Raw genomic sequence first — 144,179 nt, 5'->3', positions numbered from 1 at the left:
GTTTCCTGCCTAGGCAGGGGGTTGGACTAGAAGACCTCCAACGTCCCTTCCAACTCTACTATTGTATTGTATTGTATTGTATTAAACACATAATCTGTTCCTCAGATTAACCTGTTTGTTACTATAATCACCCAATGTGCTTAATACAAGGTTAACTACTGTTTACTTAATTAACCTGATTTTCTGATTTCACCCACCAAACTAAACAAGTGTTTCTCAGCCTTGGCATGTTAAGATGGGCGGACTTCAACTCCCAGAATTCCTCAGCTGGCATGAAATCAAACATGCAGCGTCAAAATTTCAGCAGGGGGGTTGTATATGGGGAAGCCCAAACTACGTGTAAAGATACATCCTGTCATATTAAAAGGTCATTTATAATAAACAAAAATATAAACCTGATGAAATTATGTTTCCGGCGGGGAGGATTAAAAACTGGAGATATGGGTTAAGAAATAGGAGCGGTTTGGCTCAAATCCCTAGCAGCTAATATCTGTACCCTGGAGAAAGGAAGTGGAACAGTTTCCTCTTTTAAAGAAACATGCAGACAAAAAAAAAATGGTGATTTCCTGTCTTTCCACAATGTTACATTGAACAAAAGACTCAGTTTCAGATTTGGTAACTGATTCCTAATCTGGGTTTTTTAGTGTTTTAGAGATTGGTATGAGTGAAATAAGATTATGGGATGCCTCTCAACTCTATTTCTTACTGTCATTCGTGCAAGAGAAATTGTGTCACATTTACATAATATTTGGATTTAAGAAAAGACTGCCTACGTGTCTCTGAACTGTGGTTAAACCCTGAGAAACTTGAATGCAAGTTGGTTCTCGTAATGGAGTGTAAAGTCTGCTCAGACACTGGTTGGAGGAGAATTTCCCCATAATGTTTCCTAAACTTATGTCCTCCACCTGCGGTCAGCTATACCCCCAATGATCGTAGCCAGCAGGAGTACTGTATGAGGAAAGACGGTTAGAACTTAGTGACCAGTATACTCACATGCACAGCTTTGTAAACTGGATAAGTAATTGTTTGTGTTTCACGCTGGCAGTTGTTTATGCTGCACTGGTTCATCCCCTAATGGAAACAATGAAATCAGAATCACCAGGGAAAGCACGATCATGTCTCAAATCCCAAAGGTGCTTTTCCTTCTGCAAAGGATCAAGAAATTCAGCTACACGGTGCACAGAACTGCCTGCATCAATTGCAACTGAGCAATCCATTTTTCCCCTTAATCCTGGAAGGCGTGATTCCAGAATTACTGCTATGTAAAACTGCATATGAGTTCCATATCTCTTTCCAATTATTATGGAATAGTCCATATTCCTTACAACAAGGGTTCGCACCAACCTCTCAGGTGCCATGCCCTCTTCATAGTGGTAGGGGAACAAAAACACCACGACCCCAACTGCTTCCTGATTCAGGTGACCTGGAGGGCACAGAGACATCCCCCCCCCCCAAAGTGGCCTCAAACAGCTCTCAGAGAGTGCTAATGACCAGATGACATGCAATCCTTCCATCCATCCCCACCACTATCCTATCAGAACCTATCCTTCTATCTCCCAGAACTGATGAAGCTTCTTGGATAAGAAGCGAAATGTTTTCTTCCTCTTCTTCTTCTTCTTCTTCCTCAAGGAAAATACAGTCCAGGTGCCTTTAGAAGAAAAAATAACCTGGGTGACTGAGAATCTCCACAGGCAGCAGGACCCCAAGTTCTAATTTGGAAATGCATTATCTCATTTGAAGATTCTTAGGGATGGGGTGGGGAGGGGATTTGCAAAAATGGAGCAGCTGCAGCTTTCCACGCCCACATTCACGCCACTTCCAATTGCTCTGGTTGGAAGGTCCTAAGAGGGAACGCCACAACTGGCTTGGGGATCCTGTCCAGGTTGCCAGAACGACCCTTGAGTTGGGATGCATCTAAACTACAGCCTGGAGGCAAACAGCTGTTTGCTGCTATACTACAAAAGCCCAGAAGGGATTAAGAAGGTGCCAGGGATGAATGGATGTTGGTAGCCCAGCTTGGTGACTGGTGGAAGCAGCTTTCTAGATGAAGAAAAGGCAACCTCCCTGCAACCCCCTCCCACTTCCTTCTCTAGACCCACAATTATGTTTTGGGGGAAAAAAGACTCACCTTTTATAGTTTCCTTCTACAAAGCCATCTGATCACGACAGAATCCGCCCCCTCCCCAATAAAAACACCATTCCCACGACCTCCTGTCCCAGAGGGGCTTTCTTTCTGCCCTCTCTCAACAACCCCCAACTCACTAACTTTTGCCCTTAAATCTTTTCGCCACACCTGCCAACTGCCCAGGCTCTCTTCCTCCCCGTGCACGCATCCGCAGACACGTGTCAACAGGTTCCCACGTTCCCAGCCCCCGTGGCTCTTCCCACGGTTCTCCCCAGAGCCCCCTGCTGCCCTCGTCACGCACCCACGGAGGTGTCATTCCTGAACAGCTGGACCGAACCTGGGTTTTAAGTCCGCCGTTTTTTCCTCCAATCTGGGTTCTGTGGCTAACATTCCCTCCCCCGCTCGTAACGCCCACAGGGGCAAAAAGCGCAGGCGCGCCGCGCTTGGTATGCTGGGAAGCGTAGTCCGAGCTTCGTTCGGGACTGGGAGGCTCGCTCCGCGCTCTGCCTTGGCTCTGCTTGGTGGTCAAGGGACCACGCGGAAAGGAAAGATGAAATAACGCAAGGGGCTGTGGCGTGGGGAGCATGCGAGAGGTTTAAGCGGGTTTGCATCGAAGTGATTCCCATTCCCTGAGTCCAAACCTCGTCTTTTAATGAGCCGCAGGAGAGTTTTAGTTTCGGGGCTAAAGCTGCATTGCGCTGAAAAGAGAATCTCTAATGCAGGGGTCTCCAACCTTGGCAACTTGAAGCCTGGAGGACTTCAACTCCCAGAATTCCCTGGGGTGGGGAATTCTGGGAGTTGAAGTCCTCCAGGCTTCAAGTTGCCAAGGTTGGAGACCCCTGCTCTAATGTCTATGGCGATTTTTCAGCCATCCAAGTCAAGTTTGTCCCAGAAGTGCTTTCATCCAAGAAGCTTCTTCAATTGAACAGGGAAGAAGGGAAGGAAGGAAGGAATGAACTAACTAACTAACTAACTTTGGGAATCGCTGATGGTTTTGATCCTTTGGATCCGTCCGCAGCCAGATATCTATCCAATTCATTTGGAAGATTTTTGCTCAGGAGATCTTCCACCAGGAAACAGCGGAGGATTCTGTTTTGCTTCATTCTGATGTTTCTCTGATTAGATCTCGCCCTGCTAAGTTTTATGCTACACCTGAGTCCAATCCATCAACGTTTGCCAGAAACAAGGCAAGGCTTGATTTTAAATCCATATTGGGGAGGGGGGACTCAGAGAGTGAGGGCAACCTGCTTAGAACTGGGCTGCTAAGGGACATGTGGGGTGTTTTGTACCAGTGAGGAGCATAATGAAATGCCTACAATTTGGCTTGCAGATTGAATTTTGCAGAGGCACCTCTGCTGACAGTCCAGTGACTGAGATCAAGTATCCTGCAAGGCCAAATCACAGCTGGACTTTTGATTAAAAGGAGAGCGCACTGATGCTGTTACCTAGTTGGATAATTAAACGTCTGCAAGAAAACCAACTTCAGAGAGCACCAAGGACCCCTCAAGAGAAGAGAGAAAGATCACTGTATTTATTTTAAATACAGCCTTTAAAACAATGGCTTAAAACTTATTTTTTTGATATTTGTTTCATTAACTGCAGTGGACTTTCCAAAGTGAAACACCGGTTTCAATATATTACAGTATTACTAAATAAGCTATACACACATAAAAACTGCTTTGTGACGTATTTCATATATGAACTGTATGCCTGAGAAAGACCAATGTTTGTAATGGTATCTGTCTAATCAAGCAGGATATGGATTTTCATTCACGGCGCCACACCCCGAATGCTGAATCATGAGAGGTCAGAAGGGCGCATATAAACCTATATCTGTGCACACATGCAATCTTTTAAACAGTCCACCATCAGGAGATTCCGCAGTATGGCTTGCCCCAAAAGGAACAGAGCTGTGATCATTGTCAATCATGAGTTCTTTCAAGCCAAAGGAGGACTTAGTTCAAGAATGGGGGCCAGAAGGGAAGCAGACAAGCTTTTCAAAACACTTTCCAAGTGCAATTATGACGTGAAATTGTTTCTGAATGTGACAGCCGAAGAAATAGTAGACGTGTATGAGAAAGGTATGTTTGGGTTAAAGGGAACCAAGATGCTCAAAAAGGTACACCTGAAAGTCTTCCATGGACGTGTTGCAAAGCCTGGGGGAGCCTCCCAAATTTTGTTCTACTGTTCATCGGAAAGGTCTGAGCTTCAGGGAAGAGAAGGATGGGGGAGGACTTAGACTAAATGGACAGCGGGATTATATAGTTAGGTTGTACATAATTCGGCTGATTATGATAAGATATAAAAATATATGATTTTTGGTCATCTTTCCTGGGTCTTTGCTGATGAATGATGATTGAGGGGCAAGTTTATAGAAAATGGGCTGAGGTACGGAAGGAAGTGAGGTATGGTTGTATTTTAAGAGACAGTGATAAGTTGCTAATGGTGAATGTCATTCGGGATGAAGGGGAAAGTTTCTTTTTCTTTGAGGAGTGATATTTCCCCCCACTTTTTCATATGTACCGGTATGTACTGTATGTATCTATGTATACAATGGTTTTTTGTATTACCTTTATCTGTTTAAATATCTATGGGGATTCTCAGTCATCCGGGTCATGGTTGTCCCAAAGGTGCTTTTTCAAGAGGCAATCGGATTTTTTGTGTGTGTGTTTTTCCTTGAAGACGTTTTGCTTCTCACCCAAGAACTTTCGGTCAGAACTGAAGAAATTTCTTGGATGAGAAGTGAAACATCTTCAAGGAAAAACTAAGAAAGTCCAGTTGCCTCTTGAAAAAGCACTTTTGGGACTTGATCTGTTCAATATAATCCTTGACAACATTATAAGAAAAAAAAAGAAAGAAATGTCTGATGTGCAGGGGGGGCATTCAGAAAGTTGGAGGATTGGGTTGTATAGTTTTGCCCACTCTCTGGATTGCTTTGATCCACTTTATAGGTGCCCCCTGACTCTAGAGAGCGAGCCTGAGACCTGGTTGGGCATCTAGAAGCTGTAACATTTAGCCAAACGTGAAGAGAGTATTCTTATCAGTGAGACATAGTTAGGAGAGAGACATGGAAGATATCCATTGTTGCTGAGCAGCCATTAGGTTAGGGATACCAGATAGCTGCAATTTCACTACAGATCCCTGAAGGTCCCTTTCCATCACTAAAATAGGAGATGACTTGATGCAGAGCATGGAATAATAGGGTTGGAAGAGGCCTTGGAGAGCTGAATGCAACAAAATTTCATTTTAATGTATGCTGATTAGTATACATTTAAAGTGACAATAAAGTCCTATTCTATTCTATATTTTACATTCTATGTTTTCTATTCCATTCCATGCTCTGTTTTCTATTATTTTCTCTCTCTTCTCCTCTCCTCTCCCCTTCTCATTTACAGTGTTCCATAGTCACTTGACCCATTTTACAACGGTTTGCACTTCTGGCAAAACCACGCCCCTTCCTCCCATCCAGTGAATTATTGGTTTGTTTTCTGATCATGGCTTTTGCTTAACATCCAAAACTTCAAAAAATATCATAAAGTCAGGTTGGTCACGGAGACAGCCATTTTGCAGCCATGTTGACAGACGATCATAATGAGCAAACTTCATTATGGTCCTATGTCGAGGACTGCCTGTGTCGTTTGATTTACAGGTAGTCCTCAACTTGCAACAATTCGTTCAGTGACCATTCGAAGTGGCAGCGGCACTCAAAATTGTGACTTATGATCATTGTTTCACACTTATGACCTTCGTAGTTTCTCCATGGTAACATGTTTTACATTTGGATGAATGACAACTGACTCATATTTATGACGGTTGCAGTATCCCAGGATCACATGATCCCCTTTTGCGACCTTCTGACAAGCGAAGTCAATGGGGAAGCCAGATTCACTCAACAACCGTGTTAGTAATTTAACAACTGCAGTGATCCACTTAACAAGAGAAGTCGTTAAAGTAGGTCATAACTCACTTAAATTTTTCACTTAGCAACATACATTTTGGGCTCAATTGTGATCATTAAGATGAGGACTCCATGTATTCCCAATTACAAGCCTTCCCTCTTCCAGTTTTACCCCATAATAGTCAGGTGTCATAGGTTGGGCTGAAAATGATTGACTTCAAATCCCCCAGGGAATTTCTATGGCTGAGACTAAACCTGACCCCCTCCAACCTTGGCAACTTAGCAAAGCTGGCTGGGGAATTCTGGGAATCTGCCCCATTTAAAGTTACCAAGGTTCGAGGCAAGCTCTGCTACCCTTTCCTTAAATTGTGTCTTTGCAGAAAGCCAGGCAGAACATGGGAAATGTTTTGTGAGCATCCTCTCAAGCCACGGAGAAGAAGGCAGCATAATGGATTGCCAAGGACAAGCATTAAAGCTAACTCGCATTTATAAGATCTTCTCTCCTGAAAGGTGTCCTCATTTGGCAGAAACGCCTAAACTCTTCTTCATACAGGTAGGAACTGTGGGGTTCTGGGTCCAAACAGAAACAGTGAAGAATGAGAAAATTCAATCATTCTTTTTTTTTATCCTGTAGGACAGAGGTCTCCAATCCTGACAAAACACAGCCTTGCAATGATTTCAAGACCACTATGAAATCTTAGAACGTAGTCTTCCTTTACACATCTTTCTTGATTACATGTATTTGAGATTAATAGGGAAATAACCTCAATGAGATTAATAGATATTGGGAAACTTTGACTTCGTGACTCTAGGCTGTGGTTTTCAGACTCCAAAGGTAGACTTTCAAAGTTATGAAACCAAAAGCTGGCAACTGTCTCTACATGCAAATGAGTTCTGAGTTTGCGAACAGGGTTTGCCCTCCGCAATATGTACAGTAGCAGTAGAAACCCCCTTGAAAAAACAAATGACTCATTCTGGAAATAATGTTTTTGATGCCACATCTAGCATACTTGCATGACTGATGTCAAAAGATAAAGCAAAGGTATTTCTAATTCTCCATTCGCAGCAACACAAAAACTAATGTCTACCTTCGCTTTAATGTATTTCCTGGATACCTTTATAGCAGGCGTAAAGTTCAGACTTCGATTCAGTTATACTGTTTATTTTTTTCCAAGGGCAAATACGAGTTGTGGGAATCTATGCAAGAGAAGAAAGGGTGAAATCCATTTTTGTTGCCTGGGCAAGCCCCTAATGCCCCAATCCTCCAGTTAATGCTTTTTCATTCATTCATTTATTTTTTAAAAAAGTATGCAAGTTTAATGCAAACGGTTAACCTCGTTCCTTCAGTTTAGCCTATTCAGATGAAAATGGCAAAGGGGTCACCTCTCACTCCTGGTCTAGATAGAATAAGTCACAAGAAAATTTGAAGTGACTCTCCAGGGTGTGGATCCAGCACAAAGGCTATTTAGCAGCTGTTGCCTTCCACGTGTCTTTTCAGGCATGTCGCGGAAACAGATTTGATGATGGCATCTACTTAGAAACAGATAGCAGTGCACCAGAGGAAGACTATTTCTCACATTACCTGTCTGTTCCCGAAAATACCGCTGTCATGTTTTCTTGCAGCCCAGGTATGTCAATCTAACCACCTAAACCTAGGTCAGGTTTGCAGCAAAGCTAATCAGATACCTCAAAGTAAATGCACAGGACTGGGTAGAATTACCCATTTGGGAGCTTGAAAAATAAACAAATAAAAAACAACAACCAGCCAGAGAACAGCTGATTTGTGAGTCTTAGTAAGGGCACTTGGCCAAGAGAAACATAATTACAGATGGATGCTAGTCCATTACAACCTATAATCTAATGTAACCATGGGGTCTTATCACTCAATGCTACAATCAGCAAAGGGCAGGAATCGGCAAAAATGCATGCAATAGCTTGAACAGATACTTATGAAGAGGTGAACAGTAAAAATCTGGAATTTCAGAAGCAACCAGTTCCTTTCCAGATTTTTCCCATCGTTCCCTGTGTAGGGCTGATCTTGTTGTCACGATTAAAGGACGAAGGGCGAATCAATTAGGATGATAGGCTAAGAACAACTCAATTGTTCTTTGCAGAGAAGAGTTGTATCTTTGGAAGCTGCCAATCTCTTCTTTGATTTTTCAGGCTTCTGGACAATCGTTGCAATCCTTCCATTGCAAATAGAACACTTACGATTTAGAGCCGTTTTATGATTTCACCCAGCCACTGTTAAAGGGATGCAAAGCTTGTCCATGCCTTTATTACTTTGGCTTAATGACGACTGGATGGCTCTTTCAGTCATGAGCAAAACGTACAGGATATAAATGCAACAGGCCTCTAATTCTGGCCACAGAGAAAGACCCTATTTGCACGGCAATTAGTTCCCCATGTAATGTGCGTTTTATCATTTCCTGGCTCTTGAGATATGGCACAGACTGGCAAGAGATGTGTGTCCAGATTTTACTAGACTTCTTTAACATGTTTGCTTACTGTAAAAAAGTCCTGTTGGACTTTTGACATCTCCTTATCTTTCTTTCTCTTTCTCAATTGCTCAGGCTATGTTTCCTTCAGCAATCAATGGGAATCCATGTTTCTCAAAGCATTACTGGAAGTGCTAGAAGGAGAGAAAAGAAAACTAGAAGTCACCAAACTCATGACTTGGATTAACTGGAAGATTGCTTTTCTTTGTGAAGCAAAAGGAACTCAATATAAGGGCAAAAAAGAGATGCCCTGCTTTGTCACAACCATGGTGGAGGAGGTTTACCCTTTCAAAGACGACAGGGAATACTCGAATTAACCAGATCACTCCAAACCTACAAATACAACTCCGTCGTTGGTTCATAATGCAGCTTGATTTTTCACTTGCTGCATTTTGATCCAGCCAATTATAATTTATTCAAGCAGTTACAGAAGCCACAATTTATCGTTGTCTGAACGTGTCCATTCATACCACGCTAGGAGAGAAACAGGATGGGGATATTTAAAAAAAGAAATGGTTTAAGAAATGCTCACTCTTACAGGAAATAAAAATATGAGTCATAAGAGTGGCATGGATATTATACAACACTTTGCCTTTGAAGGAGAAAAGTGGAGTTGTGGTGGTGTGTTTGTGTGTAAGCAACGGCTTAAAGACTATGGCTTTTTTGCCAGTCCCTGTGACAATGCTAGGAAAAGATGTGTTGGTTGAAGTTGTCAACAGATGCTTTGTGTTCTCCCATGCATTTCCCTCCCCCCCCCCCACACACACACCTTTGGATCCAATGCTTTGAGCAACACTTGTTTGCAGCAAATGGAACAGAATGTGTCCATGGTGCCCACTGTTTGACTGAAGAGTGAAATGCAAACTCTTGAAATAAATTAAGTAAAACAGTAAATTGTGAAGATCGAGAAGGGAACTGCATAACGTGTCAACGGGGTCTCTCTGAAGGTACAGGCAGTGTCACGTTACATTTAATAACCAACTGCTCAAGAAGTTACAACAAACTTTAAGAAAGCTACTTATGACCCGTCCTCTTAAGTTATGCCCCTCCGTGGTCACGTGATCACATTTCTGACGAGTTGTGGAGTTCCAGTCATGAGTGTGATTTACAACATTTTATGGGTTTCAGAAAAAAAAAAAAACCTGCTATTTAGGAGAATGGATTCACTTTAGACACAATTCACTTTTTGACTGTGGTCACTCATTCTACGACCATTGTAAAAACGGACATGAATTTGAGTCCGGTCTTGACTCATGGCAATGATTGACAAGCAAAATTCTAGGCTTCACTGTGGTCCTGAGTTGAGGACTACCTGAATGGGTGGATTGCTACATAGGCCTTGAAATTCAAGGTTCCTTTTCGGGCCATAATGTACATTTGGGAGATGGAGAGATGGGGTTGCGCAGCTGCTTAATGTACCTTCTATGCATGCTGCCTTAATGTTGCTTTGCAACTGGGAAGCCTTAGAAACCAAATGAATGGTTGGAATGTTTTGTTTTCTTAAAAAAAAAAAAGACAATGACACTGTCATTGCGTAAAAATGTTAGACACAATCCTAAAGAATCAGGGGTATAAGAAAAACAAAGTAAATTGCTAATATAGTCATATGGCATGAATGGCATCAGGAAATAATATTTTCCCTTTATTTTGTTATTTGCTCTGCTTAGTAAGTCAGGCAACAAAATAGGTTTGCAATAACAAAACCCATGCTAAATCCTTTTCCTTCACTGCATTTAAGTCCATGTCTAACTTCACCTCTTCATCATGTAGAACCTGTTTCTCTTCTTCCATAAGCCAGGCCTGCATGGCTTTCCTATTAAAAGGGAATGCCCCCAAAAGTTAAGATCCCTTTTTGACGGACAGGTGCCAAAAGTAGAGCTGAGGGTGTGGATTCTTCACTAGAAGCATTACATTTATCAAATTGGGGTACCTTCCCTACGCCTTTGCGCCCCATGACCAGAAGATGGGGAGGCTAGGCATCACCCTCTCCCCCATTTCAGCCTGATAGGAGCAGTTTTCCACTGACAAAGAAAGAAGATGGTCACACGGGGAAACATGGGATTCAATGGGAAGATTATGCTTTGGAGAAAAGGTTAACAGTTACCAGTCCTGGAATAGTCCAAGATTCAAGTCTCTGAATAGCCAGGCAGCCTCTTATAAGAGTTTGAGCTGGCTTTCTTTCAAAGAACCCTGTTCTTTGAATATATAAGGTTGAATCGGAAGAGAGAGGTAATCTTTCTTACCTACAAGATTGAAAAGAGGGAAAGGAAGAGTTGTTGAATGCCATCCTGAGCATCTTGCTAGGATAGGGTTACTGTAATTTATACATTGCTTACTTCTACTGGTGTCTACATTGTACTCTTACATCCTGGATTTTAGCATGGATGGCTCAATGAATACAGCAACACTCACCTTGAGTGCCCTCTGAGTAGGAAGCACTACGTCGGATCAATAGCAACAAGAGACAGTGTGGAGCCTATTACAAGCAGACCCAGCAGAAATGATGACACTGCCTTTTGACCACAAAAGGAATGGTGGTGTAGCCATTTATTATTTGTTCACTAAGATTACAAAGATTAAAAAATAAATCTGAACATTTAAGGTATTTTTTTTTAAAGCTGGCCAATTCCAAAACACACACATATTTCTGGTTTCAAACAGGGAAGAGAGCTGATTTTGACATTTGGAAGAGAACAATCCAGCAATGAAACTCAACTGAACGAATTTTTAAAAAAAATTACAACCTGAACACAAAAGAATATAAAGCAAGCTTTTAAACGTCAACCTCATGCCTAAAATCAAAATGTCAACAAAATTTATCAGGTTCCAACAATTCCTTCATAACTAAGAAAATGACAAAACTTTTCACGTCATGCACGACGACAGAAATCATCCACCCGTGACACAACTTCGATCCAAAGTTTCTATTGCACTTCAGAAAATTACCTTTTATTTTAGGATTGACAGTCATGTGCTAGTTGCAAGGTAAGAAAGGCCATTTTATGGCCTGGAAACGCCCCACTAATTGATCTTCTGACTTTTTGTCATGTGTAAAGTTACACATTAACCACATACAAAAACTGGCAGCTGGGTTTCCAAAGATACCGATGTACTTCCCCTATTTATGTTATTTAAATGACCCAGCGCTAAGGTCGTTTTCCTGACTTAATCTATTAAGAGCTAGAATGGGTTTGCACGCCAAGCTTCTGGACGATGGAAGAGGGTCAGTTTGACTGCTTCTCTGTAATTCTATTTGAACACTGAGATCCAAACAGCTGATAAGAAACTGCCCCCAAAAAGTTTGGGGGTGGTGTGGAGACATTTCTATCAGCGGGAAGTATTTTATACAGGAATGCTTTGGCTTGCCAGATAAAGCCTAACTGACTGTCTCATTCTGTGGCCACCTGCAGAAGTTAAGGAAAAGAAATGCTGAACGAGTCTTCCAGGTTGAAAGTCTTATCATTTGATGAAGACTAAAGGCAACTTGGCTTCTCACTGAGGGTGATATTATTAAGCATACCAAATGAAAGTGGAAACTAAAATCAAAGTAATCCTCAAACGGGCCTTAGGTGTAGCTTTCTCGTGCCATACAAAACATCAACTTAAAAGACTACGAAGGCCACGGGACAAATTCAAGCTAGCAACAATGTGAAAAAGCTGCTTCATGTTACAGGACTGCTATGCAATTATAGAAACATCAGTGCTGAGTTCAGATGGGGGAGGGGGGATATACATACCCCACCTACTCTTTAACTGCCATCTTCTGCAATCTCTCTATAAATGATACCCTTGATCGATCCCTATTTTTGTGCCCTTCACATAGAATGCAACACTCTGGCTATGGGGTGGAAAGGGCCAGTGAAAGATTTACACAAGCTGTTCCTTTCTTGGATTGAAAAATGAGTGCCTGCTAGAACGGTAGGCTTTGATTCTGAATAGATCCCTATTTGCCATTGGGTCGTTTGTGCAATTCGCCATGGATTACAACGGCCCCAACCTGATTGTTTTTTCTTCTGAGATTGATCATGGGAATGTGGCGGTGAGGATCGGAAAGATCTTAATTCATGGAGAATGCTTGAATTAAGCATTCAGAGCATGGTGGGGTCACAAATACTGAAGTCAAACATTTCTTCAAACGTTGACCTGCAGTCTAGCATCAGAAAAGGAGCAACTGACTTAAGTGCTCAACCAAGACTTGGGCCGTATTAAGTCAAGCATTAAAGCTCTGGTATTTCACAGAACATTGACACTTAAGATAGGAAGTACAGGATATTCACTTCTCAATATTGCCGTCTAAGACAGGAGATGTTCAACCAGTGCATCAGGCAATGCATGCCTCAGCGGAAGAGGACACTTTAGGGACAAGAATCAATCTTCATAAACTCTGCTCCAAGCTCACAAAATTGACTACGATTCTAACGTCCGGAATCGAGGGGACAAAGTCACCCTCCTGATTTAACATTCCTTACGATCAATTTCACAGATAGTAAGTACCGCATCATTTAGAGGAAAGTCACAGAGCCGAGAGTCTAGTGACCGGTTCTTCTTCCCAACGCAGGAGAAAAACAGGAAAAATACAGGAAAGTCACTGAAAGGGGAATTAACAGTCCAGGGCTTTGAAAGGGGGAATGAGGCGTGGCAACGGACAAAGTGCATGTGCACAATTAAAAGCAATTTTGCCCCCCCTCCCCCCCGGTTGGGCACAATATCACAGCCAACAGGCTCTGAGGCTGTACTGACAAAAGGCTGGACGTCGTCCGTGCTTCTATGTGCCGTTTTCAAAACGAGTCCTCATGCAACACAAGGGCGTGCAGAAAAGTCTGGGTTTAGATCTGCGGAGAAGAAAAACAAAGGGAGACGTCAAACGCTTGCCAAGTTCAGGCCTGAGGTTCAACAGGTTTCGAAATTGTATTCCTTGGTATTGAAAAGCCAATGGGAAGAAAATGGTCCTTCCTAACTACATGTAGGTGAACAAGGACCATTTTCATTGGTTTTTCACACAGGTTAGTCCTCATTTGACAACCAAAAGTTACAATAGATTCAAAAAGGCAATTTATGACCTGTCCTCGGCCACAACCCTCCCGCGGTCACATTCCATGCACCTGGCTACCGGTTCACATTTATGACCATTTGTGGTGTCCCAAAGTCATATCCTACGGTTTTTGAAGTATTCCAGCAGAAAAAGGTCAAAAATGCCCATTGGATAAGCTGGATTTGCTTGATGGCCAATGGTTTGCTTAACAACCATGTTTACGACTGTCCTAAAATCGAATGCAGTCAGATGGTGCCTTGACTTATAACCCCAATGATTTAAGACCAAAATTCCGGGCTCCATTGTGGTTGTAAGTCGAGGACTACCTGTGCTACATTAATGATGACACAGGAGCTTGACCGATCTTGTGTTCCCACCAGTGAAAGCAGATTTTGGATGAGTTTGAAAGATCTCTATTAATTACAACAAACTAGAAAGAGACGAAGAATTGTTTTATTACAGAGAAGAGAGGGTTGAGGGTATTTTTTTTAAAAAAAAAAATCCAAGGCAACGCTTTAGGTGTCTTTTTGAAGCTTTAAACCCAACTCTTCCGAATGAACCAATAAGCTAAGTTCCAAAGCACATACCTAACGCTTATTTCTTCTGACTATTGATCTAGGCTTGTAGATTCTAACCAGGAATAAAGTACCAAACAGTGAAAGCAAAACCCAAGGCAATGTCAACAGAAATACGGATTAGAAAAGTCCAGGCATGCTGTAACATGTCTAATTCCTGGGTGTCCAACGTAGGCAGGGTAATCTTAAAACTCGCGGAGTTCTACTTCCAGAATTCGCCAGCCAGTCAAGAGTTGAAGTCCACAGGGCTTGAACTTACCAAAGTTGGACGCCGCTGGTCAAAATGGAAGTATAATTATGTACATATTATCATTGTAAGCAGCTGTGAGAAGTGATTGTGGCTTTAAAGAAAGTTTTTTTTAAAAAAATCAAACCATAAACTTAGCTGTTTTGATGCTCATGGCGGAAAAACCTACCTTTTGATCCAGTCGCTGATACTCGCTAGATTTGGGCCTTCGGGTTATCTTTGATTTTTTTCCTTCTAGAGCAAAAGCAATAATCTTTGCAAGGGAAGAAAAGAAAATCAGTAAGTGTGGCACAGCAAGAATTTGAACCATCACACTAAAATGAGCAAATCAGCTTGTCATAATTATTAATCTAGAAATAAGCACATTATTTCAGCAGAGGCTTAAAAAGAGAGATGGCACACATAGTACATTAAAACCTGTAAAATAGCAACAGTTATGTCTCACCAAAGGGGGAGAAACTGAGTCTCGCTTAGAAAATAAGACATGATTTCAAAGTCATAACCCATCAAGTAAGCCAGAGAATATAGAAAAATTCATAATTGGAATGTTGCTTGAAACAGCTTCTCTACAGCCAATAGACCAATTACATCTTTTCCAAGGTAAGAAAAATGAACAACAGCTTGAAGCATATATCAGTCAAAGCCAAGGAACATATTTTTAAATACCTAGCTTTTTAGAAGCTTTACATAGCATTAGCATGGTTTCCACAGCATGATCCCCATACCCAAAACCAATACCCCGATATATTTTGAGGAATAGCTTTTCCGACTGTTTTTGAAAACCCAGTAAAAACAAATAAGTCAAGTCCTAGTTAAAATAGCCTCATTAAAATCAGATTATCTACAGGACATTACACTATTTCTTTTTGCTAAAGATGCCTTGAGGAAACAGCTTTCATTTTTACCATCAGTCTAGCTGAACAGGCAGACGGACAAAGGATGGACAGATATAAATAAATAAATGGATGGATGGACAGACAGACAGACACACAGATAGAAAATCATCAATACTAACTAGTCAGAATACTTACTTTCCGTTTATTGTGATATGCAATGTATAGTGCAGCAACAATAATAGCTGCGGTCACCAAGTAGGCAAAGAAGTGGCTATTTTCAGATCCATTCCTGGGTGTCCCCTCTGAATCTTCCTCATGCTTTGCACTCTTTTTCTTTTCATCACCCAACCCTTTTTCTTGTTCATCTCCAAGGTCAACTACCTCTTCCTCAGTTTTTTGGGATTCCACAGGGTTTATCTTTTGAGGATGTTGATCAGAGCGATCTGATTGAAGATCCGGGTCTTTTGCTAATGAGTCTTCCATTTGTTTTGACTCCTCATCATTTGTCTCTGGTTCAGATAAATCTGGATCAGAAATAATCTCTGTCTTAGATTCTTTATCTTTGGCATCAGCAGGTTTTAATTCCGAAGCGTCTTGAGCATTCGGGTCTTTAATTAATGGGTCCTCTCCCTGCTCTGAGTCTTTCGGTTTTGGGTTTGGAATAGCAGCTTTATCAATTATGTCTTTCTGAGCGTTGGTGGCTTCAGAAGAACTTAGCTTCCCAGAAGCAGGATTTTTAAGAGATGTCTGGGGATTCTTATCTTTTGTTTCTAAGTCTAGAGGTTGTTCTGATTTCTTATCATTTACACCTGGATGAGAAACACCTGCCTTAGATTCTTCTGTGTGATCTTTCTCTTTCTGAGTGTTTTCGGTTTGAACAGGATTTAATTTTGAAGGCTCTTGAGCAGAAGCACCAGGCTGAGTGTTCGGGCCTTTAATTGATGGCTCCTCTTCCTGCTTTAAGTCCTTAACTTTTGAGTTTTTAAGAGATGTACCAGATATGTCTGTCTGAGCTTCATTTTTATCTACGTCTGCCAGAGCTTTGGTAGTATCTACCTTTGCAGGACCAGACTGTTGAGCAGACTGGTCTTTTTCTGATAGGTCCTGTGGTTGTTTTGGATCGTTAACATGTGCATTAATGTCTTCTGAATGATCTATCCCTTTCTGAATCTTTTTAGGCTGAACAAGACCTGATTTTGGAGAAGCGTCATGAACAGAAAGACCAGAGTTCTGCTTCTTAATTGATGGGTCTTCTCTCTCTTCTGATTTCTTAATATTTGACTTTAAAGGAGAATTTGTATCAGAAGTGTCTGTCTGATCTCCTTGAGATTTATCTATGTCTTCCTGAGGTTTGTTGGATCCAATAGCACCTGGCTGGGAACCTTTGTGATCAATGGATGATTTCGCGGTTTCCTTCACTTTGTCAGAACCTTGCTGGGGTGCCTCTTGCTGGCTATTTTGTACGTTACTTGGTATAACTTTAAGAGGTTCATTGTCTACAGAACTTCTGCCTGGCTCTGAAGCACCTTGAGCCAAGTCCGTTAACGGTAGGTGATCACTCGATAACTCTACAATGTGGAAAACCTAAAGTTAAAAAATATTCTGTATGCTACAATAATACTGTGTGATGGTGTACAGTAATGCAAACTACAAAATAATGCTGAATATATTCACCCTTTTTAAGTACAACCTTTTAGGCAGCTTAGAGATAGTATTCGTATAACCTAGTGCTGTGGCCTTGGGCCAGAGACAGCTAACATAAACCAGACAGCGGTCTGTCTAGAACAGGGGTCTCCAACCTTGGCAACTTTAAGCCCGGCGGACTTCACGTCCCGGACGTCTGCTGGGCTTAAAGTTGCCAAGGTTGGAGACCCCTGTTCTACAAAGTAAGAACAGAATGGTGTATTAGGAGATTGGAGTATAAATCCTGTAGTATATTGGACATGTTGACAATGTCACACTGCAAGGGTGAAATATAATAAGGAGGTCATTTCAATGGGTACCATGGTGTTCCAGAGGAAGAATTACAGTGTAATTCTATTATTCCTTTTACAGGTAGTTGTCAACTTACAGCAGTTCATTTAGTCACGGTTCAAAGTTACGTCAATGAAAAAAGCGGCTTGTATTTTTCACAATTACAGCCATCCCCATGGTTACATGATCAAAATGCACAGTTGGCAACTGACTCATATTTAGGATAGTTGCAATATCCAGCCTTTTGAGACCTTCTGACAAGCAAAGTCAACGGGGAAACCAGATTCATTTAAGAACGGTGTTGCAAATATAATCATTGCAGTGATTTGCTTAACAACTGTGGCAAGAAAAGTTATAAAAAGGCAGCCAAACTCACTAACAAATGTCTTACTTAACATAAATTTTGGGTTCCATTGTGGTCATACGTCCAGGATTACTTTTACCTTTCTACCTCAAGTGTAATTGACCAAATGTATATAATTGGAGGGAACATTTTGCTGGGGGCTCTCCCCTCCCTGCTATCTGCTGGTAAGGAATCTAGTGATCAGCGTTAGTGCTTCCCTATAAAATTGCATCTTTCTCCAATGCTTTGGTTTCTAAAGTAAGTGAGCAACTTTCTCACAACTGCCCAAAACATTTTCATACTGAACTTTCATTAATAGTGCAATGTGAGTTGTACACATTCATGCCACATTTAATTCACGTCCAGCCTTTATATACATATTTTTTAAACAACTCAAGGTAGAGAGCATATTTCATATTCCTTCCTCCTATTTTTCCCACAATAATCCTGTGAGGTGAGTTGGGCTGACATCATGGCAAGATCTCATTATTTCGAGTGGGCTGTGTGGCTATTTCCAATCTCTGTGTTTTATTATACATTTGCATGCCTGACTTAATAAGGCAATCAGGTATTGAAATTAAGCTATTATATGTGTTGTATTTTGACAATGCTGTGAGTGAATCCTGGCAATTTTGGCACGTGGTGGGATAACTCCCGGAATGCTCAGCCTACATTCGACAGGGGATTCCCAAGTTTGCTTTTGTGCCTTTGAATCAGTGTCAATTTCCAACGACTAAATGGACAAATTTCTTCCTTGGCAACATTTCAGAAGTGTTGCTGCTGCCTCTTCCCTGCGGTTCAGAGAGAATGTTTGGCTAAGGTCACCCAGCTGGCTTCCTGATTAAGCCGGACTAGAACTCCCAGTCTCCCAGTTTTTAGTCTGATGTCCTAACCACAATAAAGAGCACCAGATGGGAAAGGATGACCCAGATGAAATACCTATTACCAGGCATTACACTGTCCATCAAGAAGTGATAGGTTTCATCCTTTACACAGGTTGTTTAGACACTTGGATGCCAGATCTATGGGGTCGTCACTCTAAACTTGTCACTCCTTAAGAAGACTATATATGATGGGTAAGCTTTAGGAGCTATCCAGGTCAGGGCACTCAGGGGTCACAGAGAGGGATATCCAGAAGTGTCAGAATGGTCCCTATCAGGGTGTCTCAACTTTTAAGATGTGTGGACTTCAATTCCTAAAACCCCTCAGCTTTAGGGACTATCTGGGCTGCGGAATCAAAAAGAAGAGATATCCAGGACCTGTCATACTCGCTGGGGAATTGTGGGAGTCGTGTAATCCATACATCTTAAAGCACAATGTCTAGAGAACGCTGGGACTTGTATCCACAAGTCTCAAAGTGGCTGGGGTTGGAAAACCCTGGTCTGTATAGTCCATGGGTCCCCAAACTTGGCAACCTTTAAGACTTGTGGACTTCAACTCCCAGAATCCTCCAGCCAGCTATGCTTGTCACTCTTTAAGCTATGCTGGCTGGAGGATTCTGGGAGTTGAAGTCCACAAGTCTTAAAGGTTGCCAAGTTTTTGAAGACCTCTGGTATGGTCCTTCAGAGAAGGCGGACCGTACAGACCATCCTGATAGTTTCAATCACTTTGGAACGAGCATGTGATGATTTCCCTTCCGTTAGCCCTCCATCCTCCTACCCGCCATAGCGAAGCGATGAGCCCAAGGTCTGCGGGCAGGACGGGGGGGGGGAGGCGGGGGTGTAAAACAAAGGCCTTCTCCTTCTCCCCTTCAAGAGCCCCCACTAACCTTGAGCATTCGTCTCCTGGCTCTTTCCCGCGCCTAACGGCGCCGCGCTGCCCCAAGCAGCCAGCAAACACAAGAGGAGACACCAGGACCAACACGCCGCCATGCCGGCTCAGGAGCGCCTTCTACTTCCGCCTAGTTGCCAGCGGAAAAGGAAAGCCGCTTTCCACGGCTGTCGCAGCGCCTATTTCCGGCTGGGGCTCCTCCCAGCGGATGCTGTTTTCTCGCGAGAGCTGAACTTCTCGGGAAGGCGAGAGGAGGGGCGGAAATCTCCTGAAGGGCGTGGCTTACGATCCCAGGGAGGAGGGGCTGGAGTTTGCCGCTGGAAGGGAAGCGCCTGCTTTAACCTCATTTGGGCTTCAGGCAGCTCCGCGGTTCTTTTTCTCTTCTAATGGAGAGTTGATGTGGATCGCTCCAACTTGGTGTTTCTCAGACGTGTGGATCCCAAAATCCCAGAATTCCCCATCCACACATCTGAAAACACTCCACGTCTTTGAAAAACGCTTGATGTAGATTAAACCCTCCCAACTCCATGTCTGAATTGTAAACCGGGAAACACTGGGAAGCTTGAAGGTAGTAGTCAGGGCCGGATTTAGATGAAAAGAGGCCCTAGGGCAGGGGTGTCCAAACTTGGGAACTTTTAAGGCTTGTGGACTTCAACTCCCATGTTGAATTCCCCAGCATGGCTGGCTGGGGAATTCTGGGAGTTGAAGTCCACAAGTCTTAAAGTTCCCAAGTTTGGACACCCCTGCCCTAGGGCTATTCCACTTATGGGGCCCTTTCACCTCCCATTTTTAAGTTTGTAAATTACATGAGAGATAATAAAATACATCATTACTGTGATATATATCAATATAATGAAACATGTTGTAATTGGTACTAACCTTTATAAAAAATGTGGCACAGATAATAAATAAAAATAAAAGGCCCCTCTTGATCTTGAGGCCCTAGGCTGAAGCCTAGTTAGCCTATAGCAGGGGTGTCCAAACTTGGCAACTTTAAGACTTGTGGACTTCAACTCCCAGAATTCTGCTGCTCTGCTGGCTGGGGAATTCTGGGAGTTGAAGTCCACAAGTCTTAAAAGTTGCCAAGTTTGGACACCCCTGGCCTATAGGAAAATCCGGCCTTGGTAGTAGTAGCCTCTTGCTGCATTGCAGAGCGAAAGATCTGGTTGCTGGATGGATGGATGGCAGATTCCATCGCCCACCCTCGTCCTCTGCCTGACCAGCTTTCTTTTTCAATAATCACGTCATTGCATTTCTAGGCTGTGTTCTTTTTCATTGTTTATGTCATTGCTCTACTATCTTCCTTTCACTCTTTTCATTGCTTCCCTTTTATTCTTACAAGCCGCCTAGAGCAGCTCTGTGGTGGGAGAGGAGCAAATAAATTTAAGAAATAAAGAGATGGAAAGTAAACTAGGGAAAACATAGATTACGCCAGCAAAGTGCTGAAGCAGGACAAATAACAGCCTGGGTTTGCACAATTGGTTAACTAATGGGAGTTCGTTCTGTCTTAATTTAGGTTGTGAGAACTTGGGTCGCATGAAACAAAGCATGGTTTGAATCCAGTGTGTGAAGTCAGCTTTGGCATTAGATGTGTCAACAAAGCCTTGGGCCAATAACTTTCTCAGTCCTAGGGAGAAGGCAATAGCAAACCTACTTCCAAAATTTTGCCAGAAGAACTAAAGAGGACTTGTTTGTCCAAGCAATCGCCAGAAGCCAACACTAACTTGAAGGTGCCACACAAAATTGCCCTGCAAAACTCCCCGTGTTAAAAGAATGGCGATGCAGCACCATCTTGTGGTCTGTATCTTTTGTTCTCGGCTATTATGAAATACAGTTGCAAAGGGGATACTGGTATATTTTATTTAATCTACAGGCTACTTGACAGCACATTGCAAGTTCCTATTTATTAATAGGGTTCTCCAACTGATGCAGTACTCCAAAGATAAAAGTCAAGCTATGGCATTCTCAGCACAATCCTCAGAAGGGGACTGTTTCTTTCTTTCTTTTTTCACTACACTTTTGTCTCACAATGGATTTCACAATGGAGTGTCGTAAAGAATTGGTAGCATCCTTGAAAGATAAAACCAAATACAATATCGTTTTTCCAGCCGTCCATGATGTAATGAGTTGCATTGTTTTAATCTTCCAGCCTTTGAAGTTTATTTGCTTAAGGAATTATAAATTCTTAAAAACAATTGGGTCCTTTTGCTGATTATAGGTGGAGTTTTTGTTATTGACTACTAGATGATAGTCATTTTAGGTGGGACGGCTGCAGAAAATTCTGCAATTCAACACAAAGCAAACATTTTCTCAATGAATCATTTTAAGGCTGTCATTGTAACATTGGTTTAACTCTTTAGTATTTTTAGATCTTAGAAAACCACTGGAAGCTTTTCTCATATTTAGGAACTCTCTCACGGATTTAAAAGAAAGGAGGAAAAGATTATCATTGTATCTGCTTTTAAAGCTCAGGAAAGTGCAGATATTTCATTCATGACTCCAAGGCAGGAAGCTGTGGTTTTATGAATTTGTACAGCCATTCTGCAAACGCTCTGAAATTCCAGGAACTGTTAGGCCAGTTTCAGGAAAGCTGCAATTTGGATAATTAGAAACTTTTCTAGTTGTTTCCTTCTTCCTTTTCTGCGCAGGACAGTAGCCTGAATGGGAATATTCCAACAGCAGTCTGCTGGCCTTATCTTTGAGTTGGTATACTTTTTAAGTTTTTCCAGAAGTGTTGTCGAAATGCTGTTTCTGAAGACAATACATTTCTTTAGGAGCAGGAGATTTCTTATGAATATATAGAGGGAAGCTGTTTTTCATATGGAATTCAAAAAGGAGGGAGTTCTCATTTATTTAATGTAGCTGAATATATTCATACAGAAAAAAATATGGGTTCAAATATCCCCTCCTTGCATTAACTGCTGGATAAGCTTCATAAACGGGAGTATTGGGATAGTAGAGGTGAATCATTACTGTAGGAAAGGAATTGGCTGGTCAGATCTGTTTATTATTTGTGGTTTTTATATCCCACTGAATTCCCCAGAGACTTCTGTGATTTACAGATGCGACGTTGAACTTAAATGTGTTCTGCTTCTGTGCATGATGGGGCCACTGGAATCATTCATGATAAGGCAGCCTTAAACATTGAATGAATGATTATTAATAATTAATATTAGGGTGTGATTTAGGGAAGCAAGCCATTGTGACTTATTTTTAAATGGTTTAAAATATTGGCTTAACACAGTACAGTGTTTTCCAACCTCGGGAACGTTAATGAATGTGGACTTCAACTATTAGAATTGCCCCTCCCCCAGGGTTGGCTGGGGAATTCTGGGAGTGGAAGTTCACAGTTCTTAAGTGCCTAAGGTTGGGAAACACTGACTTAACTCAAGAGCTGGACTTAACTACAGGTACTCAAGTTGCTAAGCCATAAAGCAGGATTCATGAAACATTGTGACTAAGCTGCTAAATTAAAAGCAAACAACCCACATACTGGTTTAGTGCAATCTATGGGTCAGCCATAGACTTGCTGCAAACGTATGAATTCCTTACCTGAGAATAAGTTCCACTGAACAAATTACACTACACCATTACACTACATACCTTGACATGTCACTGTTTTGAATTGCCAAACAGGAAAGCGTGCTAGTTCCAAAATAAAGAATTAAGAGTGCCACATATATCTATCTAGAAATGTTAGTAATATAAAAATATGTTTTAACATTTACACTACAGGAACTTTGGTCAGTTAGTAAACGGGATCAGAATTTTTAAAAACCTTAACTGTTTGCAACTTGGCTTTCAAATGAGAAACAAAAACCTTGGCGCGCTGACTTGCTGTTTATTTTTTTTTCCAGTGTTCAAGATTCTTATATAAACACACCGCACTGGAATAGTCACATCAGCACACCAAAGCTGCCTGCCTAGTAAACAATACTGGACTTGAAAATAATCCCACGTCTAAATGATACAAAATGGGGCTCTGGGACATAAAATAAAAACAAATGCTGCAATGTGGTTTTCATGTCACCATCTAAGTTAGACAGAGTTTTAATCTGTTGAGTAACAGAGCCCTGTGCCATGGACACATAATTAATGTTTATTGGAAAGCTCCAGGTTGAATGCAGTGTGATTTTTCAGTATCAAAATAAGAGCTGCTCATCATATTCCCATATTTAACTTACGCAACAAAAGGAAAGTATGAGTGGCAAGTTTTTTTCTTATGGAAGTGTTTATCTTAGTGTCTTCTGGCTTAACTCCATGCTTCTTCAAGGAATAGGGTTTCCTGAATGCTAGAAAGAATAACCAGCCCCTGCTTGGGGAGTCCTTCCTTCTCCCTATCCTTATGCTCCTGAAGCTGTACAATTGTGTCTAAAGGAGCAGAATTAATTACCTCCTCCTGCTAAATCCATTCAATACAAGATTTTCAGTTCCCAAGTATTCTGGGAGGCAATATAGTATAGGAAATCTGGGCAGAAGTTTCCATGACTTTAAAAAACTGGAAGGGGGATAGATGAAGCATATTGTAAACAGGTCAAATTACCTAGTTTTATATTTCAATTTCTTCAAAACGAAAGGGAGGAAGTGTGTTGTGTATCTGTGCTCTTTGTAAAATATCCAATTTTGCCAGCTAGGATAGGATGCATAATTCTTGAACTGTCATTAGAGATGGCTGTAGTGCTACCAAACAACCAAAGTGTTATTCGGGATTGATAAAAACTCTCTAGGTTGATGTTTCTCAACCTTGAAGATGTGTGGATGTCAACTCGCAGAATTCCCCCGTCAGCCATGCTCGCTGGAGAATTCTGTAAGTTGAAATCCACACATCTTCAAGTGCCCAAGGTTGAGAAACATCAACCTAGAGAGTTTTTATCAAACACTGCTCCAAGCTATTTCCTTGTGCTGAGGCCAATCTATCTTACCAGTTCCTCCATCAACTCACTGATCCCTTTAATTCAGTGCATAGCTGGCTGGGGAATTCTGGGAGTTGAAGTCCACAGGACTTAAAGTCGCCAAGTTTGAGAAACACTGACTTAGCCAAATATCCTGCAGAGGAGAGAGTAACCTCCTTTATCGCTGGCACATTGCACAGGGTTAGCAAACGGATAAATAGAATGGGGTTGCATTGCAAAAGAATTGAAAGGATAAGACTTGTCAGGAGAAAAGACAATCGCTTCTATTGTTTCTTAAAACAGCCAAAGAAACACTATCCAAATGCATCTTAAATCAAGTGCCAACTATTAACTAGTCTAGATCATTATAGTATCCACAGAATCAGTTCATCTAGGGCAGGGGTGTCAAACTGACGTCACGGTGGTGTCATGTGATGCATCGGGACTTTCCCCCCCTTCACTCAACCATGGGTGGGCATGGCAAGCACATGACATATTTGGCTTGCGGGCTGGGAGTTTGACAGCCCCGATCTAGGGCAATGGTCTCAATGCTTTGTTTTCAGCGCCCGTTTACATTCTTAGAAGCCCCAAGAGCTTTGGTTTATATGTGGGTTATGCCTATGAATATTTACTGCAGTAGAAATTAAAACTGAGAAACCTTGATCTAGGGCAGTGGTTCTCAACCTGTGGGTCGGGACCCCTTTGGGGTTCGAACGACCCTTTCACAGGGATTGCCTAAGACCATCGGAAAACACCTATTTTCAATGGTCTTAGGAACCGAGACACCAATTTTATGGTTGGGGGTCACCACAAGAAGAGGAACTGTATTAAAGGGTTGCGGCATTGGGAAGGTTGAGAACCACTGATCTAGAGTATTTGTGTTGTCACACTACATCGGTTGGAAATCAAGAATGTGCAAATCTCCTTCAACAAGTGACAGGGAAATTAAATGGGACCCCCAGTTCCATTGATCCCCAATTTTGCTGTGGCCGTTCTAAGGCCGTGCTTTGATTTAGCACCTCCCAGATAGATGCATTGGGAAGAAGTGTGTGTATAGGGAATTCTGGTCACAAACCAACTCTGGATAGCATCAATTAGGCAAGATGCTTAAGAAAAATGCACACCTTGAAGCCTCAGGACGAACAAAAAAACCTCTCTTTTGATGTGAACTAAGCCTGGTTCCCAACTAAGAAGACTTAAGTGACTGAAAGTAAAATTGTCTGGCAGGTAAATCAATAGTGTGTCTCAAGGCACTTTGCTGAGCTAGGTTTCCCTTTCCAAGTGGAAGGAACTTTTAAGTTTCAGAACTCAAGACATTAAGAGACCCCAGAGTTAACCCAGAGTCACATGTCCACCGCGCCAACTTGGCACTTGCCCCTGAAATCAGCCTGCCAAGCAGTCCCTTTCAGGGAATGACAATTAAGTCTTCACCTGATTAGAAGCACCTAAGCACAGACGTATCAACCGTTTTGCTCCCCAGAGGATTAATTTGGTCAGAATAGAAGATCAAAAGGAAAACAATTAGCAAATTGAGGAGTTTAATGATGCTAATTAAAATGTATTAAGCATAGCTTCTGCCCCTGCACCAGCTGCTTGGGCAGGCAAGCCAAAGGCTGGGGGAATTTTTTCCTGTACTCCAAACATGTGGAGATGGGAAAGAGGACATCTGGTGTTCTTCCCTGATGGTCTTATCACAAAAGGTGGGATCAAGAAAGCCTCCTTTCCCAAACTTTGCAATGGGCTTCTGTCTGAGTCCCTAATTATTTCTTGCTCGGCAAGATCCCTTGGGTCTTCATTAGGCATTTCAGTTAGTAAGGGGGAAAAGAAATCCGATTTGAAGAGACACACAAGAGAGGAAGGCATGGGAGAACGCTTCTCCTGCATTGACCATGATTAGTTATGCAAGCAAAGATGGCAGAGGCAACTCTCGGTTTCAAAAGAGACATAAAGCTATGAGCAGGGACCCAGATGTTACCTGTACTCAGGAGGTTTTATAACAAGCTCTCTGTAAAGAAGAAAAAGAAAGGAAGATCTACCCAACTCAGGCTTTTAATGAGATGGCCAGTGGATCCCCAAAGAAAAGCAATCATACATTTAGAACCTGGCTACCTACATTAATTGTTACAGACAGAAAGAAAAAGAAGAACAGAACAGTAATACACAAAGAGTGAAACACGAAAGAGCCAGCCAGGCCTGTGTATCTTGCTGGCCAAGTTTGAGCAGTTGATTCCTGGGGAATGCAAACCGAGTGAGGGGAGGTAACTTGAGACCCTCCGTTCATTTCTGTTATGCCTGTGCAGCTGCTGAAGAGAAAGGAGAGACTGACCCTCTCAGTTTATTGTTATTTTTTAAGACCATTCTCTTGCAAGGCTGCCTTACAGCCAATGCTCATCCTTTATTGCCTCTTCTTGATGGCATGAATGCTGCTGAGGGATACTGATGAAGGAAAAAACACAAAAATTAGACATGGATTTAGTTTAGCCATTATTTATTAACAAAGATCCAACTGACTGGGTTCAGAAGTTACCGTAATCCAAAATTCAACTCACACGGGACATGCCCATGGATGTAAGCACCATTGGGAAGAATATTTACTAGGAGTAAGGATGGTGTGAAGGGCACAGAGTAATATTCATATCCATCAATATTTCACAGATTAATTACAAGGCATACTGATAATTTCCTACTTATCAAAATAGAATTGTATAGCTAGCTGGGAATGATGGATGTCATATTCCACACTTCTGAAAGACACCACGTTAACAAAGACTTACAAAGCCAGAGTTCAGTTTGCTGTTTATCCATTGCTAGGACAAAGTTCTGGATTTCCAGACATACAAACACTCCATGGGACAGGGCAGTTATGATTAAGACTGAAATCCAAGATTTTCTGCACAAAATGGAGCACTCAAATGCTAACCATACATCCAGGAAAATCTAGCTAAAAGCTAAGAGACCATTCCAGAACATTACTTTCCAAAAGGCTGAACACAGCATGAGCCAGTACCAGAGAAATGCAGAGGTCCAACCTCAAAATCAATAAAATGTAGACATTTAATGCTACCTGAAGCAGAGGAACACGTGACACCTTACCTGTTTATCTCCTAGAGCTTACAGTATGTGCCTCCCCAATGCATCAGGACCAATGGCAGGTTGTATGGACAGAAAGCAAAGGGTATAGCAGACAAAGTCAGCCCCCACAAGAACTTTCTTCCATACACGTCGTAAAAATAAAACAATGAACCAATTTAAATAACTAAATACATACTGTATATTAATGATAGCCCATCCATAGGCTAGCCCTGAATGTACACATGGAAAATTTAAATATTTCAAGAAAAAATTGTGTGTGCAACTCCTAGGGGTTTTTTGGGGGGGGAGGGGGGAGAGAAGGACTTGTAAATTCTTTCTCCAGTGCTGCTCTTAAGACAGGGCAATCTCATCGTGTCTAGTCTGGTTAGAACTACACTTCCTGAAGAGTGACAATAGAGCTCTACATCAAATTGCAAGATCACACACACACACACACACACACACAAATAATTGTTGTATTTTGCTCAATCTCACCTGAAATACCTAGCTAAGAAACAAGCAGAGTAGAAGAAACCAAGGGCTGCGAATGAAGTGGCAATGTCCAAAATAGTAAGTCACTAATGAAAATTTAAGGTTTAACTATACTTTGAATCTTCGAAATGACAGAGAAATGATGCTGGGTAGATTTTGTTAATCTGGAAACTGAATTCAAGTCCATGAGAGTTTTCAATTCAATTCAAGCTTTGTCAAGCCGCATGTGTGTACACACACACTTTTTTCCTGTTCAGCAATAGAGATGTTGTCCTGTTTGTTGACAAAAGTGCTCTAGTCCCAATGAACAGCTAAATGTTTATATGGATATGGAAAGAATGAAATACTAAATTATGTAGAATACTTACATATAGTCCTGAAAAGGAAATAAAAGGAAGCTGTTTTCTACTGTCTCCAATTTCAGCAAGTTCTTATCAACCAGGAGCTGGTCTTGCCATTAACATTGCAGACTGAACTTTTTTACTTTGAAAGTAAAATGTAGTTCCTTAGTCCTACCCTTGTCTTTTTATAGGTCCCAAGTCAAGGGATCACTCAACAGCCAGTAGGCTCCATATTTAGAATTAAGCTTAAGTTCTCTACAATAATTTTTCCTTCATAAAAAGAAAAAAAAAGTCATATTCCATGATCACAAAATACACTTACTGGACTAATCCTAAATGTACAAATTTGTGGGCAAACTTTGATGCAATCAGAATTAGATTGCAGTAATGCACTCAAGGCCTGTGTGGAAGAAGTGGGAGGGTAATGTCTATGGGACGCAAGTGGGCAGCTATGAAAAATGTGGCTACAGGGTCTCTGTAACAGATCACTTAAGAGTGGGGCAAGATAAACGCAATCCTTGTGTTTATCCGGTTCCTTTTGTTTATTATACCATTGGGAAAACAATGGAGGGATAAGATTTCAAGACTGGGTGAAACTACACCCGATTATAACTCATTACATTTGGAGCAGTAACTAATTTAGCTTTACTTTTAGTGGTGCCAAGGATATAAGATGCCCGTATTTGCAGTTGTATTGATGGGGCAATTATTTTCCATATTCCCATCCTATGAAAACATGCCAAACAAGCAGCAACTCTACTACTGACTTCATGGCGACTACCCCAAGCCGTTCAAACTATCATTGAGGATTGCAAGATGATCATGCTTTACACAGCCTCTAGAATGGCTGGGCGATGCCAGATGAGGCGCTAACTTGGTTAGTGAGTATCTTGCCATCAAGAAGCATCATCTTGTTAGAAAGAGGAGAGGGGAGTGAAATGCAAGGATTGTGTTGGCCAGGTAGTTTTTTACACGAGAAAATAAAGATATCTTGAACCAATGAAGTGGCTTGATGCCATGCTATCTGCTACAGGTAGTCCTCGACTTACCACCACTATTGAGCCCAACATTTATGTTGATAAGTGAGACATTTGTCAAGTGGGCTTTGCCCCATTTTACAACCTGTCTTCCCACAATTATTAAGTGTATCGTTGCCATTGTAAAGTTAGTCACACAGTTCAGTGAATCTGAGTTCCCCACTGATTTTGTCAAATGGTCGCAAAAAGTGATCACATGACCCTGGATATGAGTCAGTTGCCAATCATCCGAATTTTGATCATGTGTCCATGGGGATACTGCAACGGTTGTTAAGTATGAAAAATGGTCATAAATCACTTTCTTCAGTGACATTCTTTGAACAGTCACTAAATGAACTGTTATAAGTCGAGGACTACCTGTAGTTCATTGGAAGCAAACATGGCCCTAGGCACAAACCTCAAACTAAGATGCCAGTTGTATTTTGACTGCCTCCCCCCACCGTTGCAGTAAAGTGACTTTGCCATTTTTTCCCCTCCTGAAGCAGCACCCTAACAGATGTTCTTTCCTGTATGGGAAAATGCAGCATAAAACAAAGAAATATTCTCCTGCTAAAGCTCAACATCTGTTTGAAGCTGTCTGGCCCAGGGTCAGACTTTAATTATTCTGACAGGTTGCTTCATGCCCTTAATTTTCCATGAAATCTGATTCAAGAGGCTCCTTTTGTCTGCAGGCAGCTCTTGGGATTCTCTGAGCAAGGTTGCACATGACCCAGGTGCTTTTTTGCCAAATATGCAATGTTTTTGGGAGATGTTTCTTGAAATCAATTTTTGCTTTTTAGAAAAAAGGAGCCATTGTTGAACTGTTAACATGAAGAAATCTAGCATCCTGTTTTCAGTGGAAATATATTTTTTTAAAAAAATGATGCAGCCAATATTTTTAAAGGAGATTTCAACAGGAATGGCAGATATTATTTCCATCAAGATTTTGGTATTCTATTTCTCCCCGGGACACAGGGAAAAAAATTAGTTTTGTGTCATTTTATTCCAGACTTGCCTTGCAGTTACTGACTCTTTTCACTGGATATTAAAATTACTGATCTACTGGAGAGAGTCAGTTCTTTTTGTTTTTTTCCTGTAAATGTGTCTGATATAATAAATTACAAGCCAAGCATGCAAGTGTGCTTCCCTTTCCAGACTTCAACTGAACCATCAGTAAATGCTACTCTTTCTTAACATTTTGAATCCGGGCCTGATTTCCATCAGATTTGGTTTTAAAAGCATGAAGAAACCCCAGGGATACAAAGAATTACACCTCATAGCCCCATTAACCTTCCATATCAAGGTTTTAATCCAAGTCACTAAGTTGCATGCATGAAACAAGAGTATGCAACATTTCCAACATAGGGTTCTTCCAAACCAAGAGTGTCCAATCTTGGCAACTTTAAAACCTGTGGACTTCAACTCATAGAATACTCCAGCCAGCCACGGGAATTCTGGGAGTTGAAGTCCACAGGTTTTTAAGTTGCCAAGATGGGATACCCCTGATCCAAAGCATTAAGCTATCCTCTTAGTGTAAAAGTGGTATGGTCAATCCACTTTATGTAGTGTTCCAGACCAACTGTGCACTGGCACGCAACATGCCAGAAACTGGTCCATGTAAACAAGCGAAATCCCATTTATAGGATGCAGGCAGCACACGAAATCATGTCGTCCGTTCCCCCCCCCCCCCCAGTCCGTGGAAAAGCCTCTCTCCATGGAACTGGTCCCTGGTGCCCAAAAGGTTGGGGACTACTGTTCTAGACATTAGCATAAACACATTGCTAACAATACAGCCCATCCAGTGTGTGTGTGTGTGTGTGTGTGTGTGTGTGTGTGTGTGTGTGTGTAGAGGCTAGAGAGATATCACCATAATTCTATGTCATCTTCCTTCTGGATGAATATCTGAATATTTCAGATAGATTGGGGCAAGAACAGGCACCTTCTCACCCCACCTCCAATAGATGTTATTCAACATAGACAGTAATTGCAAATGAATTGGCAAATGAAGCTTAAATATATAGCATGAAATTGCTATGATGGCTTTCAAACTTTTTTACAGACTTTGAACCCGTTTAGAGAAAAATCCCAGCTTTCCCAATGAAAAGATAAAACTCTTCTATTCTATAAAAAAAATGACTGCCTGAGAGTAAACATTTTGTGATTGTAGCTGTTTTGCCATTAGTTTCTCACAAAACCTGCAGTCCCACAAAACAATTTGAAAAAAAAAAAAACTTGCTGTTACCTTTACTATCCAGGAGCAAGGCGAAGTGTCTACCGTGTAATGGTTAGTGCTTTGTTAAATTTTGGAAAAGAGCTTGGCTTTTATTTATAGAATGTTCTATGTCACAACTTGAGATTACCATTTCTCTTCTGGTGCTCTCCCCATCTCTCCCCCCCCCCCCCAAAAAAAATCTATAGTTCATACATGAACAGGTGGAAATTCTTGACCGATCTTGTTTGGTGTCAGTAGAGTTGGCCATGATTAATGCTTAGAAGGAAAATCTCCAGGGCATATCAGAAGTGTAAATTAGACAGGGAAGTTTAAAAAAAAAGCAAGAAAGCAATGGCTATCTCTTTTGCAGCCAATAAAATTATAAGCTGGATGCATCATTGCAACTTAAACTGAACTTGGGGGAGACCCTGAGGAAGACATTTCCAGTTACAATAACAACAAAGAATGTTTTTGTGCCTCATCTCACACAATCACCAAGAATTCTTATGTATGCAGGATACCAGCACAATCTACATTTACATGTGCTCACAGGGAAAATCGATAGTGTAACCTATCTAGAATTAGGTTACTTTTAGGAATAGGTTAAATTAACACTGGAAATGAAAGCAGCGTTAAAATGAACAGGCAGGTAATGGGACATCCTGGCAAACAGTCATAAAATTTGGGCAGTAATTTAGATTTCATGCTCCAATTAAAAGAGCCAGAAGCTTTAATGGGGAAGATGCCAACATTTGATGCTCTTTGTAACTACGTCATTTCCTCATCAACTGTATCCCTAATACCCTACTGGATAGCTGAGGAGGAAAAGCAAACTCTTAGCTTCCCTTCAATGAAGACCACAAAACCTTTACAAAGATAACTGGAAGACTTCTATAAGGCACTTTGATCTTGCTGAAGATTATGTAAGATATAAAAACAACTCTTATTATGTAAGATATAAAAACAACTACTCCATATTTCTCATTCTGCTCACCCATTTGGCCTAACCAATTTGTGTGCCAGTCAATTACTGACTTCCTGCATCTTAATCACCTCTTTCTCTTCACTAATTGTCTTGTTTTTAAGTGTGGACAGTCAGATTGCTTGTAGAAGGGTTATCTAGAAAAAGCAGTCCCCAGCCTTTGTGGCTTGGCTTCGTGGGAGGAGGGGGGGGAGCAGACGACTGGACTGCACAAGAGATGATGAGTGCACAACTTGGCTTGCATGAGTGGTAGACCAGTGCAAGTTGAGCTGCAAGTTGAGCTGCGTGTGCATACGCTCTAGGCCAGTCACTCACACTAAACAGGCCATGGCTCAGTAGTGGGGCTGTGGCCCAGAGATTGGGGATCTAGAATAGGAATGGGGTCTTTTTCAATTCCCTAACCTTTCCGGCTTCTGCTGATTGGGAGGGGATGGTTCTGTGCGAGTGACTGGCAAGCATGTACACGTGTGCAGCTCCTTGAACAGCCCAGGAGTGAGCCGCGCCCCAGGAGTTGGAGATCCCTGCCCTAGAGCATAATACACTTTTCTGTACCCTTCTCCCTTTCAGTTATCCCATTTCTCAAGATCTAAAGAAAGAATCTTCAGATGGGCTCATTCCAAGCAACATGTACAAATCACTTCTTTATATACACTTCATAATGTTTATTAGGGAAGGAATCATTTATGGTCCAGTTCTGGGAGTCAAAGGGCCCAAAATTTAGGCAGACAGAACCAACAGGCTAGACAATCTTAATATAAAGGCATCAGTTGCAAACACTTTTCCTCTTCGTGCATACTCATGAAGGGAAAAGGAGGGGTAGAGTGCAAGATGTATTAAATGTAAATTCTTCATTGAATACTCTCACACAGCAAGTTAAGATGCAGATTTATTTTCCCTACTGCCTGCTCCAGAAAATAATTCTGTAAGGAAATAGGATGGATTGTCCTACCATTTTCCCGGACAGTCACTCCAGATTACAAGAAATGTATTTGGCCTCCCCGAGGCTCGGCAGTTCTGAATATGACAGTGAGGTACTATATTTTTGTGGTACTGTGTCTTCTGGTAGATATTGTTAAGTCTCTTAGAAAAAGAATGGAACAGCGGGATGAGGGGAGAGGTCACATAAAACATTGTCTTGCCAAGGGAATGGGAGATAGCAAAAGTTAGCAAGATATCAAAAACATGCAAACACCATTGAGAGATGATCCATCTGTACAAGTCTACATGCCTGAGGCACTGACAGAAGCACAGGACTTGGCTTGTGTTCTTTGTTTTTCATTCTTTTCAGGGTTTTGTTAAAAAGTAGTTTTTGTTTTTCTCGTGGTGGTGGTTCTTAAAAAATAATAATAAAAAAAAATAGTCTTCAGACGGACTACTGAAAACAACTCTTGAGAGTAGAGCGCTTTCTTCCTCAAAGAGTCACCTTACGGAAGGGTTCAGAAAGGGTCAAATATTGACCAATAAATGGCTTTGTCTGCTTCGTAATCTCAACTGGGGGCTTTTAACAGGGAGACGAGTGTTGGGGAAGCTTCCTCATTCGGCTGGTTTGGTTACCAAGGAGAGCGGCTGGGCCTGTAACATAGCCAGGGCGGCCTGAGAAGACGAGATGGCTGCAAAAGTTGGAGGCGTAGTCAGGAGAGCCGTGGGGGCCATTGAGGAGAAGGGCAGAGCCCTGGAGAGGAGAGACTGGCTGGTGAGGCTTGAGGAAGAGGAAGCAGCCTTGCTGGGCAGGAAAGACGCCGAGTGCAGAGATAGCTGAGCCCTGGCTTCAGGTTTGGTGGTCAAGGAGAGGGGCTGTGCTTGCTCAGAGTGGGTGGCAGCGGGCGCTGCGGGCGATGCCAAGGCAGTGGAGGGGGTGGCTGGAGAATCTAACATGCTGCCATGGGAGGACGCAGGGCTGTCACAGGACTTGTCAGCTGACAGGTATGGCATGCAGGGCTTCTTGCTCTTCGAAGCCATTGGATCTGTTAATAACAAAGAGGGCAGAGGTGTATTGACTCCTTCGTTGTGTCCCACTTTTCACCACACTTGAAATTATCCTAATCTATTCTAATTTCATAAAAGCTGATGATTAGGCTAAAAAGAGAGTGGTTAAAGATGGAGCAGTTCCAAATGTACCATCCTAATGTAAATGGCAGGTGACACTTTTTCAGCCAAAGAGGGAAAGGGCTGAAACGATTAAAAGCAGATGGTTTCCTTGGTTGAAAAATTGTATTTATTCTGAAAGCAGCCATTCCCAGTCAGCATGGTAGTTAGGGCTGCACCAAAGCCACAGCACCAGAAGTATTATTCTCATAATGGCAACTGTCCAGAGGCCAGCTTATATTCTCTTTGAATTTTGTTTTTAGGAACCAACAACTTGGGAGTTATATTCTCTTCTCCCCCCCATCAATCTATCCCTTCAATATCTGTTCTCTTTTTAATCCTTGATGCCATTTTGAAACTCCTACCCAGATTAGGAAGGTAGGTTTCATGATACATTTACACATCCCCCAATTAGGAGACACTGTAAGACAAGAAATAGCAATTTTGATCTCGCCCACTTCCTCTCACTTGGAGAAATCGGTAGGTGGGATAGTGTTGTTATACTTGTTCAGGACCAGACTGATGGATTAGGACCAGATTGACCAAGTGGCAATGATACATACTTCCTGTGTCTTGGATGTGTTGCTGCGTTTGTTTCTCTCTTTTTCTTTTCTTTTTCTTACCCTGAAAAGGACAAGTGAGAATCACATTGTAGACTTATTTAAAAACTTATGATACTTAAGGAGGTAAATGCCATGCAAAACAATTTTATTTGAATAAGTCACTGTACTGGACAACTGCATGTCCTTTTTTTTGTAATTAATGATTTATGGTGAAGAAGACTGCCATAATAAAAAGATGTTCATCCAATTAAATACATATTGCAGAAAGACTATTTAAAAACAGAAACATTTGCTTTCGTAAACTCATTTTAAAACCAATTATATAACTGTTTATAATTATTCACTGAGCAGAAATACATTCTTTGTAAATCAAATTCTGAAGATTAAGAACAGTCTCAGACATGTGTATGAAGTGTCAAGAAACAGAAAAGGGCAACTGGCTGCAAATTTTATTTAGGTAGGGAGAAGAAGAAAAAAGCACAGAAAATTGGGGGCTTCATAATGAGATGCTTTGTTATGTATTATTTGACCATTCTATTATCAGAATTTTATCTTTTATTGTCTTTACTGCATAAATGGAAACTATGAAAAATTTCTAGTAAGCAACAAATAAAGGCAAATGTTGAGAGAACAAACAAAAATATTTTCCCAAAAGAGATTAACTGATTCTTCATCATTGTTTTAAGTATCTTAGTTTGCCCAAATAAGGGATTACTAAAATTTGTTCTGAAAAACTGAGTTTTACACGCTATAACCTTATGATTAATTTTAATCAATTCCTACTGGATTCTTCTTCAATCCCCCTTAAATCATTTTAGAAATGCATGGGCAAACATTCACTGAATATTCAGAAGTCAACTGCAGCTAATTGAGTCTCTCACTATTCCCTGCTGGGATTTATTACCTATTCCCAGCTTTTAACATTATTATTTCTTTGTGTTTTCTTCACATACTTCTGGTTGTTTAAGATGACCAAGCTGAGCCCGAGGGAGGGGTCAAACGCGACATAGGTCACGGGTCTCTGCGCACCCACAAGAGATCTATGTCCAGTTCACACTGAATGTTTTCTTAATTCCTACTCATTTCCCTTGACTATTAGTAGCTCAGATTTTTGTAGAGAGTTTATGCTTGCAATAAATCTTTATACTCATTTGAACGGCCTGAATCTCCCAATTTCTCCAAGGCTTGACAGTTTACAACTCAACTTTGGAGACAATTCCGAAAAATGAACCATAAATGAAAAAAATATTTAATTGTCTATAGTACTGGGTTGTGAATCTATAGATGCAGACTTCAGATCCCAAAATCTGAATGATATTGATGACCATTAGAAGTACCATTATTGAAGCATACATATCTGCAATTATGACTTACATAGTTATCTCGGGCAGACCAAGTAGGGTAGAGTTGAGAATGAAGCTGCCGTTCCTTCCGTGCTAACTCATAGTATTTGGCTTGCTCTTCACGGGACAATGAATGCCACTGAAGCATAGAAAAATATATTGTAATCTGAACATGGAACAAAGCTTTAAATGATGGTTTAAAATTACGGTACTCTTTATACAAAAACTCAAATGTTGATTGATTTTATCATTCCACTTCCAACATCGTACTGAGAAAATAACTGAAGGCACATGCATATTTGTAGCAACTTAAAACTACAAACAAAACTTTCAATGGCTTAATTCAAGTCAATGTTAAGAAAGTTTAAATTTCTTTTCCTCTTTTCTCATCAACCCATCCCAATCTAGGAGGATTGTGAAATCACAACACTGCAGCAACAGGCGACATTAAGGCAAAATTACACAGCCCAGGTGTATGTAAGCCTCACCTGTATGCAAGCTGCCAAAACCTGCTAGCCCAGCACATCTTTCTTAACAAAATAAAAACTATTCTGGTTCTCTATGCAATGGGAAAAAGTTGTTCAATCCTATGGTACACGCTCTCTATTATCCATTTTCTTTTTCATGATCCAGATGTTTTCTATCCCACTTTGCAACCTTGCCACTGCTCGTATGCATTCTTAACCCATCCACAGTATTCTGGCTCTGGATTTTGAGGTTACTTCAGAATAGACATGTGCCAGAGTTTCTGCCATTTTCTTTCATCTTTCCTGTTCCTCTAAATCAGGGGTGTCCAAACTTGGCAACTTTAAGACTTGTGGACTTCAACTCCCAGAATTCCCAGCCAGCTGGGAATTCTGGGAGTTGAAGTCCACAAGTCTTAAAGTTGCCAAGTTTGGACACCCCTGCTCTAAATGCTTCAGGTCCTCTTTCTCAACCAATATTCTCTACATCAGTGGTCCCCAACCTTTTTGGCATCTGGGACCAGTTTCATGGAAGACAATTTTTCCACAATCTGGGAGGGGATGGAACAATCCCACACATGCAGATGAAGCTTTGCTCGCTTGCTTGTTGCTTGCATGGACTGGTTCCTAATAAGCCACAAATTGGTACTGGCCCGGGGATTGGGGACCCCTGCTCTACATCCTTTTCTGAGTCATTTTATAATTGGACTTCTTAACATTCACAGATTCTTGGTTTATCCTCAGTCTATTCAACAGACAAGATACTCTTAAATCCCGAGTTTATAATCCCAGACAACTGACAACCTGCTCTATCTGGTGAGAAGATGGACTTTAAACTTTCTTAAAATGGCATTGTGAAACAACAAGCGAATTTTGAATGTCTCCGCAGCACATGACACAAATGGAGCAGAGAATTTAAAAAAGTGTTTTAATACCCGTCTTCCTAGGATCTGGTTGATAGCGGCACTCTCCTTCAACGTACACTCTGCCACAACCTTGGCGCGCATTTCCTTCATGTACAACATGAACGCATTCAGAGGCTTTTTTATATGGGGCTTCTTCTCCTCTTCCTTTTTGACAATAACAGGTGTTTTTCTGGAAGAGCCACATTTTTCATTACAGTCCCATAATCCACGTATCTACGCACTCTCTTTCCACCAACAAGGAACAGAAAACATGAGGCACAGTGAAGGATTATTATTTCTAACAAACTCTGTCACTCTTAGAAGTGGTTAGCTGCTTAATGAAGTTTCATTTCACGCCATGTCTATTGAGACAAAGGTACCGAAGAATACTGCAGAAATTGCTACGACTATGAAAAAAGCTTTCACTTTCAAAGCTGCGGCACATAGAAATTTTTATAGTGTGCAATATTCTGTACCTTTAACGGCTGATGGAAGAGGACTAAGATGGCTGTTCTTAACAGTTCATAAGCTAAGAGTAGTGTAGGGGTGATGTACACTTGCGTAGAACTTGCAATGAAGATAGTTGTCTGCTCTATCCAATTTATTCCAGCCATGTTGCACGTTAACAAGAGCTTCTTGATATTTTACCTAACTTAAGAGGAATCAAGGATTCCATATTGGTGTCCAGTTCAAGAAACACACAATTGTTGTTTCCATTTGTTTAAACAAGTTAGGAAAAGCATGCAGGGAGAAAAGCTTCTGGATTTCTTTCAAAGTCCTTAATCATAGCTCCATTTTCAGTGTCATGTAACAGAGAGGTAAGGGGTGGGAAGGAAGGGGCTTGCAGCTTATCATCAGAGGCATGAGCAACTATCCCAGCCATTGCCCAGCTGCCTTTTCTGCAGGGATGTTGCGGGAAAATGTTTTTTGTCCACACAGCTAGAGGCTCATCTGGCCCTTTTTGAACTTGATGATCATTGTTTTTCAAGCTTCCCTCCCCCTCGCGCCCAATCTTCTTCTGTTGTGTTCATTGTGCTAACGGCGGTGCCCTAATCCTTTTGCATTATTTCTTTCCATCTCTTTACTAGGCTGGAAGTATAAAAAGAAAAATAATGCATTCCAAAAATATTCATTAAATTATCTGGAGGGATTTTACAGTGCACAGTAAAGTTGCATTACCATGAATTTGTGAGGACGTACATGCATCCAAGTACATTGTAAAACATGTTAAGAAATAATAAATGGATAGCAACTGTTTCCCTATTAGACATTCCACCAACGAAGGCATTCAGGCAGCAGGCAGCTAACCTATTACTTACGCGCTTCCTTCAGGACTCAGGCTGGATGGGGTCGGCTCTTGTTTAACAATAGGCGACACAATGGTGGGGTGTGGGATTCCTGAGGGATGGATTCCATGTGCCGGAGGAGGAACCATATGAGGGGAAAACCTGCTAGACATCAAACTGAAGCACAAAGGTTGCATGCTGAAAACAAATGCTTCTCACAACTATTTTCATCATTATGGATCATCTATTTATTATTTCTTCATACCCCTTCCACTTTTTCTTATTTCTTTGGCATCTTGCCAGAGCCCCCAAAGGAACAGTAAAAACCTAAGGTCAATGGCAATAGCAGAAGGCCAACTTATGAATAACCAATTTATTGCGTTAACTGCTAAGGCAGAGAGAACTATTTGGACAGATTCTGGATGTCTTCTGTATAATCCACACATTTAAAAAAAAATTTAAAAAAGAGAAGAGAGGCCTATTTTTTATTCCTTATGAGAAATTTCTATTCATTCTGCTTTTTGGGACTTTTGGTCGATCAATCGTCAATTTCTCAAAAATGAGATCCAAAATGGCAAATTATTGATTCACTGCATTTCCCCGAATCAAGTCATACAAGGAGGGTTTCATTTCCTTATTTTATCCCTGCAATAACAACATTGTGATGTGGATTGGGCTAACACTGGCACACCCGGGTCACCAAATTAGTTATGTAAACAAATGGGAATATGAACCAAATCTAGCACCTTAACTGTGCTGACCCTCAACTGTAGAGAAATCAAGAATCATGAAGGTGAAAAATAGCAACAGCATTATCAGAATGATTATATAAACCGGGGTGTCAAACTCAAGGCCCATGGGCCAGATCCAGCCCACAGGCTGCTTAGATCTGGTCCACAGAGCCATCCTGGAAACAGTGAAGGACCGGCCTGCGGTGCCTCAGCTAGCGAAAATGTTTTCACTGGCAGAGGGTTGCAGGAGGCTGTCGCAGCCAAAAACAGAGCTCGGGACCCCCCACAGGCACCCACGACATAAGTGACATCGAACTGACCATGCCCCCCTGGCCACGCCCCCTCCCCAGGTCAAACACAACCCTGATGTGGCCCTCAATGAAATCAAGTTTGACACCCCTGATATAAACCATTAATGTAGAAGATGCCCTTCCACATGTGTTCCATGGAATCTTTAATGGCTCTTTGATGGAGGTCCCATGAAAAAGTAAAACCCCCAGCCAAAAGGTTCACTTGAACACTGCCATTTTTCTACTAACAGAACTTTCACTCTTGATCAGGGGTTCAAGGATTTGTTCTTAAAAAAATAATAGATTTAAAGTTTTCAAAACCCCTGTTTTAGAGAGTACCAATTGCTAATTTAATTAAGTAAACCTCTTCCCCCTAAATTTGCTTCTAATGGGAAACTATAGAAATTTAAGTATCAAAAAGCTGTTCATCTGGTATCCCCTTTAGATACAGTGATAGTTAACTTGCTATCTGGGCCAAATCAGGTCAGATTGTATGTTGCCTTTACACAAATGCCTACTTCTTTCATGAATATCTCCACATACGTAAGACATAAATCATGTAGAATTTCTTTTATGAGATAACAGATGGGTGTATGAGTTCTTGACTCTAGTTTGACATAGCATGTACAGATACAGTTTTGCTAGTTCAGAGAGAATTAGACCCAGATTCCCATTTGAACGCACCTGGACATTGAGGCATTCATGGCCAAGGCAGGATATGGATGTCTAAACCCACCTGGAGGAATGGAATACACTGGCTGCCCTTGCCTAAAATGGACAAGACAAGTTCTCATTACAATTGCCAACAAATATATTTCTTATCCCAAATTACAAAACTAATCACGTGACTGCTAATATTGTAAGTTCCTAGAAATTATAAAACATTCAGTGCTATGTAGTCTTTATTTCTCTATGACAGGGGTGTCCAAACTTGGGAACTTTAAGACTTGTGGACTTCAACTCCCAGAATTCCCCAGCCAGCAGAGCTGGCTGGGGAATTCTGGGAGTTGAAGTCCACAAGTCTTAAAGTTCCCAAGTTTGGACACCCCTGCTCTATGACTTCACTGAACATACATGGAATATATTATAAAGTATATTTACCTCCTAAGAATCACATTTAAAAAAACACACCAGTATTTGCAAGTATCTGTTGCCATTAGTTGGTGCTGTAGACCTTGACCTTCTCCATCGCCAAACCCAGATTCCCAACCCTTGATCAATTTCCCCCATAACTTTCTTCTCTTGGTAAAATCCCAGATGACTTAAAACGTTATCGTAGAAACAAAACCCACAAGATATGGTCCACAAAAATCATGCATAGTTCAGTAGGGCAGTTTTAAAACCATCTTTCAATGTAAAGGCTTTCTATATATGAGATATCCAGTGCATTATAAGTTTAGTCTCTCCATTCAGATCCCTTTTGAAGACCCTCCACAAACTTCAACTGGGCCAGAATGTAGCACTATGAACAGCGACGTTCAAGTCTCCGTATGCCCATGTAACTTCTGCCTCTGCTTTGTGAGCTGCAATGGTTGCCGTTTGTTTCGGGGTGGAATTAAAGGTGCTGGTGGTTACCTGTAAAGCCCTATATTCAAAGGACCTGATTACTTCAGGGGGCACCTGTCTCCCGTAACATCTGCCTGGCCTATTTGATCCTGCAGGATTTTTTTCAATTAAACAATGTCATCTATTGGTATAGGTATGCAAAAGAATACCTTCACTGTAACATTGCTTGCCCTCAGGAATGAAGACCCCACCACCACCACCACCACCACCACCAAAATTTACTGGTACAATATGAAAACCTAGTTTTCACCCAGTCCTTCGGCAAGGGAAGGTGACAGCTCCTTCCCCCCCCCCCCTCAATCTGGTATCATTCTCTCTTTTACATTTTATTGATTTTGTTATCATTTTTGTTTCATTGTCACTGACAATTGGGTGACATACTACTTTAATGAATTATTGCTACTATTATTACTATAAATGTGTAAGAAAAAAACAATGAATACAACAGATGCCTGAATCAAGGCACCCTTATAGGCAGCAAAACTCGCATAGTAGTTTTCTCCAGGTCTATCAAGACTTATGTCTCTTTCACAACTTTTAGTTGTCATGACCAACGACTCTAACTAATTTAACAATGAGTTAAATTTCCAGTTATATATGAACTGACTGAATCTTTTCAAATTCTTCTCAGGCTTCCTTGTGATATGAATACAATGCAGGTACTGCATTATTGAAACTAATGAAATCTCTACATTATAGTACAATAATGTACTATTGAGGACGTCAACACAAATACTGACTTGTATCACAATTTAATTGTAGACATCCCAACTATATATATATATGATCATATTTATCACTCTGATCATTACAATAAACTCAATTGTACTTTTTTTTTTACTCCTCCGTGTTTGTAGGCCTTAGCATATGAATGACCTTGGAATTGTTTTGAAGATAAAAGAAGAATTTGAGCTTCATAAATAAAGGATGTCACATGGATGGTATATCAATGTGACTGTAATGTGCACCTACGTGTGTTAAATCTTATCCTGACAAACTATGGAGAAAAAGTCTCTTGAGCAGGTGAACTTTTTAGCTAACTCAAAAAAATTACAGCACCTGTGGCTTCATGAAATTGATTTATTTCAGAAGGAACCCATATTGGGGTCAAAAACTTTGTACTGAATGAAGAAGACAAACGGGCACTGTAAAGGGAAAAACAAAGCCAGAAAAGATATTTAGAGTGGAAATTCCTACTGTGGTACGAGCCATCCCAAAGGGTGAGGAATTTGTCCAATGGCACCAGAAGACAACGGATAATAAGGAGAGAGTTCTGAAGGGTGGGGCGGCCGTGGAATTCCTGATAGTGAAGAAACAATAATATACATTAAGAGATTCAGTCTCTCATTAGAATTCTTTTCAATTCTAAACTAGAATCCCTACCTCCCCTCTAGTTAGAAACATGTAGATAACTTTTTGTTTTCACAAATATCTGCTGACAAACTTACATTTTTGTCTTGACTCTTTCCCCCTCAATTTATTTCTGCTTTTCTCTTGGCAAGGCACCCAAACACTTTGATAGGCTTTGGATAAGACCGTGATTTTCAAACACTCACCTGTCTTTGGGTCAATCTCTGGGGAGAGGTGGGAAGGTGGTGAACTTGGTGAAAAGTGATCATTGCTATAGGTGATGAGTGGTGTCAGTGGGTGCATATGATGTGGATGTTGAACTACAGGAACCTTGTTTGACTGCAAGAGAAAAGCAAATATATGTATATATATATCTGTAATTAAATGCAGCATTTACTTCTATTTTTAAATCATTTATTCCCTTAAAAAAACAAGGGAAGAGGAAAAAACACAATTTGGAAAGTTAATTTTTCTATTTTATACACATACCGTATTTCCCTGAAAATGTCTTATTTTCTTTGACCTGCGAAATAAGCGCTTGGCCTTATTTTCGGGGAGGTCTTATTATTTTTGAGGTGCGGGAGGAGAGCGTGGTCACCTCATGACTACTGCTGTGTTGCAATATTTTGGGGGATAGGGCTTATTTTAGCGCATGCACTCAAAAGCCCGATTGGGCTTATTATCCGGGGAGGTCTTATTTTCAGAGAAACAGGATACTCACATATATAGCATAGATTTAAAATAGATCTAATACATGAAATAAAATTTTCAGTATGGAAAGAGCTATTTGGTTGGCAGTGTGCTTGAGTTTTCTTCACTCTTAATTTATCTTTACTATAAATTAAAGGCACCAAACACAACAGAAATTGACAAGACCGCCAATGTCCCTTGACTGAACAAGCTATTTCCCTCCAATTAACTGTCATTAAACCATTATTTTTTATAACTTTTAAGTGTGCTCAGTGTCCTTTGATAACAATCATTGACAAAGGCATTTTTAATGACCCCCAAAAATCTGATACTCAAATATATTTACATAACTAACACTTTGATGAAGGTGTTTGCAAAATAGCTATGCTGATGCTCCCCCAGCAATATCTGTTCTTCTAAGTGATTGATAATTCTATCTTCAGTATTGTTTTCAACAATTTGATCTGGAACAAATAGTAGGGTAACTTACCTACTCCTTTAATAAAAGGGGGGTATAACATTGGCTGATTTTCAGGGCTCACATTTTAGGGTAGGGGTGGCTATTTTATCACAGAGCTCAGCTTTTTTGAAAACTCAGATTTGACTTCTGTAAGAATAATCAGTAGTGTTCTGTTTGAGCTTGTTAATTTTTAATTTGTTAATTACCAGTTGGTCTCTTGCCGCCTGTAAAGGCCATTCGGGTCTTTAAAAGTTAAAGAAAGTTCTGAGGTGCAAAAAAGACACAAAGTCAGTTTAATTTATTGGCTATCTCTCTTTTAGTGTGCCTTTTATTCCTTTATTATTTACTCATCTCTGCTGGTTCCTCCTCCTGATAATTCCTTTTACTCTCAACATTCCAGCAGTATGCTCCTTAAAAATATTTTCCATTTGTCTTATCAGCAAATCTGTTTTGCCATCGTCTATACTGCTATCTATTTTCATTTTGGCAATATTTCCATTTTTAAAAGAAACTTTCTTGCTTTTTTCCTATCTCTTGATTATGTTCATAAACAACATCCACATCATCTTGGACTTCTTCACACCTTTCTTAAGCTGTCCAAGCCTGCTCTAGAGAAGATCCTCTCATTTCGGCACAATCTAAGAACTGGATCCAAAATGAAAACTTGAAAGCACTTCATAAGAAGGTTGTGAGGAATCCTATCAAGAAGTATAAATAAGATTTCTTATAAATGGTAGTAAACAGCCAATCGTAATTCTTTAACCATTTTGCCTGTATACTCTTTAAGATATGATAATATTTTCCAGAATCATATAATGCTCACCATTCTTAACACAAGCTAGTTGTGGTCTAATCTATTCATTTTAGGATCACCAGATCATTTCTGGGAAAGGCTAAAGGCTTGCTTTGTTTTGTCTTCTGCTGCTAGTACATGTTGCAAAATAATTAACTAGCACACATCCCATCTTGTCCTAAAACAACCATACTGGCAAAAAGTCCATTTTTCTTTTTAGCCAAATTCAGATAAGCTAAGACATAAGCTATTTAGGGATCTAAACCTTGTATCATCATCCTTAGTATCGAGATCAATATTGGAGCCCTTTCTCTGGGCCACCATAACTTTGAAGGCAAGGGAGGTGGCAACCATTTTTTTTTAAAAAAAAAGTTTTATTAGTTTTTACAAATTTTTTAAAGGAAAAAGGGTAAAAAAATGGGTATAGAAAATTTTGACAGCTACATCATGCGGGGGAGGGTAATCCCCCCCCCCAATCTCGTAACTTTTACAAAAAAAAAAGTAGAAAAAGCATCAATATTTGAATAGATATTAGCAATTTTGGTTTTACATTAAATCATCAGTGTATTTAATCATTTTTTGTATCACTTCCGGGAGGTGGCAACCATTTTTGATGATAATACCCTCAACTTTCAAGCCCATTTTAGGGAGATCTGCCTGGTGCATTCCTCCCACTCCCCCAATACAAATTTTACTGATAAATTACTGTCCTTTTAAAGGACGTGTCTCAGAAAGTTCTTTAACTAAAGTAATTTAAATAAAAGTCATTGAGTTTTGACTATAAAAAAAATATTCAAAACTTTTAAAATGAACACATATTTCCCAAGAAATTTAACTACATAATACGAACAGAAGTATTATTTAGGTAAAACCTGATTTCTGGCAATTTCATGGACAGATCCATATAGTTTTCTAGGAGGAAGTATTTAGCCCCTGCTACCATTGTAGATAATTTTTCAATTTCCCAATCTACTCCATCCTTGATATATTCTAAAGATATCCCATATAAGCAACTACTAACTAGGCCCGATGTTTCTTAGGTTTCAAGCGTAGAAGAGACTAGCCTGGTGCAGCCATCTCAAGAATGGCAGCCTCGTGAACTCAAGCTATGCACCATTTAACAGATTGAAATATGGTGAAGCCACACGGAAAGTTGCAAATAGCAATCACAAGACCATGTTGTCATCATGGCTGAGCATCCAAGTGTCCGGATGGTGATCACGTGATAGTGGAGGTGCTGAAATGAGCAGTCAATGAATAAATGAACATGTTGTTTTACAGGTATTAAAGCTCAATATTAAATATTCGGGAAAGTTGTGTTTAGCAAGCCAATCCCTCTAAGAATTTTTAAGATTTTAATTTCAGCTGCAACTTTTAGTGTTATTCTCTTTGTTCTGCCATGTAATTTGCTATTTACTGTATAAAACTCTCTCAAAAATATTTCATTTTACTTTCTAAAATCGTAAGATTATTTCAAATCAATTGCAGCAGTGCAATTTCTGTCATCATGAATGCTCAGAAAAATCTGAAAAATTTCTTTCAGCATGAATACACTGGAAGGTCTGGGCTGCGTGATACAATGCAGATCAAGGCTGTTCAATCTGTAGTAATGGGGGTGTGGGGAGGAGTTGAAAGATCCCCTTTTCAGTAAATTAGGAGTATCACTGTCTTATTTTGCCATTGAAACAAAAGATTCTTCTAGTCACATGTTTTTATGTTGGACTCATGAAAACCTAAGTCGAAATTCAAAGCCTGAGGCACAGATATTTTAGACACAGCTGCAAGATATTATGCCTTGAAAATTAACTGTCTCATTTTTCAAGTTGTTTTTTTCTTGAGTTTCTTTTTGCTAAACTAAAGAATGCTTCTTTAGAACACTTGTGGTAGTGATGAAAATGCTCTTCGTAACAAACTAGTATCATGTGAGATAGATATCTATCACACAATAATTTATAAGGAATCATCTTTCCCTTTATTTTTTTAATTAGAAATTCAATTTTTATGCCCCACACCTTGAACATAATAGCCTCAGTCATTCTAACTGTGCTGAGGGAATATGGATGTAGGTGTATATATTCATAAATAAATTTTCATTTAACAACCACAAGACCTATAAATAAACCACTAGCACTTACTAAATGGGCAGGAGAGGGAGATCTTGCATCCTTTAGTGTAGCTCCAGATGGTACATCTAGAAGTGGCCATTTCACCTGAAGATACTGAAAGAAATCAGATTAAAGAAATCAGATAAACAATCACAATGAAAAAATAATATTTTTTTCCAAAGCTTAAATTGTCCAAGTTTAGTTTAATACAAAGGTTGTTTTTTGGTGGGTTATTTTTTAATATCAGAAATCTCTTCAATGGTTGTGGTGTATTTTTAGCCTAACACCAAGATAGTATTGTAATTCCTGAGGATTTGGTTCCTCAGCATTGGTTTTCAAGCTGCTTAGGTAACCTAAAAATAATAAATTATAGAATCTTGTTTCTAAGTAAATATTAGAGTATATTTCTTACATGAAATGGGATGGGGAACAACCGATTCAGCAAAAATTAGGTACTAACACTATATACCAAATGTTGTACAAGCCAACCATAAGAAAATCTAATTGCACTGATTAATGTATCTTCAGTTTATCAGCATTCAATAACTATTGATTTATTCTATATTTCAATGGTCAAACTGAGAATAAATAAGCCAAATCATTAATGTTCAATATAAACTATTTAAAACAAATCCACCAAAGTAGCCTTCAAAGCTTGAAGCATGCTCATTAATTTTAGGCTGATTTCACGTTCAAATGTAAATATGAAAATGCATTTTTCTATAATTTTCTAGCATCGATAACATACATTTGTCTTTGTTGCTGGACATAATAAAGCTATTTTGCATTGTATTTCTAGCAGAGAAAGATAAGTATCTCATGCCATTATAGCTGAATACATGGGTCCTGTGAAATGTTGGAGGTTTGAGAATGTGGACTGGATGAGTTGCAGCTGTGCAATGGAATTTCCCTAACACACAAATCTTCATGATGTAAAACAGCTGGAAGGAAATCCCAGCATGCTTTGTTTGGAGGCTGAACAACCAATAATTTAAATGGAAGATTAACCCTTCAACTTAAAACAAACTTTCAGATTTCCTCTAACTATTTATTTCAGGTGGGAAATGGTGCATAAATGCCGAGAAAACTGCAGTCTCTTAAAAAACTTAAGACAACTATTCTTAGACCAAAACAAGAAAAGTAAAAGCATTTTTTAAAATCAGATAAATTGTATTTCCTTTGCCACCTATCTAATTCAAATCATGCAAGCATAATTAATATTGACAATATTTTGGTAGTGGCATGCATGCAAGTTATCTTGATCTATTTCTGTTTTCATATCTTTTTTAGATATTACAAACTTTTAGAACGTATTTAAAGCATATAAATGCTTTAGAACTTTTTTTCAGCTAATAGAGGATAAACTGATATCATCCTTTCTATTGAGTGATTTGCAAGTTTTTCACACAATGAAATATTGTTAAAACCTTTTCAGTATTTTGGAAAGGATAAGCTAAGAGCAAAGAGTTACAAAATTCACACATATAATAGTCACATTAGCATTTTTTTACAATTTTCAACATGTTTGTGTATGGCAGAAGAAATACAGCAATTGAATAAAGAATACTTTTGGCTGACAGCATATAAAATATTCCACATGCCTGGACAGATTGCCTTGAAAATTACCTTGAAAGTAGAAGGCCCAGAAGACAACCGTTGAATAGATTTGTTCAAAAGAGAACTGAAATACAATCTGGCTGCTCATTTCATTACAACAATTAACCACTAAATTCCACATTCCACGTTCATATAGATATTTGTTTTACAGTATTCATAATATACCCCAATCTTAATGGATTCTATAGGTTGGACAAAACGGTTTAGGGTAAGAAACAAAAAACATTCCAAAAAGTTTTGCCTCCAGTCACATCATCTTCAGAATATTTTAATACTCTTATGCCTTATTCTCTCTAAATTACAATAGTGCTATAATTCCTTGCAGACAAATTGAGAAGGCAGTGCCCTTTAGGGCATTCAAATCAATAACCTTGGTTTGTAGACCAAAGTACATTAAACTCACAAGAATCAATTTCTTTAAACGAACTTTTGTTTTGAAAGGTCTATTTTCTTATCTCTACTATCTCAATATTGTCCCCTTAAGTGTTAACAACCAGAAATAGTTTTTTTCAAAAAAAAATCCTTATGTTGCGAAATTCCCATTTAAGACCTGGGTTAGGATCTGTTATCTAAGGAGCATCTTCACTAGTTTGTATCAACTGGATTTTTTAAGTGGATGTAATGAGGTTCTCCATCAGGTCGTCTGTCCCCCCCCCATCAAAGTTGGCTTTAAAAGGCAGATTTTTCTAGTGAATTTCTGAAATTATAAAATTTATTGAATTCTCTTTCTTGATGAGGCTCAACTGGTACTCACATTAGCATAATTTGAGTGCCTAATGAAAGCACTATTTTCCTCAGTTTTCATTTGTATTTTAGATTTTGAACAACCTTCTTACCATTGCCTAGCTTGTATGGTTTTTCATTTTGATTTTATTTTTTCTTATGTTTTTATTCAGATTGTACATTTTAATGTATTTTATTGCAGACCACCTAGAATGGAGCTATTGGGCAATTCTACATTTTAAAATAAATGTGATAAAAATAAACAGACATGGTTCACATTCACACTAACTGCACTTGCAAGTTAGGACGTGAAGTAAGAAATGCACTGGGATTCACATTTCAGCTTTAAATGAGCAATAAATTCAGTTGAATTATAGTGGGAAAATTTAAGTGTTGAATGTCCTACAAGAACAATCTAAAACAAATTGTACCAGCAGTTTGAGATATTTTTTTTATCATTCCAAGAAGAGAGTTGAGAGTTTGAAAAAGGTCATTTAGACCTTACAGTCCAGCTCCCTACTCAGTGAAGGAATGCAAATTAAAACACCCCAGACTGATGACAATCTAATTTCTACTTGAACACATCTAGTGAAAAACTCCACCCACTATCTCTCAGATAAGAGGTTCCAATGTTGAACTCTTACTCTCAGGAAGTTTTGATCTAGTATTTAATTGGACTCTGCCTTTCTGTAACTTAAATCCGAGAACAGGTCTTGCCCTCCCCTCTTACATGACATCCGTTCACGTATTTGAATTGTGCTATCATATATCAGTGGCCTTTTCTCAAGCTTAGACCCAAGCATATCCTAAAAACTTTAAATTCATCATCTTGACTGTTCTTTTCTGCACCTATTCAAATTTCCTTCTTAAAATCTGGTGGATTTGGAGAGCTGTATACAGTTCCTAGTGGACAGACCAAACCCTATGCTCTCTGAGGCCTAGTAAAGATATAGTTAATACTTTCACAGCAGTATCGAGCTTTTATGGAAAGCAGCTTTATTTGTTAGCATCCAGCACAAGATTAAGGCCAGATTTCACATTCCTCCTCGGGAGCAGAGCAAACATTTTGAATTTTAGAGCTACTGCCAATTTTGTTATATTTTTTTAAAAAAATATGAAAGTATTCAGGATTTTTCCCTTTGGAGATGAGAAGCAAAAATTGGAAAGTGACCAATGAAGAAAGCACCTTTGGACAAAGGAAGCGGGATTTGTGAATACTTGACATGAAACAGGAAGAGAGCTTATCTCATTCCCATAAAACACACAAATAGCCTACTGTAACAGACTGCTTTGTCCACAATGGAGAACTGTTTTTCTTCAACCTTTTACATTTTAGCTGTAAAATTCAGCCTCAAAACTTCAAACTGAATACAGCCAAAACTAACAATACCAGGATAAAAGTGAATGAAAATGCACAAGCAAACATCCTTCCTCCTAAGCAAAGGAAAAGACAACTGGCCTCCCAACACCAACCATGAGCCAAAAGGATTATTTCCTTCAAAATAACTCCTTTAGGCAGCAATTAAAGAGCAATTCTTATAAACTTGATGAACCATTACAAAAAGGATACTGATAGTTATTACAACAAAGCGTCACTTGCAAGGATTCACAAATTTAAGTTCAAGCAGTTAGTTTCTACAAGCTTAAGCTTGGTAGCCTAATATTTTTCTGTAGGCAAGATCCCATGATATGCTGAAGATGACTGCGTTGTCCCTAAGTAAAGATGTATACCTTAGTACTGCAATAATTACAGACTGTGTCCATAAAGTCCACCAATCTCCTATTTGTTTCCTTGCAGACATCATGTTTGGCATCAGTGCCTGATGATATTGCCTAGTTGGGTAACGCAAGCAAATAAGCTCACAGAGCAACAAGAACTCTACAATTCAACTCTGAGGATTTACAATGGCAATTTAAACTGTACTAAGCTAGTCCATCTCTCAATCCTTTAGTTTTTAGAGGACAAGACAGACCAGAGAATAAAAAAGGAATACAGCAAAAATGCCATTCAAATCAATCCAATGCTTAATTCCTGCCTGAGACTGAATAACAAGCAAAGGCAACAGAAGTAATTTGAAGTATAGATCAAGATTATAAGTAACACTCTTTTTTAAGCCATACTCTGGAATACTTCCTAGCACGGAGAATATGTTAAAACCAACTACAATATGAATATGATGCAAACACTGTAGTAGATAGGATTTTTTTCCCTGCATGATTTCAACTTGGGCTCTAGAACTGCTGGTATTAGTTTTCTCTCTATATGTGCTGGATTGCAGCTTCTATTAATCTCAACTGGTATGATTACCGATTAGTGGTGTATTTCTAGTTGAAGATGATAAAATATCATGGCAAGGGCATATATGTAGCATGAAACTGAGAAAGCCCAACACAGTCACTGCTTCTGCTCAGAAACTATTCAACTTTTAAATTTTTCTTTGCACACTGCAACGGCAACTGTGGAGTCTGGTGCTATGACAAATTTCTTACATCAAGTTTCTGAATTTCATGTGTTTGACATCTGTAGCTGCTAACACTTCATGGTAGCACTATGGACACTGTGATATCTAAATTCCCTTTTCCAGCAACAACGTTACACTTCCAAAATTGTATTTTCTAATTCTGGATTTCATTTGATTTTGTTGCTGTCTACTATGGTTAGTCATAGGCAATAACTATTATGACCACACCCTAGAGCCAATAATTTTAGATTGTTGCTTTTTTCAGAAAATAATGTGATACAAGGAAGAAAGGATGCGACACTAGAGTGGAAAATAACACAGAGCTTAGAAAACAACATTGAGTTGCCACTGAGATTTCCGAAGCTAGTGCTGACGCTTTGCCCTTTGTGCAGAGCTGGGCACAGGACCTGTAATCAGATCTTAGTCTCCAAGGTTCCTGCAACAGCCAATTGAGGAAAAGGCAGGGAGCCAAGGCTGTCATCTGTACAAGGAGTATGTTTGGTATGCAGCTGGCCCCATGACTCCCAACAAGCTAGCTCAATGACCTACAGTACACTCTGGACTGTGAGTACAGTAGTAGTAGTTTCCTAAATGACTGCCTTTGATCTACTCTCCAAGACCTGAGATCAAAGCGGCTGCTTAGATTGGGGAACTCCCTGGATCTGGCTGCTGTACAGCTCCAATCTGTTTCCAAACATTGAGTGGTGGTGTGAGTTCATTTGCCGTTTACTGCAAAGTAATTTTAAAAGACACCTATAACAGCCGGTGTTACTAGGGCAGCAAGCCCTACTCCATTCGATGACTCAGCTTTCTTGGAACCTCTGAATGGAGAATGACAGGGAAGGCAAGACACCTAAAATACCTAAGTATACACAGAAAAAAACATACTAATTAAAAGTCCTACATGTCGTCATTTTCCAGCTGTATATCTTACACTCCACCCTTCTTTTCTGCTCAGCACGCTTGGTCACAAAGTGAGCTTTCTAATCCATTTTACAAGCAGAGAAACCGCTGCAAACTGGGCTGGTGTTTTTTTTTTTTTAAAAAGAGCTATTAAAAAAAGCATTTTTTTTACCAAGTTCAGAGAACAATGTGCAAGGCTGGAGACATATTCTGAGAAAATACAAGGAATGGGAAAAGTATAAAAGGGTTGATGTGGAAAGTTGAACAACACCTCTGAATTCAAGAGAGCACCTCTTGTGCTGGAATCCATGTGCAAAAAAAAAAAAAGAGGAAAAAAGAGCTGGCAAGTGAGTGAATGGCATATTGAAGCTATAAAAGTTTCAAAATGGTTACATTCCAGAGAGATTAGAACAAGCCCTCCTTGCTTGTTACCTTCCTTTTCTTCCTCCTCTCAGCAACTGGGAGAATGAAAAGGATTTTAACTATTTCTCTCCCACATGCTGTTGTGCCACACACACAGTACAATGCATCCTGCTGTCTGCAAATTAACCTGCCATTTGCCAAACAGCTTCTCCTCAGCTGGGGATTAAGATTCACCAATTCATACAATTCACTGGGTCTGCAAACCTAAACCTGAACAATGGGGTATAGACAACAGGCCGTGACTTGCCCACATCTGCTATAGTCATTTCAGGAACAGGTCTTTACTCTGGGAGAAGCCTGTAGTAAACTAAGAGGAGGAAGGAAAAGAAAAAGAGAGTTGCTACAGCCAATTAGGAATGTTTTTAAAGGTCAGATTTCCTGCATTCGAACAACGAACGGCAAGGTTCACTTTGCTTTACAAGTATTTAATACACTGTGTGGGGTTAAATGCTCATAAAAATCTTTAGCTCGCATACCACAGAGTCCTAAAACTTTAAAACTGCGACCAGTTGCAAATAAGGAGCGATCGGCTTCACAAGACCTCATCGCACATTAAAAGCACGTGTTAAAGAAATATTCAAATTATGGCGTCTCATGGCCATAACCTGCCTAATTTTAAACAATTGAATTTGGACTGGAGTTGAAACATGTGGCGGGAGAAACTGAAGGAGGATATTACAAGCAATATATGAACTTGAAACCCCCACATCACAAGATTCAGGATTTAATCTGCAGATAGAAGTGGTTAAAACCAAATGGATTAAGAGAGTGTTCCAAAGAATTTGGAATTAATTCACTCTTCATAATCTACTGTAATACTATTTCAAAATAATCCATTATACTGATTAGAAGTCTCTGTAGCTAGCTCAGAAAAAGTTAATCCTATTTGTTGATTTTGAGGAGCATTTTGCTGCATGAAATAAGATTATTTATACAATTCAATGTCAATTTGCCGTGGAGAATATTTTTAAGTATGATATATGCAAATATTATTTCAGTTACATGTTAATATAATATTCAATATTGGAATTCTTTGGGGACAAAAGACATAATGGCAAGAGGTAAATTTTGCTAAAAATATATTAAGAAATAGACACTTTTTGAAAGCTGATACATTTGTCTAAAAGATTTGGACAGTTAATTTAAATACAGCCACCTGGATTAGTTTTAAATCCACAGGAAGAAAGAACAAATGGTTAAAAATATATATTCAATTACATGTAAGCATTCTTGAACTGAAAATGTAATATGGATTATTCCTTCTCTAGAACATAATTGTTTTCTTAAAACCATAATAAACTCTTAGTAAGGAAGGATCAATAAGCATTGAGAAAGTCACAATTTAATATCTTTGGATATGCATATTGATTTTAAAAATAAGATTATGACCATTATTTCTGGTGTTATTTATCCAAATATAGCAAGACTTCTTCATACGTTAATAACAAAACATAGTATCAAAGAAGCAAGATTCAGACACAAACCATTATGCTGTCTGTCCACAGATGCATTAGAACACTTTATATAAACTCCCAAATAGTAAATAGCTTAAAAATCCTTTTTCACTTTGGATAAAAGAATTTAAAAAGTATATTTTAAAAACTTGTATACCAAATAAACCTAAAAACTATATTTTTTGAAAACTAGATATAATTTACAGCAAATCTGTGCATTAGTAAGATATTTAAAATCTGAAAAATTACATGAAAACAACTTAAAATCTGGATTATTACTTTTGGCTACCATTAATTATAATACACAAGTTGAAAATAAAAGGATCCTGGGAAGCACAGCCATTTGAAAGAAAAGTGTAATGAAGAACAGAGGAAAAACAATTTGTGTGGTTTATAGAAACTATGAAGAAAAAGAGCAAAATCATATCACTTTTACAAACCATCTAGATATTAAATATACAAGAATTAAATGTGCTTCAGTTAAAATGTACTTGAAAACTATAACCTAGAGGCACTTGAAATAATCTTGATAAAAATATAAATATGACTTAATACCTTTCAAATGATTTATATGCAATAGAAATGCTGAAGGCATGATCTTGAGGTGTGACCTTACAGTCTATTCCCGAAGATCAAGTAATTAAAATTAGAAAGATTTCAGATGTGTGGTAACTTTACTTGAGAATATGGTAATTAATTATTATAAACAGAAAAAAGTAAATTCACTCAGCAGGGATAGCAGTGGATAAAGATGAGATATATGACCTACCGTATCTAACGTGTTTCCCCAAAAATAAGAGGGTCTTATTTTCTCCCCCCCCCCTGAAATAAGCACTTGGCATTATTTTCGGGGAGGTCTTATTATTTTTGAGGTGCAGGCAGTGGCGAGCAAGGTCACCTCATGGCGGCTGCTGTGTTGCAATATTTTCGGGGGACAGCTTATTTTAGCGCATGCACTCAAAAGCCAGATTGAGTTTATTCTCTGGGGAGGTCTTATCTATAATACAATACAATACAATACAATACAATACAATAGTAGAGTTGGAAGGGACCTTGGAGGTCTTCTAGTCCAACCCCCTGCCTAGGCAGGAAACCCTATACCGTTTCAGACAAATAGCTATCCAACATCTTCTTAAAGACTTCCAGTGTTGGGGCATTCACAACTTCTGGAGGCAAGCTGTTCCACTGATTAATTGTTCTCACTGTCAGGAAATTTCTCCTCAGTTCTAAGTTGCTTCTCTCCTTGATTAGTTTCCACCCATTGCTTCTTGTTCTACCCTCAGGTGCTTTGGAGAATAGTTTGACTCCCTCTTCTTTGTGGCAACCTCTGAGATATTGGAATAATGCTATCATGTCTCCCCTAGTCCTTCTTTCTCTTAAGCTAAACATACCCAGTTCCTGCAACCGTTCTTCATATGTTTTCTATCTATCTATCTATCTATCTATCTATCTATCTATCTATCTATCTATCTATCTATCTATCTATCATCTATCTATCTATCTATCTATCATCTATCTATCTATCTATCCTATTCTATCTATCTATCATCTTTCTATCTATCATCTATCTATCTATCTACCTTTCTACCTACCTACCTACCTACCTACCTAATCCACACCATTCATGTAGGAATTTTCCATAAGGTTACATTTCAGACAGTATGCACTCTTGCAAGTTTTGTGTGTGAAAAAATATAAGTTAGAGTCTGAAAGCAAACCAAAAAATTACCAGGCTAGATAAAACGGATACTTTCAATAGCCTGTTCTACTATAATTTGTTAAACAAGCTATTAATATTCTGAATCAGATCTGTAAAAACCATTACAGCAGGATTCACACATTATGGCTTAAGCAGGAAGTATGAATCTCTAAAAAGAAAAACACCATTTTATAATAAAAATTGTATTATTTTCCAAAACAAATATAATTTTCTATGAATGTGTATCATCAAGTAAGCAGAATGACCATTGGCTTACCTGAAGGGTCCTTTTCTGTACACCGCGGGAGAGTCCAAGCAATGGTTAATTCAGTCTGCTTGCCCTTAGGACTGAGGAACTATTTTTCCTTAAGCCACACCTCCTCCTGGTGTGCTCAATCCCCCAGAATTCTTTGAAGGAGTCAGTTCGTGCGGACGGAGCGAAGCGTCCAAGATGATGTACTGTTGACACGAGGAACCCGAATCCCGGCCTTGAGAGCCAGGGTGGGTTGGACTCTCCCGCGGTGTACAGAAAAGGACCCTTCAGGTAAGCCAATGGTCATTTTCCTGTACACCGCTTGGAGAGTCCAAGCAATGGGACATACCAAAGTTATTGTCCATCTGGGTGGGCAGAAGAAGGCTCCCGGGATTCGGTCTCTGACACAACCGCCTGGAGCACACGCCTGCCGAAAGACGCCTCAGCCGAGGCGAAAATGTCCAGTTTATAGTGTCGCACAAATGGAGAAGGAGAGGACCACGTAGCGGCCCTGCAGATGTCCAGGATCGAGGCCTGGGTGGCCCAGGCCGCTGAAGTAGCAGCACTTCGTGTGGAGTGTGCAGTGATGCCGCGCGGAACGGCTTTGGATTGACTTTCATAGGCAGTCGCAATGCAAGCGCGAAGCCACCTGCCAATTGTGGAGGAAGTGACCTTCTTCCCTAGGGAACCGGGCTGGAAGGAGAGGAAAAGAGCCTCTGATTTCCTGAATTCCGCAGTACGAGCGATGTAGACCTTCAGGGCCCTCCTGACATCAAGATTGTGCCAGGATCGCTCTCTGGGATGCGACGGATGAGGACAAAAATTTGGCAACACAATGTCTTGCGCTCTATGGAACCATGAGTTTACTTTGGGGGTAAAGGTCGGGTCCAGCCTCAAAATGACCCTGTCAGGGTGGATGACGCACAGATCCTGGCGAACAGAGAGAGCCGCCAGCTCCGAAATCCGGCGAGCTGACGTGATGGCAATCAAGGAGGCCGTCTTCAGCGTCAGGAATCGAAGAGAAGTAGTGCGTAAAGGCTCGAATGGAGGGCCAGAGAGGGCCCGCAGGACCACGGACAGCTGCCAAGTAGGATAGCGATGAACGGTGGGAGGGCGAAGGTTAGAAGCGCCCTTGAGGAAAAGACGCACCTTCGGGATTTTGCTGAGAGGCAAAAGGTGGTCGCCCGACCAGACAGTAGACAAAGCCGCCACTTGGCGTCGAAGGGTGTTCGGGGCCAGGCCCTTGTTGAGTCCCGCTTGAAGGAAGTCAAGCACTCTGGGAACAGGCGCGGTCGTCGGCTCGATGAGCAGCTCCTCACACCACTTGGCGAAGGCGGCCCAGGACGCATCATAAATCCTAGTGGTTGAAGGGCGTCTAGCCGCCTGAATGGTGTTCACTACCTCCTCCGACAGGCCTTGGTCTTTTAGTTGGTCCCCCTCAAGTGCCAGACGGCCAACTGGAGCCACTGGGGCTCTGGGTGAATCACGGCCCCCTGGCTGAGGGAGATCTGGTCCGGAGGAATGCGCCACGGAGGAGACACCGACAGGTGGACAAGGTCGGCAAACCACGACCTGCGGGGCCAATGCGGGGCCACGAGAAGGACCTCTGCTCCCTCTGCGATGACTTTGGAGATGAATTGAGGAAGGAGAGGCAGGGGAGGGAAGGCATACAGTAGCTCGCGGGGCCACTTGCAACGCAGTGCGTCTGTCCCCTCCGCCCCCGGGGTGAAGAACCGGGAGTAGAAGCGGTCGAGCTGCTTGTTGTCCCTTGACGCAAACAGGTCTACGGCCGGAGTCCCGAATCTGTCGGACATCTGGTGGAACAGGCGAGGGTCCAGTTTCCACTCCGCAGGATCTATGGTCGTCCTGCTCAGCCAGTCGGCCTGTGTGTTGTCCACTCCGGAGATATGGTCGGAGCGAAGGGATTCCAGATGGCGCTCCGCCCAGCGTCCCAGGGACTCCGCCTCTCTCATCAGTGCTCTGGATCTGGTGCCGCCCTGACGGTTGATGTGGGCCTTGGTGGCCACATTGTCCGTCATCAGAAGCACATGTTGACGATGGATGGGCCGGCTGAAATGTCGCAGGGCCAGGCGAGCAGCTCTCAGTTCCAGCAGGTTGATGCTGTAGCTGGATTCCACTTGGGACCACTTGCCTTGAACAACCAGGGACCCCATGTGGGCTCCCCAGCCGGAGAGGCTGGCGTCTGTGGTGATGATCAACCTCTCGGGTTCCTTGAATAGGTGGCCCTTGAGGATGGCCGGAGACACCCACCAGCGGAGAGACCTCTTCACGTCCGGGGGAACTCGAATCGGCCTGGTAGAGTTGCTCCTGGATGCCCTCTGGTGCGGCAGCAGCAGCCACTGAAGAGACCTGGAATGCAGGCGGGCCCACGGCACGATGGAAATGCAGGAGATCATTTTTCCCAGCAGCTGCGACAGAAGGACCACTGGAGCCTGCCTCAAGCTCAACACCTTGTGGGTCATGGACCTTAGACCGGTCAACCTGTCTCGGGAAAGGAAAACCCTGCACAAGTTGGTATCTATCACCGCCCCCAGGTGTACAAGTCTGTTGGTTGGAGTGAGATGGCTCTTCTCTATGTTTAGAGTGAAGCCGTGATTTCTGAGGGATCTCATAGTGGTTTGGAGATCCCGAAGGGCCTGCTGCCTGGACGACGACTGGATCAGGATGTCGTCCAGGTAGCACTGGAGCCTTATGGGCCTGCGTCTTAGCTGAGCCGCCACTACCGCCAGCACTTTGGTAAACGTCCGAGGAGCGGACGAGAGGCCGAATGGAAGAGCTTTGTACTGGAAGTGGCGACCCGCATAATAGAAGCGCAGGAACTTCCTGTGCTGAGGACGGATGGGGATGTGGAGGTATGCCTCTTTGAGATCTATAGATGTGAGAAGATCTCCCTGTCGAATCCCCGCCAGAATGGACTGCAGAGACTGCATCTTGAACCTCCGGTAGGCGATATGCCTGTTGAGGTTCTTGAGGTCCAAGATGGCTCTCCACCCCCCCGAGTTCTTTGGTACCAGGAAGAGGATGGAGTAAAACCCCTTCCCCTCTTCGCCTTGGGGAACTGGTTCCACGGCCCTGATGTCCAGGAGATGACGGACTTCCTGGTCCATACGCTGCCTCTTTTGGGGGCAGGACGGGACAGGGCACCGGATGAAGGTCCGAGGGGGAAGGGACAGGAATTCCAAGGAGAGGCCTTCCCTGACTGTCTGCAGAACCCAAGCATCCTCGGTGTTCTGGGCCCAATGGGAGGCGAACAGCTGGAGGCGACCCCCGATGGGCGCCAAGCCCTGGCAGTCACTTTGACTTACGGAACGGCCTGTTGGAGGCCCCACCGCGGTTATACTTGCGGAAGCCGAACTGCTGCCTGCCTCTGTCCCGAAAGGGCGCTCTGTCTTGGGACCTGTCGCCCTGCTGGCCGAAGGACCTATTAGAGGGAGAGAAGGAAGAGGCAGAGGTGGAAGGCTCGGAGGCACGAAAGGACTGCCTCCTAGAGTAGGGAGCGGCCTTACGTTCCTGCTTTTTATTTAGAGAAGGTAGGATCTTCCTCTTGTCCTTGGACTCAATGAGGAGAGGATCCAGGGACTCGCCAAACAATTTGGACCCCTTAAAGGGGGCGGAAGCCAGTTTCCATTTGTTTTTCTGGTCCGCTTGCCAATGTCGGAGCCAGATCAGTCGACGGGAAGTTATGTTAGAACCGAGGGCCCTGGAGGCAAATTTGGTGGCATTGAGGGACGCGTCAGCGGCATACTGGGAGGCCGCGATTATTTTTGACACGTCCTGGTGGAGACGGATGTCTCCCGCCGGGAGCTTGTTTAGGAGCTCGCGCAGCCAGATCACAGAAGCCCTATTAAAAAAGGAAGCGGAAGAAGAGGCCCTGATGGCCCAGGCAGCCGCCAGATGGGTCTTGTGGCACGCCTTTTCCGCCTTCTTGTCCTCCGCCTTAAGGCCTCCCAGGAGGTCGGCCGGTAGCGAGGAGTTGGAAGTGAGCGCAGCGATGGGCGGGTCGACAGTGGGAAGGGCCAGAAGGTCCTCCAACACTGGCTCCATAGTATAAAGCTTCCTATCTACCCCACTGGGAGAGGATTGCGTGGCTGGCTGAGCCCACTGGCGCTGGATTAAGTCGAGGAACAGCCCCGGGACCGGAACCAGCTCTTGCTGGGGCGCTGGCACATCAAACATGACCGCATTGGGATTAGCCGGAGGGGCATCATCCGCCGGCGCGGTCGGCTTGGGCTTGATCCCCACCCTGGTGGCAGCCTTGACCTTGTGAAGGACCGATTTAAAAAGGCTGGGCTTGAAGAGACCCGCAAAGGCGGGCGCTTCGGGGGGAAGGTCCTCGTCGTCCGAGAGGCCTAGCACCTCCGGGTCAGGGTCCTCAATGGCAGAGGCCTCGCTGACCACCGAGGATTCCAGGGAAGGATGGCGAGCACGCTTGCTTGGGGGCGGAGCTGCCTGATCGGGCTTGGGACCCCTAGGGGCCGCTGCGGTAGGGCTTTTAAATTTCATGGCCTCCGTGATGCCCTTGGCAATGGCGCGGGCCATTAGCTCCTGCATGCGGGGCGATAACTCCTCAGAGTCAGAATCGGGATCCAAGCCCTCTTCTAGGGGGGGTGAAGCCTCACCCTGCATATCGTCTATGCTAGCATCCCCAGGGGGAGGAACCTGTTCACAGGCCCAAGAAGGGACCGGGGAAGCCGGCTCTGCAAATGACCTATTAGGGGATAGGTCCTGGGATTCCACCTCCTCGGCGAGGACCGACTGGAGATCTTCCCGGGAGGGAGGGGCTCCTGAAAGGGACTGCACCCTGTCTGCCTGGCGTCTGGCCTTCTCGAATTGCTTGTCAAGGGCCCGCTGGCGCCTTTCAGCATCCTTGGCCTCAGCTACCGAAGGGGTTCTGGAACGCTGTTTCCCAGAGCTACCCCCACCACTCTTGCCCGCACCCCCACTCCCCGAAGAGGAGGAACCCTTGCTAGGGGCCTGCGAGAGGCTCGGCCTAGCGTCTTGGGAATCGGGAGGACTGGGCAGGTCCATAGTCAATGACCACACAAGATGGAGCAAGGCTATGATAAGGCAGAAGGATAGATATAGACTGGGTGCTGTAATGGGAAACAAAACGAAATGATCGTTAAAATTGCCATATATACAATTAATCGAATCAATACTATGAAATCATCCCATGTTTCACACCAGTCGGAGGCCCAGGGGTAGGATTGGGGCCTGCACCGAGGTGCAAGGCTCCGCAGGAGAAGCAGGGAGGAGAATGACTATAGAAAAAATCTTCAGGCCTGCGCTTACTTAGGCCTCCTCCCTGAGCCGGTATGATGACCGTTGGAATGGCACAGGAACCAGCGCCGCTCGCAAAAATAGACAAATGGCGAAGGTGGCGATCCTAGCCCGAGAAACCCTTGCTAGGCCCTGCCACCTCCAGCGGCCTCCTGACAACGAGGCTGATGCAAAATGGCGGCCATGGCTGGGCGCGCTATTTTCGCGCCTAAAAATGGCCGCCGCAACAGCGTGGGGCTAAGGGAGAGCGAGGGGCGAACGCGCCTCGCAATGGCGACGATCGCCCACTCCTCCCTGCGGCAGAGGTCCTCTAGCAGGCCGGGGAGCGAAAAAACTTCGACGAAAATAACAAACGAGGGGCCTGGGGACTTAGGAACCTCGCCGCTGCAGCCGCGCCGTTTTAAACGACAAGCGGCAGGCCTCCGAAGCCGTCCCAAGAGGATCGGCTGAGGGGCACCCCCCACCACCTTGTAGCTTACCTCCTGGCCTTCAAGTGCAGATTCTATTGAAGAAAGTCGCAGAATTGAAGAGAGAAACGTCTCACGAGGTTGGGGAATATTAGAGAAAAAACTTTAAACGCAATTAGAGAGTCCAAGCCAAAAAAAAAAGATCAATTTAGCTCAGAGCTCTAACTAAATACGTCCAAACGGGCTGACTGAGGAAGAATTCTGGGGGATTGAGCACACCAGGAGGAGGTGTGGCTTAAGGAAAAATAGTTCCTCAGTCCTAAGGGCAAGCAGACTGAATTAACCATTGCTTGGACTCTCCAAGCGGTGTACAGGAAAATAGCTTTGGGGATTAAACCATTAGTCTAAAATATGCTGCCCCAAATGTTATTTCATTACCCCTCAGATTCAAACAGAATTTACCTATTAATTCCTGGACCACCAGCTTTTCATCCCTAATGAAATTCAGTGATTAAATAAATATTTGGAAGGCATGTAAAGACAAAACTGCCTCCAAATCAAATTCAGCAGAATGTGTTTAGTCGCCATTTGTTTGTTGATATAACAAGAGAAATCACAGCTCTGCATCTTAATAGCTGTAGGAATTCTAGCAAGGCCCTCTGTTTAGGAATTGTTTAACCCTAGGAATTAAATGTTTTGGATCTGTAAATTCCAAAAGCAGAGCAACAAAAGAAAAATGTTTCCAAATTGGGTTATGTCTATGGTATTGCAAGATTCCAAGTCAACAACCAGAATCACTTACATTCCTTCAATGGCAAAAACAGATGAAATCCCTGGATATCTGAATCTTTCATATTTAGTCTTATGACATTTAAGACAATCTTATTTTTATGGCATAATGCATATGTAATCTTTGAAATCTTACTTGTTGGTCTTGATTCTTTTTGTTACAATATATGAGCCCAGCTAGAGTTTCAAAAACTTTTCAAGTGTTCTCATGCTAATGCAAAGTGAAACATAACTTTTTTTACATATTTAATGCGATTTTGGACGTTTCTGAAAAATCTGTTCTGTGTTTTGAACATTGACAGGTTTAGAGAAATACCAAGAGCTTAGGAGAGAGATTCAAAAAGATGTTAAAGCTGGAAAGGGCTGAACAAGCTAGTGTTATGATTGTACTTCCTCTGAAAAGGCAACGGGGCCTCTCAGCCCCATGGGAAAGAGGAAGAGGCAAAACACTGAAACTGCAAATCCTGGCATATGAGGTTGAACAGCATGGTGGCAACAAGTGGGTCAAAGATCACCCAGCCAGCCTGATCTGGTTTCCATGGATATGTAGCCTATTCATACAGTGCACAGAGGGCTCTTCACAGCCACTTTACACACAACTGAATGACTACTCAAACCTCTGCAGGGCCGACCTTGGAAGGAGAGACACATTAGATGGGAAAAGTTTAATGGAGTCATTTAAAGCAGACAAGCAGCAGAACAGGTCCTGGAGAACTTTACAGATATTGTCAAAACTGCCTAATCACAGCATCAAGTTGTAATGCCAGAATAACAGAGGTTCTCCCATCCTTTCAATTGCCCCTTTCTGCTCTCCAGTAATCTCCTTAATCTTTCAAATCTAACCAATATTATTCCTCCAGTCCACTTTCCAATTTTTGATTGGCTGGCAAGCAGCACAGTCCTCTTCCCTTGAGAAACCTGCTGGACACAAATGACCCTGGTTAGTGGGGACAAAGGCACATCATGAATTTTAGCTGATAACAAGAGAGTTATCAGGGGGCTTGGTGATACTCATGGCAATCAAACTGCCAGCACCAGAACTGGGCAAGTCTCTCTTTCAAGCCACAGCCAGAAGTCAAATTGAAACAGATTCAAAACTAGATGCAATGTTATTTTCAATGTAGCTAATATAATGAAATCTAGAATTATTCTGAGAAGGTATAGCGGTTATGGCATCAGGCTAGAAACTGGGAGGCTAATGCTGCCCTGGGCATGCAGGGTGACGTTGGGTCAACCACTTTCTTTTGACCCTAAGAAAGAGACAATGTCCAGACACTTCTGAAGATCTTGTCAAGAGAACTGTGTGGATTTGTCCAGGCAGTTGCCAAGAGTAAATTATAATTTGTAGGCACTAGAAATGAAGAATTTAAAAAATGCACCTAGTTTTGGTGAAATCAATGATAAATTATGTCTACTGAAGATGACTAAGGAAATAATAAAATATAAAGAGAACACAGAATTAGCTCAGGAATTCTGGGAATTGAAGTCCACGGGTCATAACCCACCCACCCCACCCCCGCAAGACAACAATTAATAACATGTTGTTTTTTTCTGGGCATGATGGAAGCAGCATTCTGTTCCCTCTAACCTTGAGCTCTGCTTTTTATTGAGCGTGTAAGGAAGAGAGTGAAACTTACACTCTCTGATAAGTTGAACTGGAATGTTAACAGCTTCTAATCGCCCCACACACAAGAAAAAACAAAAACCAGGAATAACTCCGGCTCTTCAAAACATCTAGTTTTTCAAATGGACCAATTACTTTTGGGTAAAACTTGACTATATGAATTCCATAAATTGAAGCAATTAAATATTTCTCCCTCTCTGCATTCATGTGTATCTGTTTTTTTAGGTTTAAAGAAGTTCTCTCTCAAGTTAACATAGTTATGCAATTTCACAGCTACAAGGGGACCTTGCTTCATTCATGGGAAAAATTGTCAACATTTGGGGACAACACATAAGCAAAACCCACATAGCTTCTTAATCCATTGAGGAATTTACTCATTATATATATTTTTGGTATAGCACTTTCCTGAATTGAAAGCTCATGATTGCACATTATGTTCCTAACATACTATTTATATTGCAGCCACTGTATCACCTGGGCCTATTATCTTGATTGTTGCTTAAAAAACCTGGTCCCCCACAAAAAACACCAAATTTTAATGTCTAATGTTAACAACGTTCTTTCTCATACATACAACATTTTGCTACAGTAACTATTTTTGGAGCCAGGTCACACCACTGACCCAATAGAGTGGCAGGAGGCCTTGTAAGCAATATACAGGGTAATTTGTAATGATTATGTATCATTTACTGGAATTGGTGTAATTTTTTTAAACAAATGAATGAAACATCCAATATGTGCTAAGATAAAATTATTACACAGCTTGAAAATAAACAACAATCAAAAAGACTGAATATACTCCCACCACCCTCTGTATTTCTAAAATTACAAAATCTCAGCAATAATGCTTTACATAAGGAACAACTGCCATATATCACCTTCACACAGCAGAGCCAATGAAGTCAACTAATTAACATAGTCAATAGTATCCCACTGTCTTACAACACAAGCATCAGGCAAGAGATTGTCAGAATACTCCCACACTATCAGCCCCACTGGTTGTCTGACCTGGTAACCTAAATTCCACATTCTTATTTACTGCCTTGGGACTGCACAACTGTGAGGAAACATAGCTTGGTTTCTGCTATTGGCCATTACAAGTTATAGCTACTAATTGCCAAAAGTATCCTAGGAAGAGGAAGATGGAATAGGAAGATGAATGGACTTTGAAGGAACTGCTGTGGGGAATGTATTTCTCCCATTTGAATTTTTGTTGATATTTCCCCCATCAGAAATATGAGTCACTCTGGGGATGCAGACTTCATTAAGTGTGCATGTATTAATTCTGAGAACAGATATTCTTACAGCCTATAGTAAATGCCCTTAAGTTATTTTTTTTATCAAAAGATGAGACATCCAATATATGCATAAAGTATATAGTTACTGTCTTCATTTCATTCTTTCAGTAATGAACATTTAACAGTCTTTCAATAATCTTTTAATTTGTCATCCTGTATGATGGTTTGGCCAAGAAACTCCCTGTACTCAGTAATAACTGACAAAGCTTTTAAATCGTGGGTTGGCAAGCCTTTTCACTCCGATGAAACTGCCTGAGAAACCCAGAGAAGTGCACATACCTACATTTATACACCACAATAAAAAAAAAAGTATACTCTCATACAGACAGACCACTTTCCCTTACTACTCAGATCAAGTCCGCTGAAATAGTTTGTTGCTTATTAATTTCTTGCTAGGGGAAACAGGCAGGTTTTCTGGGAGGGAAATAGAATTCTCCCACTCCCCAAAAACCAACTCCCAGCATTATGTTCAAGAATATTGGCTTTTTCACTGAGCCAGAAACAAGTGATCTGTAGTAGGGACACCACTATTGAGCAGAAAGGTGGAGAGGAAGACAGTGTAAAAATAGCAAGAAAAAAGTGAACGGGACCCTACAGTTTCAAATGCCACCCTTTTTATAATATCCAACCAGAAAATTGCCCATATTTGCTATAAAGGTTGAATAGGAACCAATACAGGGAGTAACAGAGAAAGTTGTTTGAAGATGACATATGAAACAGATATACAATAGAAATACTTCTAATAACATTGGAGGATTTCATGCACACACATTGGAAGCAAAAAACATACAAGACGGAAGTAAAACAGATTTAAAACATTAACTAGATGGTGGAATTAAAAGGTAACTTGTCCAAACTCTTTACAACTTGTATTTGTTGCCAAAGGGTAGTACTTCAATCTGGCTAATGGGTTGAGAAGAAGAGGGATAGTTAGTTTTTATTTTACACTCATGAGCCTATCTTTCTCTTAAGAAGCAAAAACAGCATATGAAAAAAATTCTATTCCAAGCTGGTACATGTTTTATCATTTTACCAAAGGGCATCTATTTTCATTTGTATTGTTGAACACTATACATTCTAAACAGTCTAAAAGAAGTCAACTTGTTGCAAGCTACCTATTTTTAAAATCTTTGAAACAGACTGAGCCTGAATGATGTATTTTTAAAAAAATTATTAGGACAAGCAGCTATTGCAGGACAGAATGTTCAAGTACTGCACAACAGTACTTTCTCAGATATTGCACCTGTTTACATGGAAAGAATTAATCACGTACAGTATTAAAAAAAACCTTGACCCACTGATTATAAAGCAGGCCATTGCATTTTTTTTGCCAATTAACAAGAGCCCATCACAACAGTATGGAGGCCCAATGGCTTGCATGTACAGCATATAATTAGTCACTCACATCAAATCTTTCGTCCCTTTTTAGGCCTCAAACCATAACCTGCCCACAAAAGGTTGGCCTCTGGTGTTTCTGAATATCAGATTCCTTCAATTGCACTTGGTGGTTTACTGCCTGAACAAATTACATTAACAATGCAGAGAAATGTATACAGTCTTAAATACAGGATTGAGCTGGGACCAAAACAAAGGCAACAGTATCCTAGCAACAAGCCTCAGCCTGCTCCCCACCAACTGGGTTTCTGGACCCTGCCATGAATTGGGAACCACTGAGTTCCACTCCTTGCTGCAAACAATTAAGGACCGAAAAGTCCCAATTACAACTGGGATTTACAGCCAAAGAAACATTCTATAAATCATTGCCCCAACCCCCTATTCCTTCTCAAACCAAATAATCTCATCCAGATGTTTAGTTACAGCTGTCTAAATGTGTGGGTATATTGTTAATCAGCAAGACTGATTTTCTCTGTAAAATGTCAAGGACTAAAGTGCTGGAGCTTCATATACGGAGACAAGACTTTCTAAACCTGAAGTCATCAACTACAACATGTGGTGGTGATTGAATCCTTATCAAGGACAGAAAAGGAACTTGGTTGTGTTTCCTGTTTTCAAGTAGCAGATGCAGTCTCTTCAAAAGCCAGTCCTCCTTCCAACCCCTTATCTTAAATCATTTTTGTTAGGAATTCATACGGTCAGGTCTCCAAGTCCTTTGGAGGACCGTGAACATCCTGCCCCACATTTGAAATGTTAACTGCCTCTGCAAAGCCATTCAGACAACCTTATCTCGTCTGACTTCTGTATACCAATTATGGTTTTGGGCTGTGTTTTTGGAGATTGTTTTGATGGGTGGGTTTTGAGAGGGAACTGTTTTTATATATTCAATTTTTTTATGGATGATTGATGTTTTTATGGTTTTGCTGCGTCTTTATTATTGTAGCCTACCTAGAATCTTGGGATTGGACAGTATATAGTCCATTCTCACACACATAACTCTGGACCAGTCATTGTCTCTACTGGGTGGTAAAAGAAAAGGAAGGGGCTCCATGGATACCACCACCCTGAGCTTAAGGTGCAAGAGAACTCACACACAGGGAACGGATTTGGAAGCTTCTCACAGTGATTGGTGTTATACACCATACAGATTAATGGCTTCCCCCATTAATCACTTAATGATTCACTTAACTCAGGGGTGTCCAAACTTGGGAACTTTTAAGACTTGTGGACTTCAACTCCCAGAATTCCCCAGCCAAGTTGAAGTCCACAAGTCTTAAAGTTCCCAAGTTTGGACACCCCTGACTTAACTGCAGAGATTCGCTTAACAACTATGGCAAAATGGTTGCAAAATGGGGGGGGGGGAATTCACTTAATACTTGCCTACCTTAGCAATGGAAATTTTGGGCTCAATTGTGGTTGTAAGTCAAGGACTACCTGTATTAATTCACATTATAATCCAGTAGGATTTGCCTTTATGCAATAAAACCAGACTTTGATTTTTATTTGTAAAAAAACAAGCAGTTCCCTGTATCAAACCCATCTAGTCTTAGCAGCCTGTTTTTACAGTGGCCAGCCAGCTGCACAAAAAAGCCAACTAAAATGCCAGTGTTAGCCTTCACAGGAAGTCACACTGCTATCCATTATTTCAGTTTCTGTGACCTGCCCCAATCTTTAGACATTAAGCAGTACCAGTATAAAACAGAAGAATCAATAAACATTCCTTACCTACTCCCAAGGCAGGCAGAGAAACAGGTGGTTCTGATGGCTCTATAAAATGCTGTTATGGAAACACTACAATTATGGCTTACTCATCAAGCCACCGCTAAACCAAGGCTTAATGTGATACAAAATGCTGAGTAATTGAAGATTATGGGATGAACAGGGAATAGAGACAAGGAGATCATGGCATCCTATTGATACATGACCAATCTTACCAGCAGTAGGAATCACAGGAAGAATTCAGTTTTTTCCTGTTAGAAAGAGCAGAGAGTAACCAGCTGTAGGTTACCTTCATTTTTTTGGCTCATTCAGATACCTCCATCCTCCATGTACAGTATTTATGAATAGAATCTAAAAGATGGTAATGATGGTCAGAACAACCATTTTCTAATGAAGATGGAACAGGCAATGGGTTTAGAAAATGAACAAGTCTACATAAGAAAAAGAAAAAAAAATACCGAATGAGAATGATTGCTCTTGGCTGTAAATGTTGCCTAGTTTAAAAACAGCCATAATCTGAACCTGAACTCAAAACTATTTCTTAAGCCACTAGGATCTTCCTTCCCCACAATCCACAGCAAATAATGAATTCCTTTAAGAACCTAGGCCAAGCCTTTTTTCCAATGTCTTTTGACAAAACTGTATGAGGGACTTCTACACCTGAGTGAACAGCCAAAATCAAGAGTGAAAAGAAAGGGGAGAGGGGAATCCAAGTGACCAATACAATTCCGTTCTTCTTCTTTGGAGAGGGTGTAAATAAAAACATTATAAAAATGTAAAACGGGCATTTTACAACTTAAAGTTTTCCAAATGTAACCAAAACTTGAGAAACATGATGCCAATTAACAAGATAACAAAGAACAGCAGCCAAATTAGTTAGTCTGTCATATTAATAGGACATAGACACAATCCTAAAATATAAATGTCTTTCCCTTGACCACTTTAAAAAAAGGAAAAGAGGCCCTAGGCTATACATTTCCTGGAGTCTATGTGGAAGCAGTTTGCCAATGATTTTTGAGATGTTTTTTGGCATTGCTATTTAGCTTAGAGACATGAAATTCTCAGGTCCCACTCCCCCCCCCCCTTGAAATAATCTGGCCCAACACTGTGTAGTATTTGCATCAGCCAAAATCAGCCAGGTGCTGCCACCTGCTGAAGCACTATATATGGCAAGGCACCAACCCCAAAGGTATAATTAAAAATAAATCACACCAAACAATGCCTAGAAATATATTCCATTATACTGTATACTTAGGTTTAAAAATGGTTTTTAATGCATATTAAATATGCATTAAGCAAAAGTTAACTCTCCAGCAACCACTGATGCTGACAATTACTGTATGCTATCTTTTTGTATCCACAAAAATCAAGCAAATTGTAACTTTGAATGCATTTTTAGTTTGACATGCAGGAAGCTTTCTCAAAATGCAAATGGCTTCCACTGGCAATTTACAGGGACAATATAGGCACCAAGATGTAATGTAATTCTTTCCTGCTGTAATTATAAGATGCACAGGAACATAATACACTAATGCACTGATTTCAGAGAAATCCCCTATCAATCCCATGGGAATTTCTTGGCTAAACAAGTTGAGGGATTTCCTTTAGCATTGGGGGGGAGGGAGGGGCGGGAGAGGGGGAAGGTCTGCATTCCTTCTCCATGTCACCATTATTGCCACTTACCCTACATATAAGACCTTGACTTACTGACATTCCTTTAGTGACTGTTTAAATTTACAAGGACATTGAAAAAAGAGGTCCTCACCCTTATGACTGATGTGGTATCCCCATGATTATGTGATGAAAATTTGGGCACTTAACAAGCAAAGTTAGTGGCTGACGCCAGATTTATTTAATAACTGCTTGATTCACATAACCACAGTTAAAAAAAAAACTTGAAAAATCGGGCACAATTCAGTGGGTACAAAGCATGAGAATGTTTGCTTATCTTCCCACATTTTTACCATGTAACTTTCATGTCTTCTGTATTACCCTGTTTCCCTGAAAATAAGACCCGTTCTGGTATTTTGGGGGGTCCAAAAGACACTTGGGGGGAAACGTGGTATCAGAGTGATCAGCTGGGCCGGGCGCCCCACCTCCTGGCACACACACAAGAGGTGGCGAGGATCCGGGGGGCTGACAATGTCCGGCAGCAGGCGCAACCCACCAGCCCTTTGACTGGATCACTCTGCGCAGCCTGCAAAGCAAAGTCCAAGCGCTGTGACCACTGGGCTGGCCCTCCAAACATCAGGCAGAGGAACAGGAGGCGCCTGCAATGTATGGATGTGCAGCTTAGACTGAGCATATACCAAGCACAGGTAACAAAAAGAGTAAGAACATTTAAGGTGAAGAGCTTAAATGTATTGTATGACTGACATCAAGCAAAAATCTTCTTCTATATATAGAAAGCCTACAACATACCAAAGACAGATCGGGTACGAGAAATGTGGCACCATTCAACATCAGCTCTTACATCTACACATTATTTAAAACTTTTCTTTCAGACCTGCGGAACATCCACTGGAATTTAAATAGCTCACAAAACAAAGCAAGTATGTAGGCAAGTGAAAAGGCTGTTCAGAATTAGGAGCATGTCACCTCAGTTAAAGGAGCTTTCCAAATCTTGATATAAATACTCAACTGCAGATTCTATGAATGAATTAAAAATTCTCATGGGATGCAAAGGAATAGCTGTTGCACTGATCAGCTGTTCTGTAACAAGCAGAACAGTGGAAGTAAAATTACAAGTAGTCCTCCACTTATGACCACAATTGAGCCCAAAATTTCAGTTAAACGAGACATTTATTAAGCGAGTTTTGTCCCATTTTGCAACCTATTCTTGCCACAGTTGTTAAGAGAATCATTGCAGCTGATTAAGTTAGTAACCCAGTTGTTAAGTGAATCTGGTTTCCCCATTGACTTCACTTGTCAGAAGGACACAAAAGGGGATCACATAACTTTGGGACACAGCAATGATCATAAATATGAGCCAGTTCCAAGTATCTGAATTTTCATCGCATGATCATGGGGATGATACAAAGTTTGTAACTCTGAAAAATAGTCATAAGGCTTTTTTTTCAGTGCCATTGTAACTTTGAATAGTCACTAAGTGAACTGTTGTAAGTTGAGGACCACCTGTATTATTTCTTGAAGAAACGCTGATAGATCATTGAAGGCTGCTTGGTGGACCACATTCAATCTACATATTATTCAGGCAGGATCAACTGGATGAAGTGGCTTAGGCCAGTGTGTTTCTTCAATAAAAGATGATGAAGAGTATATTAAAAGAATAGCATAGGAGCATATTAAAACTACCAGTGGTTAAAAGATAGAAAGAGAAGTAGAGGAACAACATAACATGGAAAGGGATCAATAGGAAATGTATCTCAAAGTTGCTGTTTCAATAGGTAACTTGGATGAGAAGCAAAATATCCAAGGAAAAACAAAGAAAATCCAGCTGCTTTTTGTAAAAGCACCTTTGAGACAACCATGGTCTGGATGACTGAGAATATCCACGGACAATAGGAAATTTAGTTTAAGGAAAAACATCAATAGATTTTCAAGCCATGTCCCTGGCAAGCAGGAATAGATTCAAATGCAGAAAGTGTCTAAGTTAGAAAGAATAGTGGAAGATAGAAGAAAAATGGGATAGATCACTTATTACAGAAAAACTTTGCCCAGCCTAATTAAAAGAGAATAGCCAAGAGACAACATATTCCTCCAGTTTAGTGGGAGGCTCTTTTAACAAAGAATGAGAGGTGGAGAAAATTGTGAATGGCTATGTTTTCTTTGTATAAATAGGGTCATGGCAATTAAGAAATGATGAGAAACAGAGTTATATTTTTTTTCTTTTGAGGGAAACCCAAGATCACCATTTAAACACATCTTAACATATGCAGTATACAAAAAAATAATCTCTCAATATACAAAAACCCTACATTTTCCAAAGCATGTAGTCTCGCCTTCCATTTCATGTTTCTTTCATTATTGCATTAAGTTGAGCAGTAAAACAGGTTTTCTTGCTCCGGTTTAGCAACCCCTCAACAGTTACCATCTACCAATAAATTCTTCCCCGAGTAATATGTCATAAAATATGACATCTCAGCTGCCCATACTCTTATGGTCTATGTCTAGAATCCAAATAGTTACTTTATATAAGTAAATTAATAGAGAAAATTAAAGCAAATACTTCCTTGACAATTATACATTACTTTAGCAAAACAAATTTTTTCACCCCATCAACAATCTTGTAGATTAAAATTGGAGAAAAGAGGGACTAAATTAATAACTTCCCGTGTCATAATGTGATCATACATACTGGATTTGAAACATATAGTTTATAGTCAACTTTGCTGTACAAACTAATTTTTAAACTAGAGGCAAACTTTTGGAGGCAAAGAATATTAACCTAATACCACCATTTAGAATAACAATTCCTTTAAATTATTTCTACCAACATGGCATAAATAATCTAAAAATCCGATAATTCATATCAACAGCGGCCTTCCCAGGCACAAATGAAGATAATAAATAATAAATAACAATATAATAAATTATAATAAATAATAAATAACAATAACAAAATAGCAATAAATATATTCTAAAACTTCAGTGAAAGCTTTCATTGGGAAGAAAACAAACAAAACATAATTCTACAGGGAGATTATGAAACAGATCCATTTTTACAAACTACATCTGAGAATGATGTGGAATATAATTCAATACGTCTGAATGGTACCTGATTTAAGGCTGAAATAGATAACAATGATATAAAATGAGCTTCAATGATCTCTTCATAATTAAACTGTGAGTTCTTATTAGATTGTATAAGATAATTACTTGTACATTCTGACACGTTTGCATCTTATATGTTAAGATTTATGAAAATAAGGCAAATCCCATTTTTCATAATAGATCTAGCAAAATATTGATCAGCATTCGCACAAAATGCTACTGGTTGTTTTTTTCATGCAACAATAGCCATTTCATGGATGACAAAGTTTCCTATTCCACCCCCAGCCCGAGTCTGCATATCACACACAACCCATTTCAGCATCTAACTCTATAGAGCACTACCTGCTTTGTCCAGTGCCTTTTCCAGGTGGTGGAAAAACTGTACCAACTCAAAGCTCCAGTAAATTTGTCAACTGTTCTTTGTTGTTTATCAGCCTTAAGAGCAAATGCTGAAGTCTGTAGCTCTACTGACTGCCCAGTGGTTTTTGTGAACAACTTTCAGCTCTTGTCCATCAATCTGAATGGCTCTATTCATTCCCATTCAGACACTGTATCTAGTTGGCTTGGGTAATGACAATCGGTTGGAAAAGCATTTGCCCAGGGAGCAGAAATCCCACTGCTGAGATTTCCTTCAAAAATCTTTGCCTATTCCTCCATCTCTTCTAATGAAATCCAAAAGGAAATGACAAGGAAAGAACATGTGGAAGTGTAAGAAGTTGTTCTTGGAACTTCAAAAATTCTCACCTAACAATTCAGTCAGCCACCTATGAGACTTGTTTCTGAGGGCTGCAACTATTTTTCCATTACAATGAAATAACAAACTGTGGTTAAAAATTCTCATTTTCCTGGGTTGCTACATAATTACTTACATACCAAAATTCTTAGGTAAAATTGAATGTAAGCCATAAAAATGAAACTTGTCTTCTCTAAGTCTTTAACACGAAATGGTAATCAATGTAAAGACAAAATATCCTAGATCAATAATTCTCTCAAACCAGTCCATTGGCATTCCACGGGCTTTAAGATAGAGTTATGCTCAATGTGATTTCCTTTTCCAATTCTATTCATCTGAGCAACAGTCTCGTCAATATAGTCTATGAGATAGTTTTGAAAGCAAAACCTGAAAAAGGAATAACTTTGTGTTTAAGCGAAGAATTCATTGGGAGAGCTTAAATAACAACTTTATTCCTCTTCCCTTTTATCCATGTTTTCCACTGATAGGCAAAAATGGAAGTAGCACAGGGCTTTGTTTCTCCAACTTCATTGTATACATGATGTACAATGACAATAAAGGCTATACTATACAATTATATAGACAAATGAGACTAAAAGCACCCTAGCTCTTCAGCTACTGCGATGGTTTTAAGAATATAAATGAACAGATTCATATTCTCTATAGAAAATTCTTGTTGTTAGTTGCAAAGTCGTATCTGACCCATTGCGACCCCATGGACAACATTCCTCCAGGCCTTCCTGTCCTCCACCATCCTCTGGAGTCCATTGAAGCTCACACCGACTGCTTCAGTGACTCCATCCAGCCACCTCATTCTCAGCCATCCCCTTCTTCTTTTGCTCTCAATCGTTCCATGTTAGGCTCTTCTCCAGGGAGTCCTTCCTTCTCATTAGGTGGCCAAAGTATTTGAGTTTCATGTTCAGGATCTGGCCTTCTAAAGAGCAGTCAGGGTTGATCTCCTCTAAGACTGACGGGTTTGATCACCTTGCAGTCCAAGGGACTTGCAGGGTTACTTGACTAATTGATTAATGTTCTTCATACAATGAACAATGCAAAGGCGTGCAATAAAACTACAACTACAAAATAAAATAATGTTACAACGACACAGTAAAAAGCATTTCACCATAAGACTTTAGTTGCAACAATGCACTAACCACTATCTGTCCTGATGATGTACCAATGTAAAATAATTCCAGCAGATACCATCAGCTATTTGTTAGGGATGTTTTAATTTGGATTCCTGCTTCAGGCTGAGGATTAAATTAAATGGTGTCAGTAGTGCTTCAGTCTCTTGCGATTCCAGAGCTACTTAACTGATGGCTAAGGAAACAAAATCAACCCTAACCCTTCAGAAAAAGAGCACAGCATTCTGGCTTTTTACCTTAATAACTGGCTTGTTGGAATATGGATTGAATGCAGAATTTGATGTAATGAAAGAGTCTCATAGCGTCATATAAAATTCATATCATCACAAGTTCTGCATGAGAATTAGTTTATTTAGCTGGAGGTCAGCAATGTTGAAGTCTTTTCATGAATTGGTATGAAAATTTCTAGTACCATATTTTTCGGAGTATAAGACTTCCCCCCCTCCAAAAAAAGAGGGTAAAAATCTGGGTGTGTCTTATACACTGAATACAGCATTTTTGGTCTCCTGAAACCCCACCCCACGCATCCCATTTTTCACAAAAATAGACGTACAAAGGGTTTGGGAGGCCTGCAAAGTGCTCCCGGGTGCTGGGGAGGGCAAAAACAAGTGAAAAACAGGCCCGTTTTTCACAAAAACAGGTCTGTTTTTGCCCTCCCCAACCCCCAGGAGCACTCTGCAGGCCTTCCAAACTCTCTGCAGACCCGTTTTTTGCCCATTTTTCCCTCCCCAGCCCCCAGGAGCACTCTACAGGCCTCTCAAAACTCTCCTTTTCACACACAAAAAAACAGGGCGTGCAGAGGGTTTGGGAGGCCTGCAGAGTGCTCCTGGGGAGGGCAAAAACTTTTTTTAAAAAATTTACCTCTTCAAAATCTTGGTGCATCTTATACTCCAATGCGTCTTACAGTCCGAAAAATACGGTAAGTCACAAATGGAGAAGAAACTTGTGGTATGCTATTAAACATACCTATTAAACATAAAAACCTGTGAGTCAGAACTACCTGAGAAACAAGAATTATTCCACTATGGCCATTTAACTTGATGCATTTTTCATTACCCAGAACACCAATATTTGATAACTGTAACTTTTTCCAAGAACATAACTAGGACCATATAAACTGGGAAAGTCATCTTATTAATGAGTGAGCTGCCTAAATCCTTGTTTTTTCTCCTTTTTTCTTGCTGAGCAGTGATTTTTCTACTTTCTTTCCTCTCTTTTTGGCTGCAGAAATACCTTTGCAGGAGCAGCACTTTTTCCTTCTTTTCCAGGCCATCTTTTCTGACCAAGTCCTAATTCTCTACTACTTCTGCACAGTTTTACCCAATCTCAGAAGGCGTTTCCTCCATACTAAAGACATTTTTTTGGTGGGGGGGGATTTCTCAAGAGCACCACTGACTGGCACAAGAGGCCACAGGAATCAACTGTGCATCTGAGACAGGCTGTTTGTCTTTCTGGAGTTCTTCCTGAGGTCCAGCTTGCTTATCTATGTCTCACTCAGTACCATGGCCTCCCAGTGCAGCTTCCTCAACAGCTATGAAGTATGATTTTAGACCAGACAGCAACTTGAGAATCATGAATTTTGGATCCTGTTCTAAAGTAACCCAATAAAACATCATTAACCATAACCGTTAGTGGAAGGAAGACAACAATGCAAGAAGACAAATATTAACTACATAATGATGCAAAATTAAAGCAGTTCCTGAGAAAGCTATCAACAGTTGTTTCTTTCCAGTGAAACTCTTGCTAAACAGTCCTATCTTATAAGAGGATTGGCTGACTAATGATTGCTTCCCAAACTATCAGGATCTCACAACAGAAGTCGTCCCGTCCCCCCCCCCCCAATCTTTACATTAACTGATCTGAAAGACACAGGAACTGTTGCATATTCATTCCTTTCCTTCTGATCAGAATATCGTGAGAAGCACAGTCAATGATTTGTCTTTTACATATCTTACATTTTATCTCTATGGAAGAGAAGACTGGCATACTGTATTCCACTCCTCTGAAATGATTTATTTTCATATATACTTGCTTCAAAATATTTCAAACTAATAATAATAGAGCTGTCTGAATCCCAGGATGAACTATTGTATGTTCTAGTTCTTTCACTGCTTAGCAAAGTCAATCCAGGAGGGAAACAATAGTTTAGCGAAATAACTAAAACCAGCTGCAGAGAATAGCATGCATGCATCACCCCTCAAATAAGGCCCCTTAAAATGAAATACAATGAAGGGTAGCCTGGAGCAATATTGTTGCTCTGAGTTGGAATGGGATTGGAAAGAAACATCTTGTAAATATTGTTTAGTCAAAAACTGAAGGTAAATGATTAGCCAACAACCATGAGGGTACAGCAAACAAAAACTCAGGATGTTGAATAATAGGAAACATCTTTTAAAATCTTCTGCAAACTTCATCATTCCTCACAATTACCTGAAATTCTCACCTTCTTTATGTTTTCAACAAAAAAAACATAAGAGAAGGAAGAATTGTTCAACATGTGTATAATAAATAAAAACTATGCAATAAAATCTTTTAAGTACGTCTTTATAAGAAATATAACGCTGAGTAATAATACAACAAAATGTGGATTTTGAATACTTCTTTGAATCCTTTTAAATTAACACAATCTCTTTGTTATAATTTATTGGATTACTTGCATCACCTTTTCCAAATATTAATTTGGTGTATGGTGCAGAATTTCAACAAGCTGGCTTGGCCAGGCATGGCAAGATATCAAACTGGAATAATCTAATATTGAAACAAACTACTTAACCAAACTCTAGAAATTCATGTCCAATATTTTATCAGAAGTCTTTCTTTAAAAATGCAAATCTAAATGAGTAGTTAACAGAGCTGATAACTAGTGCATTCTAGAATGGCATTTTGATTCAACTATTGCAAGATATTTTGTCCATATTATTGTGATGGTACCAGTGGTGGGTTCCGGATCCCGGTGCAACTAGTACGGTGCAACAGGGCCTGGCGTCCACCACATGAACATGTGCAGCATGTGCGCATGCATCCTTACCTCCTGTGATGCTCCGCAACACTCCAGCTGCTTAGTGGAGCGTCGTGCAGGCATCGTTAGCTGCATGTGCAGAAGCGCCGAAGAGCTCAAATACCGGTAAGGAGCGTGGGCAGGCGGGTGGGCCCTCCAGAGCACCGTACTGGAACCGTACCCGGTGCTCCCGGCATGCACCGGTACACCCATACCGGGGCGTACCGGTTGTAACCCACCAATAGATGGTACATACTTTTTACAACGTAACAATTTTTGAAAACATGAGTTTTAGAAACTTGCTTTTTAAAAAACCAATAGGGACAGCAGATTTAATGCATCCACGCCACATGCCTAGATTAATGGAATTGTAATTAAAGTAGAATACTGAATTCCTAGAGGCGTACTTACATTATAGTCTGTTACAGAAGAAAGAGCATGGTCTTGTGGCACCTTAAATACTAACATATTTATTATAGCATAAGCTCCAGTCCATGAAAGCTTCTTTATAATAAATGTGTTAGTCTTTAAGATGCCACAAACTCAATTATTATTGAATTTCTAAGCTCCATCATCAAGCATTCTACTAAAATTTAAAACTGTCTGCGCCTTGATGGAGTTGCATCATATTTCCAGCCTACTCAAGCTGCCTGCAACAAATGCAGCTTAACATCTACAAAATAAATGTTCAAATATCAATAGTTTTCCCTAGAAGACTGGCAATGCTGCATTTAATTAAACGTGAAAAAGGTCAGCCAGAAAAAAAAGGTGTGCACCTCTAGGAATGCATATTGTGGATTAGTTACCCTAACAGCTACTCCAATCTAGTTTCAACCTGTTCGCTTAAGAGCCAGATCTATATTGTTCCCAACTTAAGATAATAATAGGTGATGCCCATGTTATTCATCACTTGGCAAAGCCATGTTCATACTCAAAGAGAGATTGTTCTGTTAACTTTACTGCTGCAAGATAAGCAGGCTTTAGTTGCTTTAGTTATGGGAGAACAAGGGAAAATACCCGAACAATGGAAAAGGATTTGGAGAGAATGTAACCTAGAGGTGTGTGAGTAACACAATATTTCCATACTGCCAAACACCTGGGCTCCTAAACACCATACACTAGCCCTTCATCAGAAACTACTGCTGTTCCCCCCCCCCTTCCAGAAACAGACCCTAAAGGAGGATTTTTCTGTTAAGCTCTTCAGCCAACAAAGGCACTTTTACCTGACAGTGATCATATCACTGAATTTGTGGATTTCCTTTCAAAAGTCACGAAGTCATATCTATGCCAGGTTTGTAAATGATCCCTTGTCAAATGATGGATTAAAAGTTTTTTTTTAATGCATTTATTTTTTTGCTTTTAGGAAAGGACTAGGAAAACTTGTTCAATTAAACTTATCTCTTCATTGAGTCTCAATAAAATGCCTTACGTCCCTCCAAATCCTTCCCAGAAATAATCAAAGTCCATTAGTAAGCTATTTTTCCTAGTCCTTCTTCTACTTTCAATTATCTATCGTTTTTTTTACTGGACAAATACTGTACAATCAATTCCAGAGTGCTTCCAATGCTTAAAACTGTACCTGTCTGTAATTGTGGTCTATATTAACCTCTCCCAGAATTTACTGTTACAATCATAATAATTATTAAAAATGTGAAAATTCATATTTATCAAAAGTAAACATTTTGATAGTAGATCAACACTTATCAAAGTAAGAAATAGATGGCAATTTTGTTCCCTACCCAAATCAGATTCAATTCTAATTTCTTAGGCCTATAGGCCAGTGGAGACGCAAGGATTTTGAATATTGCCGACAGCAGACTTAAAATAATGACAAATAATCCTAGAACTTTTTCACATATATTTTAAATAGTTGTAGAATTCTTTTTTTTTGCAAAGTTTCAATGTTAAAAGCAAAGTTTCACTATTAAATGCAGTACATTTGAAAACAATGGAATTACATCAGAGATGCCAAAAAACTTCTCGGTTAGGGTACCTTAGTATTTGGCAATTATTTCATGACATCCCTAGGTCAAAACTGTGAATTAATTTTAGCTAGTAGATTGAGATTCCACAATACCCTTTTGAGTACACTGCAATTCCCAGACCCAAGTTTGGGAACTGCAGGAATATACTAAAACAAAAACAGCAACAACAAAAAATCCCCCGTTTCAAACATGCTATAGAAAAGGCTATGTCTGACTACGTTTTCATGAAGCAACATTTTGAGCACTGAAAAGGGGTCACATAACAAGGCTTTCTGATATAGTTGGACATTGAATGATTAGGTCCTGTAAAAATAAGAATAATTCATGACTGAGAGATAAGTTAGCAGGAAAACAGATATGTGTTAATAAGTAGATACCCTAGTTTCCAAGTCATTTTCAAATGCATCCCTATGTAGAAGATGCAAGCAACAGACTAATATAGAAATCACCAGTATAATGGAAGAATAGTAGAATGCTATCATTTAGGATCCCCAGAAGTAAACTTGAGCCCAGTAGGTCCCACAAGTAATGGCTGGGGAGCACAAGCCCATCCAAACACACTTTTCTATTAAGCCTCCTCCTCACTATGCCAATATTTTTTTCAACAATCTAGGTTGATTTTAAAGGTATGCCCCTTCATTCAATTATTGAGTATAAAGAAGCATTCCAGGGTTACATCACTGAGTTCGCTGGCATAGTAGCTTACGGTAAGCTATGTTTCCCTGCCATTCTCATCCAGTGATTTCATATAGTTGAACCTTTTCTTGGTCTGATGTCTTCTTCAGTCTGATGGGTTGGAATTCCCATGATACTCCAGCTAGCTCAGCCCCTCTGTCTAGAAGACAAGCAACAGGACTATGTAAATTCTTTGGAAGAAGTGGTTTGGAACATGCTGCAGCATGTATGAGACACTTCTTCTGCAACTGTTATCAGAGTTACATCTTTTTCTAGGATCACATGGCCATCTTGGAAGCTGCTCACAGCTGTCTGTGCACGAATGTGCATGCACAGCCACTTTTGTGGTGGGGAAATAAAAAACAAAGGAAGTGGCTGTGCATGCACATACATGCAAAGATAGCAGGGAGTTCTTTAAGGTATTTGCACATCCCTAATTAGCAATTCAAAAAAAAAAAAAGACCAAGTCAGCATTATTCCCTTTTACAATAAAAAAAAATCTGTGTAACATGTGAAAAGAATATGAATCAAGTTGACTCAGTTCACTAAACCAATTATCAGGAACATCAAATGATCAAAACCCGAACCAACCAAATCAAAAATACCCTCCACCATAATGAACAAAAGATAACAGTGGCAATAATAGAACAGCAGAGGACATGCAAATGAAAAGACTGTTAATTGCAACTAAAAATACCTGTTGTTGGGCTCAAGTAATGTTTTTCAATAATCCTGGAGGTAAATTATCTCCTTTTACATAAAGACAAATGCATATATGTGTATGTATGTATGTACGTATGCATGTATATGTATACATATGCACACTTTTACAATGCACTGTAGCACTAGAAGTTTAAATGGGGCAGTTAGTTAGAGAACTGTAGACAGAGGATACCTTCTTTTAATCCCATAAAAGTTATCCTTTTTGCCAGAAATATTAGGAACTTCACTCACTTCCCAGATCTGCAATTTTTATGGCATTCCCATTCAGATACTGCTAAGTTCACATCTTTTCCCAGCATCCATTTCTATTATCTCCCCAGTAAAGTCTGTGCCAAATGATTTAATTGCACTGACTTCCAGCTATTCTATCAACTTCCTACTGAACATAACCCATTCTCTGCTTCCTTGCATAGTGGCTGCTCTTGGACCAAGCCTCTTTTTCCCTGTTACTTATGCACCTCCTCCCCTACCTATTAGTAAAATCTTTGATCTCAAGAAAGATTATCACATGCCTTACTCTCTTAATAGCAGAAAGTAAAGTACATGGTCTGCAAAACCCAGGAGGAAAAATAAAATACTGCAATCCTGTTTACCTATAGCATTTATTTCAAGTATTGGAACTGTGACAGTTATAGATATCATAGGAGTTAAGTTATTCTATTAATAGAAGTTACCTTGTTGTCTACATATAGTGAGATCCGGAGGGAGGGAGGGAGGGAGGGAAGGGAAGGGAAGGGAAGGGAAGGGAAGGGAAGGAAGGAAGGAAGGAAGGAAGGAAGGAAGGAAGGAAGGAAGGAAGGAATGCCTGGGCACTATCATTCTGCATTTATTAGGTGAGAAAGCAGCTGCAACTCATCTCAGGAGTTTTTTTTCTCCCCATGCAACATAGAACTTGGGGTTTATCTCATGCCTGAAGCAGTTACAGCAAGGTTAAGAATGTAACAAAACAATAACTCTAAATAAGAAACAGACTTTTCATCAAGAGGGAAAAAAGTGTCCCCAGAGACAAAGCAGTCAGGCTTTCTATCTAACCTTTTAAAATTGTTCCCACAAGTTAACTAAAAAGATCTGAATGTATTAAAACAAAGCAGAAAGATAGCAGTTCCTTAAGTAACTTAAAATATGTAACTTGTTTTTATATGACATATACTGTTAAATTATTGTAAGGAGGAAAAATGGCTGATGTGGCTTGGTTAAGGTAACTTTTGAGTAGCAATATGCACTGGTATTAACTGATCTTTTATATAGAAGATTAAATGTTAATTATTTTACTGAAGTGGGTTGGGGGAAGTGTAGTATAAAAACTGGAGAATGTTCCCTAAAGTGAAATTAACCTGACTCAGAATTACTAACAGATTGCAGTACAAGAGGGGTGACAATTCTAAAATGCTGAGATTAGAGAGAAATCCTAAAGAATAGGAACCATTCTTCTGGCATTATGGAAGCAGCAAAATCATAACTAAAGCAGTTATTGTTCAACAATGCTTTTAAACCCCACTGAAGACTAAATTGAACAGTTTAGCAATGAGCACAAATACAGCCTAAGGAAAAAGAAACCTGGAAAACTGCAGATGTTCTCCAACAATATCTTACCACAATTTTGCCAAAATGAATTTATTTTGCATGCCACACATTCTCTTGAGAACACCAACTTTTTCTTGTAAATACAAGAGGATTCCATCAATTCAATTCTTTGAAGTAACTATATTTTCAGTATTAGAAAACTGCCAGAAATATTTTGTTTCCTAGCAATAAAAATGCATGATAATTTTCCAGTGTAAGAAATGTATGTGGCTTTCAATAAAGTTTGTTTTCTGCTGCTTCAGGGGGGGTAGGACCTAAAATAAATTTCATTAAAATATTAGAAAGAATGTTTTGACAGTACAAATTCTTCAGCAGAGGAACAGACTGTATCATTTATGCACTAAATCATAAAGTGTGACTTACAATGTTAAGTTAAAAACAAAGTGATCAATTGGTTTAACGTGAACACTAGACCAGGCTATATCCTATAGCATCACAAATTCAGCTTCAGGAGCTTGGAGTTAAAATCCCAGTTAAAATAAACACTTACCTAGAAAAAAAGTCTCTGAATTCATTCTTAACATTCTACGAGCAAACATTCATTTTACAAACACATACTCTACACGGATTTTAAAACATTTACAATATAAAAATATTAATTTTCATCCACTCCAGCATGATTCAATGTAACATGAGACAATTTTGGCTACATCATTTTTAATAACCGTGGGGGGGACAGTACATCTTCATCTTAATACCTTATCAGCTAAGATTTACAATGATAAACCATATTATATCAAACACTGTAAGAATTACTTGGAATTTCACTTTTAAAGGAAAAAAAAAAGGAAAATGTCCTTATGTGCCCAAGCCTACAGCAAGAAATTCTGTGGAACACAATTTTAGAACAATTAGATAATATATTGCATTTACACCAAATTCAAGAATTTAGAAAACAGTCCATATGCATTGTGGCACATTAGGACTTGTGGTCCTCTGGCTATCCATTTTATCTCTAAAAGGGACATCTTCAATCAAAAGAAACGATAAAGACAGATTCAGACAAAACTAGGCTGCTCCCACATAATTAACAATAATCCAGGTGTAAGACAATTTGAATAAAATGACTTTTAATGATCTCCATGTAAAAATAGCACAACTGCTATCAATTTATTGTAACAACTCCGCACATGGTCTTCAAGAATCCATTCATCAGTAATGCTACAAAATTCAATCAGTTTAAATTGTTTTCATAAGCAAAAGAATTCTTAATTTAACCAGGCAAATTTTTAGAATATGGTTAATCTTCTTATACAAACACTCAGGTAATGTTTGTTTTAAGATTATACCTGCTATGAAATGTCTGTGTATAATTAAATTTCCAAGTAGAGGACTTAGGGCTTTCCAAAATAACATTTCCTATCATTCGTAATCTGGCATGGGCTATGAAGTCCTACAAATCTAAAAGGCCCAGGATCACCATCAATCTGAATTTGAGGAAAATGTATATTCCTTTAAATAGCACAAAGAAAATGCACGTTTACTTCTTCTGGAAGTATAATAAAACTTTATGCCATTACATCTATCTTTCAAATTTATGGATTAATCCAAAGGCAGTAAAGCCAAAAGACTGATGATACTTGCTGAGGAAATTGATAAGATGTTCATGGACAACTCAAAGGAGAATAATAGATTCACATGATAAGGAAGCAGGCAGGGAATCCCTAATGGCCACAAAACACAATGAGCTCCTGAGGGTTATGGCATCTGTAGAATTTGGAATTGGAGTTGGAACACTGGGGGGGGGGCTGGCCTCTAGAGAATTCAATTTACTGTCTAACGCTTGGTCAATTTGCTTAATCACTTTTTAAAATGTCTGTGGGGACACACAATGTCAGCCCATTAACAGCTTTTAAATGGCTTAAGTCTCCTCTTAAATGAGAAAAGCAGAACAAACAAGAGATGGTTGCAGGATCTGTCTATGTCATAATTCTTTTATGTGTTTATTTTGCCAGTCAAAATTTAGAGTGATGCATTAAGTCACTGCTAAACTGTGCTCTCAATTACTCTCTCCCAAAGAAAAAGGAAAAACAAAAATACAATGATTAATTTATCTTTGAACTATTAATGTTACATTTTCTAGATGTTTACTGAACAACCTTTTTACTTCTATGTAAAGGAAATTTCTTTGAAATTGTTAATCAATTTAGTTACCAGTTAAAAGCTCCTAAGGAAACTCTGCTATTCTGTATAACAAACTTGTGCTTCAGGAAGCAACTTAGACATCTGGATATTATATTCATTTTTAAATTAAAAATATTGAGACCAAGAATATGTTTTTTTTTAATTTATTAGTTGTTCACTTTAACCCCATGTAAAGTCTTTAACCATAGTTCAGATGGGCTAAAAGTTCATATAATTTGTATTTTCCCTTTCCACCATGAATTTTTCCTTCTATTCTAAGAGAAATTAATGGCATAGGATTAAATCTACAGTACTATAGCTTTATTAGAAGCTACCCTGTTTCCCTGAAAATAAGACCTCCCCGGATAATAAGCCCAATCGGGCTTTTGAACGCATGCACTAAAATAAGCCCTTCCCTGAAAGTAAGCCCTCCCTGAAAATATTGCAACACAGTAGCAGCCATGAGGTGACCACGCTCCCTGCCTTCTGCACCTCAAAAATAATAAGACCTCCCTGAAAATAAGGCCAAGTGCTTATTTTGGGGGGTCAAAAGAAAATAAGACCCTGTCTTATTTTCAGGGAAACACGGTAGTTTTAATCAGACATTATAAATCTGCTTAAAGAGTAGAGTTTATATTTTGATTAAAAATCAACGTTAGCTGCATTAACTCAGATAAAACAATAGTGTTTCTCAATCTCAAGATTAACAAGTGCTGAAGTTGAGAAGCACTGGAATTATACCCTATGCTTACCACTATTAAAAAGAAAGGGGAAAGCCCATGCTGCACCGCTTCATACAATCCTAGACTGGAAGGTAAATAAAAGGCCACCAAGTCCAATTCTCTGAACATTTCTGGATTCACTGTACCTTCTTCTTTACTTCCTCTTTTACCACTTCCAGTGTCAAGGGATTCACTGTACCATCCCTGATCAATGACTGCCCTTTTTTGAAAATCTCCAGGAAAGGGGAAACCCCTCCACATTTGGTAGCTCATTCTGTGATTAGCAGCTCTTGCCATCAAAAATCTTCCTAAAGTATAATCTATTATCTATATCCTTGAAATTTCATCCTATGCCTTCTAGTTTCAACCACTGGATATTTGAAGACAGAGATCATGTCCCTGCTCAACTTTATTTTTGCAACTTAAACATATCTAGTTCTTTTAACCATTCCGCATAGCACTTATTGTGCTTAAGGAGCATATTTTATACTAGAACTGTAGTATAATAGCTTACCTTAGCTAGAGTCAACATATCTAAATCTCTATTAACAGCAACTGCATAATATAGCCATTAATTCTGGAGAAAATTAGGAAGGTATAGGAATGCCTGCAAAGTACAGCATAGTCATATTGTTTATTAGTCCCCAAGGACACATGGAAGCTCTTTTGAAAAAGCCTGGTAGAAAGTTTGAGGTCACTATCTTGCCTATAGTGTCTGGATAAATCTTGGTATGTTTAACAAAAATCAAGGTTTTGGAGGATACACTTGACCTTAGGAAAACTTCCAGACCACGACAAATCTAACTATGATTAAAAGAGAAAGACAGGTCAATGTATGTAACTACTCCAAGTTCTTTGAGTGTCTTGTAAACATACTGTGTCCATATGTAACACTAAGTCATAATGGGATTTGTTTGCTTTGGCTTTAGCACAGGGCTACAAAACTCTGAACCAAGAAGTGGCAACAAAAAAACATTTCACTGTCATCTAGCAATTGCCTGGATTTTTGTGGCCCAGATCTAGTAGCTTACTTTAAATCCAGCAAAGTTGGCGTAGTTTTATAGTTTTCCCACAATGGGGGAATCCATTTGCCACGGCTTAGTAAATGATTAGTAAATCATGGTGGTAATATCTTAGAATGATCTGGAAATGCTTCAAAATGTATAACAACAATGGTTATTAATAAACATTTATATTTAACATTTTTTGAATGCTAATATCATTACTGATCTTATTGCCACCAAAATAGGATAATACAGTGTTTCCCATCTTAATTAATTGCCAAGTAATAAAAATGTCAGATAATACAATATTGATATTTATTATGATTACATCGATTACCCAGACAGACTTTCCCAGATTCTTAGGACTCTACATATTTATTAGGCATTAAAGTCTTATGTAAGTTCTGCTGGGCAACCTACACAATATACCTAATACAAAAAGATACTTCTGGAAACCTGGAAGCAAAAGATTATTACAACTAACTAGTACAGCCCAGCAGCTAGTAGTCAAGGACATGCTGGCTCGGATACTAGAAATAAAATACAACTATCATGAATTGTAGCTGCTAATACATTTTTTTCTCCATGACTGCTAATTTCATCAAGCTATCCACAATTTAGGATCAATACCCTAGACCAGGGGTGGGGAACTGTGGCTCTTTTGCGACTTGTGGACTTCAACTCCCAGAATTCCAGAACCAACATAGCTGCCTCAGGAATTCTGGGAGTTGAAGTCCACAAGTCGCAAAAGAGCCACAGTTCCCCACCCCTGCCCTAGACAATCACTTGCATAAACCACTCTTAAGCAGACTTTCTCAATCCTGGCTTCCAAGTATTATTATGTTATATTACAGTTCCATCAAGCACAGCCAGCAGAGTCAATACCGGACTTCACATACTGCAGAAAATTCAAAGGTTTGTTGTAAGTAGTATACAAGTTTTATAAGGCTAGCAAACATTTAGGAGGTGAAACTACACCTCCAAATACACTCAACCAAAGTCTTCTGTTAAGCAAAGGTATTCAGTAGGCTGTCCTTGAGGGTAAATTCAGCAGGCAGGACTTCAGAGTTAGCCTACCAAAACCTAGTAAAGAATCCTCTGTGCCACTATATCTAGATTGTTTTTTGCAATCCTGATAGTCCTAACTAAGGTTCCAAGGAAAACAAGAATTATTTATTTGGTGGATTTACACGAGGGCCTATCTCACGTGCATGACTCTGGATTGCTCACAATACTAAAAATATCTACAAAAATATAAAACCCATAGCAGTCAGGAAAAAAAATCGCAAAGCCACAATCCAACATTCAACATAATTAAGAAACAGGCTCCTCCGCACTCTTGGGAATCCCAGACTCAAGCACAGAGCCTCTCCTCAGAGCCTTATGGAAGGCCAACAGGGACAGGAGCAATCTGATCTCTAGAGGGATTGTATTCCATAGGGCAAATGCCAGGACATTATAGACTTTCCCCCAAGTTTCTATGAAAAGCATTGGAAAATATAGAATAACATATGTCTGATAACTGATAAAGTTCCCTTTTATTTTATCTAGGTTGTATTAGTGCAGATCTAAGCTATCCCTCTACCTTTCCTGTATACTTGTTTCTAAGTGGCAATTAAAAATATTACGCTATAGTTCTTTTTTCATCAATTGCATGGGTAGCCTTCTCTTAATTCCAAATCTGTCATCTAGAGTTATCCCCTTTTCCTAGCCAGAATTCTATTCAGAATTTTTTTGTTCATTGAATATATTTTATTCCACTTTGCGTTATAGAAAAACCTGGAGCATCTTTTCCAAAATAAACAGTTCACTGAAAATGCAAATAAACATGATATAAACGTTAAATTTACTGAACAACTTTCAGTAGAGCTGGACAACTTTTTGTTCTGAACTGTGGGATAGGTGGGCCAAAATGAGACAAAATCCTATGAAAAAATTTATCTTCAATATACCCAATGTGGTGAAATATTTTCAATGTTATAAATTACTAAGCTGTAAATCTGGCAGAGAAGTGTAAAAGAGATTGCCTAATTTCAGACTCCTTATCTGAAAGGGTTCTATTTCTAACATTTCCAGCTTTAAAAGATTGACAGCTTATTAAACTCAGATACCAAATGTAAAGCAACACCCTTCAGTGGGGCTAAAGGGCATATAAAACCATTCCATCTAACTCGAATTCCCCTTCATAGAAGAAGAAAAAATGAATTATACATATTGCAAAACAAAGTACTTACTGTTCGAGCACCACTTGGAGACAAGGCTCCACTAGGAAGGTAAGGGTTTCCCAGCTCTGGGATCATCAAGAAAGGATAACTTGGATAAGGAGTCCCTTTAAAAAAACCTCCATCTTGCTGTCTTCTAATTACTATGGAAGAAGGAAGATATTAGCTATAAACATTCAGAGAGTAAAACCCCCCTGACAAATGGCAAAACAACCAACTTAAGTTTGTATAAATTACAAAAGTTAGAATTCAAACTCCACAAATTATACAAGATCAGACTCAAGAAAAACTAGCTAGGATCACAAAGCAGAGAAAAATTACCATTGAAGCAAAAAGTACTAAACAAGATGAAATTGTATTTATTCCATTTTGTTATCTAGTACTCATGCCTTGAAACAAATTTGAAACAACAGAAATTATTGTACTTCTAATTAAAGCAATCAACCAATCAAAAATCCATTTTATCTAATAATTCAGTTATATTTATCCACAAGAAAATATCTATAACACCACAAGTTTCATTCAAATGCTTTAAGTCAAAATGTGACACCTGTTGTCCTTTTTCCTCCCATGCAAAACATCAAACTATAATTTGCTCAGATATAATTTACTCAATAAATCACATGAAAAGATTCACAAAAGTCAAAAATTTAAAAAATGGCTCAGCATGTGGATCCTCCAGCAATGTAATACTTAATGTCCAGGATCTTCAGAGTTATACAAATAACACTTCATTCTTTTAGGTCATAATGTTAAACACCTATGTTAGATAAATGCAGGCTTGCTATGATAAATATGTATTGCCAAGTAATGACCTTTTATAAAAAGCTATTTTTTCCTCCCTATTAGCCATTCATTAGTACAAACTGCAGAGTTGCAAACTTCCCAAAGTCTATCTTTGGGGCAAAAGTTGAGGAAACATATGTCACCTTTCATTCAGTGAGCTAGAGATTTATGCAATCATGTTTTAATGTCTGCACTCACACCAAATTACCACTGGATCATTTATCAAGATTAACTGCAGTCCAAAATTCTACACAAATAATAACAATAATTATGACTTTTCCTTCACCTACTGTATTGTTAAGATGAGGAACAATAAGAGTTGTCTCCCCCCCCCCCCCATGTGCAAAAAAGAAACTTAAGGAGGAATCCACCTAATATTAGGTTAATTTTACACTTAGCACCAGCAAGCAATTCTCCCTGAATCAAGCAAGGCTTATTTCTGAGTAAACACTTCACATGTTTTAAACTCCACACAGCAATTCCTATATTTAGAAATAAACTGTATTAATTTGAATGTTTTGAATGAATGTATTCATAAAATTGATCCTTTGGAATGGATCATTAACTTTTTAAAGTTATTTAGAAACTCTCTAGTGGATTGAATTCTGACTTCTCCTTCTCCATTCAAAATTCTGTGGTGCATTTAAAAAAAAATCGGGCTAAAGCCTACTACTGGCTTTGAAATAATTCCAATCCAGGCCAAGGGGACATTCCCTTGTCAAGCAGCAATTCTATACATTCATATGAACTTAAGGGAACAATTCTGCATAAACATGCACAGCATTAACCTATTCCTCTCAGTGATCCTAAACTTCTTCATTCAGAAGTAAAATGGTGCCTCTTGTTTGAGAACACTGATAAATTTACATTCGAAAAGCATTACTTTTTAAAAGAGCCATAGCTCACCATATGCTTTGTTTACTCAAAGTAAAATCTTGTAACTTCAACGAGCCATGGGAGGTATCCTCAGCCCTACAAATTTAACACTAAAGTCTAAGCACAATTGCTGCTAATATAAGAGAATACTTGTTAGTTTGAAATGGGAACTCCTTGGTGCTCTCTGACCTTGCCTGTTTCTTTTTTGTTGTTTTGCAGACGTTTCATTACCCAAACTAGCTAACACCATCAGTGTGACTGATGTTGCCTAGTTTGAGTTACTGGCACTGATGACGGTCCCTAGAACTCATAATGTCAACTAGTTTGGATAATGAAAGGGGTGCAAGAAAGCCAAGCAAGCTCGAGCCACTTCGCAGTATAGCTGCACCTCGATGCACCAAAGGCATCTCCTAAAGAGCAGAATCGCGCGCAGTCAAGAGCCCGTCAATCGGCGCGTTTCACTGCCACTTAAACCCACATACCCAGGGGCGATTCCCATTCCAAAAGGGGTCTGTTCCACAGCAAGAACCATTGTCAGCCACCTTTTAGCCGGCTGGGATTACTTTGGGGGGGGGGGGTTCTACCTTGTGTGCGGAAGCAAGCAAGCCGAAGGGCAGGAGAGCCCCCCCCCCGCGCTCCAGCCAAAGCAGCGCCTTTTGCAAAGACGGGCAACTTCACTGGGGAGAACCAGCCTCTCTCCCCCCCTCCCTCCCTGCGCGGGGATTCCAAATCCGGATTAGGATTCCGCGCTGGGAGCGACGGCCCTTTTCGGAAAAGGAAGGGGGCGGCGAGTCGGATTTCCAGAGCTCCGACCGGCTCGGGATCCCAGGGCCCAACTCGGGGAAGGCAATCCGGAGGAGAGCGGGAGGGCCGGCTCGGGGAAGCTCCTCCTCGTCCCAGAAAACGACGGGAAGAGCCCCGAGGAGAGAAGCGCAAGTCGTCGTCAGGCCGCCCGCCCCACTCCCACCGCCCGTCCCCCCTCCCCCCCGCACTTCGCAGGACGGCTCCATGGCTCGCTACCTTCGGCTGCTGCAGAGTCCCGCGGCTTCTGGAAACTTTCCCGCGGCGGCTGAGGCGGCCTCTCCGACTGGGGGGGAGGGGAGGGGGGGAGAAAGAGGAGGGGGGGGAGACACAAAGAAAGGGGGTTGAGAAGACGCGGCCAAAAGCGCCCCCGGCGAATCTCGACCCCCCCCTCCTCCTCCCCATTTCCGCACCCTCCCCAACCGCCCCGCGCGGGCCTCTCCCCGCCGCCGCCGCCGCCCTCGCGCTTTTACCTCAGAGTCGGAGCCGGAGACGCTGCCGCCGCCGCCGCGGTTCTCGGACTCGTGGACGAGCGAGGACTTGAGCTCGTCCAAGTCGCCATGAGCCGAGCCGCGCCCCCCGGCGCCCTTGTCCTGCTCGTCGCCCTCGTCCTGGAAGGCGATGAGCTCGTCCGGGGCGCCCAGGTCGTCGCTGCTGCTGCTGCTGGCTCCGTTGCTGCTACTGCCGCCACCGCCGCCCGCTCCTCCTCCACCGGCGGCGGCGGCGGGCTGCAGCTGAGGCATGGTTCGGCGGGGTCCCGGTGCGGCGGACGGCCGCTCCGCGCACCCCGCCTGCCTCAGCCCGGCCTCCCGCCTCAGCCCCGTCCCGCCGCCGCCGCCGCCCCGACAAAGTTTTGACACTCGCGGGAAGGGAGGCGGAGGCGCCACGGAGCTTCCCCTCCTGCGGCGTCGAGGGGAGAGCCGAGAGGCGGGAAAAGGCCAGGCGGCGCCGGAGCTGGGAAGGCTGGGCGGCGGCGGCGGAGGGAGCCCGGGTGGAAGTCGCTCGCTCCGGCGGCCGGAGGGGTCCCTTGCTCAGCCCACCCGGGGAGGGTCGAGAATGCGAGCGAGGGGCCGGGAAGGAGGAGGAGGCGGAGGAGGAGCTCCCGCTGCAAATTGACACCCCGGGCGAGCAGGAGGAGGAGGGGGAGGAGAAGGAACGCCCCCCCCCGCCAGACACCCCCTTCCGCTCCTCATCCCCCTCCGCCCCCCGCCCTTTTCTCCCGGGACCCCCCAGCGCCGCGCCCCCTCCCCGCGCAGGGCGTCCCCTCCCGCTCCCTCCCTCCCCCCCCCGATGCGCGCACTTTTCCTTCTCTCTTCCCACTTTTATTGTGATTTAAAAGCGGGGCGGGGTGGGAGGCCGTTTTGGAGCGGGTCTCCCTCGCGGGCTCTGCCTCCCCTTTTCCTTCTTTTTTTTCCCCCTCCTGGAAAGGAGAGGTGCAGAAACAAGGGATCGCTGGAAGCAAACAAGGGTGGGATTTGGGGGTGGTGGGGGGAGGAGGAGAGGCGGACCTCGTTGCAAAGGCTCGCCTGGCCAAATAAAAGCAAGGAATCCCGAAGGAGCCGCCTCTCGCGCCTTCCCCCACCCGGATCCCTTGATTGCTAAATCTTTTTGCGGGCGGGTTTGCATTTCAATGGATGGAATAAAGAGGGATCTTTTGCAGCCCGATCCTGCGCAAGGTAACTTTGAGAAGTCAAACGGGGCGGGGCGGGGTGGAAGGTTGCAACCTAAGCGTGTTTCCTTCCGATCTGGAGAGTTTAAGTCCCGAGGAATTTGGGAAGGCTTGGCTTCGCGAGTGAGCGCGCTGAAGTTTGCCTGGTCTGAAAGGTCTTCTCCAGATAACTCAGCGCCGCGTATGGAAGAAGCTGCTTGACAGCCATGATGATAGGAGCGTTCAAAGCAAAATCCAGTTCAATTCAGCGGGAGCATAATTTGCCAAGCGCTCGGAATTGCAGCCGTTACCCCGCTTTTTCTTTTCTTTTGCAAAGCAGCTAAAACTCCCAAACACTTTGTCCAACAAGTTGCTAATTGGACAACACAACAGCAATGAGTGAAACGCACGTACACGCACTCCTCCTCTCACTATACGCGGTCTTTACCTGCAGGTTTTTCTTACAAATTTGATTTTAATGCCCTCAACAGATTTTTAAAAACAATGTCCCGAACAATGTCTTGAAAGGCAAAGGAGACCACAGTTTGGCCAAGTGACACTGATAAGGAGTGATGCTAATGAAGAATTGCATTTGAGGCTTCTTGTGCTGCTTTCCATCTCAAAGGCTTTGGTGCCAGCTATTTTTGATTTATGGCATTTATTATCCAAATCTGACATCATATATCCCATATTCTGCGGATTACAAGAGCTGAAGACCTGTGTATATGGATGGCACTAAATTGGATGAGGCTTTGGTATATGTGATGGAATGAAGCCATTTTTTAAAAAAATACATTTGGCATCTTTCAAGAAATGGGTATTACTATGGTATGTTAGCCTCTGGTTCCAGTTATTTCAGCCTGACATTTGCTGCCTCTGGTTATATTAGCACAAAGTGTTGAGAGGGAAACACTTAAGCAGCACATGCAATGAAATTACCTACTTACCCCACTGCTCTTTAACCCAGCAACTGTTCCTTATCAGAGGATAACAATTCTTATCAGAGTGACAAATAATTTTTTTATTATTTATCACCTTTGATAAGGTGATAAGATAAAGATGATTATTGTACTATAGAAATGAAAAGGAGATTAATTTTAAGCAGAAAAGCCATGACAAATGTAGACAAGATCATGAAAGATAAGGGCATTGTAATGATAAGGGAGAACTACTGAAAAGCAATGGTCTTTCTATTTTTGGAAAAAATAAAAGGGAAAAAAAGGTAAGATTCTTTTAGGATATAGATTGGGATGTAATTAGTCCTAAAGGAAAGAAAAGCTGACTGTTCTTCCTTGAAGTGAGGTTCAGTAAACAGATTTTGAGCAAATGATGCAAGTGGAATATACATAAGAAAAAACGATTACGTTTGGCAAGATTGTGAGATGTAGAAAAGGGGGAAGAATACTGATAAGGTGGAAGAACAAGATCAAAAAGATTACTAGAGTACTTAGGGAATGATATGAGTTATTTTTTATTTATTTATTTTATTTAGGAGATTTATATTGCTGCCTATTCGCACATTATTACTGTACGGCCTGGGCAAAATGTCAGTACAGGAGTAATTTGGTGAATTCAAACCAATTCAGTAGCACCTGTCACTAACATCTGGATGAATGGCATCCACTCTTAAGTTTGCCCTAAGATTGCACAATGGGATAAGTCTGAAATCTTGAATAAAATGTGATATGCAGGGCAACAAAAATGGCTCTACAATATGTGTATTCTCAGCGTTTTACTTTGCTTTTGACTGACTTTTCAAAGTGAGGATGGCCAGCATAAAGAAAGCCAAAACAGAGATGAAAAATTGATTTAATTTGAAATCTTGGTATTTTAAATTAAATATTAGTGGGTTGGATCCAATAGTGCAGGACAATTCCAAATTGAGCTGGGTTTGAGGTTGTGAAATGCATCCTTTTAACATTTCCGAAAGCCCTATTACGTCAGACAGCGTAAAATGCAAAGGGACCTCTGCTAAAAAAAACCTGAAGGTTTTTTAAAAAAATTAGTTATAGCTTGAAGTTGTATAATTTTAGAGTCTGGTCCTTTACTCTCTGTACCAATCACCCTCCAGTTTCACTAAACGTTTGTGTACATGGACTCTGGTTAATGGAAATTTCAGCCCAAATACATCAAGCAAATAACAGACAAAGGGAAAGCCTCACTGCTCATTTCATAGGGATTCCCTGAGCCACTTCATAGAAAAAGGAGCCTCTTTTATGCTCAGGGTTCTGTTAAATGAAATGTGTATATATACTTAGTTCACCTAGATTGCCTTAGCAATATTTTAGTTACTTACCTTGGTGTGTCAACAGGATGTTACATATTTACCTTCTTTTTGTTTTTAAACTTTTCACAGTCAGAATAGACTGAGGTACAGTACACCAATAAGACGTATTGGCATGTTTGCCAAGAATAAATTCCCAGCACAGTTTTCACAAGGAAAACTGAAACAGCCTTCTAACCAAAACAAATAAGAAGTTGCATTATGTTCCCAACTACAGGTAGTCCTCGACTTATGACCACAATAAGGAACAGCAATTCGGTTGCTAAGCTAGCAGTTTTTAACTGAGCCGCCTCCAATTTTATGACCTTTTTTTTTTTGCCACAATTGTTAGGTGAATCACTGCAATTATTATGTGAATCACGTAGTTGTTAGGTGAATCCAGCTTCCACCACTGACTTTGCTTGTTGGAAATTAGCCTGGAAAGTCGCACATGGCAATCCCATAACCCTGGGACTCTGCAGCAGGGCTGGTCTTAAGTCAGTTTTTTCAGTACCATTGTAACTTAAAACAGTTGCTAAATGAATGGTTGTAAGTTGAGGAGTACTTATATTTCGTGCTGCAAAATAAAAGCTGGTGCCTGCAATCAAGCCGACTTGTTCTTACATGATGCCTTAATTAATCTCTTAAAATACTCTTAATTGAGCTGGAAAGAATTACTACCAAGTGTGATATATTGTGGCTTGTATGTACACGATGTGACATGTTTTATCTTTGTTTTATCTTTTGGTAGGAATCGGAGCGCGCAAACATCTACCCTGTATTTTTTGCTCACCTAGTGATATAGGAAAGCCTTCATGTTATGGATTCTTATTATTAACACAGGTGTGTCAAAAAAGTTAACATAATGAAAGAATAAAAGCAGGAGCTAACTTAACATATTATTAAGCAATAGGATTAACAATAGTAAAAAATCAGCAACTCCTGTAAGAATTCAGGAGGAAGATAGCTACTGATACAATCAAAGAAAGATGGGCAGTTGAGAAATATGACGAAAAATTAATTGCCATTACTATGGTTTATACTTTGTAAGATATAAGTTAAATATCAGTACTTATTTTGTACCGTTCAGCCTATGAGAGACAATAGGGGACAAAATTGAGAAAAATTAAGGCAGGGCAAATGAGAAGAATTTTTATTCTCATTTTAGAATTTGTATTGCAATGGTTAGCTTCATTCACACTGAGTTAAACTATGTTTTATTTTAGCCATGATTGAATAAACCACAGATATCTAGGTTCAAGGGCACACTGAGCCATACGCCATTGTTTGCAAACTATGAACAGGGTTCAGTTGAGGATTAGTTAGCCAATCCTGATTAAGCTGTACGGTGATGTAACATAATACGTAAACTCAGGCTTTGCTACAATTCGATAACTGAGAGATCAGTCAATGTTACTTCTAAATAATTATATGTGGAATCACGTATATTTGGTTTAACAGTTTATGAAGATGAGATGGTTTTTCATGAATATTTTCACTATTTTTATATGACATTGGAAACGCTATTCTGACCCAGATTTTAGTGCTTTATAGATTTATTTACATCATTATTGAATAAATAAGAGTGTAATTTTCCATCGGTAATAATAAGAGTATTTCAAAAGGCCTGCTTCCCCCCTCTGTATCATCTCATTTGAGCCACATAGGCTACGCCTATGTTCATTCAATCACCCCAACACCCTAATGGAAAGATTCTGCTCTTGTGTGTATTGACTTTCCTACCCTGATGCCCTTCTAGCTTACAGAGTAAGTTCATACAACCCACAAAGCCATATTTTGCTTAACTGTAAAGGAACTGCAGGATAGGAGAGTTATAAAGCATACTGACTGGGTTTGCGCCCTAAAATTCAAACGGAACAAAACCTGGTTGGGATATGAGAATGCTACTGCACAATTCCCAGCCAGTCTGGCTAAATTCTTGTCTTTCTATGCCATGAATCAAGCAAAGCCTTACAAATGGAATGTCATCCTAAGAGCCGGATGGGAATTTGAAGAATTTGTAGGCAGCAGCACTCTGGAAGTTGAAGTCCAAGATATAGAGAGGGGACTTGACTGAGTAAGCTTGCCATATCTGTCTGTCTGTCCGTCCATCCATCCATCCATGCCTACAATGACTACCTAGTCATTCAGTTGCTAAGAGCTCAGCATGGATAGTAAGGCAAATATTTACTCTAGCTGTAAGCAGCTATCCCTGGATCAGGCTAGGAACAAAAGAGTTAACCACATCTGGAATATTGGTGTGGGATTAACTTCCCCCTGACACATGCTTCTTGCAAACAAATGGTGCTGTGATTGTGCAGACCTTCATTAGAGGAACTTGATGTAATTACCCTCTTTTCTTTACTGGCCTTGCAGCTATCTCAGTTCTGTTTATGAACATTATCAGCATGCATGGATTTCTCTGTGATCTTTTCCATGAGCTTCAGTTGCATATTGGGCATAATTGCAAAGGCGTAATTTCTTAATTGATCACTCCTGCATTGAGCTCATTCCAACTTATTCAACTGTTTTGGAATGCGTATACCCTACCCATATTTAAAGAAGTGAGTTGTATCATCCCAACTCATTCTTTGCTTAAACATAGTTTATTCAGTCAATCACTTTTGATGGGTTTCTACATCTCGAAATAGGAACAACCATTAGATGGTGGGAAAGGGTTAAAGAGTTTTCTGTATCTCTTTGCTGACATCTGGTGATTTAGATTTTTGTGCCCCATTTATTTATGGAAAGAGGTGTGGTGGCCAAGCTGTGATACCACTTCTTTGGACATGGAGAGAAGAGCTCAATATTCATTCCATTTCCTGATTTTTTTCTCACCTTCCAGTTATCCTTGCTGCACCTCAGGCCAGAGCACCGTTTCCAACTTGGCACTTTCCAAATGGATTGGCATTCCTAACTCCAGGGAATTCCGGGAGTATAATTGCCAGAGCGGAAGAGGATATCCAAGAGAAACGGCCATAGCAAGGTGAAGTGCACTCCACGTAACACAGTGCAGCACAAAAAGGTGGGTTTAGATCCAAATATACTTGTATTAGGATTCTAGAGAAATTACAGAGACATAAATTAGTTCGCCACAACTTACTAACTTGATGAGGTTTAGGTAATGGTTTTGGAACTATGACCCTTTTTATTTGATATATAGCAGTTACAGAAAACATGGGTCACCTTTATTTAAGCTGTGCTGCAATTACATATTGTATATATGGGCTGGGTTGTTGTTGCTTGAAAATAGGAAATCAAAGGAGAAATGAATATTGAACACCCTAGAGTAACCTTCCAACACTTGCACCGAGTGTGGTCAATGGCCTCACATGTTTGAAAAGTGTAAAACTGATTTGTAGACTTTTTTTACCCACATATTTTTTTAAAAAACCTTGAACTAAATGCAATTCAGAATCATGAATAGGATCTGCATTTGCCTCTACCAACATTACACCTCTGTAGAAAATATACATACCGTATTTTCCGGAGTATAAGATGCACCGGAGTATAAGAGGCAGCAAGATTTTGAAGAGGGGGGGGGGAGTTTTTGCATTCTGCAAACCTCCCAAAAACGGCCCATTTTTCACAGAAATGGGCCCATTTGTTTCCCCCCAAAAAGCATGAATAGCCTTTAAGGAGCTTGCAGAGTGCTCCTGGTGGGTGGGGTGGGGCAAAAATAAGCAAAAAACGGCCCGTTTTTCGCTTTAAAAAGGGAATGGATAGCCTTTAGGAAGCTTATCGAGTGCTCCTGGGAGCTGGGGGAGGTTAAAATTGAGCAAAAAACGAGCCGTTTTTTGCTCATTTCTGCCCTCCCAGCCCCCAGGAGCACTATATAAGCCTCCTGAAGGCTATGCACGGCCATTTTGGTGAAGGGGCGGGGTTTCGGGAGGCAAAAAATGCTGTATTCAGTGTATAAGACGCACCCAGATTTTCAGCCTCTTTTTTAAGGGAAAAAGGTGTGTCTTATACTCTGAAAAATACGGTACAAACATACATACATACATACATACATACATACATACATACATACATACATACATAAAACAGTGTCACAGAACACATTTAACTGCTTACCCAGGTCATGGGATAGCATATTTTGGGGGGAAAGGAAATTCAGTTAAAAGACTCAATTAATTCCATAATGGTTATTTTTAGTTCCAGTCTGATTATGTTGGTTTGGAATTAAGCTAATTCTCCCCTCATGCCCCCCCCCCCTGCACTTTCACCCTTTGACAAAATTCTGGAGAAGATGCGCAGAGGCTGCGGTACAATATTTTTTGTGTTCTATTGACAGTGCGCATGATGTGGGCCCAGCCTGATGAATACTGGGCAACCTGAGAGTCCTCCACATAACAGATTTCAACCCGAACCATTATATTATAACATACATATAGATACTCCTCAATTTACAAGTTTATTCAGTGACCGTTCAAAGTTACAATGGCACTAAAAAAGTGACATGGCTGTTTTTCACACTTACAACCATTGCAACATCCCATGGTCAAAGATTCAGATGCTTGGCCACTGGTTCATATTTATGATGGTTGCAGTGTCCTGGAGTTATGTGATCCCTTTTTGCGAACTTCTGACAAGCAAAGTCAATGGGGAAGCTAGATCCACTTAATAACCAGGTTACTAACTTAACAAATGCAGTGATTCACTTAATCACTGTGGCAAGAAAAGTTGTAAAATGTTGCAAAATTCACTTAACAAATGTTTCAATTAGCAACAAAAATTTTGGGCTAAATTGTAGTCATAACTTGAGGACTACCTGTACATGGTTGGGAACACCCCCCCCCCCCCCAAATAGTTATATTTTTCTTCATAACAGCCTGTCCCTAACCTGGCCTTCCAGCAGTGTACCCGTCACTACTGTGTCCATTCACCTTGATGTCGGTTGTCTTCTTCTCTTTCCTTCCACCTTTCCCAGCATTAGATCCAGGGGTGGGTTCCTGCCAGTTCTAACCTCTTCTATAGAAGAGGTTCCACAAATCTACAGTGCCGTTTAGAACCAGTTCCAACTCCCTCCCCCGCCTGTCCGCACATCATCAAGATGAAGAGCGAGAGGAGGAATTCTGGGAGTTGAAGTCCACAAGTCTTAAAGCTGTCAACTTTGAACACCCCTGAGGGTTTTTTTCTAAAGGATTAGGGGTGCAAGGGTCTTGTAACTTGACAGCTTTAAGACTTGCACACTTCAATGCCAGAGTTCCTGAACCAACATGACTGGAGGAGGAATTCTGGGAGTTGAAGTCCACAAGTCTTAAAGCTGTCAAGTTTGAACCCCTGGGGTTTTTTTCCTAAAGGGTTAGGGGTGCAAGGGTCTTGTAACTTGACAGCTTTAAGACTTGTGTGCTTCAATGCCAGAGTTTCTGAGCCAACATTTTGGTTGCTAAGCAAGAGCGTTGTTAAGTGAGTTTCACCATATTTTACAAGTTGGCCACTCCCACCCAGTCACATGGCTGGCAAGCCACTCCCACAAAGCAGGCCACACCTACAGAAGAGATTCTTAAAAAATTTGAAACTCACTACTGATTAGATCCTTCTCCCGAGAGCTAGGTCATTGCATAATGTGTCCAAAATAGGATAGGTTGAGTCTAGCCATTGGTGTGTTGAATGAGAACTCAGGTCATTCGTTTAGTGATCCATTTGCTTATTTTCCTGGACAGCCATCCATCGAATCCACCGCAGGAACTGGGTATGTCTAGTTTAATGAAGAGAAGGACTAGGGGAGACATGATAGCAGTCTTCCAATATCTCAGGGGTTGCCCCAAAGAAGAGGGAGTCAAGCTATTCTCCAAGGCACCTGAGGGTAGAACAAGAAGCAATGGGTGGAAACTAATCAAGGAGAGAAGCAACTTAGAACTGAGGAGAAACTTCCTGACAGTTAGAACAATTAACCAGTGGAACAGAAGTTGCCTCCAGAAGTTGTGAATGCCCCAACACTGGAAGTCTTTAAGAAGATGTTGGATAGCCATTTGTCTGGAACGGTATAAGGTTTCCTGCCTAGGCAGGGGGTTGGACTAGAAGACCTCCAAGGTCCCTTCCAACTCTGCTATTGTATTGTATTGTATAATTGTATTGAATTCTCAGGCGTTTTCTCCAACCCCAAATTTAGTTGTCCACCTTAAGGTTATTTAAGTTTGAACCTGATTTAGGCTCAACATCCTTCAAACAGGATGATCTCAACTTCAAAACAGACCCAGCCATCTTTATATTTCTCAGCTTGCCACGTAGTGTGTATGTGTGGGGGGGGGGGGGGAGAGGCTTGGAATGTCACATCAGACAATAACAGATCATCCCGTGGGAACCAAGGTCATCCCAATTGGTACTGGCCAAAGACTGGGAGGAGTTACCCAGGAGATGCCAGAACAGTGTGACCTGTGACAAGGAGGGAGGGGAATATCTGTTCTTTAATTATACGAAAACCACAGGAATTATTTAGAGTTGGTTTTGCTTTCATAACTGCCAAAATGATGTACTCAATAAAACAGTTCTTAAAGAGATCTAACCTAATAGAAAGAGGGCAGAGAAGAGCAACCAAGATGATTAGGGAACTGGAGGCTAAAACATACAATGAACAATTGCAGGAACTGGGCATGGCTAGTCTAGTGAAGAGAAGGACCAGGGGAGACATGATAGCAATGTTCCAATATTTGAGGGGCTGCCACAGAGAGGAGAGGGTTAAGCTATTTTCCAAAAGCCCTGAAGGCCAGAAAAGGAATAATGGATAGAAATTGAGAGAAATTGAGAACTAAGGAGACATTTTCTGACAGTGAAAACAATCAACCAATGGAACAGAAGTTGCCATCAGAAGTTGTTGGAGCTTCATCACTGGAAGCTTTCAAGAAGAGACTGGACTGCCATCTGTTTGAAATGGTGAAGAACCGTGATGGTGAACCTATGGCATGCATTGCTCTTCTGCGTTCTGGCGCAAATGTGGTCTTTGCGTGCACGGGAGTGCCGGAAACTGAAAGAGCAGTTCCCTGGCGAGCACTGGGAAGCTGAGCTTCTGGTTTCTGGTGCGCGCATGTGCTTCGGCCAGCTGTTCTTCAGTGCCGAAAAGGTTCACAAACACTAGTGTAGGGTCTCCTGCTTGGGTGGTGGGTTGGACTAGATGACCTACAAGTTCCCTTCCAACTCTGTTAATCTGTCTGTCTTGGTTGAGTTTGTCAGTCAGAACCTTGACAGATGTCTTCAAATAGAAGGACTGTCCCCTGTAAAGCAGAACATGTAGCCTTCCTACTTGATAAACTTCATGTGGAAAAGAGAGTCCCTTCCAGTTGCTTGATAAGAGTTCATATATGGGAAGAGAGTCCTTTCCTTTTTTGCTAAGGAGTTTTATGTATTCTCTTCTTCCAACAAGTGCTGATTTCCGCACTGTCCTTGAACTCAGGAGAATGAGGCAGACAAGAATGCTAAATCCTAACTGTACAGAGCAAGGATTATAGGTCTAATAATACCACTATTGTGACAGGCATGGGAGTTTCCTTTGGGCCTGGAAGAATTCCTCAGAGAAAACAGTCTCAGAATCCCACTCCCAATGTATCTGACTAGCTAAAAAAAAAAAAGCCGTTTCATATCAGACCACAAACTCTTTCTGTTTTTCTAATTTAAGAACTGTGGGGAGAGAAGAACATTTTAGCACCTTTCTTATCTCCCCGTTTTTTCATCTCCAAAAGCTGAATCCATGAAAGGAAGAAACAATAAAAGTTGTTGGAAGTGAATATCAGGAGCTATTCTTGATTGACAAATCGGGGGCTCAATGGAACTCGTTAAATCTCACCTTAGGCCTCTTCTGGAAAATACGAATATTAGAGCCTTGTCCCCATGCTGTTAAAATACTTCGATTCCTCCATTGATCGACTGAATGTGCTTTTCTTCTCTTCTTCAGGCAGTAACGGTTCAGTTTGGAGTCACAGATATTTTTCTAATGAACTTTAGTGTGAGGTCATCAGGAAAGGTAGGGAGCAATTCCTATTAAGAGGGGACTGCGGAATCCAGTGGTAGCAATGGATGAGACTGTGTTTGCCTGCAAATACTATTTTTACCTTCTTATACTTTTGTTCATTCATCTAAAATTGTGTGATCTTTAAAATGAGCAAGAAAAAAAATGATCCAAGTATGATTTCAACATAATTTCAAATACCATTGTCTTTGGACAACTCTAAAGGGATGATTATCTGATATCAGTTGCTCAAACATTTAATAGTTGATAAAGTTATTCAGGCACAATCCTTAACAGAATTCCTAAACCCTTCTCTTCAATGCTACGTATATACAAGCACAAAGTGGGTCCAGAGTCTGCACTAAGAATAATATGGGTGGCCATGGTTGCAGCATAAATCACAAGCAGTTGGGTTTACATATCATGCTAAGCAATAACAATTTATTTAATATTTATTTACACATAAAGATTGGGTTAATTCCACGTGCAAAGCCACAAACACTGTAAGTCCCATAATGACTCAATGTGTCAAGTAGATCAACACATCAATCAATCAATCAAACTTTTATTTATAAACCGCGCCCTTTCCTAAACAGGACTCGGGGCGGTGTACAGTCATTATTAAAAACCATATACATATCAAAATAGATGTGCATAAATATACATATACATAAACATAGACATAGACGGAGGAGGTAGAAAATATACTGTACCATATTTAGTTAAAAAATACAAATAAAATTAAAATTCCCTTAAAAACATCATCAGAATTCATTGAAGCTCATCTATCATGTCAGTGGCCACTAATGAGGAAGCATCAGAATAGTCATTTAAGGTCTGTAGGACCATACATTTTCCTTGCTTTATATAAATATGGTAAGTAGAATTACATTATCTAAGATCCGATGAACTATAGCATAGGCACATTGCAAAAAAAGCCTTTGGTTATGTCAGTTTCTCCCTATCGTATTCCCTGATGGGATTACAGCTCTCAGAATTCCAGGAATTGTTGGCTCAAAATATCTGGACGGCAGGAACCTGTAATATCCTAAAGATTCCATTGCAAAGGGATATAAAATGAACTCGATATGCGCTGCTGTTTTCCACCATGCCCTAATGAGGAAACCAGTAGCAAATTGCATATCTTCCATTTCAAAGGTCTCAAAGTCAATACTTGGCATCTCTGTTTAAGGCATCCCAAATAATATGGCTGGCGTGATCTGTCTGATAGCATATGAGGCTCTTGAAGCACTACCTATTAAGCAAGTATTGAATTGCTAACAAGTATCTCAAATCAAAAGACACAAGTCCTTAATAAAGTTAACTGGGTTATAATGTACTGATGAGGCTCTCCTGTCCTTGTTATTTCCATCTGGATCTTGCCTTTCTATCAAAAGACGCCCCCCCCCCCAGATGACTAACACCTTGCTCTTCTCCTTTCCCCGGTGCCAAGTTCCAGCATATATAGCATCATACAGGTTGCATTCAGACATTGTACTAAGCTACACTTTTAATAAAGCCAAAGCCAAAACCTAACAAAACATTGTTTGGTATAACACAATCTGTGAATCCAGCATGAGGCATCTTTTTATAGATTTCTGTTGCAAAGTTGCTAAAACTATAATGCCTTCTAGAATAGGGTGGACGTGTGATACCAAAATAAGACACTTATTTGAATGAACTACACAAGCTAGTGCAGCGATGGCGAACCTTTTTTAGCTCATGTGCCACAAGTGGGGGGAGCGCAGGGGGGTCGTGTGTGGGCGTGCTGCACCCATAACGCAATGCGCGACCCCCCAGTGCACATGCATGCACAACAGGCGCAACACCCCCCCATTTTTACATGCTTTTTTCACCCTCCTCAGGCTCCAGAGGCTTTTTAGGAGCCTGGGGAGGGTGAAAACAGCCCCCCCCCCGAGGCCCTCCGGAGGCTTCAGGGATGATCCGGAGGCTTCCCTGATGCCTTCGGAGCGTTTAAAATGAACCACCGAGCAAACCGGAAGTGACTTCCGGTTTGCTTGGAGGGTCATTTTAAGCGTTCCGAAGGCTTCAGGGAAGCCTCCGGACGGTCCCTGAATCCTCCAGAGGGCCTCCGGGGAGGCGGGGGAGGCTCTTTTCTCCCTCCCCAGGCTCCTATAAAGCCTCTGGAGCCTGGGGAGGGCGAAAAAAATGGCTTTTAAAAACGGTGAACTCAGCTGGCCAGCGTGCGCATGCGCGCTGGCCAGCTGACAGGGCAGCGTCTCGCGTGCCCTGACAAATGGCTCCGCATGCCACAGGTTCGCCATCACTGAGCTAGTGTATATGCCTAAGGGCAAAGCACGAAATAAAGAGAAAATATATACAGTGAAGTATAGTAATATGGCAGTTTTTGATAATGGGGAAGATGAGCTGTGAGCCCACTAACATTACTTGGTTCAGTTGATCCAGTTTTCTGATCTTGCCACATAGATTGAACCATTAAATAACAGTTTAGGTTAGGGTGAGTATAGCATGTTAAATTAAAGTACGGTTGGCTACTTTGTGGTTCAGACCGTTGTGCAAACATAGCCACCATAGCTTGACTTGTTGTGCAGACAACAAGTGAGATACATGATGGTCCACCTTCTGAAGCCATATCACACCATAGTCACGCAAGGACTTGACTTAAGGTGAATTTCAAGGGCCCCCTTGGTCAACCTTCCTGCAAGTAACTTCTCAGGAATTCCACATTATGAGGCAGCAGAAAGCAGATGCAGAGCTGGAGATATACATGGTTACAGATGTTTACTTTATTTCTTAAAATATCCATATTCTTTTTGTGGAACAAAACTGTGTTTATTTTTTAGTTTACAAAGCAGCAGAAAGAAACTATTCATGTAGTCACAATAGTAGTCTGACTTGATTTGAAATATAAAACAGTCTATATAGAATAATACAAATAATAAACTATATCTTGTTTGTACTTTGATTTTATCAGGAAAGCCAAGAGAATTCTAAAAATGGACTGGTCACTGAGAAGGGGAAAATAAATTTTATTGTGGCTTTGGCTTAACGTGAATGAATCCAGCCATTGTGGCGTGTAAATTATTTTTAAGACCTAATGTAAACAGGCAAACCACAGTTAAGCAAACCATGGCTTAGCATATGCGAATTGTACCCTTGAAGACCTGATTAATGCGTCATAAGTAATATAAATTAGCAAATGTCCTTACAAAAGCTGGTGACACAAAAAGCACCAGCTAGCCACTCTTATGGGAGAGTTTAATTGTTCCCCGGTCCTATAAGAAGGCATAGCATTAGGAATGTGAATCTTTTCAAAACCCTTTTGTCAACTAGAAGAATGTGTTTTAGCAGCCTTTGGAGCAAATTTGTCTGCCATTTATGAGACAAACAACAACCAAAAAACCTTGGCCTTTTGCAAACTTAAGACCAGATGGGCTCTCTCGCTATCGCACCATCTTAGCATCTCAAGTGAGCAGGGTGTAAAAGATGCCTTGTATGGCAGCCATTGTGTTAGTCAGGAGGTATATAATTATCCAGATAAGAAGTAGGGGTGGGTGGGATAGAAGCAAGGATCTTGGAGTTCTTGAAAATTACATCCATATTTCCATTCTTTCCAGGTGTGGGTTCGATGAACTGATGGAATTACAGAATCTTGAATTTGCCATTCCCTTTGCAGGTGGGCTTTACATTCTGGGCATATAAATTCTAAGATCTAATCAAGGATGTTGGGTGTAGAATGCAACCTGTCTTCTCAGAATGCTTCTTACAAATATAGAGTTATTTCAGATCTGGCATCTATAGCTGGAGAAAGATCCACTTTATGTATTTTTAAAAACCATTGAGAACGAATAGGATTGTTTTTTAAAGTTCCTTATTTCCACAACTTTCCCAGCATGCCTAGGAAGCTGCCTAATACCCTGTTTCCCTGAAAATAAGACCTCCCCGGATAATAAGCCCAACCGTGCTTTTGAGCGCATGCATTAAAATAAGCCCTCCCCAAAAGTAAGCCCTCTCCGAAAATATTGCAATACAGCAGCAGCCATGACGTGACCACGCTTGCCACCTCCTGCAACTCAAAAATAATAAGGCCTCCCCGAAAATAAGCCCAAGTGCTTATTTCGGGGGTCAAAAGAAAATAAGACCGTGTCTTATTTTCGGGGAAACGCCGTACTACCAAGACCATTCTTTTAACCTGGGACATTATAAACCACAATATAATCCCAGTTCCTTGGATGGGATTCCCAAGGAAACTTCTAAAACCTGCCTCTGTTTTGTAATAGGTAATGCAACAGATGGAATGCCAGGAGAATAAATCTATGGTAACTATGTCCAGCTGATTCAATTTTAATTTGATTAAAGTAATCTTACTTATTTTTTCCTGATTCCATCTTCTTCTTGAATCTGATCATGCCTATTTTGGAGGAGTACATACCTCAGTGTACCATTCAATTACTGGCCTCAATTACCAGCAACAATTCTCCAGCCTCTGATATAGATCTCTTAGGTTCCTCTTCTCCATTATTAACAGAAAAGGATAAGTGTTAGAGCAAAGTACATATTTGACATACAGAAAGTCCAGGTTCAATCTTCAGCTTAACAGCTTCAGGCATGATTTGGAAAGATTCCAGACAATCATTGTTAATGGATATTTTTCCATAATAAAATAAGGTCACATATCACATACTGTATGATGTAATATGGTTTGTTCATGAACCCTGCCAATGGTGATTTATTCACTACATCATAGTTAACCAAAACATAGTTTTAATGCGATATATGAGCCTAGCTAAATGTTTCCTGCTTTCTTGCTCATTTCATACATTTGAAAGTTCCTAACTAGTCCTTCCAAGTCTGAGCACTTGGCCCTTGAAATCAGTATAAACATGTACCATTTATACCAATACAATGAAAACTGCAATTCACATTCTCAATCTTTTTTTGTCTTCTCTCTCTCTTTGCTCTTTTATGCTAACTACTGGTGGCTTTGGATCTGACTCCTGTTTTGTGAACTCTTGTCCAGAGACCGACTAATTGCATTTCTAAATCAAGTGAACTGCTTGGGCTAGAAATACTGTTGATATATTTTCCTTAGTGGGCATTTCTCAAAGGGGAATTTATCTTTCTGCAGAGAGGATTCTCACAGCTGGACAACCTATTAGGAAGCCTATAAGGCCTCTGCTAGCCCCGGAAAACTGTGAGAATCTGTTGCTTAGGAATAACAACATTGTCATGCATGCTCCCCAGATGAATATGCAAGAATTTTTTCAAAGCCGATGATTACTCAAAATACAGTCATTATAGAGATAGCTAGGTACTGAAGGGTCCGTAAGAAAATATCTAGTTTAATTTGTACCACAGGCCCATTTCTAATAGAGGTAGTCCTCCAGTGCCTACCATAATGGAGGCTGCCCATCATGGTCGTAACTCATGATGGTCATAAAAATGGGTTGTCCATATGACTGACCTGATTGTATGACTTTTTGCAGTGCTTGTTAAATGAATGCTGTGGTCATTAAATGAACTAATGGTTGGCATTCGCTGGCTGGGGAATTCTGGGAGTTGAAATCCGGACATCTTCAAGTTGCCAAGGTTGAGAAACACTGGTTTAAGACATATTTACACAGTGCTGGAAACCTACCAGTTTATCAAATATTTATTTCCCCACTAAAGAACTCCAGGGATGATTCTGTAGAAGGATGTAGTCGTTTTATTATCTCCCTTTTATTGAAAAGCGATCGATCAATCTCTTTTCAATAATGAGATTGTGAAATGATTTAAAGAGATTTAAATTTAAAGATTTAGAGGGAAACATACCATCCACCCACATTGAATGACCATTCTCCGATTTATGTTTCATTAACCTATGTATAAAACAGTAGAATTATCTGTATAGGAATTATTTTTACCTGCCTTTAATTGTATCACCCCAACACCTTTTTTAAAAAATGAATTAAGTATTGTTTTGCCCACGACTGGTAAAGCTAAAACCCTGTTGTGGGAATTATAGCATTGCAGTTAATCCAGGAAAAGTTAGGTAGATTTTCCGAAAGGCAGAAGCTGGTAGTGTTAAGAATGAGAGGATTAAATGAATGTTTATAGTCAAGGTTATTCCCTCTAGCCTATGGAAATGCATGTGTTTTGGTTCAAAATTGAATGCAAAGGTGAAATTACAAGGATAATGTGTTGTTAGCCTGCTGATATTTGAAAGTTTTTAGTACTAATACCCACCTTCGGTTCCTGGTGCCAGAAAATACCATCTCAAAATGCAAACCTTTTAAATAGAGACTCCGAGATGTTTATTTATTTATTTTATTTATTATTCGTATTTATAGACCGCCCCTTCTCCCAAAAGGGACTCGGGGCGGTGTACAGTCACTAAAATGCGTTATAAAATACATACATAAAACAGTTAAATAATTAAATACGTAGGTGGAGGAGGTTGCAAGACTGTATATAGAATAATAAATATAGTACATTAAAAGCTTATTAAAACCCCAAACCCAATTAAAATGAATAAATCCCCGGGAGGTAAAACTAAGAAAGTGCCAGGCCAGCTGATTGAAATAGGTGAGTCTTTAACTTTTGCCGGAAGGAACGGAGGTCGGTGGTAGTTCGAATGTCTGGGGGGAGGTCATTCCAGAGGGTTGGGCCCATCACAGAGAAGGATCTACTCCTAGGTGTCGCCCGCTGGCATTGCCTAGCAGACGGCACCAGGAGGAGCCCCTCTCTGTGTGAGCGGATAGGTCGCAGGGACGTGTGTGGTAGGATGCTGTTGTCAGGATCTGAAGTAGTAAAGTCATGCGCAGTTCAAAATTTAATTCTTCAACCAGCTGTGTTTTCAGATCATGCTAATTTCTGGAACTAGAAATGTACTACTAGTTTATCATTTTGCAGTGGCAGTAGAAAGGGTGTCAGGCTGCAGTACACTTTACACTTTGCACTGTGATTTGCGTAAACAGCAGTTTATTAAATAAACCACAGTGGGATCCACTGAGGAACAAATTGTGGTTTGCAGACCACAATGGCTGGGTTCACAAGTCCTAACCCCAAGCCAAGCAAAGCACGTGACTGCTTAGCACTGTTACAAGAGTGCAGACTTTTCTGTAGCTGAGAAGGAAAGAACAGGAAGAGTGCATCAGCAAGACAACACAACAAAATATTTCACACCTCTCACACACAGCACTCACCAAACATCATGTTAAGCCACAAATTTGAAATCCAGTTGGTGAGGTTCATGCATTGCTCCAACGCATAAATCAGCCCTTACAAACAGCAAGGGTCTGAGTTTCTTATTAAACGAAACCTAAGCACCACTCAGTGGCTTAACACAATGTAAACTATGGTCCCAAATCATTCTTCCCATGCTCCATTCTTTCCTTAAGAGGCCATCCTTTTACTTAGAATAGGCTCTGGAGGGTGTGTGTGTGTGTGTATTGATTTCTTGCAAGAGCGTTCCATCTTTGCAGCTGTGGCTTATGGGAGGCCAGTGCATCTGGCTCGGCCCATCACTATGATGGAAATTGTGTCAGTCAAAGGATTCTGCCTTCTGTGACCCTGGTCCAAACAATTTGGCTGGCCCCTCTCTGTCTGACTTGGACTTTGTCCTTTTTCCTCCCACTTATAATTTGCTGGCTGAAAGAGTCTTTTTTTAAACTAGAAAACATGGTAGGTAACCTCAATTCTGACAGTGGTCACTCCAAGGTTCTTGGCTTCACCACAATGACTAAAGTAAATACTGTCTTGCCACTCTTAAATCTGTGCTATTTTCACTTTGGGGAGGGAAAAGCAAGAGGAGCAATTGTGCCACCTTGTGGAGACTCAGACATCTGAAGTTGCTAGTGAATGCAGAGAGGAGCACGGAGCATTTCCCCTGTTATCTACTACAACAGGCATCCCCAAATCCCGGTCCATGGACCGGCACTGGGCCACAGCATGCCAGCAATCGAGCCGGGCAAACAAGAGAAGCCCCATCCACAGGATGTAGGAAGCATGAAACCCCTCCAGACCGTGGGAAAATCTATCGGGTCCCTGGGGCCCAAAACGTTGAGGGCCACTATACTAGAGGCACAAGCAGAGCCATTTTAGTACTAATAATAATGTCTCCTAAATAAAGAAACAACATTCCGTTTAAACAAGAATAGTTAGAAAAGCTCTGTGAATTCTAAGAGTTTGCGGGTGCTGTTTTCTCCTCTATGTAGGAAGATGGAGATAGGTCAGTGGAATAGAAACAAAAGCATGTCCTGTTTGATTGGGTGACAATAATTAATGCTTATAACCCTAATGCTAGATTTGCCCATTGGGAGAGTGTTTCTCAACCTGCAGCAACTTGCATGGATTTCAACTCCCAGAATTTCCCAGCCAACTGATGCATTTGGATCCCTTACTCTTTTTACCTGGGAAATGCATTTGGGATTTCCAGGCATCACGTGTCATTTAGCCATTCATCGCAATGCAGGCCACAATACAGGGTAATTTGACAAAGTGCTTCTATAGATAGTCCTCAACTTGCAACCACAAAAGAGGCCAGAATTTCCATTGCGAAATAAGACAGCTGTTAAGTGAGTTGCATCTGTGTTTGCAACCTTCTTTATCATAGCAGTCAAGAGACTTCAGTTGCTGAGTGAATCCAGTGTTAAGTGAATTGACTTTGCTTGTTGGAAACCAGTTGGGAGTCACAAATAGCGACCATGGGATGTAGCCACTGTTGTAAATACATGTCAGTGGCCAAGTGCCTGAATTTTGATCATGTGACTTTAGGGGGGGGGGCTGCAACAGTCGTAAATGTGAGGACTAATTGTAAGTAACTTTTTTCAGTGCCTTAGAGTGGTCATTAAATGAAAAGTTGTAAATTGAGGATTACTCATATAGTTGTGCATCAGAACTGGAAAATTCCCAAGTTGAGTGCTGTAACATCTCCTTGCTCCCATCTAAAGATACCTAGTTTTGAGGCCTGGAAGCTACTGTATAGCCATAGACCCCAATTAAAGCAGCTAACAAGAATATGTATTTTTTTTAAAAAAAATCATTACAATTATTCCACAAAGCAGAAATGACTTTTCCCCATTTATTAATTTATTATCTGAGCAGCACATATAATCATTCAGTTAGTACAGCAAACGCACCAGTAGCAGTTTTGATAGCTTACACCAGGGGTGTCCAAACTTGGGAACTTTAAGACTTGTGGACTTCAACTCCCAGAATTCCCCCAGCCAGCATAGCTGGCTGGGGAATTCTGGGAGTTGAAGTCCACAAGTCTTAAAGTTCCCAAGTTTGGACACCCCTGGCTTACACAGTCTATTATGGCATTAACAAATCGTTTACCTAAAATGTCTCAAGACTTTATCCTGCTGGAGAGAAAATGCTGGATCCAGTTCTTCCTTGCCTTGCAAGCTTTGAAATATTATTTTCGAAGGAGTATTTTAAAAATAAAGTATTTGAAAAGCACAAAAAAAATGGCATGAATTTGGTTTTGCCCTTGAATCAGCCCATCCAAGGCTATTAGATAAATATTATTTACCAGCTTGCACTGTGGCTTAAGTCTCGGCTCACTTGACCAAGATTTATTAAGCAACCTCAATATTCACAGGCGTAAAATAAAATCTTTGCACTGCAAATAATCGGAAGATCCACGAATTGAAAGCAAAGATGTTTACTGTCCCTTTGCTGCCATCACTTGGTGCATCGGTTTTTCCCGATGCCCAGATATGGGAAATAAACCCATATTTACCCACTGCAATGTTTTGGTTTATGTGCAGGCAAAGCCCAATCAGAGAGTACAGGTAGTCCTGGAGCCCAACGTTCCTGAGACGGCTACGTGAGTTTTGTCTCACTCTGTGGCCTTTCCACTGTTGTTAAGCGAATCACTGCAGTTATTAAATTAGTAACACGGTTGTTCAGTGAATCTGGCTTCCCAGTTGACTCAGAAAGTCACAAAAGGTAAATTCACACGACCCTGGGACGCTGCAACCGACGTGATGAATGAGTGTCAGTTGCCAAGTACGTGAATTTGGATCCCGTGGCCATGGGGACGGTGCTGCACCCGGGGCCGGTGAAAAATGGCCATGTCACCTTTTTTTTTCCCCTAGCGCGGTTGCAACTTTGGACGATCGCTAAAGGAATTGTTGCAAGGCGAGGATTAGCGGCATCGCATCCCGCCGCTGTCTGTGAATGAACCCATCCTTACCTGCCCGCGAGAGCAACCGGCGCGCTCCCCTTTCCTCCCAAGCTTCGGCCCCGGGCAGCCACGCGCGCTCTCGTAGCCGGGCCGGGGTGGCTGCGCGCGAGCCTTACCAGGCGAAGGCGCGCCCTCGAGGGTCCGCGGCGTCTCGGGCGCCCCCCTCCTCGTTGCAGCGCAGTAGCCGCCGCCGCTGCAAGAGCGCCAGGCCGGGCGGAGCCGGAAGCCGCCGCCGGCCGAGCCTGCCCCAGTGCGCGGCGGTGCGCAAAGGAGGGCGCGACGGCGGTGTGGCTCCTTCATGGCGCTCAACCTGAGCCGGAATGGGCCGGCGCTGCAGGAGGCCTATGGCCGGGTGGTGGCCTCCGGGAGCCGCACGGACTGGTGAGGGGCTGCGCTGGCGGGGAAGGGGCTGCGGGGCTGGCTCCGGCCGCAACTTGGGGTGGCGATGCAGGGCTCGCTTGGAAAGGTCCGGCGGAGGGCTTGGGGGAAGAGAGCGGGGCAGAGAAAGGGGCGGCTGGGGAAGGGGGAGAAGCGGGGATGCCCCGAGGTCTTACTCTCCCTTTGGGGGGGGGGCTCGCCGGGAAAAAGGCCCCCCGCGCACCCTGGGGGAGTCGGATGCGCCCTGCTGCCTCCAGGGTCCCTCCCTTTCCCCCCTCCCCGAAAGCTGAGCATGGACGGGTTGGGTAATGAGGAAGCGGCCGAGCCGTGGTGGCGCAACGAGAAGGGGAGAAGTTGGTGGGGCATGGGGCAACTCGGTTGAGTGGTGGCAGGCGACGTTTGGGAAATGACTCCGGGCAGGCTTGGCATCCTTCACTTGGACAGGAGTTGGCCCCAACGTTGCCCCTTTTCAGCTATTCTCAATAAGACCCAGCACTCTCTTTGCTTCCATAGAACTGAGCCATGTGAGGTTTGACTTGCAGGTTGGGTAAACCAGCCATCCTGGTTCAATCATTACACGATTTGTTGGAGAGGGGGGTGGAATAACAATTGTATTCTGTTAATCGGTGTTCCGTTTATTATGTGAACTCTCAGCCGCCTTGTGTAAGGAGGGCGTGGGGGCACTACCGCACTTTAAAGGAGTGGCGTAGATTGGTGGAGGTACAAGATCAAGTGAGCAGGCCATTATGATAATGGGAACACTGGCGTAGCTGGCTGGGAAACGCCTTACCGACTTTGGCAAAAAACAACAACAACACAATTTATGACTTAACAGTTTTGATGATGAGACAGGTTAAATTGTAAAAAAGATGAGAGATGTGTTGTAGAGAAAAATTTATAATTGCACTTACAGAGTAATTGCTGCAAAAATCGGAAGCCGCCTCTTTGTATCTTTTTCCTTTCTGTTTGCCTTTTCCTTCCTCCTTCCTTGCTTCCGCTTTTAGCTTTCTCTGCTATTTCTTCCCCCCCCCTCCCTTACTTTAACACTAGTTATTATCTTCCTTTTAAAAATGCTTAATAAAATTACATATAGAAAGGATAGGCCCAGCAATTTGATTGGGAAAAAAATGAAGATTTAGGAGTTATATTCAGTGGAAGGAGGCTGGATGGCGCTTACAACTGTAATAAAATTGGTAATTAAATGTATAGAGAGGTAATCTCATTAGATCATTTTAAGAATATCTGGTAACCTCTGTAAAACTGTAAACACACCCCTGTTTGTCATTGTTTTAAAGATAGCACAGCATCGTATAAAAAGAAAGAAAAAAATAAAGTTTAAAAAATTGGAGAAAAAACACAGCGGTTTGAATAAACCACAATCAAACCTAGGTTTCATGTGACGTAAGAATCCAATCAATGAAGCATCAGGTCAATAATGTTCTGAATCTGGAAGGTTTATCCTCAGTCTCCAGTGAGTAAAAATAACAATTATTTTGCTTTGTTGCTTCCAGGGCTCTGTTTACATATGAGGGTAACAGCAATGACCTCAGGGTGGCAGGGACTGGAGGTGAGTGAATTTTGCAAACAAGCATCTTTAAGAGAAGCAAACTTTTTTTGTGGCCTGAAAAGTTTGCTTCTGGGTTTTGGTTGAATGTCTCTCAAGTAGTCTGTATTCTAGATTTTGTCTGTCCTTAGGTTCTAAAGCAGAGACTGCTTGATTATGGCTTTTGGATCCAAATGCAATTAGTCCTGTGGTTTTTGCAGGACATGACTTCTGTAGCATTTCCCTAGAGAGGACATGACTTCTGTAGCATTTCCCTAGAGAGGACATGACTTCTGTAGCATTTCCCTAGAGAGGACATGACTTCTGTAGCATTTCCCTGGTTCTTTGGTGTCACACATTCATTTGTCTATGGAGATTCTCAGTCATCCAGGTCATGGTTGTCCCATTCAGAGGCAACTGGACTGTCTAGTTTTTTTCTTTGAAGACGTTTCGCTTCTCATCCGAAAAGCTTCTTCAGCTCTCGAGATTCATTCATTTATTTCTGCAGTGGAAAGGAAGCAATATGTTATACTCCAAACATGCTACAAATCTGTGTGGAAGTTCATAGGTGACCTGAACATTTTTTTAAAATGGAATTTACTTTAAAAAAATATATTTTTAAAAAAACTGCAAGGCAAAATGTAAATTTTTAGCAGCCCAAATGTCAGTTTGTACATTAAAGAGCTGGATATAAAATGGCAGTTTTAGCAACTTGAACTGCTTATTAAATATACTTGTTTTGGCATGCCGCCGTTAAGAAATTTTTAGTGGATGGAATGATTGTAGCCTGTTGCCTTTACAAAAATATATTCTCGCCTTTGATTAGTCATTGTACTCTTGTCACCATAATTGTAAGGAATGGGAAAATCTGAGAATGTGCAAAGCCTCAGTTTTTCTGGTTGTTTTTTTCTGTTCCTCAATATATGCCAATAAGCATAAGTGTGGAGTCTACACTTTGGCATAAATTGCACACAAGGAAGCGTAACAGGTTAGTTATGATGTCTGAATTGGCTACTGAACTAGAATCAGAAGCCATGGATTTGCACGCTTATAACCTGTCACTTAGCAACCATATGAAGTTACACCGCATCTCCTGGAGATACTTACAACCTAGTTTCTAAGTTCTGATGGCTGCCGCCCCCCTCCCCCCCCCCCCATGCACAGGACTGCATTTCAGGTGCTCAGCCTCTGGCCTGCATTTATGGACATTTGCAACATCACTGCTTCACATGACTGTGCTTTACATCATTTTTTGTTGAAAACCTGCATTTATTTCCTGGTTTTAGCAAAACCATCCCATAACTCAATATAATTCAATAAATTCAATAAAAAAAATAACAAACAATTGGTTCACTTATAAGTATCATCTTTATTGTCATTGTACTTAAATACAACAAAATTGGTTGAATGACCCTGCATTCGCTTATCAATTGCTGCAAAACCAGCAATAAAATTGGATCGGTAACATGGACGACCCGTTTTATGACTGACATACTGGGCAAGCTCAATTACAGACGTAAACTGAGGCTTAGCTCTGTCAGGGCTTCAAAGTGATTTGATGGATTGTCTGAAATGAAGAAAAAAAAACACGTATGACTTGCTAAACAAACCTCCAAGTGTTTCATGGTGGCAGGTGGAATGGCAGGGTAGCAAGATCACAAGTTAGGAGTTTTTTGATTGCCTTCTAATTTGCAGAGCTCACACACCATTTTGTATCGCCAAAGGTCAAATTTGGAGGAAGTTCAAATTCAGTTTTTAAAATGGTTACCTTTGAGCCAGCGTCTCAGCTAAGCAACATCCCTTTTAGTCTCCTTTTTTTTAAAAGAAAAAAAGAAAAGAAAAAACGCCGCATGAAGCCACAAGGACAGAAATTATACCCTATAGCTTACATAGTACCATAAAGATCCCTTTTACGGGATTTTGTTTTTGGTAAAAATGCAATAGGGAAGGAGAACTCTTGCAAATAATATCTCATCTAGAAACTCCTTCGGCATTTTTTTTATTATTTTTAAAAAAGGGAAGTAGCTGACATAGCTCAGAATTTGGTGGTTTTTCAGTGGAAAAATTTAACACTGAAGAAGATTAAAAACTCCACAGTTGCTTTTTTTTGTTGGTTTCACATTTGGAGTGGCTACTTTTTGAGAGAACTAAAATAGGTGACTGAATGATGATGATGACAATAAAGAAAAAGAGAAACGGTAATTATAACGCAGAATAGGATGGTTTAAGGGAAGGAACATCAAAGATTAAGAGGCTGTGTGGGCAGGGAGTGAGCCTTCAGATGAGGAAGTGATTCACTGGCTGCTGTTTTAAGATTGCGGCTCACTAGAAACTTCTCACGGACGTGTCCTTATATATATTCTGGATCTTCAACTGTACTGATCTCAGAACTATAATGACGAAGTTCTATTTACTTAATGGGTTTCCAAAGTATTTTTGGCACAGTAAATGTTGTCTTATGCCTTGCTAAGTAGTATTTTTAGATGGATATTGAGCATCACAGTTTATCAGCCCGGTGGAAACACAAGGCAGATAGTATTTGTCCTCTATAACACTCTAGCCTACAGGTAGTCCTCGACTTATCACCATTGGTTTAACAGCCATTAAAGTTACAACAGCACTTGTAACTTTAAAAAAAGTAACATAGGATCAATTCAGAGGGTCCAGATCTTCCCAACCCCATGGACCACAGTACGCCAGACTCATCTGTCCTCCACTGTCTCCCGGAGTTTATCCAAATTCCTGTTCATTGCATCGATGATGCTATCTAGCCATCTCATCCTTTGATGCCCCCTTCTCCTTTTGCCTTCAATGTTTCCCAACAGCAAGGTATTTTCCAATTAGTCCTCTCCTTCTCATTAGGTGGCCCAAGTTATTTGAGCTTCAGCTTCAGGATCTGTCCTTCCAAAGAACAGTCAGGGTTGATTTCTTTAGGATAGTATCACTTAGGATAACTTATGAACCAGGCCAGAGTGCTTTTATCTGTAAGCAAGATTGAGGCTCTGTCCCTTCCGATATTGGCTGACTGGTGTTTTAAGTATCACCTAGAATTTCTGGAGTTCTTTGCTGGTTCTAGATCAGCATATTCTGTACATCGTTTATATGTGATTCTTAATGTGAATTTGCTTTAACTTGCGCTCCCATTTCTCTTCTCAAATAATGATACGTAGATGGCGGTCTGGAGGAGATGGTGGAGGAACTCAATAGTGGAAAAGTAATGTATGCATTCTGCCGAGTGAAAGACCCCAACTCTGGTTTGCCGAAATATGTGCTCATTAACTGGGTATGTACAATGTCATTCCGTTCAATCATAAAAGTTAGAAATTATTTCTAAAAATGTTGGCCGCCTTGTGATATAAAAAGTAAACAAATTTCAAAGTATCCTGGCAGTGTCTGAACATTCAGGATGTAAAAACAGGTTGGAAATACATATAAGCCATGATTAATAAATGGTACTTTGGTTCACATATCATGGTAAGCCAAAACCATGGAAATCGCATTATGGCTTAGTGTAATGTTGGGCTTAAGATGAAGCAAATTATATTTTAGGCTGCACTGAACATAATGCCTGGAATGTTTATGCCATTTAACACACACACACCCACTCCCCAGAACTTAATTCTCTCAGCAAAGCTGCATCAAATCAAGTATTTTAATGTTTGCAATTCATTGCACACATTCCTAAATATCTTTTAAAAGATAAACATGCATTTCACACTGCCAAGTAAAAGCTCTAAAGCTTCCCTAAATCCGGGACTGGACTATTTGGGGAAAAATAAACACTTGATAAACTGGCCAAAAAGAAAATGTGCTACTAAAATATAGGGCAGACGTTATCAGACTCTGGATCAGTCTCAGCAGGGGGAATGTTCAGCATCATTAACCCCAAAGTTGCCTTGGAGACGGATAGCATCAAAATCCAAGGAAATAAATGGAGCAGGCAATAATTAAGAATGAAGTACTTAAGGTAATCCTTGACTTACAATAGACAGTTTAGTGACCATTTGAACTTCCAACAGCCCTAAAAAAGTGAATTATGACCGTTTTTCACACTTACGATCATTGTGGCATCCCCATGGCCAGAACAAAATTCAGACGCTTGGCAACTAACTCATATTTATGACGGTTACAGTGTCCCTGGGTCATGTGATCACCTTTTGCAACCTTCTGACAAGCCGTGGGAAAGCCAGATTCACTTAAGAACCAGGTTACTTATTAAAAAACTGCAGTGAGTCACTTAACAACTGTGGCAAGAAAAGCCGTAAACTGGAGCAAAATTCACTTAACCGTCTCGCTAAGCAACAGGCGTTTTGGGCTCAATTGTGGTTGTAAGTCAAGGACTATCTGTAGCAAAGGTGACTTACATTTAGATATCTTTTGTTCTCCTGAAATGACAAAATCTGTAAGCCTGTGGCACATGAATCATGAATAGCCATACAAACCGTCACACATCACAGGATAGTTTATCCAGTGTGCAAAGTGAAGCGGGGCCCGAGAAAGTGAATGTTGCAATAAATGAGTTGATCTCTGTAATATGGCAGAAGCATTGGTTAGGTTTTGCAGCAGGAGATTCAGTAAGTGAAGACAAAGTTAAAGCAATGTGGGTGCTTAGTTGAAGGCTGAAAGGAGGAGGCCTCTTTTGGAACAGACTTCTCAATATATTGAGTATACTTTAGTTTTGTGGAATGACAACTATCCTCCTTCCTAGCCATTGACTGGAAATTTGAGGAGTTGTAAACCAACCTTTCCAAAGAGCAAAAAGTTGGGAAAGGTTTTTGCAATATGAGTTGAATCAGACCAAACCAGCCTTTATTGCAGTCATTAACCAGTATGTCCAACTCAAAGGCATTTTAGTTTTCTCCTGGAATAGCAATAGCCCTTAGACTTATATACTGCTTCACTGTACTTTACAGGCCTCTTTAAGCAATTTACAGAGTCAGCATATTGCCCCCAACACTCTCACTCCTCATGTTACCCACTTTGGAAGGATGAGTCAACGTTGAGCTGGTCAGGATCGAACTCCTGGCAGTTGGCAGAATTGTCCTGCAAATGCTGCATTCTAAACACTGTGTCCCATGGCTCATGGGAATGGATTAATGAAAGTTATGTTTCTCAATCTTGGCAATTTGAAGATGTGGGGACTTCAGCTCCCAGAATTCTCCCACCAGTCATGCTGACTGGGGAATTCTGGGAGTTTGTGTCTCTCCCCGTCCCCCAATCCTCAAGATGTCACAGTTGAGAAACACATGCGTTAAAAGTATTCCAGGGGTGATTTGTGCATTTCACAATTTGTGCAATATGGAACAAGGAGTACTTTATTTCAGGGCTAGGTCATATTTGGAATATTACACACCATCTTCTGATTCAAACAGTAGATTTTGAAAATGTACAAAGTACGCAGCAAAAACAGTGTGTCCTGGAGGGGAAAAAGGAGTATTTTGTTCATGGGAGTGTCATTTTCATAATCTTTCATGTTCTGTTTTTAAAAACAGCAACCTTTTTATAGAATCTGGAATACTGTTTTCCTCCCATTTTTTCCTAACCTAAATTTAGAAAGCAAAACTTGGCTGTGTCTCACAAGTGCTTAGCTGAATAAACTCTTACTACGAGAGTTGTGGAATGGCAATCCTTCAGGAATGGCCTTTCCTTCTGTCACCACTTGTATGAAGGATAATATGAGTCTCCTGGTTTAAATTCTCTCTGTGTTTTCTTTTGGCAGTTTGGCGAAGGCGTTAATGACGTAAGAAAAGGAGCCTGCGCCAACCACGTCAGTTCAGTGGTCAACTTTTTGAAGGTATTATCTGAGTTTTATTCTCTCTTATCCGTTTGCAGTGGAGTGTCCTCCCATATGCACAGTTCTGCAGGTTTTTTGTGAGTAAAAAAACAGCATTGAAAGTACACACGCGCAAACACTCCTTTGATAATATAGGTAGTCCTTGACTTACGACCACACTTGAGTCCAAAATTTCTGTTGTTAAGTGAGATGTTTGTTCAGTGAGTTTTGCCTTATTTTACAATCTTCCTTGTCACAGTTGTTAAGTGAATAACTGCAGTTGATAACTTAGTAACACAGTTATTAAGTGAATCTGGATTCCCCATTGACTTTGCTTCTCAGGAGGTCGCAAAAGGTGATCGCATGACCCCGGGACCTTGCAACCGTCATAAATATGAACCCGTTGCCAAGCATCTGAATTTTGATCACATGATCGTGGGGATACTACAAAAGTTGTAAATATGAAAAATAGTCATAAGTTGCTTTACAATAATACAATACAATAGTAGAGTTGGAAGGGACCTTGGAGGTCTTCTAGTCCAACCCCCTGCCTAGGCAGGAAACCCTACACCGTTCCAGACAGATGGCTCTCCAACATCTTCTTAAAGACTTCCAGTGTTGGGGCATTCACAACTTCTGGAGGCAACTTCTGTTCCACTGATTAATTGTTCTAACTGTCAGGAAGTTTCTCCTCAGTTCTAAGTTGCTTCTCTCCTTGATTAGTTTCCACCCATTGCTTCTTGTTCTACCCTCAGGTGCCTTGGAGAATAGCTTGACTCCCTCTTCTTTGTGGCAACCCCTGAGCTTTGTTCAATGCCGTTGTAACTTTGAACAGTCACTAAATGAATTGTTCTAAGTCAAGGACGTTCTGTAGTACTCTGACAGACAGACAGTTTTAAGACAACTAATTAAAAGTTTGGGTTTTTTTGATACCCTGGGATGGAGGGCAAAAAGTTGTGTAATTGTAGACTCCTAGTTCTATGCTATCCTTTTGTTTAAAATAGGATCCTTGGAAGAAAAGTTTCATCCACCAAATATTACTACTCTTGAAACTATACCTGTACATCATGTCTCCCCTGCATTTCTCAGCAGTTCCCCAATATTTCTGCAAAATAAGATTTCTGTCTCAGGACAGATTCCAGGTGACAGATCTGTTTCCATCACATAGAAAGATAGACGGATGTTGATTAGCTACCCGTGAAACTATATAGATAGTCCTCAACTTAACTTCCATTCGTTTAGCTTCTGCTTGAAGTTGCAATGGTGCTGGAAAAAGGGTCTTAAAACTGGTTCCCGCATTTACGACTGTCTCAATGTCCCTGAGGTCAGGTGGTTATGATTCAAGTGCTTGGGAACTCTCAATTATTTACGACAACTGCAGTGGAGTCGTAAAATCAGATACGGTCCTATGATGCCTCACTTAATGACCATACTACTTAGTAATCAATTTTTGATTGTTGTGGTCATAAGCCAGGAGTAGTTATACTTGCACATTATATCAAGACATAGTTTGTTTGCCTATGGCTTAATGAAGGAAAAAAGGGTCTGATTTGGGCCTAGTGTGCCCCATGATTATCAGGCAATCAGAAGCAGGAAATCATGCACTTCCTTTCTTCCAGGGTGCTCACGTGACAATAAATGCTCGGGCTGATGAAGATGTGGAGCCAGAGACCATTATAGAGAAGGTGGCCAAAGCTTCAGGGGCAAACTATAACTTCCATAAAGAAGGGAGCAAGTTCCAGGATGCAGGACCACAAGCTCCTGTGGTAAGATGGCCCAATGATCCTCGTTTTGACCTCCTTTGGAATTCATTAGACTTCTTCCCCATCCGACGTCCGTTTTTGTAGACCAGCCATGTATCGCCTTGTCTTGATAGGTTGTCAAAAGCTTTTGTATGAGAGAATAGCACCCCAGGGTCTCCAGGCCCCATGGCACATGTGACCCAGAGCATCACAGGCCATAACAAGGGTGAAATACCACAACTTCAATGTTATAACCTTGTTGAGGTTTTAGGAGATTATCCAATCTGAAATCTTAAGGGATTTGGGGAAATGACATCCTGCGGGATTTTGAGCACCTGTAATATTGTATATTGCAGTTTGGGGATTCTGATCCTTCAAAAAATATGTCTCGTTTTCTTTGGATCCCTGCATCAAATACTGCATCTACAGTAATTTTGTGGATACAAGTGGTCTCCAACCACTGGTTGGAGTTGTTGTTTTAGATTATTTTAACCAATAAATGGGATGCTGAAGTGCACCAGCCTCTTAACGTTAGCTCTCTTTTCAGGGTGCCCCTGAGTTGCCCAAAGTCCCCATTGGCATTTTAGGAAAATGGGGGTGGAATTGCAGCCTGATTATGGGGGGGAAAGAGGAAAACGATACTTGATTACATTGTTTCCTGGTAAAAAGATACTTTAAAAATTCCCGTGGCTGACATTTTGGGAATAATCACCAACCCAACCACCTCCAGTGGCAGTCGTTTTCCGAGACCACAGATTGAATTTATCAACCCCAGTAGTTTTCTGCCACTGCATCGTAAGTAGTGAAAATAATAGGCTTGCCGAACTTCCATTGAAAGTGCAATTCAGGTTCTTAAGCCACAAGGCGAAGTAAGGTGGTGGAAGTGGCTTAATGCGCTCCATGCTCACTGCCTTCAATGGGTTGAGAAGAAGAAATACGTGGTTAACATTTACCTAATTCAATGTTTGAGGGTTCCGAAAAGTGGTCTATTAACAGCTTGCTGGCACCTTAATAATTAAGCACAGTTAGGACCTGAATGAATTTAATTCTGTTCATTGAATGAAGCAATGACATAACGAATTTCAAATTTCATATTAACTAAGCCCTTTTAATATACTGGTATTTTAGTCTTTCGCTCCTGTGTTGCTTTTTGTCTTGTTGCCTTTTACGGAGCTTTGTGCTTTATTTCCTTCGTTAAAACGTTTTGACAAATAAATTAATAATTAAGTACAGTTAAGCCCAGGAATTTCTGAAGCCGTGTGATTCTTTTTTGCAATAGGGCTCCGTTTACCAGAAAACAAATGCTATGTCTGAGATTAAAAGGGTCGGCAAGGATAACTTTTGGGCCAAAGCAGAGGTATGTATTTCACTCCATCCATTTCATGTTGCTGCTGAAATATCAGTTGGGGATTTGAGTTAGCTGGTGGGAGATTTACAACTGCCTTACATTTATAGGGCTACATTTTAGGTCAGTGAAAACAGTTGGTGGCTGGTAGTGGCGTTGTGCACACATTGTAGCAGAGATGGGCAACTTCTACAACTTTACAATCTGTGGACTTCAAATCCCAGAATGCTGGTCTTGAGCAGAACAATTTCTAGTAGAGCTGTTTGAAAGGTCCGTTTTAATAGGAAGGATGATGATAAAACTGTCTTCCAATAGATGTATCAAGTTCTCCATTTATTTATTTAGCATATGGCATATTATACATGGACTAGCTCTCTCTCGCTCTCTCTCTCCCTCCCTCCCCCTCCCATATTTGGGCATACCAGGGGTTGTGACACAATACATACCTATTTTCCTGGCTTAGCTGATAAAGGAGGAGAGCCTGTGGCATAGTGGCTAAGACTCTTGCCTAGTGTATAATACAGCCCAGGTTCAATTCCCAGTAAGAGTATGGCTAGCTGATGAGAGCTAAATAGCTTGAAATAGATCTATACTAGTCTCCCTTTATTTATTTATCAGCACGAATGCAACATACACATACACACATATATTAATATTCCACATAGATTAATAAAACACAATTTAATGTAAGTGTTTAAAAGAGCTACATTCAAATACCAGTGTCTATGCCATCTAACCATTGAAGCACAGCATCGTTTATAATTTTTAAAAATAGATAGTGGACCAGCTTATGGCTGGTCACAATGTGATCTAGATTTTGATGTGGCACCCCGCAGTCACTGAGGGGAGGATGCCAGACACCGTTTATACCGGGAGACCTGACAGGTGAGGCGCAAATCTATTCAGGATTGTCCATTGCTGGCACGGCGCCTTTTTTGTGGGGTTATTTATATGTTTTCTCGTGTTCTCTAGTTCTCTCCATAAGTTCCTGTTTTGAAATATGTTTGTTCTTTCAGAAAGATGAGGAAAATCGCCGGCTAGAAGAAAAGAGGAAAGCAGAGGAAGCGCGTCAACATTTGGAAAAGGAGAGTCGGGATCGGGAATTGAAAGAAGCATCTTTACGGGAGCGAAAATATAAGGAGCGCTCCCAGGAGATTGACGCTCAGAGGTAAGTAGAACTGTTTTTCCTGACGGTCTTAATTTCTAATTTAATTTTTAATTTAAATTTCATATTTATCCCAGAGAAGCAAAGTTGCCTTTGGACCTTGGAATATAGGCACCGTGTTTTCCCGAAAATAAGACCCGGTCTTATTTTCTTTTCACACACACACACACACACACACACACACAAATGGCTAGGGCTTCTTTTCAGGGGTGTCTTAATTTTTTTAAGGTGCAGGAGGCGGCGAGCTCAGTTACCTCATGGCTGCTTGGCCCCTTAATTACAGCCTGTGGATCAGCTGAGCCAGCGAGGGCCAAGAGTTCTCTGTCTCCCGGAGCATCTAGAGATGTTTCCGGTGCAATCTTGCTCTGCCCACGGCGTATGTTGATGATACTTGCTGTGTCCCGGGGTCACGTGATCCGCTTTTGCGACCTTGTGGCATGCAAAGTCAACGGGGAAGACAGATTCACTTCACAACCATATTACTAACTTAACAACTGCAATATTCCCCTTAACAAGAAAGGTTGTAAAATGGGGCAAAATTCACTTAGCAACTGTCTTGCTTAGCAACATAAATTTTTGGCTCAGTTGTATTTAGAAGTCGGAGACTTAGCTGTGCAACAAGACTGAATTGTTGGGGAGGATAACTTGCGGCATAAACCTTCAGCCTTCTTTTCACGTGCCTGCTTGCAATTTTTACATCTGTATTTGCAGTGTTTGTATGTGTGTATTTTGCAATCACATAATCCAGGCTGTTGGTTTTTTTTAAAGGGTTGATTTAGAAAATATTATGAAACAATAGAATGAATTCCAAGAGCCATCAGCCATATGTTTGGGGCCCACTTGTGGTCATTGATTGTCAGTCATTGAATTATTGGGTTGTGGTGAAATTGAAATGAAATCCACAAGTGAACTCCTAGCTGAGTGTGGAATTTGTTAACTTTAGTTAAACCCATATTTCTGCGTTTTTGAAGATTCTTGAGAATAAAACAAGATATAGTTCAGTTCATTGATGTTAACTCTTCCTTTTAGAGTTAACTTTCAATAAAAAAATATAGAAAGATTTTGACAGTTTATTGGCTATATTTATAAATTCTAGGATGCTATATTACAGGTAAGGAGAGACGGTTTGGTGCAGGGTTCAAGGCATCAGGCTAGTCACCAGAAGACTATGAGTGGGTGACCTTCGGCCAGTCACTTCTCTTAGCCCTTGGAAGCAGGCAATGAATGTCAAGCCAGTTCTGAGAAACTTTGCTAAGAAAACTGCATGGTCTGCTCCAAACAGTTTTTCCAAGAATCAAAAACATGCCTTAAAAAACTACAGAGATATACCATATTTTTCGGAGTATAAGACGCACCAAGTTTTTGAAGAGGCAAATTAAAAAAAAAAGGTAGGTAGAGGAATAGAGAGGGAGAGAAAGAGAGAGAAATACAGTAGGCAGGTAGGGAGAGAGAGAGAGTAGTTAGGTAGGGAGGTAGAGGGGGGGGGAGAGAGAGAGAGAAATACAATAGGTAGGGAGAGAGAGAGTAGGTAGGGAGATAGAGGGATAGAGAGAGAGAGAAATACAGTAGGTAGGTAAGGAGAGAGTAGTTAAGTTAGGTAGGTAGATAGAGGAGAGAGAGAGAGTAGGTAGGTAAGTAGGTAGATAGAGGGATAGACAGAGAGAGAAATACAGTAGGTAGGGAGAGAGGGTAGGTAGGTAGGTAGGTAGGTAGGTAGGTAGGTAGGTAGATGTTTCCAGGTGTATTTATCCATGTGCTGGAGAAGGAAATTGCTGACAACCTGCAGCACCTAAGACTTGTTTCTGCTGGCACAGCACTTGATCAATGTAATTCTCATCAACCACTCTAACTAAACAGCTTTCTGAAAGGGGGAAAAAAGTTTTTGCACTCTGCAAACCTCCCAAAAACGGCTTGTTTTTTTCCAAATAAAAGGCATGAATAGCCCTGGGGGGGGGGGGGGGGGGGGCTTCAGAGTGCTCCTGAAGGGGGCAAAAATGAGCAAAAAATGCCCATTTTTCACGAAAACAGGCCCATTCTTTGTCAAAAAAATTGCACACATAGCCTTATGGAGGCTTATAGAATGCTGCTGGGGGTGGGGGGCAAAAAAAAGGCACATTTTTTGCTCATTTCTGCCCTCCCCGTCCCCAGGAGCTCTCTGAAAGCCTCCATAAGGGTATGAACAGCCATTTTTGTAAAGGGGGCGGGGCTTCAGGAGGCAAAAAAAATGCTGTATTCGATGTATAAGACACCCCCAGATTTTCAGTCTCTTTTTTTGAGGAAAAAAAGTGCGTCTTATACTCCGAAAAATACGGTATTTTTCAATTTTCTTAATTAAAAGAAGAACATTTTTGAAATTTATAATGAAAATGGAGTTGCAGCATATTTCATAGTGGCATCAGCCAAAATTGTCCTTGAGGGCTCTGCTGTGCTGAACGGTAAATCTCTTGGAATAGAATTCTATAAATATTCCACAGCAACAGAAAAAAAAACCTGTTCACTTCCAATAAATTTCTTGCAGTATTATCGTTCTGATATCACAGGTTTAGTTCTGTTCCTCCCTTTTTGGTAATGGGGATGGGCACAAACTTGTATGTATTTTTTTTGTAGACCATCAGATTAAATTAGTAGTATGATGAAGGATACAGTTAAGTTTAGAAATTTAAGATCTGAATGGCATAATTTTTGTTAACCGCAGCTCTTGGTTTTTTAAAAAATCTGCAGGAAATTCCAGCAACAACAGGAAACCAACTCAAGAGAACAAGAAAAGCAACAATGGGTAAGGTTGGAAATGGTCGCATTTTTTCTCTCTGTTTCTAACAAGAGATTTCTGAAGATAGAATTGCTTTCTTGCTTATGAAGATGACATAAGATAGCAACGAATTCCTGAGGCAAGTTCTGAGATCTTTTAGTGCTGTCATAAAGACATAAATGCTGTTTCTGCTGACAATTTGCGCCAAATTTAAAATATAGTATGTAGAAGTGGAATTCTGGCCATCAGTTGCTTCTTCTTCTTGATCAGTTGAAATGACTTGAGTCAGTGGTCCATAGGAAGAGCTGTTCCTTAACATTCTTCAACAAAGCCAAGATTTCAGTAGATGGAAAATATTTGTATTGAATATTGATATTCAGAATTGAACCGTGGACTCTTTGGTGCTCTTTGAACTTGGTGGTTTTTTTGCAGGCATATCATTAGCTCACTAGGTAACATCGGCGAAAGCCAAGAGTCTTTATTTCCCTCACCTTGGTGCCATCATCTCTAGTTGACCTCACCGTAAGTGTAAGGGGTCATCTTTTGTTACAGAAGGAGCAAGAAGAAGTTCGCAGCAAGAAAGGTTTCCCACGGAGGAGTGAGTCTGTGGAGAAAGCTCAGGTACACGGGAGAAAATTCCTTGCCAACCCGTCCTCGTTCTTCACGGTCTATTAGCATGCAGCGTTCTCTGTATCACTTCTATCTCCTTCATTTCTCGGTGCCTATGAGATCAAAGCAGGGATAACTGGTGACCTTCTGGATAACAACTGCAACTCAAGAATCCCATTGCATTCTCTGTGCATGCAATGCACTGCATGCATCACAATGAGCATTGCATGTTTTAATATGGACACTCTTGTAGCTGGCAGGTATGAACAGTCCAGTCAGAATTTAACCCAGAAGGAACTTCATGTATCTGTTTCACCTCTTCCTGCCATAGGGAGGTTGAATACTTATATAGATACATAAATCCTTCAATCCTTGTTTCTCTTTTGATTCTGGTACATCTGAAGGCAATCTCTACTCATACACAGTTTTCCAGTAACTAAGAAAGTACCGGACTGATCTTCCTGCTGATAAGAAAACCTCTCCCTTCTAATGATAACTTTAATTATTGATCGCGATTGTCCACTGTTTTCGGGGTTCATTTTCCTCTACTGTCTGCTCAATCTTGCATTTTTCCCCCCGTTAAGAACCTTGTCACTGGTTGTTTTGTAATATTTTGGATCATGGTCACAAAAAAGTCATCCTTGTTTCCTGGACGATACTCATCGCTTGTCATCTCTTTCAATTAAGTTTCTGCCTGCTTCTGAGAAAACAAAGGCAAGGTAATAATTGGTCATATTTTTTTTGTAACTGAAGCCTTGTCCCATTCCTGTGTCCAAGATGTGATTAAAATCATGGCTGCAACTGAGTTACTGCGTTTCTCACTTTTTGCCATTGTAAATAAACCACAAAAATTAGCAGCCCACGGTTTGTTTGTTTTTTATTATCGGCTTTTTGTTGAAAAATGACCTAGAAACGGATTTGTGATCCCTTTGCCAGCAGTGTTGATTTCTGTGTAAAAGTTGGGAAAGGAACAAGTTCGCTTCCTCTACTCCCTGTACAAAAATCCAGGACGTTGTCAGGAAGTAAGATTATTTAGCCATAATTGTGAAAAATGGTCATAAGTCACTTTTTTCAGTGCCGTTGTAACTTGGAACGGTCATGAAATGAACTGCTTTAAGTCAAGAATTACCTGTACAGATAGTCCTCATTTAACAACCATTTGTTTAGTGGCTGCTCGAAGTTAGGATTGCACTGAAAAAAAATGACTTGTCACCCATTCCTTGCCTTTAACAACCGCTGCAGTTTCCCCACAATCTCATAATCACAATCTGAGTGTTGGCCACCGCCTCGCCCTTAACCCTTGCAACATCCTGCAGCCATGCGTTGCCATTTGCGGCATTCCCACTGGCTTTGATAAGCAAAGTCAACGGGGAAGCCATCAAGAGGTCACAGGTTCTGGTCACATGGCATCTCAATGACCAGAGGTGATTCACTTAATGACAGTGGGCAGAAAGGTTATCAGCTGTTTTATGTTTCGCTTAATTATCGCCCTGCTTAACAATGAATTTTCTGGTCCCTGTTGTCATAATTGAGGATGACCTGTATATACCTCATTGCTAAAACCTCCCCAACTAGCTATTCTTTCACACTAATTGCCAGGGTTCCTGGCTCTATGTGACCAATGTTAGGAATTCTTGGAAATTGATCTGATTTCAGCTGCTTTTCAACCACTTCAATTTCATGGTTGCCAGCCAACCCACCAATAGTTTACAGGTGACCGGTTGAAGAAGGTTTTGCTAGCATGTGACTCTGGAGCTGAATTTCCCTAAGGACTTTTGTCTACCCTGTTCTCTATTCACAATGTCAGAAAATAGATTCCCCCCCCCCCCCCCCCAGTTGATGGCGGTACTTCCTTGGCTATTTCCTTGACCTTTTTATGGAATCTTGATTTAGGCTCATCCGTTTGCACGTGGGATTCTTGGTAACTTGACTCTGTTCTCCTTCCTGTTCTACTGTGGGTCTCCCATAGGGGTATGGACAATTCCCTGGGGGATTTAATTTTAGAAAGATGGTTGCTTTCTTCTTGACTTGGCACTGCTTGAGAAGAATACCTTCTCACTAACTCCATTCTGCATCTCTTGGTTTGCGAGGGTCTTCCTCCTCCTGGCTAGCTATGTGTAATTCCTTGATCCTTCTGAATCTTTTCCATAGTGGAAGACTAGTGGTGTCCGCAGGGACCTTCCTTCATCCTTTCACGCTGTATCTCTCATGTAGTGAAGGCAATATGCAAAAGGATAGTGCATCGTACAAGGAGTTCATATGGTATCTTCAGGCAAGCCTTGATATCCCACTTAAATCTATTTTTATAATGAACAAGTGATACTTTGACCCAAAAGCCTTCATGTCTTTTGCAGTATCTAGAAAGGTATGTATCCATTGACCATTGGATGCTTGCTTTATGTCTATGCAGATTCTCAATCCTTCTGGTCTGCATTGTCCCAAAGGTGCTTTATTTAGAGGCAACTGGACTTCCTTTGTTTTTCGTTGACGCTGTTTCGCTTCTCATCCAAGAAGCTTCTTGGAGTTCAGAACCGAAGAAGCTTCTTGGAGTTCAGAACTGAAGAAGCTTCTTGAATGAGAAGCGAATCACCTTCAAGGAAAAACAAAGGAAGTCCAGTTGCCTCTTGAAAAAGCACCTTTCGGATGCTTGTTTTTATCTTTGGAGTAACTGAGGATCGTGGTCTTGAATTTTAGTGAAAGGGTGTGGAAGTTTATTATTTTTCTGCAATACTTCCCACCTATCCCCAATCAATCCACTGAAAGATGAAAGCTCTTCATTGAATGTTACAGACTGTAATCTCCCATACTAGTTCCTGTTTTGGCTGGTAGGTAGATATTTTTTTAACTTCCCAGTTTAGGACAGAGATAGAGACAGGTCCAAAGTCCGTCAGTTGTTTCTGTGCCTAAAGGGAGGACTACTATAGCTTGGATTTCCCCATTCCTAATCTAGCCTTTTAACAACTATGCACACATAAAATGGTAAAGGAATCCCTGCAGATTTTACTCTGCTAAGTCATTTCTGATTATAGGGGCTGGCGCTCAGGGCCATTGAGTCACGAGTGTCTGAAGACATTTCTACATTGCCAGCATGGCCTCATGGAGCACTGTTATCTCCCCACCAAAGTGGTACTTATTTATCTACTCGCATTTGCATGCTTTCGAACTGCTAGGTTAGCAAGAGCTGGGGTGAGGACCGGAGCTCACCGTCACATGGTGCTCAGGTCTCGAACCTGCGCTGCTGGCTTTCCAAGCGATAAGCCCAGTGTCGTAACCGCTGAGCCACTGCCCTGCCCTGGTGCGTATACATACAACAAATAAAACCTTTTTGATGGATGCCTGCATCGTGAGCTTTTCCTGCTGAATGATTTATTGATTATCCCGAATCCTCTCTTAATCCTCATTCAGCTTGGTCCATGGCTGTTCTCGGTAGGGATTGTACAATTTGTTGCTGTGTCGCCCAACACATCTGGCAGCGTTGGATTGAGGAAAGGATTTTGTTGGTTATTAGTAAGATTTTTTTTCTTTTTTTTTTACGTTTAGCAAGATATACAGGCAGCCAAAGGCAGCACTTTTCCCCCTTGCATGCTAAGGCTGGGCATTGGTGGTCTCTGCTGTTCCCTCTTCCTTTCGATGCTTTTCGTATTTCATCAGGATTCAGTTGTCCTTTTGGTTGTTTTTTAGGAAGCCGCATCACTAGTAGCTCAACGATCAGTGAATCCTCGCGAGATCTTCAAACAGAAGGAGAGGTCCATGTCTACAGAGGGAGCAGCCCCCATCAGCTCCCAGCCAGGTATTCTGCGGAGGACTCCTAGACTGGGAGGAAGGCACAGGGAAAGGGGGACTGCTTGCTTCCCCCAGGGATGAGAATTTCAGAAGGTGCCCTTGGCCACTGAGAACATTTTCTTTCTTCTCCACCAAAACACGTTGTGAAAATTTAAAATCTTGCACCGTAATCTAACCACCATTAGAACTTGATTGATGCAGGCTAATTGCAGTTCAAGAACTTATGCATTGCATGCATGGTTTAATTTGATTATAGGTAGTCCACGACTTACAACACTTCATTTAGTGACCGTTTGAAGTTCCAGCAGCACTGAAAATAGTGACTTACGATCATTTTTCACACTTATGACCATTCCCAATGGTCACGTGATTTACATTCTGATGCTTGACGACTGACTCATATTTATGACGATTGCGGTGTTCAGGGATCATTTTGTGACCTCCTGACAAAATCAATGGAGAACCCAGATTCATTTAACAACCATGTTACTAATTTAATAACTGCAGGGATTCACTGAACAAATGTGGCCAGAAAAGTCGTAAAATGGGACAAATTCACTTAATAATTTTTTTCACTTAACAACATAAATGTTGGGCTCAATTGGGATCATAAGTTGAGGACTATCAGTACAGATAGTCTTGACTAATAACCACAATTGAGCCCACTGCTCAGTTGCTAAGTGAGACAATTGAGTGAGTTTTGCCTCATTTTACGACCTTTCTTGCCACAGTTGTTAAATGATTCACGGCAGTTGTTTAGTAAGTAACCCAGTTCTTAAAGTGAACCTGGCTTCCCCATTGACTTTGCTTGTCAGGAGGTCGCAAAAGGTGACCACGTCACCCCAGGACACTGCAACCGTCATAAATATGAGCCAGTTGCCAAGTGTCAAAATTTTGATTGTGTGACCATGGGGATGCTGCAACGGTTGTTAAGTGTGAAAAACAGGCATAAGTAACTTTTTTTTCAGTAAACCAGGAGTGTCAAACTCAAGGCCCAGGGACCAGGATCTGGGGTACTTATATCTGGCCCAAGGGGCCATCCTGGAAACAGCGAAGGACTGACCCGCAGTGCTTCTGCCAGCGAAAACAGGCTCCGTAGCTCCGTTTTCGGCTGCCACAGCCTCCTGCAACCCTCTGCCAGTGAAAATGGAACTCTGGAGGGGCATGTGCGGCCCTCTCGACCTCCATTTTCATTAGCAGAGGGTTGCAGGAGGCTGTGGCAGCCGAAAACGGTGCTCCGGAGCCTATTTTCGCTGGCACAGTGCAAAGGCCACCTCAGGTGCCCTTGACAGGAGTGATGTCAAGCTGGCCACACACACACCCAGCACACACACCTCCAAGGTCAAACACAACCCTGACGCGGCCCTCAATGAAATCGAGTTTGACACCCCTGCACTAAACTAATGTTAAGTTGTGGGTTGCCTGTAGTTTGGTGCATAAATCACAAACACTGTTATCCTTCTGAAAACAATGGATAGAACTTGGCAGTAACTGAGTCGCTGAGCCAAGGACTCCTTGCTGTGTAAGAGACACGGGCCCTTTGTGTTCTGGACTGACTTGGCTCCTTTCCTAGGCAAGTTACGGAGCCCTTTCCTTCAAGAGAGAAACCAGGTGGAGAGTCCTGCATCCCCTCTCCCACCTGCTACGCAAGATGTTCCTCCTCCTGTTGTTCGTTCGTCTGCTCACGACACACCTCCAGTTTTTCCTGTTCCCGAACTTGGTAAAAACATTATATGAGAGCCTGTGATTTCTGTTCCTTGTTTACATTACCTTTTTTTAAACAGCAAGAGGGTTGTTGTTTTTTAGTAGCCAATGATAGTTCTGACTTTTTTCTCTGGCATCCCAGTTGGAAGATACACCGGAAGTTTATTTGATTTATTTACTTGTTTTAGAAACATATAAGGCCTCCCAACTCTACAAAGAACTCCTGAGTGGCGTACAGTAAAAAATAGATTGTGCAATACATTTAACACTGTTAAACTAACACAACAACCCACTTGCCAAGGGCCAGACCCAAAAAGAGCCATTAGAAGACCACCAGTCATGAGGTCCACCAGTCCTTCTAACCGAAGGCCTGGGGAACAGCTGTAAGGCTCAGCCACCTCCTTATTCCAGAAAGTAAAGACTCTTGAAACTTCGCATTTCAAAGGGAACCTTTTATTGAACAGGAGTGATAGCAGGGTGAAATCAAAGCAGACTCTGAGGGCCCTCAGGCCATACAATTAGAATAAAAGGAATTAGAAACCCCTCTGAACAATCCAGTGTGGATTCAGCCAATCCGCAGGTGTGAAGATGTTATTGTGGCCGCTCTGAGAAAGTGATAAGGGAACTTTCTCAGGGTCATCGTTTGCCCGGCCTTCAAGCAATGCAACCCACGTGGACGTCCCTCCCCTTACATTCCCCAAAAGGTGAGAAAATACCCGAGTGCCTAGGCACCAGGCTAAAGGTTATAAATCAATGGTTACAGGATGCAGGACACACAGGACAGAGCGATAAAGTATAAACATATATACACAATATAATAAAGATGTATAATAAATCAGGATTCCCCCCACCCCCCCTTCCCCTGAAGAATGTCAGATTCACAGATCTGACACAATCCATGTTTCCAGAGCTCGCTTGAACACGTTCAGTTGTAGGGGATGAAACCTATCCTGCGGGAAAAGGTGTCCCAGAGCAGGGGCTTTGACAGGACTTAAAATGTGCTCCTAAAAGTAGCTTTGACCAAGCCACGATTTCCCCAGGGAGTTTTAAATTCTGCCATTTTGTCTTCAGGTTCATGCTTGGAAAGTTTCACCACCACCCCCCCGAAAGCCTGCGAGAGAAACAGGTTTTAGAAAAATAGAAGACTTTTATGTTACTTTTCATGTGCGGCATAGATAAAGACCTTGTTTTATCGTTTTCTTTTTTCTCTGGGTATAGGACAGCTTTCTCCCGATGTGAAAAAGCTGAATTTGACAACGAAAGCTGCTCCAGTCCCAACATTTTCCAGGCTATTTTGCTTCATTGCTGTTATTTCACTGAAGAAGGATTTTTGCTTGGGACAGCGTTGCTGTACTCCAGGGGTGTCCAAACTTGGGAACTTTAAGACTTGTGGACTTCAACTCCCAGAATTCCCCAGCCAGCTGGCTGGGGAATTCTGGGAGTTGAAGTCCACAAGTCTTAAAGTTCCCAAGTTTGGACACCCCTGCTGTACTCTTTAGACCTCTTGCACACATTACATGCATTTCTTTTAATACAAGGATGCACCCAGGTTATGGGTGCATTCTCATGACCAAACTCTCCCCAGTCCTGCTCTCAGAAGGTCTTTACCAAGCCTTTGTTTAACCAAATCTGTGTCTCGTTCTCCATTAGCTAGATTGGTTAACAGCTGTTCTTTTCATCCTCCTGTCAAAATGAACCTTCCCTGGATTTACTTCTTATTCTGTTGTGTTGAGAAGATGTGAAATGTGCAGCTTCATTCATCCATCTCGGTGATCTTTCTGTTCTTCAAAAGCTTGAGAAGTCCGTTGTTGCCCCAACAAGACCTCTCTATGTTCCATTTCTCCACGCATTGTGTTGTGTGTGTGTGTGTGTTCGTTGTGTTTCCGCCATGTGGCCCTTGGTGCAATCCTTTTTCTTGCTGCGTTGGAAAAGCTTGCAGGAAGGGGATACAAATGAGAGCCCATGAGTTTGCACTGTGTGTAAGAAGGTTAAATGTGTTGGTGTAGTGGTTACGATGCTGTCAGAAAGGAAACTTGGCTTGTAATTCTGCCTTAAGCATGAAAACTGGCTGGGTGACTTTGGGCCTGTCACTCTCTTTCAGCCCAATTCACCTTACAGAGTTGTTGTGGGGAAAAATAAGGAGGAGGAAGGTGTGTTATAGTTAAGTCGGCTGCCTTGAGTTACTTGTAAAAAGAATGAAGGGAGGATAAAAATCAAAGTGAGACAGGCTAAGACAAGCTGCTTGTTGTATTGAAAGGAAAGCAAGAGAGACCGGGGGGGGGGGGGAGCTATTAAGTCAAGGAAGAAATGACCCTGGAACATGAGTCTTGATTTCTCAACATTGAGGATTGAGATTGAGAATGCGTCTTTCAGGTAATTCGGCCAGGGAGGAGAACCACAAGGCAGAAGCTTCAACCTTCCAACCAGAGGCAGAAGAGGGGCCGGTGTATGAGGAACCCCCAAACCAGCATGCTATCTATGAGGAGCCCCCTGAGGTTAGTCTCTGCTAGCAAAAGATCAATACAGATTGGATTATTCTTGACTGCATTGGCAAGCTAACATTGTTATGTCCTTCGCTGTTTTTTCAATCAAAATATCGATAAGAAAAAATACTTTATATTTGCAAATTTCCCTCATTTCTCCAGCGTGCTTCCTTGTGTAACTGTAATTAGGGAAACCTACATTAATATAAGGACAATATCAGTTTTGTAATAAATATAACTCTCTCAGCCCAACTCACCTTAACATGCATGTCTTTGCTGTACGATTTGTTACCTTCCTATGACATTCATGGGGAAAGTAATAAAATGTGAGGGTGAAGATTCGTTCTCCGAGCTTGTGGGTTGGTTTCCAAATGATTCCTTACCAGGCAAGGCAGTGAAATGGATGCGCTCATGTTCTGTTCAAAACTTCTTCCATGGATTTTTGCCTTGGAAGAAGATGTAGCTCAAGTCCAGTGACCTAGTGATATCTGGATTGCAGCTCTTACCCAAAAAGTCCTTCAAAAATGAACGATAAACTTCTTTTCAATCATTCCCTTCAGAAACGAAGCCATGTTTCTATAAACTATATATTTTTTATAAATGACTCTTATGTTTTTGGTTTTGTACACTTACATCAGAACATGCATGGAGATTTGTTAGTACAGCCTTCTCTTGTCTATGTCATACCTTCCCAATGTGTGGCTTTCAACTCTCAAAATTCTCAATCTTAGTTATTGCTTCTCGGGCAGTTCCTGGGAGTTGAGGTCCACACCTTGGGAAGCAAGTCAAGATTGGGAAGAGATGTTTTAGTGAATGAATTGTGGTCAAAAGATTGATGACCTCGGATTCAATATATCATTCTTTGTCTCGCTAACTCTTCTTTGTTTTGGGGACAGCCTGAAGATGCTAACTATGATTATAGCGATGCCTACCAAGGAAACCTTAACACAGAAGGAAAAGGAATATGTGCCCGTGCTCTGTATGACTACCAGGCTGGTATGTTTGATATGTTTTGCTTTCATAAGTTCCTCATATTAGGGACAGGATTTTTTTCCCCGTTATGTTTAAAAAAGGCGTGATCAGAAATTAGGAAGTCAGAAAACCACATTTTAGAGCTTAAATCAAGCTTATTGAAATAAAAAGGTGTCTTCTTCTCACCCTTAGCAGAAGCCATACAAAATTGAAGCTCTTCCTTTACAGAGTTAAGAATGGACTCGGGGGCTGCTTGAATATGTAAAGTATATAGGTAGAAGTTGTGTTTTTAGGCACAAGCATGGAGTGCAACTTTCAAAGCCTGGGCAATTTTTGTTGCTGAGTGACGACTGGCAGAATGAATGCATCAGATGTTTCCTTCCCTCATATTTAATCCCACTTCATTTTTTACCATGGCTCTGCAGGCTGAATGTAGCCCCAGCCTGCCACTCAAAAGTCTGATGCTATCTTCAGCTCAGAAAAAGGTTGGCCAGCTCCTCTTTAAAGGCTGAAATGATAATACAGGATATTGTGAGTTTCCAGAAAGGAGGACTAATAACCCACAGTGAAAGAATAAGCAGCATTAGAAAAGAAGGGGTTAAATGATTAAGTACTTGCATTTGGCACAAGGCAACCCAGTTTGCTACAGGCGTTGTTTAAATAAAATGGAAACAGGCTGAGGTTAGAGAAGAATGTCTTGACCTTGGCACTTCTAGGAACTCTGCAACTTTGAACTGCATTGTGAGAGTTGGACTCCATACATATCTTAAAGTTACCAAGATTGAGAAAACATGGTTTACACATAGTCCTCAATTTATGATCATCATTGGAACTAGAACTTCCATCACTAATCAATGCAGCCGTTCAGTGAGTTGCGCCTGATTTTATGATCTTTTGCCATAGTTGTTAAGTGAATCATGCCATTGTTAAATAAAGCCGTCTTCTCCCATTGACCTTGCTTGTTGGGAGCTCCCTGGGAAGGTCACAAAGGGCAGTCACATGACCCCAGGACATGGCAATTGTTATAAATGCATACTAGTTGCCAAGTGCTCAAATTTGAATCACATGACTGCAGGGAAGCTGCGACAGTTGTAAGTATGAGAGCCAGTCATAAGTCACTTTTTTCAGCACTGTCATAACGTCAAATGATCAGTGTGATCCTGATCTTGTAGTCCAGCATCCCCCAATTTTGGGCCACCAGGGACCGGTTCTGGGGAGAGACGTTTTCCCGTGTGTGTGTGTGTGTGTGTGTGTGTGTGTGTGTGTATAGATAGATAGATAGATAGATAGATAGATGATAGATAGATAGATAGAGAGATAGAGAGATAGAGAGATGATAGATAGATAGATAGATAGATAGATAGATAGATGATAGATAGATGATAGATAGATAGATAGATAGATAGATAGATGATAGATAGATAGATAGATAGATGATAGATAGATGATAGATAGATGATAGATAGATAATGATGATAGATAGATGATAGATAGATTGATAGATGATAGATAGATAGATAGATAGATAGATAGATAGATAGATAGATCGATGATAGATAGATGATAGATGGATAGATAGATATAGATGATAGATAGAGAGATGATGATAGATAGATAGATAGATAGATAGATAGATAGATAGATAGATAGAGATAGAGAGATAGATGATAGATAGAGATAGAGAGATAGATGATAGAGAGATAATAGAGATAGATAGATAGATGATAGATAGATAAATAGATAGAAGATAGATAGATAGATAGATAGATAGATAGATAGATAGATAGATAGATAGATGATAGATTGATAGATGATAGATAGATAGATGATAGATAGATAGATGATAGATAATAGAGATAGAGAGATAGATATAAAGATATAAATTCTTTTAAAAAATAACCTAGATTGTTTTGTTTCCCATCTTCTTTTAGCTGACGACACAGAGATCTCTTTTGACCCTGAGAACATTATCACAAACATTGAGATGATTGACGAGGGCTGGTGGCGAGGTTACGGGCCCGATGGTCACTTTGGGATGTTTCCAGCCAACTACGTGGAACTTATTGAATAAGGAATGCTCGCCTAGGGGGGATGAGCACAAGTAATGTCTGAAAGACCAACTTTCCTCAAAACCACTTCTTGGAGATGAAGCTGTGCTATGATTTTTCTTTTAAGAGAGAGGGGGGGGGCATTGCTTCGTGTCCCCATTGCTGGCAAAACCCTCTTATCGGCTTGGTGAAGCGGATCCTTTTCTGTTCTGTTCATTTTCCTTAACAGGCGTTTTCAGATAGAGATGGACAGTTTTGGCGGGGGACACAAAATTATTCCGTTTGTTCAGAGAGGGAGGAAGATCATGTAGTGGGAAGCGCACTGGAGAAAACCACTCTCTGCAGGCACACGTGGACCATGGTACTCTTGAATATCGATTCTTTTGAAGAAAGGGAAGCGATAGTCAGACCTTTTCAATCTGCCCATTGTAACTTTGCAAGACAGCACGAGAGAACCGAAATCTTAAGAAATGCCTGTATTAGTATTACCTTTAATTGAGGCTGCAGCCCACCACCCACTTACTCCAAAGTGCTGCTTTGGGGGAAATGGATTGTTTATAGGTGCTTTTGAAGGACAGCCTGTTTGGAATTGCTCCAAGGGAAAAACTGCTTGAAAGAGCAGAATTACCCCATGCTTTCTGCAGGCTTCCTTTGTGCAGCTTCATTCCATTTCAGTGGAGCCATTTTTAGGGAAGACGGTGCCCCCAGACCTCTCCCCCCACTTAACATGCAAGCTGGTTGGGGTTGGAGCATTTGTAGAAACTCTTATCCTTGCAATAAGGCAAAAGGCTGCCTCCATCGGTCTCGTGGCAGAAGAGATCCAGATATCAATTCAATAGCTAATGAGCCAATTGACCCCAGATCAAGGCTTATCTCTCAGCTGGTGGTAGGTGCACACAGCTTTAAATATTATGCTTGTGTGTGTGGGCGTGAGGTTTGCTTAATAGAACTCTGGTTTATTCAATTACCCTTTCTAGAATTCAGGAGTGGGAGGACAAAAGTACATTAAATTTGGCTGTGGTAAAATTGGAATTCATTTCTTCCTCTGCCTTTTTTGTGGGTGTTTTGTTTTAAACTAGAATATAAAATCTGGCAGCTGAATACACAAGAATGATACCAATTCTGAAACTGGATATTAGACACCTTCAGGCCCAATCTTTTCCCACAACTTCTCTTTACAGTATAGAGGCATAATGTTTAACTTCCAAAAGGCTATGTTTTATGTTTCTTTGGATTCATTGGCTCAAGGTAGTTTTAACAGGCTTGTCAGACTTTTCATAACTCTACCCAGGCAGATCAAAGAATTTATAAGTTGTAAGAGACCAATACATTTAAACCCATTCCCTGGTCAGTGTAGGAATCTAATAGGTAATCATCTCACCCCTCTTTTAAAACCTGAAGTGATAGCAAGGCCATAACTCCCATTGCTTAATCGTCTTTATACGACATGTAGAATCCTTGATTATTCCAATTACTTTTCACAGCTTCATGTTCAAAATTCTCCTTTTTCCAGCCTTTGGCTCGGCCTGAAGATTTATGATGGGGTAAAAAAACTAGTAGATTGTGACAAAATAACAATGAACAGGAATTAAAATGACACAATAAGCCTGTGAATTGGATTTTTATTTTTTATATTTTTAGTTTTGGGAAATAGTTTACTCGCTATAACTATGAAGTGAGTGTAGTCTCAATGTTTGCAAAGAAATTTGAGGAAAATAGCTCCCAAGTGCCAGAAAAAAAGAAATATTAGAAAACAGTTTTTCTCCTGTGTGGATCTTGTAAGCAAACAGATGCTGGCCCGTTGTTATTTTCAACATCTCCGCAGCCACTGGAGGCAGAAATAAGATGCTGAGAATTCTAATTCATGCAGAACGTTAGGAAGCCTAAAATATTGGAATGTATTTACCTTCTAAATGGCAAACTTAGAGAAATCACAGATTTTAAACAACTGTTTTGTGAAATGTATCTTTTGGTACATAATCCATAACCTCAAACTGACATTCTCCTCCTTTTCATCATGCATCTTGTGATGAAGTAAATTGTTAGCTCCTTGTCAAACAAAATTGTTTGCTGTGAAGTAGATCTGTAAATCTGGTCACCTGTTTTATAGTGTATCTTCTTTACATCACATTGATTTACTTATCACTCTTCAGAAAGATTCAGAATTAAAACAGCAGTCAAGAGAACATTGTCTTAAAAGGGTAGCAAAGCATCATAATTGAATAAATGGTGGGTCTTTGGGCACTCCAGTGCTTTTGCATCTCCTTAGATTTTGTTTAAGCATAAGTTTGCCTTCCATTATTTTGATTATGGAAATTACAGCTCAGTAAGATCTGAAGGACTACAAATTCTCCATTTCTTAATATATCCTAAAAAGCAATGTATGTAACCAGTATGGTCATGAAACGGTTTCCTTATGTGTCAATACCCATTTGTCTTGCAGCCTCAATATAAATGATACTGATAACCAGAGACACCAGTACAGGCAGTTCTCAACGTACGACCACAACTGAGTCCAAAATATTGCTAAGTGAGACAGCTGCTAAGTGAATTTTTCCCCATTTTACATCCTTTCTTGCCATGAATCACTGCAGTTGTTAGTAACACGGTTGTCAAGTACCTTGTAAGAAGGTTGCAAAAGGGGATCACATGACCCCGGGACACTGTAACCGTCATAAATAAGAACCATTTGCCAAGCACCTGAATTTTGATCATGTGACTGCGGATGCTGAAACAGTCATGGGAAAAACAGTCATAAGTCACTTGTTTCCATGTCGTAACTGAACAATCACTAAATGAACTCTTGCAAGTCAAGGAATTACCTGTACCCTTTCAATATGAGGGGAGGAAATCCTCACGTGCCAATTACTCCTACAGGTAGTCCTCAGCTTACAACAGTTCATTTAGTGGCCGAAGTTACAACAGCACTGAAAAACGTGACTGATCACTGTTGCAGCATCCCCCATGCCCATGTGATCCAAGTTCAGATCAGTGGTGGATTTCAACATTTTTTAGAACCTCTTCTGTAGGTGTAGCCTGTTTTGTGGGAGTGGCTTGCTGGCCATGTGACTGGATGGGCATGGCCAACTTGTAAAATGTGGTGAAACTCACTTAACGCTCTTGCTTAGCAACCAAAATGTTGGCTCAGAAACTCTGGCATTTGAAGCACGCAAGTCTTAAAGCTGTCAAGTTACAAGACCCTTGCACCCCTAACCCTTTAGGGAAAAAAAAAACCCAGGGGTGTTTAAAGTTGACAGCTTTAAGACTTGTGGACTTCAACTCCCAGAATTCCTCCTCCAGTCATGTTGGCTCAGGAACTCTGGCATTGAAGTGTGCAAGTCTTAAAGCTGTCCAGTTACAAGACCCTTGCACCCCTAACCCTTTAGAAAAAAAACCCAGGGGTGTTCAAACTTGACAGCTTTAAGACTTGTGGACTTCAACTCCCAGAATTCCTCCCAGAATTCCTCCCAGAATTCCTCCTTCAGTCATGTTGACTCAGGAACTCCAGCATTGAAGTGTGCAAGTCTTAAAGCTGTCAAGTTACAAGACCCTTGCACCCCTAACCCTTTACAACCCCCCCCAGGGGCAAACCCCTCCACTTGACAGCTTTAAGACTTGTGGACTTCAACTCCCAGAATTCCTCCTCTGTTTTGTCATCTTGATGATGTGTGGAGGGGGGAGGGAGGGAGCTGGAACCGGTTCTAAACAGCACTGTAGATTTGTGGAACCTCTTCTATAGAAGAGGTCAGAACTGG

At 40.9% G+C, this 144,179-nt stretch overlaps 5 protein-coding genes and 1 long non-coding RNA gene across 7 annotated transcripts in view; 3 read left to right on the top strand and 3 right to left on the bottom strand.

The window, feature by feature from the left end:
- Positions 1-2,549, bottom strand: part of ELMOD3 (ELMO domain containing 3) — a 14,843-nt gene extending 12,294 nt beyond the window's left edge. Inside the window, exons 1-2 of the mRNA XM_081960677.1 lie at positions 2,427-2,549; positions 994-1,071 (exon numbers count right to left, since the gene is read on the bottom strand). Coding sequence (XP_081816803.1) covers positions 994-1,071; positions 2,427-2,441 — 93 coding nt within the window. The 5' untranslated portion in view covers positions 2,442-2,549. The remainder of the gene's footprint in view (positions 1-993; positions 1,072-2,426) is intronic.
- Positions 2,550-2,930: 381 nt separating this feature from the next.
- Positions 2,931-9,393, top strand: LOC309396238 (caspase-3-like). The gene is made up of 4 exons (XM_081961188.1): positions 2,931-4,206; positions 6,404-6,576; positions 7,522-7,651; positions 8,597-9,393. The coding sequence occupies exons 1-4, from the start codon at positions 3,969-3,971 to the stop codon at positions 8,836-8,838; spliced, it is 783 nt and encodes a 260-aa protein (XP_081817314.1). The 5' UTR covers positions 2,931-3,968; the 3' UTR covers positions 8,839-9,393.
- A 1,660-nt stretch (positions 9,394-11,053) lies between these two features.
- Positions 11,054-19,481, bottom strand: TGOLN2 (trans-golgi network protein 2). Its single transcript, XM_081960568.1, has 4 exons — positions 19,297-19,481; positions 15,407-16,779; positions 14,545-14,628; positions 11,054-13,353 (listed from the first exon to the last, which is right to left on the bottom strand). Exons 1-4 carry the CDS (start codon positions 19,397-19,399, stop codon positions 13,348-13,350), a joined length of 1,566 nt encoding a protein of 521 aa, XP_081816694.1. The 5' UTR covers positions 19,400-19,481; the 3' UTR covers positions 11,054-13,347.
- Positions 19,482-33,178: 13,697 nt separating this feature from the next.
- On the bottom strand, positions 33,179-92,992 carry TCF7L1 (transcription factor 7 like 1). The gene is made up of 12 exons (XM_081961143.1): positions 92,589-92,992; positions 92,335-92,401; positions 89,665-89,795; positions 46,967-47,050; positions 43,095-43,227; positions 42,736-42,838; positions 40,657-40,740; positions 38,985-39,128; positions 37,696-37,855; positions 36,328-36,435; positions 34,954-35,014; positions 33,179-34,269 (listed from the first exon to the last, which is right to left on the bottom strand). Exons 1-12 carry the CDS (start codon positions 92,856-92,858, stop codon positions 33,839-33,841), a joined length of 1,776 nt encoding a protein of 591 aa, XP_081817269.1. The 5' UTR covers positions 92,859-92,992; the 3' UTR covers positions 33,179-33,838.
- Positions 92,993-93,444: 452 nt separating this feature from the next.
- On the top strand, positions 93,445-99,004 carry LOC309396216. The gene is made up of 3 exons (XR_014176069.1): positions 93,445-93,791; positions 96,778-96,869; positions 98,872-99,004. It is a non-coding gene; the product is annotated as an uncharacterized lncRNA (long non-coding RNA).
- Positions 99,005-114,332: 15,328 nt separating this feature from the next.
- Positions 114,333-142,038, top strand: DBNL (drebrin like). 2 transcript variants are annotated; one of them, XM_081961145.1, is made up of 14 exons: positions 114,333-114,511; positions 116,020-116,075; positions 119,222-119,334; positions 121,771-121,845; positions 123,444-123,590; positions 124,846-124,923; positions 125,928-126,079; positions 128,798-128,852; positions 129,378-129,446; positions 133,116-133,224; positions 134,791-134,937; positions 137,295-137,416; positions 138,301-138,400; positions 140,308-142,038. In XM_081961145.1, the coding sequence occupies exons 1-14, from the start codon at positions 114,429-114,431 to the stop codon at positions 140,445-140,447; spliced, it is 1,446 nt and encodes a 481-aa protein (XP_081817271.1). In that variant the 5' UTR covers positions 114,333-114,428; the 3' UTR covers positions 140,448-142,038. The 2 variants fall into 2 exon arrangements, with proteins under 2 accessions (XP_081817271.1, XP_081817272.1); XM_081961146.1 differs by lacking the exon at positions 129,378-129,446 and having other exon boundaries at positions 114,336-114,511.
- Positions 142,039-144,179: the final 2,141 nt, after the last annotated feature.

The sequence above is a fragment of the Natrix helvetica genome (assembly GCF_964273705.1).
Source record: "Natrix helvetica genome assembly, chromosome: 8".
Lineage (NCBI taxonomy): Eukaryota > Metazoa > Chordata > Lepidosauria > Squamata > Natricidae > Natrix > Natrix helvetica.
The sequence above is the reverse complement of the archived record's forward strand: the minus strand, read 5'-3'. Positions and strand labels throughout refer to the sequence as shown.

What these genes read in the sequence shown, in the direction of transcription:
- TCF7L1 (XM_081961143.1), bottom strand. Translation starts at nt 92,858, where the DNA reads ATGCCTCAGCTGCAGCCCGCCGCCGCCGCCGGTGGAGGAGGAGCGGGC. An exon ending in ATGAATGCCTCAATGTCCAG is followed by an intron (nt 39,129 to 40,656) that starts GTGCGTTCAAAT and finishes TTTGTGCTTCAG; the next exon opens with TTTGATGTCTAGCAGGTTTT. An exon ending in ACACATCCAAGACACAGGAA is followed by an intron (nt 34,270 to 34,953) that starts GTATGTATCATT and finishes TGTTATTAACAG; the next exon opens with ATCCAATGGCTTCGAAGAGC.
- DBNL (XM_081961145.1), top strand. Translation starts at nt 114,429, where the DNA reads ATGGCGCTCAACCTGAGCCGGAATGGGCCGGCGCTGCAGGAGGCCTAT. An exon ending in TCCGGGAGCCGCACGGACTG is followed by an intron (nt 114,512 to 116,019) that starts GTGAGGGGCTGC and finishes TGTTGCTTCCAG; the next exon opens with GGCTCTGTTTACATATGAGG. An exon ending in TCTGTATGACTACCAGGCTG is followed by an intron (nt 138,401 to 140,307) that starts GTATGTTTGATA and finishes ATCTTCTTTTAG; the next exon opens with CTGACGACACAGAGATCTCT.
- TGOLN2 (XM_081960568.1), bottom strand. Translation starts at nt 19,399, where the DNA reads ATGGCGGCGTGTTGGTCCTGGTGTCTCCTCTTGTGTTTGCTGGCTGCT. An exon ending in CCAGGAGACGAATGCTCAAG is followed by an intron (nt 16,780 to 19,296) that starts GTTAGTGGGGGC and finishes TCCACATTGTAG; the next exon opens with AGTTATCGAGTGATCACCTA. An exon ending in CATATCACAATAAACGGAAA is followed by an intron (nt 14,629 to 15,406) that starts GTAAGTATTCTG and finishes TCCCTTGCAAAG; the next exon opens with ATTATTGCTTTTGCTCTAGA.
- LOC309396238 (XM_081961188.1), top strand. Translation starts at nt 3,969, where the DNA reads ATGCAATCTTTTAAACAGTCCACCATCAGGAGATTCCGCAGTATGGCT. An exon ending in AGTAGACGTGTATGAGAAAG is followed by an intron (nt 4,207 to 6,403) that starts GTATGTTTGGGT and finishes GTGTCTTTGCAG; the next exon opens with AAAGCCAGGCAGAACATGGG. An exon ending in CATGTTTTCTTGCAGCCCAG is followed by an intron (nt 7,652 to 8,596) that starts GTATGTCAATCT and finishes TCAATTGCTCAG; the next exon opens with GCTATGTTTCCTTCAGCAAT.